General features: G+C 43.3%; 3 protein-coding genes across 6 annotated transcripts in view; 1 reads left to right on the top strand and 2 right to left on the bottom strand.

Moving 5' to 3' along the window:
- The window catches only part of LOC115130274 (protein mono-ADP-ribosyltransferase PARP14-like), a 34,594-nt gene extending 33,297 nt beyond the window's left edge, over positions 1-1,297 (top strand). Inside the window, exon 26 of the mRNA XM_029661242.2 lies at positions 1-1,297. This exon is cut by the window's left edge and continues 1,422 nt beyond it. The gene's annotated coding sequence lies outside the window, so the exon portion shown is untranslated.
- Positions 1,298-1,388: 91 nt separating this feature from the next.
- On the bottom strand, positions 1,389-8,243 carry LOC115130268 (UBX domain-containing protein 4-like). Of its 4 annotated transcripts, none has more exons than XM_065019067.1 (14): positions 8,031-8,243; positions 7,452-7,554; positions 7,296-7,324; positions 6,938-7,056; positions 6,681-6,846; positions 4,824-4,962; positions 4,697-4,745; positions 3,905-4,066; positions 3,556-3,683; positions 3,298-3,400; positions 3,040-3,171; positions 2,746-2,832; positions 2,383-2,603; positions 1,389-2,054 (listed from the first exon to the last, which is right to left on the bottom strand). In XM_065019067.1, exons 1-14 carry the CDS (start codon positions 8,110-8,112, stop codon positions 1,916-1,918), a joined length of 1,659 nt encoding a protein of 552 aa, XP_064875139.1. In that variant the 5' UTR covers positions 8,113-8,243; the 3' UTR covers positions 1,389-1,915. The 4 variants fall into 4 exon arrangements, with proteins under 4 accessions (XP_064875139.1, XP_064875143.1, XP_029517077.2 ...); XM_065019071.1 differs by having other exon boundaries at positions 3,905-4,054; XM_029661217.2 differs by lacking the exon at positions 2,746-2,832 and having other exon boundaries at positions 8,031-8,241.
- Positions 8,244-29,403: 21,160 nt separating this feature from the next.
- On the bottom strand, positions 29,404-89,260 carry LOC115130592 (R3H domain-containing protein 1-like). Its single transcript, XM_065019058.1, is given in 28 exon segments — positions 29,404-30,970; positions 32,112-32,205; positions 32,487-32,584; positions 32,842-32,986; positions 33,257-33,408; positions 35,810-35,919; positions 36,889-37,034; positions 37,252-37,445; positions 41,928-42,051; positions 42,414-42,490; positions 42,493-42,628; positions 44,005-44,106; positions 45,093-45,259; positions 47,959-48,243; positions 50,449-50,666; positions 50,818-50,900; positions 51,003-51,098; positions 51,967-52,075; positions 52,501-52,641; positions 52,993-53,052; positions 53,301-53,379; positions 53,780-53,924; positions 59,421-59,513; positions 59,992-60,027; positions 61,686-61,892; positions 62,911-62,927; positions 62,930-63,169; positions 88,922-89,260. Coding segments are annotated over 27 exon segments (3,384 nt in total). The 5' UTR covers positions 63,096-63,169; positions 88,922-89,260; the 3' UTR covers positions 29,404-30,866.
- Positions 89,261-144,179: the final 54,919 nt, after the last annotated feature.

Raw genomic sequence — 144,179 nt, 5'->3', positions numbered from 1 at the left:
TCCTTGCTGAGTAGCCTTTCAGGTTATGTCGATATAGGACTAGTTTTACTGTGGATATAGATACTTTTGTACCCGTTTCCTCCAGCATCTTCACAACGTCCTTTGCTGTTGTTCTGGGATTGATTTGCACTTTTCGCACCGAAGTACTTTCATCTCTAGGAGACAGAACTTGAGCAGTATGACGGCTGCGTGGTCCCATGGTGTTGATACAGATGAACGTGGTACCTTCAGGTGTTTGGAAATTGTTCCCAAGGATGAACCAGACCTGTGGAGGTCTAAAAAAACAAAAAACAATTTGTAGGTCTTGGCGGATTTCTGATTTTCCCGTGATGTCAAGCAGAGGCACTAAGTTTGAAGGTAGGCCTTGAAATACATCCACAGGTACATCTCCAATTGACTCAAATGTCAATTAGCCTATGAGAAGCTTCTTAAGCCATGACTGAATTTTCCAAGCTGTTTAAAAGCACAGTCAATTTAGTGTATGTAAACTTCTGACCCACTGGAATTGTGAAATAATCTGTAAACAATTGTTGGGACAATTGTGTCAAGAAAAAAGTAGATGTCCTAACCGTCTTGCCAAAACTATAGTTTAACAAGAAATGTGGAGTGGTTGAAAAATGAGTTTAAGACTCCAACTGTAAATATAGAAAAGACAGACAACAAAAATACTTCTTATATACAGTTGTATACAGCCTCAATGGTTGTTTGTTTTTGAAATGATCATGACAATGTTAGCTGGGTCATTCCACCAATTCAGTGCCTTTTGAGAAGTGTAACTTCACCTAATTTTAACATGATCATAAGAGCACATGCATGTTCAAGAAGAGTTGTTTTCCCCATTTCAAGGGGTTAAATAAAGTACTATAGTAATCTTAAATCAGCCATGAAAATAGAAGCTTGTTGTGTGCAAGGAGGGGCAATTGAATGCAAGCTTACATTTCGTATAACATTTCTAGCCAGTCTATGGGGAACAGGGTTGACATGCATTGCTCGACCTACTCAGTTTTCTACCACAACACTAGCAAATGAACAGTAGAACCAGCTCACCTGCTTTTACACTGATTTGACTTTCTTTTCTAAAGAAATAGTTTGACCATATTAAAACGGGAGTTCACATAACAGGGTGACCTTAAAATTAGGGACAGATGTAAATTAATCAGTATCCTGTGATATATATAGACACACAACTGTAGGTCATAATTACCATTTTATAAAGCACTGCTGCGAAAGCAAGAATCTCAAATCAATTGTATTTTGCACATCTGTAACCAATAAAGATCTGATTGAGTCACTGTTATTCACAGCTCATTAGATGACATTGCAAACAAACCAACAAAAAGTATTATGGTAAGGCTTGATTTAACAGAATTATAGAGCCAGCCAAATGATTGTTTATTGGAAAACATTTTTATTCCCATAGTTAAATGAGAGCAGTACAGTGGTTTCCCATGTTCAACTAGTAGTAGAAACACATTCTACTGCCGAGGGAGGTAGTCTATACCAAGGGGTCACAGCCTTGATTAAATACTGCTACACACACAGGCCTCATATCATACAGCATTAAACACCATTTTATCTGGTTATTGAATGTTACATTAAACACAAAAGTTCTCATTTAGACAAGGCCATCAATCAACATCTGTCTCAGCCCTTCATCATACAGTAGACATGTCAGGATACTGACGGCCCCCCCCGGCTGGTTGTATTCTGTAAGGAGGCTGAATGAATCAAGTAACAGTTTCAACACAAAGGGGGTCTTCTCTGTTCAAGCCCAACGGTCGGGAGGTAAACTTGATTACATCTACCCATGCAGGGGAGGAGCAGAGTACAGGCTTAGACAAGATAAACATAAAACAAACAGCCCTAATATTAGCAGGAGGGAGGGAAGGAAGGGGGGGGGGACAGTGTTATTGCACTACATCTGCTGGGTAGAGTTGCCGTTCCAAGTGTTATTTTCATCCTCACTGTCCTGGTGATTCCGTAGCCTGTGGATTTTACCGTCTCGTTTGAAGTCTACTGGTTGCTTTTCCAGTGTGCGTTTGCGAAGGGTTTCTCTGAAAAAGTGAAAATGGATGTGAAACAAACCAATTAGGCTTTAGAACACCCAATCTTACACAACCACACTATTCAATCAAACTCCTAGATTCATTCTCAGAATTATTATTATTCCCTCTAGCTACAACAATGCATGTTTCTGTTATGAAACCTGATAATGATTAACCTGGACGAGTCTAACCATTCAATTTCAATGTAATTGTACATTGTAACAATCGGGCAAAGTCTTGTCAACTGAACTCCTAACCATAATGTACCATCACAACAATCTCAGCTACTCCTAAACATAGGAGTGTATATCGAAGAGCCTGCTGGATGGGGCCTCACCTCTTCGGTTCAGCAGATGAGGAGGAGGAACCAGAGCCTGAGTTAGTGTTGGGCTGCTGGGCTGGGCCTCTGGGGCCTGCTGCTCCGGGGGTGGCGGGGCTGGTGAAGAGGAAGCCGCTCAGGAACCTCCACACAGCCAGCAGGGGGTAGAGGATGGTACCCAACACAGCCCAGATACCCCCTCCAGACTGCACCACCGTGTTATTGGGCCATCCTGTTTGCTGGAAGCGGTTAGGAATAATATAAAACACATTATACTCAGTGTTGTCATTTTACCAGGGAAAACAAGCAAAAAGTCCCTAAAAACAAACATGGGAAACAAGACCAATGCAGTTTAGCTTCCGTCCCTCTCCTCGCCCATACCTGGGATTGGACCAGGGACCCACTGCACACGTCGACAACTGACACCCACGAAGCATCGTTACCCATCGCACAACAAAAGCCACGGCCCTTGCAGAGCAAGGGGAACAACTACTTCAGGTCTCAGAGCAAGTGACGTCACCTGATTGAAACGCTATTAGCGCGCACCACCGCTAACTAGCTAGCCATTTCACATTGGTTACACATGCATGTACAAGGACTAAATCTAACTGTGCAGTGATATGACACTGTCTTGTTGTGGAAAATGGGAGTTGTATTTGGTTTCCAGTCACTCACAGGCAGCAGGACTATGGAGGCACCGGGAGCCAGCTCCAACTCCAGTAGAGTCTTACCCAGGTCGTCAGCCGTAAACTCCCTGCGAGGGAACATAGTCGCCAGGGAGAAGTTGCCATAGCGATTTCCCACTTCCTGAAAGGAGAAATACAAACTCTTTAGTGACAGCCGGCATTATGATATTTAATATCATATTCCACCAGAGAGAATGAACATGTTCTTAATGTTCACTTGTCTAACTTGAGTTGGAAAAAGTCTTACATTGAAAGCAAACTGCCGAGCCTCATTCAGTCTGGCCTCTGAGGAGAACTGCCTGGTGAAGAAAGAACCATCTGGGAGACGGAACTGTATTCTTGCTATGGCGCTGGAGGAAAATAACGTTTTTTTAAAATGTTATTCTATGATTACATTAGTGGTGACATAGAACTTCTTGGGTGTGTAAAAAAAATAATAATAATAAATAAAAAATAACTTTAAAGTGAATCTACATTTTCTCCTGTGACTAAAGTACCTCCATACCTCCTCTCCCTGTGTACGATCTCCTTCTTGGCTTCCGCCTCTGCTTGTCTGGCCTGCAGTGCTGCCAGCCGGGCTGCCTCCACCTCCTCCTGGTTATTGGCATAGCGGGCAGCTCTGTCAGCACGGTCCTGTGGGACAAAGTTGCATCAGCCAGCCTCTATACTCATTCCACACCACCACAACAAGAAACATTGTCTATTTCATCACCAAACCCTGTAGTGTTCACTCAGGCCACTAGAGGGAGTTATGGGTAAAAGTTTAATCAGAGAAGCCCAACAAGGGATTATTATTTTAGTTCAGTCTTTTGGGTTTTGAAGCGGAGGGGTGAGAGTTTGATGCATTTGTTTACCAGGGCGATCTGTGCTTTGACACGCTCCCTGGCAGCCTTCTCCTCTGCCTTCTCTCTGCTCCTCTCATCCATAATGCGCTTGGTCTTCTCATCCTCGTTCTTCCTCTTGAAGTCCAGCATCTCCTTCCCCATCTTCCTTCTCTCCATCTCCTTTATTTCACCCTGACCATCATCACACAGAAATAGATACAGGTGCACACAAGTATCAACAGGCCATCCATACTATGTATACACATTTAGATTAGTCAAAATGTACATTATATAGTATTAAAAGAGCAGTATGGGCCACCGGCGAGGTGTCAGTATGTGCGGTGTCAGTAGGGGACACCGGCGAGGTGTCAGTATGGGAGGTGTCAGTATGTGCGGTGTCAGTAGGGGACACCGGCGAGGTGTCAGTATGGGAGGTGTCAGTATGTGCGGTGTCAGTAGGGGACACCGGCGAGGTGTCGTCAGTAGGGGAGGTGTCGTCAGTAGGGGACAGTAGGGGAGGTGTCAGCAGGGGACAGTAGGGTAGGGTCAGCAGGGGACACCAGCGGAGGTGTCAGCTGGGGAGGTGTCAGTAGGGGACACCAGTGAGGTGTCAGTAGGGGAGGTGTTAGTAGGGGACACCAGCAAGGTGTCAGTAGGGGACACCAGCAAGGTGTCAGTAGGGGACACCAGCAAGGTGTCAGTAGGGGACACCAGCAAGGTGTCAGTAGAGGAAGTGTCAGTAGAGGAAGTGTCAGTAGGGGAAGTGTCAGTAGGGGAAGTGTCAGTAGGGGAAGTGTCAGTAGGGGAAGTGTCAGTATTTACCTCCTCTTTCTTTTTCTGATCCAGTCTCTCCTCCGGTTTCTTTGTTAACCTACAGAAGGGAAAGTTTCAGAAGACAAAGTATATTTCAACCCTCCATCCCTGTTCCTCCGTTGTGTGTCGTTCCTACCTCTCCACCTTAGCATCAAGGACCCTGTCAGGCTGAGAGCTGGTTGATGCGTCGTCTGACGATGAGCTCCCGTCTTCCCCGGGGGTGACGACCACTGAGGCTGATGCTCCGCCTTCCTCTGCTGGCCTGGACAGGGATTCTGAGCATAACCACAAGCGGATTACAGAAATCATTATCAGTGCGTGTTTCTCAATATGCATACTGCCGTGCTCCATGCTCCGCGTGCATTCCTCGACAACGTTCTCTCGAGTATGGTTCTTGGAGAAATATATATATTTTTATTTTTTTACATGGTTGTTTCATATTTCTGTGCATACTTTCAGTTGAAGCTTGCATTGATGCATACTTCAAAATATGTACAAACGGAGTATGCATTCAAGAAGTGCCCTCCGTGCTCCGTTTTGCATACTTTGATTTGGATCCATACATTTTGAGAAACACTAAGTGTATCAATTAACAGCAATCATGTCAGTGTCTCTATTTAAGTCTACACATTGTTGTTCATATCAACAGGACACTATATACAAAGGTATGGGGACACCCCTTCAAATGAGTGGATTCAGCTATTTCAGCCACACCCCATGCTGACAGGTGTATAGAATCGAGCACACAGCCATGCCATCTCCATAGACAAATATTGGCAGTAGAATGGTCTTACTGAAGAGCTCAGTGACTTTCAACATGGCACGGTCATAGGAGGCCACCTTCCAACAAGTCAGTTCATCAAATTTCTGCCCTGCTAGAGCTGCCCCGGTCAACTCTAAGTGGTGTTATTATGAAGTAGAAACGTCTAGGAGCAACAACGGCTCAGACGCGAAGTGGTAGGCCACACAAGCTCACAGAACGGGACCGCCGAGTGCTGAAGCACGTAGCGTGTAAAAATCATCTGTCCTCGGTTGCAACACTCACTACCAAGTTCCAACTGCCTCTGGAAGCAACGTCAGCACAAGTCTTCCTCAGGAGCTTCATGAAATGGGTTTCCATGGCCAAGCAGCTGAACACAAGCCTAAGATCATCATGTGCAATGCCAAGCCTCAGCTGGAGTGGTGTAAAACTGACCGCCATTGGACTCTGGAGCAGTGAAAACGCTTTCTCTTGAGTGATGAATCACGTTTCATCATCTGGCAGTCCGACAGAAGAATCTGGGTTTGGCGGATGCCAGGAGAACGCTACCTTCCCCAATGCATAGTGCCAACTGTAAAGTTTGGTGGAGGAGGAATAATGGTCTGCGGCTGACTTTCATGGTTCGGGCCACGCCCCTTAGTTCCAGTGAAGTGGGATCATAGGCTACAGTATACTATGATATTCTAGACAATTCTGTGCTTCCAACTTTTTGGCAAGAGTTTGGGGGAAGGCCCTTTCCTGTTTCAACATGACAATGTCCCCTGCACAAAACGAGGTCCATACAGCAATGGTTTGTCGAGATCGGTGTGGAAGAACTTGACTGGCCTGCAGAGGCCTGACCTCAACCTCATCAAAAACCTTCGGTATGAATTGTTACGCAGACTGCGAGGCATTCTTAATCGCCCAACATCAGTGCCCGACCTCACAAATACTTGTGGCTGAATGGAAGCTAGTCCCTGCGGCACTGTTCCATCATATAGTGGAAGAGTGGAGGCTGTTAGAGCAGCAAAGGGGGGCCCAACTCCATATTAATGCCCATGATTTTGGAATGAGATGTTCTACGAGCAGCTGTCCTCATAATTTTTGTCATGTAGCATATCTAGTAACACACACAGAATGACATTTCTGTATAGCACAACTGCTCGTATTTTGTTGCATTGTTATGCAGCAAAACTCCTGTGGTGAACCATCATTAATCAGCATCGTCCACGGTGGTCTGACACACAAACACACCTTTAGATGTGGCTGGCGCTGCAGGTGGTGCGTGGCTGGGCTGGAGCTCCAGTGGGGGTGAGGGGGGCTGTGCTGGGGCTGGCTCTGAGGCTACCACGGCTGGTGGACAAGCCTCCACGGGAGTCCCTGCTTCCGCTCCCTCGCTTGCTATCTGCTGGGCGTGCATCTGTAAGGCACAAGAGATGCATGTTCAGTGTGACACCCTCAGCGCTCTTGAAAACAAGTTACTGTTATTGTCTTTTCTATTTAAGTCTTACCTGTTTGACTTTTTCAATTCTTTTCATGAGTTCCTCTGCAGAGACACTCCCGGCAACAACTTCCAGGGGGATTCCATTCTCTCCAATAAAGAAACTGGACGGGATGCACACCACCGGGTCTTCAAGGGGAAGTTAAGGGCAAACCAAAGTGCACAACATAATAATAATAATAAATAACAATAATAAAAGGGATTGGACTTGATTACATAGTCTATAATATGTCTGAAAGAATATGGTTGGTGAATAATCACAGGTATTAGAAGAGATGGAACACCTTCTACACAAAATTATGACTGAGGGATCAGAAACAATAGTCCAAATATAGGGGTAATAAAAACCCTTTGGAGGAGAAGGATACAGATTTGAGAGAACTGAGAGCATGTCTCGCTGGAAGAAAAAAGCATTAAACACAAGACATAACATTTATGTTAGTATTACTAACGTCATTTGAAAATAAGGTAAGGAAGCAGTGTGTATCATATCCACACAAGTGTAGGATTGCATTATAGGCTACCTCTTGGCATCCACCTTGATTGCGACACAGCAGTTATGGGAGACCTCGGCCACTCCGTCGTCCTCCCAACTGGACATCATTTGTGCTGACACCTCATCGTCGCCTGGTAGAAGACAAGAATGTCAGAGGTGGTGAATAATTCGCTTCACACGCACTGCCCACAAGACAAGTATGTTGGTGGTGACAGTCGCTGGTTCTACTGAAATTAGGCAAGGAACGAACGGTGAATAATGACAAACGCCATCTATGTTTCTGTTGTATGTAACGTCAAAATAAATAAAAAAGCTAGCCAGACATATTGGTTGTCATTAGCGGCTAGAACTAACCAGTTAGCTAACAATGAACTAAACTAGGTAAATCGTATTATTTAACGTTAGCTGATATTTGACAGCTGCCATTCCTTTCCGTTTCGACCCGTTGGCTAACGTTTTGTCATGTTGTTGATATTCATAGCTAGTTTACTGACAATGACAGAGCTCGTTTGGTCTCAGTGTTCTAGCTACATTAGCGAATCATTCAACTCAACTGGTTTGCTAGCAAATCTGCGCTGGCTAGCCACCGTAATCTACCTAACAATACCTGTTATTACGACGACGAAGATGGAGCTCTGTTCTTTGGCTGAGATGATGGCTGCTGGAATAGAGCCTTCAAACCAAAGCATTTTAATAAAATGTGATGGCTTTTTCGGTTTTGTAATGCTGTCCAGTCTTTTCTATTCTGAAAGTATTAGAAACTGTGCTAGAACGTTCAATCTCATCGCTGAACTAAATTAGCATGATGGGTGTAGTAGTCCGTAGGCACTAACGCTTCCTTATGGGACTTGTAGTCCACACAATTATGTCAACCGATTAACAGCAGATAGCGCTGTGGTACTGATTAAATATTTGTTGCCGATAACTAGAAAGAGTTGTGAATGTGATTAACGAGGCCCTTTGAAAAATCAACGGGTGTGGTAACTAAGAAAGCATAATACATATATGTGATGAGTTATGAGAACTAGAACATTGCATTTGATTAACGTGCTAATACATCAGCCTCCACTACATTACTTTGTAATGCCAAATGAAAATATAATCTGTAGCCTCAAGGGTTGAAATACCATTTGTATTCTAGTCCTTGATGGAAGTAGTTTTATTTCACAAGGCAAATAGTCACGTCTATTTTAGCATGTCAAACATCCCAGTGCTTTTTATATAGATTATTTCCCCTCACTCTAATAGTACTCCTAACTAGAGCCCCGATAGCGATACAATGCAGTCGGAAAGTATTTAGACCCCTCGACTTTTTCCATGTATTTACTTTACAGCCCTATTCTAAAATCCTCATCAATCTACACACGATACCCCTTCATGACAACACGAAAACAGTTTTTGTAGAGCGGCCAGACGGAAGCCACTCAGTAAAAGGCACGGCAGCCGGCTTGGAGTGACTCAGACCATGAGAAACAAGATTCTCTGGAGTGAACCAAGGGCTATATATGTTCTTAGTTCTACATTTTTTGAAAGGGGCATGCTTATTTAAGATGGTGAGGAAATTACTTTTTAAGAACAACCAGGCATCTTCAACTGACGGGATGAGGTCAATATCCTTCCAGGATACCCGGGCCAGGTCGATTAGAAAGGCCTGCTCGCAGAAGTGTTTTAGGGAGCTTTTGACAGTGATGAGGGGTGGTTGTTTGACCGCAGACCCATAACGGATGCAGGCAATGAGGCAGTGATCGCTGAGATCCTGGTTGAAGACAGCAGAGGTGTATTTGGGGGGCAAGTTGGTCGGGATAATATCTATGAGGGTGCGCCATGTTTACAGATTTAGGGTGGTACCTGGTGGGTTCCTTGATGATTTGTGTGAGATTGAGGGCATCTAGCTTAGATTGTAGGACAGCCGGGGTGTTAAGCATATCCCAGTTTAGGTCATCACACTAAGTTGAATGTGCCTTTAAACAACATGGAAAATTCCAGAAAATGATGTCATGGCTTTAGAAGCTTCTGATAGACTAATTGACATAATTTGAGTCAATTGGAGGTGTACCTGTGCCTTCAAACTCAGTGCCTCTTTGCTTGACATGGGAAAATCAAAAGAAATCAGCCAAGACCTCAAAAACAATAATTGTAGACCTCCACAAGTGTGGTTCATCCTTGGGAGCAATTTCCAAACGCCTGAAGGTACCATGTTCATCTGTACAAACAATATTACGCAAGTATCAACACCATGGGACCACGCAGCCATCATACTGCTCAGGAAGGAGACTCGTTCTGTCTCCTAGAAATGAATGTACTTGTGTGAAAAGTGCAAATTAATCCCAGAACAAAAGCAAAGGACCTTGTGAAGATGCTGGAGGACACGGGTACAAAAGTGTCTATATCCACAGTAAAATGAGTCCTATATCGACATAACCTGAAAAGCTGCTCAGCAAGAAGCCACTGCTCCAAAACTGCCATAAAAAAGCCAGACTACGGTTTGCAACTGCACATGGGGACAAGGATCATACTTTTTGGAGAAATGTCCTCTGGTCTGATGAAACAAAAATATAACTGTTTGGCCATAATGACCATCGTTATGTTTGGAGGAAAAAGGGAGAGGCTTGCAAGCCGAAGAACACCATCCCAACCGTGAAGCACGGGGGTAGCAGCATCATGTTGTGGGGATGCTTTGCTGCAGGAGGAACTGGTGCACTTCACAAAATAGATGGCCTCATGAGGGAGGGAAATTATGTGGATATATTGAAGCAACATCTCAAGATATCAGTCAGGAAGTTAAACCTTGGTTGCAAATGAGTCTTCCAAACGGACAATGACCCCAAGCATACTTCCACATTTGTGCCAAAATGGCTTAAGGACAGCAACGTCAAGGTATTGGAGTAGCCATCACAAAGCCCTGACCTCAATCCCATAGAAAATGTGTGGGCAGAACTGAAAAAGTGAGGCCTACAAACCTGACTCAGTTACACCAGCTCAGTCAGGAGAAATGGGCCAAAATTCACCCAAATTATTGTGGGAAGCGTGTGGAAGGCTACCCAAAATGTTTGACCCAAGTTAAACAATTTAAAGGCAATTGTTACGAATCCCTTTTGGCCCGACAGTCTAGGGGGGATGGTAATGAGACCCGTAACATAACTCATGCAAATTATTATTGTGACAAAGTAAAAGTGTGCACGAAATAACCACGACAACAGAAATCTACCGTCAAACTCTAGGTTTATTTATAAACACACGGTAATGGGGGGAGCAGGAAAAGGGGCTGAGCTGGACCCAAGGAAAGAAACAATAAGTATTCAAAAACACCCCTAAGCTAGACTAGCCTACTTTAACAACAGCTAACTAACTAACCAAAAATACAGTGGGTGGTCCGCCCAGTTCTAACTAGTGTATTTAACAAAGTTTACCTACGAGTAGTGTATGCCCATGGGCGACTTGTCTTGGTTTCCCCCTTTTCCCACCAGCAACAAACAAACACCATAACCAAAAACAATACTCACAGGTGATGACAAAGTGCTATGAGGTGTTTAAACAAAAGAGAGGTTAAGACACAAAGCGAGAGTGAAACACAGACCTACAGACATGGCATTTACAGAGAGATTGAGCTAGAGATTGAGCTCTAGAACAAACAAATGATGGGGTTTTTTAAACCATGGGGAAGGAACTGTGATAGGGTAAGAAATAGGAGGAGGTGTGTCTTCTGATTGATGATTGATTGTTGACTGATTGGGGAGTGATGGTTTTCACCTGTGAGGGGAGAAGGAGAGAAAAGAAACACACACACAGGATACACACACACACAGGATAACTGTATCCGTAACAGCAATGCTACCAAATACTAATTGAGTGTATGTAAACTTCTGACCCACTGGGAATGTGATGAAAGAAATAAAAGCTGAAATATATAATTCTCTACTATTATTCTGACATTTCACATTCTTAAAATAAAGTGGTGATCCTAATTGACCTAAGACAGGGAATTTTTACTAGGATTAACTGCCAGGAATTCTGAAAAACGGAGTTTAAATGTATTTGGCTAAGGTGTATGCAATCTTCCGACTTCAACTGTATATATTTGCAAAAATAAAAAATAAACCGTTTTTGCTTTGTCATTATGGGGTATTGTGTGTAGATTGTTGTTATGTGTGTTTTGTTCTATATATTTTAATCCCAGCCCCCTTCCCCACAGGAGGCCTTTTGGTAGGCTGTCATTGTAAATAATAATTTGTTCTTAACTGACTTGCCTAGTTAAATAAAGGTACATTTTTTTTAATTGATAAGAGGATTTAATTATTTTTTGATTAAGGAAATAATTATTCTCAAATTAATAATTAGAATACAGGAGATCTATCACCTTATGGTGAGGATAACCAAATCTTTAGGCAAGGGCAATTTAAGTGTAGGAAAAGATTATACAGCGTCTGTTCCACCAGTAAATACAGGTAGTAGTGTTAATCCCCCTGCACAGTTGCCGCAGATGTTCTCCTAGTTTCTGGGGAAAAAATGCGTTCAGCATCCTCAACCGGTGTCTCTCATTGAGCCGATAGAAACTTTTAACCGGTTCTCCCCACTAAGAAACGAGTCACAGTCAGAGCCCAAGCCTTCTCTGGTCTTCTCCTCCACCCATTACGGGGTCTGAGCCTTCAAAGCCTCCCACCATTAGCTCTGACAAATTGGAAACCCTAGTAATTCACGACTCCATTATCCGGGTTATTAGATTTAAAATGAATTATCCAGCGGTCATACATTGTTTACAAGGAGACAGAGCTACTGACATAAAGGCTAATCTGAAGATGGTGCTGGCTGAGACTAAAATTGGCGAGTGTAGATGGTATAGCACCAACGATGTTAGGATGAAACAGTCAGAGGTCACCAAGAGCAACATACCTTCAGTGTGTAATTTAGCTAGAAAGATGTGTTGGCATCGAATAATTGTCTCTGGCCCACTCCCTGTTAAGGGGGGTGATAGCTCTACAGCAGTCTCACAACTCAATTGCTGGTTGAAAACGGTTTTCTGGCCCTCCCAAAAGATAGAATTTGAAGATAACTGACCCTCTTTCTGGGACTCCACACACAAAGGACCAAGCCTGGCCTGCTGAGGAGTGGCGGACTCCATCCAAGCTGGAGGGGTGCTGTCATTTTATCTATCAACATAGAACCCTGTCTATCTCCTCTAGCTCCACAATGAGATAGGGTGCAGGCCAGGCAGCAGGCTGTGAAGCCAGCCTGCCAGCTTAATGGAGGCTGCCACTAGCAGTCAGTGTGGTCAGCTCAGCTATCCCCATTGAGACGTGTCCGTGCCTCAATCTAGGTCAGGCAAAACTAAACATGGCGGTGTTAGCGTTAGCAATCTCACTGGAATAAAGACCTCCTCCATTCCTGTCATTTATGACAGAGATTGGAAAAATATCTCACATCTCAAAATAGGACAATTTAATGTTAGATCCCTCACTTCCAGGCAGTTATGGTCTATGAACTAATCACTGATCATAAACTTGATGAGATTGGCCTGACAAACGTGTGTTAAATGAGGCATCTCCTCGTGGTTACTCTAGTGACCTTGCCCCCCAGCGCATCCTGCAAAGGCAGAGGTGTTGCTAACATTTACGACAGAAATGTTGTATTTACCCCCTCAAAATTACTGTGTTTTCATCTTTTGAGCTTCTAGTCATGAAATCTATGCAGCCTACTCAATCACTTTTTATAACTACTGTTTGCAGGCCTGCTGGGCTGTATACAGCGTTACTCAGCTAGTTTCCAGAATTTCTATCGGACCTTGTAGTCATGACAGATAAATGTTTTTGGTGACTTCAATACTCACATGGAAAAATCCACAGACCCACTCCAAAAGGCTTTCGGAGCCATCCACGACTCAGTGGGGTTTGTCCAACAGGTCTCCGGACCTACGCATTGCCACAGTCAAATATTGTAGATATAAATATTTTTCCTCATATTCCTGGACTATCGGACCACCATTTTATTACGTTTCCAATCGCAACAAATAATCTGCTCAGACTCCAACCAAGGGTTATCAAAAGCCGCTCTATACATTTTAGGACAACACAAAGATTCCTAGATGCCTTCCAGACTTCCTCCACCTACCCAAACGACGTTAGAGTACAAAAATCAGTTAACCACCGAAATGTTTGTCTGAGTGATACTTAACTTTTATGTTGAAATTGTAATGTTTAAAATGTTGAAATGAACAGAGTGAAAACTGCTACCGATCTTGACGGAGATGACTGGGTTTGCGGCCAAGCTAGACTAGGCCATAGAATAACATAAGACAAAATGGAGCCGGCTAATATTCTGGTTTGGACTAATATTAATAGTTTTAATATTGTAGTTTATTTTCTACTTTGTTTACATGGCATAGGTTCTGACATCTTCCCGCTCAATTGTTATATATTACAGAGTTGTACTTTGTTTTGAAAACCTATACTCTAACTGTCCTACCGCTAGCCTGTCAAACCTATAGTGTTGTTATTAGCTTAGCGGCGACCGTTAGCTGGCTCAGTATTGAGATGGCTGTACTGGTTTATGGTTAATTTAGCTATTTAAAGGTTAAGACAGGTTCTCTTATATATGTGTATACATTTGTATAGAAACATAGTACATGAGGTTATGATACATACTGAGAAGGTACATTGTTTAAATTAAGTCAATGTATTTACTAGTATGACTATTTAAAATACAGAGGATATATTATGTTACTTACAGTACTTCCTAGTCTTTTACAGCATCTGACTGAATTATTCATGTTTTGTAGATCGAAATTCACCCAGGCTCGAACGTTACAATCCCAAAGAACGTCTGGAGGGTGGCCATGCAACCAGGCAAGAAGTTCCACTGTGATGGCAAGAGCGCTGTTGGGTGCTTCAGCTGTTGACATGTTGCAGAAAAGCAACCTGAGAGGTATGTACAGAGGTTGTATTGACCGTAGAATTAGAATCGAAAAGAAGATATAATTACATTGGGTAATTTTTTGGGGGTCTCCCTCTCAGAATGCACATACTGTATGAGGATAGCTAGGGTTGCAAAGGGTCAGAAACTTTCCGATAAATTTACAGCATTTTTCCAGATATTTTCCATGGGAAGTTAAGCCCTGGAATTTGGGGAATTTTGCTTAAATTCATAAAAGAATTACCTTATAACAGTGAACCTTTTTTTGTGGGATACACAAGGCAATTATAGGTCTTGTGGCATATTTTGATTAAACTATCCCCAGTTCAATGGAATTGCAACCCTCTGCATTCACAGTGCGAATTCTTCCATCACATGTACAGCTGATCTCTCAAGATCTTGCACACTAATGAGATGCTATTGATCCCACACTACTACACTGTCTGAGCCAAGGACTACATGCTTTCTGGTAAGTTTTGATTACAATACTGGGTGGGGTGAATATTTTTCATATGACATCCATTATTTTTTGTTAACTAGTAAATAGTAGCTTACAGCAAAGTGTGTTTAAATAATTTTTTACTTAACAATTTCTGCTAGTTAGTTTTTGCTACCATGTGGGTTTTAGCTTGCTTGAGCCTGCTAACTGAGGAGTGTTAATTCACCTGTTTCCATTCATGTTTCATTTTAAAACATTTATCTTACAAAGGAGTTGTTTAATCTAACTGCTTAACTATTTTTCTGTACATGGTATTTGTTTTTTTAACTCATTTTTTCCTAATCTTTACAGGAAAATACCACGAGCACTATCTGATGAGTGGATACATTTCACTGCAGCTATTGTAGAAGGACAAGGTGTATACATTTGTAAATACTGTGCTAAATCATATGTGAAGAATGCAACAAAGATGCAGAATCATCTTGCCAAGTGCATAAAGTTCCCTCAGCGCTCACAACAAGCAACCTCTGACACAAGTCCCTCTACTTCTATTCGAGGTGAAAATTATGAATCAGAGACCTTATCGATAGCAACAGCTCATTGTCCTCCTGGAAACAGATGTTTTTTTGACTCAATGGAGGAACGTAGTCAGAGAAATGCTGATGAATGTCTTGCTCGAGCTGTTTATGCAACTGGTTCACCTCTGATGCTCACAGGGAATGTGTATCGGAAGAGATTTCTGAATGTTCTCCGCCCAGCAGACACTCCTCCAACCAGACATGCTTTATCTACTCATTTGCTGATTGCAGAGTTCAACAGGGTTCAAGTGAAGGTCAAGCAAATCATAGACAAAGCAGACTGTATTGCAATCATCTCTGATGGGTGGGATCGAATGTTCGTGGGCCAGGAATAATTAACCACATCTCCACCCCTCAACCAGTATTCTACAAGAGCACAGACACACCGGTCTCTACATTGCAGATTAGCTGAAGGCAGCCATCAATGACCATGGACCACAGAAAGTATTTGCACTGGTGACAGACAATTCTGCGAACATGAAGGCTGCTTGGTCTAAAGGGGAGGAGTCCTACCCTCACATCACACCCATTGTCTGTGCTGCTCATGCATTGAATCTGCTCCTCAGGGACATAGCACTGAAAACAATGGATACACTCTACAAGAAAATGGTTAGGTGGGTGAAGCGTTATCAAGTTATAGCAGCATTCTACCTCACCAAGCAAAGTGAGAAGAATAAGAGCACCACATTGAAGCTGCCCAGCAACACCCGTTGGGGTGGTGTTGTCATCACGTTTGACAGTCTCCTGGAGGGGAACGAGTCTCTCCAAGAAATGGCCATATCACAGTCTGCCGATATGGCCAGCCCCATCAAGAGGAACCTCCTGGATTATGTATTTTGAGAGTGGTAAGCAGCCTGAAACTCCTGAAACCTATAGCAGTAGCCATTGCACGGATTGAGGGAGACAATGCCATCCTGTCTGATGTTCAAACTGCTTGCAGATGTAAGAGAAGAAATCTGTACTGCCCTGCCCACTTTACTGTTGCCCCAAGCAGAGGAAACTACAGTTCTGAAATACATCAAAAAGCGTGAAGACTTCTGCCTGAAGCTCATACTGGTGCAGAGGTGAACAAGGCCTATGGTGCCATCACTACCGTGTCTTGCCACCTTGGCCTGGATGAGGGCAAGGTTCTTGGCAGTCTGGCGAAGTACACTTCCAAGCAAGGGCTTTGGGATGGAGATACAATACGGCAGTCGTGCCAACATATCTCATCAGCCATCTGGTGGAAGGGACTTTGTGGATCTGAGTCTCTTTCCCCTGTTGCCTCCATCCTCCAAATCCCACCAACATCAGCTGCCTCAGAGCGCAAGTGGTCCTTGTTTGGGAACACACACACACACCAAAGCATGCAACAGGCTGACCAATACAAGAGTTGAAAAAATGGTGGCCATCCGGGCAAATTTGAGGCTTTTTGAGCCTGACAACGAGCCATCCTCAACAAGGTTGGAAAGTGACAGTGAAGATGAGGCCTCAGAGTCTGATGTTCAAGAGGTGGACATTGAGGAGATCCAGGGAGAAGACATGGAAGACAACCAAAGCTTTAGTTTCTAGACAATCATGTATGTTGAAAACATTTTTGGGAGATGCGATGGATCATTGGGGATCATTCAATATTCCCTTTCTTTTGTTGTTCCGAGAAATCATAACTATATCGTAACTATATAGTTTTTAAAAATGTATATTGGAAGGATTTAATAATTTGCAATTATGTCTACTTATGATAAGGTCAAATGTTAGTCTCCATATGATATGGTAAATATATCCAATGCAAAAAACCTTACACTTAAATGGTATTAATATTAATTTGCATATATTCCTGTTAATTCCCACAGAAAGTTTCCACCTCTGAATATTCACCAAAATGTGCAACTCTAAGGATAACAGGTGTTGTATCAGAGGCTACTTGCTGTCCATTCTACCCATTCTAATTCTATGGGACAATGGCTATGGTACAGTGGCGATTTTAACATGTACATTTTTATTGAACCTTTACTTAACTAGGCAAGTCAGGTAAGAACAAATGTTTATTTACAATGACGGCCTACCCCAGCCAAACCCAGACGACGCTGGGCCAATTGTGCACCGCCCTATGGGACTCCCAAACACGGCCGGTTGTGATACAGCCTGGAATCGAACCAGGGTCTGTAGTGACACCTCTTGCACTGAGATGCAGTGCCTTAGACCACTACGCCACTCAGGAGCCCATAAATCTTGGTGAAAAAATGAAACATAAAAAAAAAAACTGTTTAAAGTGGGATGCATGCTAGCAAAGCCACTATACAACACTAAACAATACATTAATTGCACTATAACGGTGACAAACGGTGCCCAGAAACTGTTAGGGCCTACATAAAGCTGTCCCAACATCTTACCACTGCTACACCTGGCTATCAACAGAGCCTTGTCTGGCAGCGAAACAGTTCATTCAGCCTCATTTACTGCCTTTAAAAGAATACATAGCTGATATGGCTGACTTGCTTAAATAAATGTGGTTTCTAATGAAAATTGAGATGTACAAAATATGGCATGGGGATACGACAAGCGGATAAGAGGCAATCCGTAATTTCAATTAAGACAATGAGCGAGCTAGGACGGACATAGTCAATATAACTATTTGATTAGCACTTTGAAAAGTACAGCGACAGAATTCAGAACATGGACCGTTCTTAGTGTTCTCCCTGTACACCAAGTCAGAACCATAGGATAAATAAAGGGGGCATATAGGCAGACAACAAAAGCTCTTACAATATTCAATGATTACATTTCTCTAAAACTGGTTATAGGCTACATGTGCACCACCAACTCAGAACAGTAGGCAAAACTAAGAGGGGTAAATAGACCACATTATTAGGTTGCTTTTGGTTAACTTACCCTAACGATGTAACTATAAAACGCTTATTGGATTCTCTCTGTCCGGGTACTACTACTTTTACTTAACTTCACTTAATAAAAGTACTTTTACTACTTTTATTAAAAAGCACAGTCTGACTATTCTATCCATTTGGCGCATATGAGAATCTCGCCAGAGAAACGCTTGGACCTTTAATTAGGGCAATTTTTGGGGGTAATTGTGTCGTTATTATGTGCCTGATTTTACGACTACAGACAATTGTAAATTGTGTTATTTATGGGGTTTCTTCGTCATTTCAATAACATTGGGTCTATGGTATTGACTCAAATCTGTGTTTCTGATTGTAATTCAACTATTGGTATGTTTTGCTTGGACAGATACGGCCGCGAGTGTTTGCTTAAGATATAAACTGAATGTTTATGAACTTCTTATGGTATAGGGGACGCTTGCGTCCCACTTGGCCAAAAGCCAGGGAAAATGCAGTGTGGCAAATTCAAAGAAAATGATATAAAAATCTAACTTTCATAAAATCACACATGTAACATACTAAATTAAAGCTACACTCGTTGTGAATCTAGCCAACATGTCAGATTTCTAAAAGGCTTTTCGGCGAAAGCATAAGAAGAGAGGAGGGTAGCATATTTCAACCCTGCAGGCGCTACACAAAATGCAGAAATAAAATATAAAACATGCCTTACCTTTGACGAGCTTCTTTTGTTGGCACTCCAATATGTCCCATAAACATCACAATTGGTCCTTTTGTTTGATTAATTCCGTCCATATATATCCATAATGTCCATTTATTTGGCGCGTTTGATCCAGAAAAAAACAGCTTCCAAATTGCGCAACGTCACTACAAAATATCTCAAAAGTTGCCTGTAAACTTTGCCAAAACATTTCAAACTACTTTTGTAATACAACTTTAGGTATTTTTAAACATTAATAATTGATCAAATTTAAGACGGGTCTATCTGTGTTCAATACAGGAAGACAACAAACCAAGCTACTTTTCAAGTCTTGCTCAACTCTCAACAGTGTTACGCAGTTCCTAGATGGCCGTACTTCTTCATTGCACAAAGGAATAACCTCAACCAAATTCCAAAGACTGGTGACATCCAGTGGATGCGGTAGGAGCTGAAAACAAATTCCAAAGAAATATCGTTTGCCAACGAGAACTCACTGAACAGAGACCTAAAACAAAAAAACATTCTGAACGGTTAGTCCTCAGGGTTTTTCCTGCTACATAAGTTCTGTTATACTCACAGACATGATTCAAACGGTTTTAGAAACTTCAGAGTGTTTTCTATCCAAATCTACTAATACTATGCATATCTTATATTCTTGGCATGAGTAGCAGGAAGTTGAAATTGGTCCTGCTATTTATCCAAAAGTGAAAATGCTGCCCCCTACACCTTAAGTTAACAGCTTTCTTAATTAAAATTGAAAGACTAATTTATTCAACACAAATAGCGAGGTTTTGGATTGAAGTTTACACACCTTGAGTGATGTGTAGGAGTGTATGGAGTGATGTGTGAAGGAATGTATGGTTTGTTCTGTTCTGTTCCCGATGGGTTATAGGTCTAACTTCCTGATCCTGTGGCTCTGCGATGAAGCTGACAGTGTGATGGGGAGTATAAGCCAATTTGAAAGAATAGTTTCAATAGAATGTGTTGTTATTCTCTTTGATATATGTTTAGACATTTGTATTAAGAATAATTGTTAACAGTAATAATTTATCATATAGTTAATGAACTGTTGTTCTGATCTGTCCTCTCGAGGTTATCATGAAGAGTAACATCAGATGGTATCTTAATGCATGGAAGAGATAATTGGACCGAACAGTGTGTGTACCTCAAACCCCCCTCTAACTGTCTGAAGAAGAGCGACAAAGGTGATCAATATGGCCTTGTCCGCACCACTTCTACCGAGAGAAATGAGTCGGATCAGAAACCAGTGTACAGCATCCGATCTAAGCTATCAACTGCTTTTCTCTCATGTCTTTTCTCACTCCACGCGGAGTGAGCTTGGAGAGAAATCTGTTCTAAACTTCTCTTATGTTGCTGGTATACTGATTGACGAATGGACAAGACATTGTGGTAAAGGTGATGGCGGCTCAGGTGAGACATTGAAATTGGGACATTATCATGGGCCAGCCACTTTGAACTGCAAAGCTATCTGAAGAAGACGATAGGGATGCTAGAAGAATCAGTGCCTGGGGGTTGATTGTAGAGGTCTACACACTACATAGAATTATAGTAATTTAAATTAAGAATGCATTTAGATACTGATCAGTATTATAATCGTGATAACAGAAGTTAATCGTAGAATTACGAGATAATTATACTGGATGTTAAAAATAACATCTGCCAATGTTGATGTGTGTTAAATTGAGGGATTTTGACTTTGAGTAATAGGACCAATTTGAATCACTGAGCAATGTCATTCTAAATTTTGGTTGGATAATTAATTGGGTTTTTAATTATGATTTGGAAACGGAATGATTTTTAAAACTGAAGGATTGATTTGAGTTTAGTATGTTAATAACTATATGAGTGAAGCAATTCATGTATTAGGGATTGATTGTTTTGATTGTTATGAACTAAAGATGTTGACACTATTCTCAGCATGCCATTGTGAATGGAGAGGGTGAACTCTGATCCCGGAGAGTGAAACTGATCCTAATCTATTTGATCTATAGGCATTGCCTTATGAATAGGGGAATCATGATGCTTGACTTGGGTCATGTTCATTAGGCACCAATGGAATACATTTTACTTTAGCCAGGAGTCACTACCTAGATTTGTCCAACAATATATGCTAATTTTAGTTTCTGGGATGGAAATAGTTATTTCCACCATGCTGATCCATTGGAGTGTGATAGATAACTACAATTATTTTTATTAAACTCCATTGTTGCATGCACTGCATTATGCATTACATATGTGCTTTTCCCTGTCTAGGAAGATATAGCTTTGAATCTCAAACTCTATGCATCTTTTGTATTTCTTCATGGGTTCGTGCAGGTGACTGTGTATCATAACCTCCCCAGGAAAATTGCTAGAGGGCTTAGAATATGTGTTGGTGGTTGAAATGGGAGACAGTGCTAAGTTCCTTGGAAGGAGGCTGAGGCAGTGCTATAGCAGCCGGTTACGTGCAGGAACCCATGCAATGAATTATTGCTTTTATGCTTCTTGGTTCATGTAGAATGTATGCATTTTCTACATGTGAATGAATTCTTAAATGTTTTAATTTTCTTTTTAAAATTGAGAGGATTCTCAAAAGGGGGATTATGGTGGAACATTTTAGTTTTATTGCATCAAATGGTTGTTTTATTCAACAGAATAGAGTACTCTTATAACTATTGTGTGTGTGTTCTGAGGATGGGCCTCTGGGAGATAACACTGACAGGAGATTTACAAAGTCTTTTGGGTGATAAAACCTAAAGAGACCGCATTCCAGAGCATGAGTTAAGGTTTCTGTTCTATATGGTACCAGAGACATGACCCCCAGAACCAGGCCCCTGGTCTGTACACAAAGATGACTGTTGTTACAGCAGATACCGTCTGCTATGAATTATAGGTATCTTTCATACAAATCTTAACCTTGTGACCCATTCTATATATCGGTTGTTCATGTACTGTAGGTTGAAAGGGGTGTATCTTGGCTATAAAAGACCTTTGTACTTCTGTCTCAGGGCTCTCAACAAATAATCTGAGGGTGATTCGTCGACCAGCCATCGCTATTGCAAAGCTCTCACTAATAAAGATTTAGTTTAAGTATAACTCTGACGTGTGTGATAAGTCTGTCTCTCCTCATGTGATAGTAAAGAAATTAACCCCCACAACCTTTGCCCCCAGTCTGAGGTCTTGTGCACTCTGAAGCAGGTTTTTAATCAAGGATCTGTCTGTACTTGTCTCCGTTCATCTTTCCCTCGATCCTGACTAGTCGCCCAGTCTCTCTGAAAAACATCCCCACAGCTTGATGCCACATCCACGCTTCACCGTAGGAATTGTGTCAGGTTTCCTCAAGACGTGACGCTTGGCATTCAGGCCAAAATGTTCAATCTTGGTTTCATCAGACCAGAGAATCTGGTTTCTCATGGTCTGAGAGTCTTTAGGTGCCATTTGGCAAACTCCAAAAGAGGCAACAAAGATTAACCTGAAGGAGCTGCAAAGCTTCACAGCAGAGATTGGAGTATCTGTCCATAGGACCATTTTAAGCCGTACACTCCACACTCCACGGAAGGAAAATAAACCATTGCTTAAAGAAAAAAATAAGCAAACATGTTACGTGTTCGGCAAAAGGAGATTCCCCAAACATATACTCTGGTCAGGTACTCTGGTCAGGATTAGCATTTTTTAAATTATTTTATTTTAACCCCCATTTTTGTGGTATCCAATTGTTAGTAGTTACTATCTTGTCTCATCGCTACAACTCCCGTACGGGCTCGGGAGAGACAACTTGAAGGAGCTGGAGCAGTTTTGCCTTGAAGAATGGGCAACACTCCCAGTGGCTAGATGTGCCAAGCTTATAGTGACATACCCCAAGATACTGCTGCAAAAGGTACCTCTACAAAGTATTGATTTTGGGGGGGTGAATAGTTATGCACGCTCAAGTTCAGTTTTTTTAGTCTTATTTCTTGTCTGTTTCACAATGAAAAACATTTTGCATCTTCAAAGTGGTAGGCATGTTGTGTAAATTAAGTGATACAAACCCCTCAACAATCTATTTTAATTCCAGGTTGTAAAGGCAACAAAATAGGAAAAAAGCCAAGGGGGTGAATACTGTCCCAAGCCACCGTACACAGAGCCTTCAGAAAGTATTCACACCCATTTACTTTTTCCACATTTTGTGTCACAGCCAGAATTGAAAATAGATTAATTTGAGATTGTCTCACTGATTTACACACAATACCCCATAATGTCAAAGTGGAATTTTGTTTGCAGAGAAATGTAGAAATTAATAAAATAAATTAAAGCTGAAATGTCTTGAGTCAATGAACCCCTTTGTTATGGCAAGCCTAAAGTTAATGAGTAGAAAAGTGCTTAATAAATATTTTTGCATAATAACTTGAATGGGCTCATTCCAGGTTTAATAATAGTGGTTAACATGATTTTTGAACTACCTCATCTCTGTAATCCACACATACATTTATCTGTTAGGTTGGTAGTGTAAAAATACATTTAAAAAGATGCAAAATATCCCTTTGAGGTTGATGAAGTTATTAATTAGGCTTTGGATGGTGTATCAATACACCCAATCACTACAAACATACAGGCCTCATTCCTAACTCAGTTGCTGGAGAGGAAGGAAACTGCTCAGCGATTTCACCATGAGGCCAATGGTGATTTTAAACCAGTTACAGAGTTTAATGGTTGTCATATAAGAAAATTGATGGATAACAACTTTGTAGTTTCTCTACAATACTAACCTAGATGACAGAGTGAATAGAAGGAAGCATGTACAGATGACAAATATTACAAAACAGGCATCCTGTTTGCAACAAGGCACTAAAGTAATACTGCAAAAAAAATTGCAAAGAAATTCATATTTTTGTCCTGAATACAAAGTGTTATGTTTGGGGTAAATGCGACTCAACACGTCAGTACCACTCTTCATATTTTCAAGCATGTTATGGGTACGCGTGTCAATGGCAAGGAGTAGGGAGTTTTTTTAGGATAAACATTTACAGAATAGAGCTCAGCACAGTCAAAATCCTAAAGGAAAACCTGGTTCAGTCTTATTTCCAACAGACACTAGGAGACAAATGTACCTTTCAGCAGGACAATAATTTAAAACCAGGCCAAATCTACACCAGAGTTGCTTACCAAGATGATATTGAATGTTCCCGAGTGGCCTAGTTACAGCTTTGACTTAAATTGGCTTGAAAATCTATGGCAAGACTTGAAAATGGCTGTCTAGCAATGATCAACAATCAACTTGACAGAGCTTGACACATTTTTTAATATTGTACAATCCAGGTGTGCATAGCGCTTAGAGACTTACCCAAAAAGACTCACAGCTGTAATCGCTGTTGAAGGTGATTCTAACATGTATTGACTCAGGGGTGTGAATACTTACAGTACCAGTCAAAAGTTTAGACACACCTACTCATTAAAAGGTTTTTCTTTATTTTTACTATTTTATACATTGTAGAATAATCACAACTATGGAATCATATATTGTAGTAAGCAACAACAACAAAAAGTGTTAAATGCAAATAGATGTTATATTTTAGATTCTTCAAAGTAGCCAATCTTTGCCTTGATGACAGCTTTTCACACTCTTGGCATTCCCTCAACCAGCTTAATCTGAAAGGCTTTTCCAACAGTCTCGAAGAAGTTCCCACATATGCTGAGCACTTGTTGGCTGCTTTTCCTTCACTCTGCGGTCCAACTCATCCCAAACCATCTCAATTGGGTTGAGGTCAGGTGATTGGGAAGGACAGGTTATCTAATGAAGGTTATCTAATCACTCCTTCCTGGTCAAATTGCCCTTACACAGCCTGGAGGTGTGTTGGGTCATTGTCCTGTTCAAAAACAAATGACAGTCCCACTAAGCGCAAACCAGATGGGATGGAGTATCGCTGCAGAATGCTGTGGTAGCCATGCTGGTTAAGTGTGCCTTGAGTTCTATAGAAATCACTAAGAGTCACCAGCAAAGCACCCCCACACCACCTCCTCCATGCTTGATGGTGGGAACCACACATGCGGAGATCATCCGTTCACCTACTCTGCGTCTCACAAAGACAGCGATTGGAATGAAAAATCACACATTTGGACTCATCAGACCAAAGCACAGATTTCCACCGGTCTAATGTCAATCAATCAACCAATAAAATGTATTAATAAAGCCCTTCTTACATCAGCTGATGTCACAAACCCAACCTAAAACCACAAATAGCAAGCAATGCAGGTGTAGAAGCACGGTGGCTAGGAAAAACTCCCTAGAAAGTCCGGAACCTAGGAAGAAACCTAGAGAGGAACCAGGCTGTGAGGGGTGGCCAGTCCTCTTCTGACTGTGCCAGGTGGAGATTATAACAGAACATGGCCAAGATGTTCAAATTTTCATAGATGACCAGCAGGGTCAAATAATAATAATCACAGTGGTTGTAGAGGGTGCAACAGGTCAGCACCTCAGGAGTGGTGAGTTGTCAGTTGGCTTTTCATAGCTGATCATTCAGAGTACCTCGACCGCTCCTGCTGCCTCTAGAGAGTTGAAAACAGCAGGTCTGGGACAGGTAGGACGTCTGGTGAACAGGTCAGGGTTTCATAGCCACACGCAGAAGTTGAAATTGGAGCAGCAGCACGACCAGGTGGACTGGGGACAGCAAGGTAGTCATCAGGCCAAGTAGTCCTGAGGCATGGTCCTAGGGCTCAGATCCTCTGAGAGAATTAGAGAGAGCATACTTAAAATTCACACAGGACACCGGATAAGACAGGAGAAATACTCCAGATTTAACAGACTGACCCTAGCCCCGACAAACAAACTATCGCTGCATAAATACTGGAGGCTGAGACAGGAGGGGTCGGGAGACACTATGGCCCTGTCCGACGATACCCCCAGACAGGGCCAAACAGCCATTGCTTATGTTCCTTGGCCCAAGCGTCTTCTTATCGGTGTCCTTTAGGAGTGGTTTCTTTGCAGCAATTTGACCATGAAGGCATGATTCACGCAGTCTCCTCTGAACAGTTGATGTTGAGATACAGTGCCTTGCGAAAGTATTCGGCCCCCTTGAACTTTGCGACCTTTTGCCACATTTCAGGCTTCAAACATAAAGATAAAAAACTGTATTTTTTGTGAAGAATCAACAACAAGTGGGACACAATCATGAAGTGGAACGACATTTATTGGATATTTCAAACTTTTTTAACAAATCAGAAACTGAAAAATTGGGCGTGCAAAATTATTCAGCCCCTTTACTTTCAGTGCAGCAAACTCTCTCCAGAAGTTCAGTGAGAATCTCTGAATGATCCAATGTTGACCTAAATGACTAATGATGATAAATACAATCCACCTGTGTGTAATCAAGTCTCCGTATAAATGCACCTGCACTGTGATAGTCTCAGAGGTCTGTTAAAAGCGCAGAGAGCATCATGAAGAACAAGGAACACACCAGGCAGGTCCGAGATACTGTTGTGAAGAAGTTTAAAGCCGGATTTGGATACAAAAAGATTTCCCAAGCTTTAAACATCCCAAGGAGCACTGTGCAAGCGATAATATTGAAATGGAAGGAGTATCAGACCACTGCAAATCTACCAAGACCTGGCCGTCCCTCTAAACTTTCAGCTCATACAAGGAGAAGACTGATCAGAGATGCAGCCAAGAGGCCCATGATCACTCTGGATGAACTGCAGAGATCTAAAGCTGAGGTGGGAGACTCTGTCCATAGGACAACAATCAGTCGTATATTGCACAAATCTGGCCTTTATGGAAGAGTGGCAAGAAGAAAGCCATTTCTTAAAGATATCCATAAAAAGTGTCGTTTAAAGTTTGCCACAAGCCACCTGGGAGACACCAAACATGTGGAAGAAGGTGCTCTGGTCAGATGAAACCAAAATTGAACTTTTTGTCAACAATGCAAAATGTTATGTTTGGCGTAAAAGAAACACAGCTCATCACCCTGAACAACTATCCCCACTGTCAAACATTGTGGTGGCAGCATCATGGTTTGGGCCTGCTTTTCTTCAGCAGGGACAGGGAAGATGGTTAAAATTGATGGGAAGATGGATGGAGCCAAATACAGGACCATTCTGGAAGAAAACCTGATGGAGTCTGCAAAAGACCTGAGACTGGGACGGAGATTTGTCTTCCAACAAGACAATGATCCAAAACATAAAGCAAAATCTACAATGGAATGGTATCCAGGTGTTAGAATATCAGGTGTTATCAGGTGTTATATCATATCCAGGTGTTATCAGGTGTTATATCATATCCAGGTGTTAGAATGGCCAAGTCAAAGTCCAGACCTGAATCCTGCTGTTCACAAATGCTCTCCATCCAACCTCACTGAGCTCGAGCTGTTTTGCAAGGAGGAATGGGAAAGAATTTCAGTCTCTCGATGTGCAAAACTGATAGAGACATACCCCAAGCGACTTACAGCTGTAATCGCAGAAAAAGGTGGCGCTACAAAGTATTAACTTAAGGGGGCTGAATAATTTTGCACGCCCAATTTTTCCGTTTTTGATTTGTTAAAAAAGTTTGAAATATCCAATAAATGTCGTTCCACTTCATGATTGTGTCCCACTTGTTGATTCTTCACAAAAAAAAATACAGTTTTATATCTTTATGTTTGAAGCCTGAAATGTGGCAAAAGGTCGCAAAGTTCAAGGGGGCCGAATACTTTCGCAAGGCACTGTATGTCTGTTACTTGGAACTCCGTGAAGCATTTATTTGGGCTGCAATTTCTGAGGCTGGTTACGCTAATGGACTTATCCTCTGCAGAAAAGGTAATTCTTGAGTCTTCCTTCCTGTGGCGGTCCTCATGAAAGCCAGTTTCATCATATCGCTTGGTCTTTGCAAGTGCACATGAAGAACCTTTCAAAATTCTTGAAATGTTCCGTATTGACTGACCATGTCTTATAGTAATGATGGACGGTCCTTACCATTTGCTTTTTTGAGCCATTCTTGATATAATATGGACTTGGTCTTTTACCAAATAGGGCTATATTCTGTATACCACCCCTACCTTGTCACAACAGAACGGCTTGGCTCAAACGCATTAAGGAAGAAATTCCACAAATTAACTTAACAAAGTACACCTGTTAATTGAAATGCATTCCAGGTGACTACCTCATGAAGCTGGTTGAGAGAATGCCAAGAATGTGCAAAACTGTCATCAAAGCAAAGGGTTGCTACTTTGAAGACTCAAATATATTTGGATTTATTTAACACTTTTTTGGTGACTACATGTTCCCATGTGTGTTATTTCATAGTTCTGATGTCTTTACTATTAAACTACAATGTAGAAAATAGTACAAAATAAAGAAAATCCTTGAATGGCGTGGTGTCCGAACTTTTGACTGGTACTGTATGTAATGAGATATTTCTGTATTTCATTTTCAATAAATTCACAAAAATGTCAAAAAACATTTTCAGTTGTCATTAAAAAACAGTTAATCAATTTTGAATTCAGGCTGCAACACAAAATGGGGGTATAAAAACATTTAAGGCACATTGCCATAACTAACTTTTCTGTATGGGTCTCCCTTGTGTGGCAACTTTCGTTCAATGATTTATGCACGTCTAGGATTATACTGGAGGTGATAGTGAGTACAACTTTTTTTTTTTTTCCAATTGGTTTAGTACTTACCATCAACCCTCCATGGTCTTCGGTGTCTATAAATTATAGAGCAAGATGAATGAAAAATATTACATTTGCTGCTTTAAACCTGACAATACCACCCCCGTGTGCTAGACAGGAATCATTGGGGGTGGGGGGGGGTATAGAAGAAGAGGGGAAAAAAACAGTGTAAACGATAATCATAACAAAACAACCTAAGGGTAATTTATTGTTGAGAAAATTTCCTCAATTATAAAAACGCCATTTCACCAACCTTGGCTGCAACACAGAGCTAAGTACTCTAGATGTTTTAATTATCTGTTAATAATCTCAGAATCAGAATGGAGAACCTTAATGCCACGACGAAACAGACTTCACATGACAGATAAGACAGAACGATGAATGGTGTGTTCAAGACAACTGGAAAGTTCGAGCTCCAGAAAGAGACCCAAGTTTCTGAGTTGGATGACCGTTCAATTTTTTTTTTCCTCAGTCCAAATGTTTCTTATTTCCCCAGTTGTCTTGAACACAGCAGAAGCCATCCATTCTAAACTGTTTCTGGCAACTATGACAGTGCAAGAGGGAACTGTGAGGCATTGGAAGAGAGGAGGTTGGTGGGAGGTTAATGTAGCAGACAAATGACCCTATAAAACCTGGATTGAGATGAACAGCACCAACCAAAGACCAAATTAGATAAGACCAAGTATAAAACCCACATGCCCACCTTCCACCCATAGCAAAACAAACCACTATCTATGCTTACACTGACATCTGAGGTAGGACTATACCTAGTGTTTTTAAAATCGTCAGTTTAAACATCATGAAAGAGGACACCCAAAGCCGTTTGGATATTCTGGACAGATAGAAAGCCAGAGTACCCCATCCATTTCAAAGGACTTCCTGTGATCTGAAAAATCACACATATTTTGGTGTAAACATTTATTGGTTTCAAAATGAAATAAAAATGACTTGCACCAGCATTGAACAGCCTTTCAGAATCCACACATTTGTTTTTTATCTTTGAGAGAAATTAAAGGAAAAATAGATAATTTTTATATATTCAGTTGTATAAATGTGCAAACTGTTGTTTCTTCCAGTGACCCAGTAAGTATATCATTTAAAAAGACCTAATGAAAGATTTGACACTGTAGGCCTTGTAGAAGAGGAGGGAGGACAGTGTGGTGGAGAGAGAGAGAGAGAGAGAGAAAGAGGAGGCCATCCAAGCAGATGATTGCTAAAATATGCCGTTGCGGTGGAGGAGTGTCATTTTAAATGAAGTTAAAAACCAGGGGTTTCAAACGAGCCGTTTTTCCCGTTGCTCTCATCTGTGCCTGCCTGTGAACAACACACATACAGAACGTTCACTGTGTAATAGAGAACTGATTGAATTATTTAGCTACTATATAAATTATTTACAAGGTGCAGGTCTTTTCATTTAACAATAGACTCTGACGGGGGGTGACTTCATTTTGCGTTTCTTGGAGAATAAAGCAGTAGACTTTGGAGAGAAAGGCACAACTAGAGACCCATTGTGTAGCCGAGGGCAACTTCATCATGTACCGGCCACAATATGGGGCAAGTGGCTGGTGGCAGGCTGGCCGATAGTCAGCTACCCTGGGGATGTGGGGAAGCTTTGGTTGAGTTAAACTGAACCAGGCCAGACACTGCAACTGGGCTGGGTGAGTAATAATGAGAGAGCTGAGCTTTGGGCCTGACTCAGGATTTCAACAACTATAAAACAAATGAACAAAAAAAATAAAACAACAATACAGGCTTTTGATGTGTTCCGGCCTGTTCTCAAAACAGAGAGCAGACAGGTTATTAATATTTGGAACTTCAATAATCGTGGTTTTTGGATATTCGTTCACGTCAGTTCAGTTACATTTTGTTCTTTTTCGTCAAACCGCTAGTAAGAACATTACGAAGTACAACACATTTCCCCCCAACCAAGTCTCTACAAATCAAGTGGAAAAACAACCCTTTACATCAAGCCAACGTAGTGAGTGAAGAGGGAGGGGGAAAGGAGGGGCTGGGGGGAGTGATGGCAACAGGAAGTGACTGGCGGTGCTGGTGAGGGGTCAGGGTTTAAAAGGCGAGCCAGGGGTCCTTAACGCCCTCTACTGGGAGCTGGCCCTATCTGGGAGTGTCTGTGGCCGTAACCTCGGCCATGGCACCTGCTCGTGGTAAGTCTGATGGAGGATCAGGGGCCGTTGTGGTTCAGGAGGGCATCCTGCACAGCGTACCTGGAGGGGAACGTGACCAGGAGGGATTAGGTGGAGGCTGGGTTGACAGGGGTTTGACCGTGGGGGTTTGGCGTGGTGGTGGTCACCGTTAGCCATCGACTGCCAGACAACGCGGCTGTGATGGTAGTGGTACTCTCGGAGCCATCAGACCACGGCCCTGACTCTGGAGAGCTCACCTAGCAGAGAGTCCGCCTCGGTCCGGCTGATCCCCTCCGGCAGCTCAGTCACCTCCAGGACCCGCCCACTCACTGCCTCCGAGAGAGGAGAGAGAGAACTGTCAGACCCAACTTGGAGACAGCCTTTAGCCTATGGCCTCATTAGTTAAAGCAGTACAGACTAACCCTATGCTTCCTTTGTCATAAGACTACTAAATAACTACCCGGACTATCTGCATTTAACCTCTTTGCACAAACTCTTTTGACTCACATGCTGATACTGTCTATTATCTATCCTGTTGTCTAGTCACTTTACCCCTACCTATTTTATACTGCTGCTACTGTCTATTATCTATTCTTTACCCCTACCTACAGTATACTGCTATTAATGTCTATTATCTATCCTGTTGCCTAGTCACTTTACCCCTACCTACAGTATACTGCTGCTACTGTCTATTATCTATTCTTCACCCCTACCTACAGTATACTGCTGTTACTGTCTATTATCTATCCTGTTGTCTAGTCACTTTACCCCTACCTACAGTATACTGCTGTTACTGTCTATTATCTATCCTGTTGTCTAGTCACTTTACCCCTACCTACAGTATACTGCTGTTAATGTCTATTATCTATCCTGTTGCCTAGTCACTTTACCCCTACCTACAGTATACTGCTGTTACTGTCTAGTATATATCCGGTTGTCTAGTCACTTTACCCCTACCTACAGTATACTGCTGTTAATGTCTATTATCTATCCTGTTGCCTAGTCACTTTACCCCTACCTACAGTATACTGCTGTTACTGTCTAGTATATATCCGGTTGTCTAGTCACTTTACCCCTACCTACAGTATACTGCTGTTACTGTCTATTATCTATCCTGTTGCCTAGTCACTTTACCCCTATCTATATGTACATATCCATCTCAAATACCTCGTACCCCTGCACAGACTTGGTACCAGTACCCCATAGCCAAGTTATCGTTAGTCATTGTGGATTTATTCATTGTGTTATAATTGTTTCTAAAATGTTTATTTCTGAATTATTAGGAAGGGTCCATAAGTAAGTGTTTCACTGTTGTTTACGAAGAATGTGTATATATATATATATTTTTTTAGATCAAATATCAATATCATGGATAAATGTTGTATTTAAGATATCTAAGAGTAAGATATTTATTGAGTAGAGGTCCACATCTCTGTCCTCTTAACAGACGGAGGTGTTCTCTACCATTACCTGGTTGACCTACACTGAGATCTGTAGACAGAGCTTTCCTCGGCTGCTTCCTCCCTCTGCCTCCTCCACCGCTGTGCCGTATCCCCATAGGTACCTGGGAGCAGAAAGGAGGACGAGAGAACATTCAGTTGACCAGCTTGTAGTCTGCTGTTGCACTTTATGTGGACTCAAGGTCCTAGCTCAAGGTATCCCAAATGCTTGATATTGATTACTTTGGAAGAGAAAATGAGGAACAAAAGAAGAAGCGGGGACCATTATTTGACTTTGATCTTTTGTTTTATTTGCACAGTACTAAAGAGAAGATGTCGCTAAGCATTTCTAAAATGGTACATAGATATCCACACATATTTCCTCCTCTGTCTTGTGTAGACTCACCTGATGGTTGGGGGCCATGGGGGGAAAGTGGAGGAGAGGAGGACGGCTCTGGGGGTTGTACTGGAGGGGTTGCCCTAGCAATGGGTACCGAGCATCTCCTGGGAAACACAAATGACGACACACTAAATTGGGCTACATTTCTTTAGGGTTACCATTTTCCATAAAGATGGAGCAGCCGAGTAGCCTCAGGGACCCTCAGCATTCCACATATTTGTTTGAATGTAGTATTAGCACACCTAATTCAACTAATCAGCAAGCCATTGGAATATATATAATTGGAATAGATTAAGTATGTGAAATGGCTGGTTAAAGTTCCCCCAGGACTGGGTAAAGGAACACTGGGTGTCTCCCCCACCTTGCCCTGGCATGAAGGGTCTGGAGAACTGTGGCATCATGGGTACGGGGGTGAGGCCAGGACGGATGCTCTTCACATTGGTCAGGTGGGAGGGGGTTGGCGACTGGGCGGGGGAGGTAGAGGGACTGCCCAGCTGGGGACTGCTCTGTATGGACAGATAGAGGACAGGGTTAGATGGAGGACAGGGGAGGGTTATTGGGTGAACACACCCGACACCAGGAAAACCAATGGTTCAAAATCAAAATCAAAAGTATTCAAGGCTACTCTCTTACAACATTACAGACCACAACACCAAACCCCATTACTATATTTACACCAAGAGTGTGATACTGAAGAAATACTTGCGAAACATTTTTTCTTCAAATCTGCATGTTCTCTTTAGGCTGTATGGGGGAGCGGAGCAAGGGACTCTCACCTGTGAGGTGTCTATGACTGAGAGCTCTGTGGACTTCTGTCCTCTGGTGTGATCCAGACTGTAGTACTTGCTGTGTTTCCACTGCGAGGGCGTGTGAGGCCTCGGCTGCTGGCCAGGGGACAACATCAGCTGCATCATCACCATTCCACCACCTGGAGGAGGGGCACAGAGGCAACAAGGACAGGCATTACAATATTACATCAAATTCAATGAGAGTTTATATGCATCTCTTCAGGGGCAATGAAAGATGTGTAAAGATTTAGTCTTACATTTCAGATGCTAGAACCTGTTCCACTTAAGAATCACAGTACGTTTATTTTGTGTGTGTGTGTGACATTTGCCTTTTAGAAATATATGAATCACGTTTAATAGGATAAGTATGTCAGTTTGACTGTTTCGTATTTCATTAGTGTATTATGTATGAAAACTAAATCATATTCACTGACTTGCCGTTAAAATCCTTTGTCATCTAATTACATGTGATGTTAACTTCCACTTATTTGATATGTAATATGTTATTAGAAATTTAACTCTATGTTTGAACAATGTTTGTTGACATGCATCTTATTCTAGTTGGGACCTTCTTTCCAAGACAGCTCAGATCATTAATACTTTGAATTGCATCATCTCAAATGTTTTGCCGTCAAACATCCAATTAAATGAGTTTGCCCAACAAAGGGTTCGAGAACTTTCTGGACCTGCACTTGACCTTATTAAAAGAAGACTTCTGACTGCCCTTAGCCTGTCTAATTATTTCTGCTGAGGAAGACTTCTGACTGCCCTTAGCCTGTCTGTAATTATTTCTGATGAGGAAGACTTCTGACTGCCCTTAGCCTGTCTAATTATTTCTGATGAGGAAGACTTCTGACTGCCCTTAGCCTGTCTAATTATTTCTGATGAGGAAGACTTCTGACTGCCCTTAGCCTGTCTGTAATTATTTCTGATGGGGGATAAAAGTAACGAGCATCTATAACACTCTTATCCTGACAGCCACATAATTCCCCACCCCATCTCAAGGATGAAAACCTCCATTTATATTTTGTTTTCCATCTATTTTATTGTGACAATAAAAAGGGAGGTCCACAAACAAAAGACAACCTGGACTCTATAGTACTACCAACCTTGGATTTAATCCATCACTAGCACTGTCTTGGTGTAATACGCAGCAGTCTATTTGTATTTCTTTGTGAATAAAAAGGGGGTCACACAGAAAGGAAGTTGACCCATAGAACAGCATAATAACCAAAACACATTTCCACATTGAAAAAAAAAAGTGTAAAAAAAACGATTTACATTTGCCAAAAGAGGTTTAAAATGAAGGGAATGTATTTTTTACGTGGTAATCCTGGCATGAAATGAAAACATTTCAACCATCTCAGGTCTGAAGAGAGAGAGCGAGAGAGAGATCTAATTTCAGGATTTGAAATAAGATTACCCTTTCCTCTAATGAGTTATTTAAGGAGAAAATAAAAGATGACAGAGCGCAAGACAGAGCGACAGAGAGACAGACAAAGAACTTCTGTGAGTGTAATGTTTACTGTTAATTTTTTGTTTCACTTTTGCTTATTATCTACTTCACTTGTTAACATATGATTCCCATGCCAATACAGCCCTTAAGTTGAAATTGAGAGACCGACCGAGACACGGGGAGACCGACGGTGGCTATACTGATCAAAGGAGCTTCGCCACAGAGGAAAATCACATTAAGGCCTCCTAAAACGTTTCAAATTAGAATTAGATTGCCCATTAAGGGACTTTTTTAATAAGATGACCATAACTGGGAACAAAGCAGCAGAGGAATTACTTCTTAATTACCAGTCCATATCTGTTCAATAATTACATCGTTAAGACTTGGGAGTGTAATTTCAATTAGCACCTTAAAGCCTCAAAGCTAACTGAATAGGAGGAGGAGATGGGGGGGGTGAGAATGCTGCCTGTCTGCGAGAATGCTGCCTGTCTGCGCCCCCTCCCCAAGAAGACCCTTTAGAATCGATTCAATCCATTTTGATTTGCCGGAGAATTCGGTTGCAAGTCATTTCTCCTGATGACGCCTTTGTTAAGTTGGGCTCTAATTAAAATGTTCTTAGGGCTCTTCCACGCCATTGTTCAGAAGAGGGGATTGGGCTGTCTACGTTGTGACGGTTGGATTGGACAGCATGTTAAAGAACTAAAAGAGGTAGGAGAAAGGTTTTTTTTTTTTTTTTATAAAAAAAAAAAGGTGGTACAGCGAAGCTAACGTCTGTGGGTTTTGTTCCAGAGACAACCCGTACAGCAGCTCATTTCAAGAACTAACTCATTAGGAGCAACATTTTATATTTCACACTTATACAGTTGAAAAGAGAAAATATGCTCTTTCAGGGATCCAACGTAAAGTGATAAAGCAGTCTTGTAGCCAGCTACTGATAACCAGCTGGTTGCCAGACTACTTTATTTATAAATTGTGATTTTTACTTCCTAGTTGAGACCTGGTTATAATGTGGCTCAGACTGGCTCTCTGCTGTATACCTGAACACTGCAGTGTGTCGGTCTGTGTGTGTGTGTTTCTGTGTGTACCTGAGCACTGATGTGTCTGATGGAGGGGCTGCTGGGAGCTGCAGGGGGAGGACGGCCGAGGGAACAGCATCTGCTCTGATCCGGAAGGAGGCAGGAACTCTACAGAGGAGCTGCAGTGAGAGAAACACCACACACACTAAAGCCGAGTAGCAGAGAGGCCAAGCTCTGGCACAGATTCATTCATGTAATCAGAATTCGGCACATCGGTTTTAAAATGTGCTAAATTACTGAAGTGGAACACTGTGTACACAGGAGATCAATAACCCTGTATTGCATTAGAACAACCATAAATATCCTCAATCTGAAACTGGTAAAAGCTGGGAATCAGCTAGAAATCTCTACAGGCTCATTTTCTAACAAATCAAAACAAATCAAGGGAAAACAGCATAAATCACTGCGTCTCCGTTACGGAATTGCGGTTGTGGAGTGCCACTGGGGTTTCTTCTTTCCAGGCTCCTCTTTCACTCTCCTCCATTTTGATTTTATAACAATACAAGCAAAAAGGCAGGCAGGGTTACGCGTCATCCCAAAGCAGAGGCAGGCAGCTGCCGCAGCAGACATTCGGCTCTCCGTGCCACTCGGCACCCTGAAGAATAATGTGCGTCTGCACAGCGGACCAGAGGGCTGGCATGAAGGATGGTGTAGAGAGCAGCTCGCCACACTGGACCAGCGCTGTTATATTAAGACTCATTAGATATCTGGCCTTATAAATCATCTTGAACATGGCCTATTAAAGAAGAGGATCCAGGAGGGGGGGGGGGGGGGGGGGGGGGGTTCCACAGCTCAGTGTGAAGCATCACAGAGAAGGGCTAGTTATCTGTTCAACCTAAAAAAACTGCTTACTGTATAACTGGGAATGATACAGTATTAATGTTCTGTAGTAATGTTATTGGTCTATAATCGGAGTATGTCCACATTAAAAATGTGCGATGTCCTACCACATGGTGTTCTGTTCAACTGGGAATGCATTTATATGTACTCAACAATGTATTGGTATTATAAATGGGTCTACATTAAGTGGAATGGGTCTACACTAAGTATAGGTATTTTTATGTTAAAACTGTGTGGTGATGTCCTACCTCTGTTGATTGGGTGTGATAACACTGTAGTAAACCTGGACACCAGAGCCAGGCATGGGCCTCTGGTTGGACTGGTTGTGGATGACGATAGGCTGCTGATACGTTTGCTGTGGTACAACCTGGGAGCCTTGGGGCTGCATGGATACCTGCCAAGACAGACCCATAGTTCAGATGGATGACATGGGATGCCCAAAAATATTCACGGTTACACAAGACTTTATGGAAAAGAGAATGGTTCTTAATGACTAAGCTACTTGGCTAAATAAATATGCTTTACATTTCTTAATGTTCATCATTGTTAATTGTGTTTTTACATTATAAAGTGACATTGAGTTATTAGATGTTGAAATGCTGAGTACCCACCTGATAAGATGACATAGAGGGATACTGGACCATCATGCCTTGCATCTGATGTCCCATATTGCTATGCTGGCCACTGACCGGGTTCTGCTGGCCACTGACCGGGTTCTGCTGGCCACTGACCGGGTTCTGACTCTGTGGCACTACTATCATACTCTGATAGCTCTGTGGATGATTGAGCATCACAGTTTGGTAACCTGGAGAAATAGAGAGGGAGGGAGGGGGAGCGAGAGAGAAATGAGTGAGCGAGGGGGAGAAACAGAGAGCAAGATAAAGTGAAATGGGAGCGAGAGAGATGAAGTTGATTTAATCAAAAAGTGGATTCAAATGTCTTGATTCTTAGAATTCAGCACTTGTATGGAAATTAAAACGTTCAGAATTGCCTGATAAATTGGTCCACAGGGAAAACTAAAAAAGGTATAGAAACCGTAAATTACATTTATTTATGACATTTATTTATTAATAAATGTATTTCCATGACAGAATTCAAAAGCAATTTTGGACTGACCAATGTAGATATTTTCAAATACATTCAACTTAAAAGTTCCATATCAAGAAATTTAAATTTATGTTATTTTGGATATCAGAGTAATCTTGAGGTAATCCTAGTTGAGTCAGAAAAGGATGTTCATTTGATGGGTAAGATATACAAACCCTTGCAGAGAGCCTATCCAACGGGCAATCTATCCAACGGGCAATCTATCCAACGGGCAATCTATCCAACGGGCAATCTATCCAACGGGCAATCTATCCAACGGGCAATCTCAGTTGGATAGATTAACTAGCGGAACTAAGACTTAAAAATAACTGATATAGGCACACGATGAAGGGAATGTTGGAACATAACTAATGCAATTACAGTGAGTGAAAATGTACACAATCCAGCATAAACTAATGTATAGAATTTATTACACAAGAGACAAAATTCACAAATTTCGACAGCACAACAGCAGAGTCAAGTGTTAGGTGTAAAATTAACAATGACTATAGCCTTCTTTTGGGAAGGCTATAAAGTCCAAAAGTTATGGGCGGAGCTAGAAAGTTGGCAGAAGTATTATAAAGTAAATTTACTATTAATCAATCTGTTTGCATATTTCAAGACATGACATGTGAGGGTGCAGTGAGATACCCGATGGATTGGACGATCCTTTCTCGTCAATCTTGACAAAAACATACTTAACTGGAAATCAACCAATCCTCCATCGTTAACACAATGGAAAGGTCAAATGCTTTATTATGTAAAATGTTGAAAGTGCATGGGCGACGAAGAGAAACAAAATGGTGCAGTTTGAGGCCATGTGGCAGAGAATGATACATCACCCCTAGAGATGAGGGGGTGAACAGGTGGGTCTAGGCAGTTGGATCTGGGCAGGGGTGGTGTGAACAGGTGGGTGTGGGCAGGGGTGGTGTGAACAGGTGGGTGTGGGAAGGGGTGGTGTTGACAGCTGGGTGTGGGAAGGGGTGGTGTGAACAGGTGGGTGTGGGCAGGGGTGGTGTGAACAGGTGGGTGTGGGCAGGGGTGGTGTTGTGCAGGTGTGAACAGGTGGGTGTGGGCAGGGGTGGTGTGAACAGGTGGGTGTGGGAAGGGGTGGTGTGAACAGGTGGGTGTGGGAAGGGGTGGTGTGAACAGGTGGGTGTGGGAAGGGGTGGTGTGAACAGGTGGGTGTGGGCAGGGCTGGTGTTGTGCAGGTGTGAACAGGTGGGTGTGGGAAGGGGTGGTGTGAACAGGTGGGTGTGGGCAGGGCTGGTGTTGTGCAGGTGTGAACAGGTGGGTGTGGGAAGGGGTGGTGTGAACAGGTGGGTGTGGGCAGGGCTGGTGTTGTGCAGGTGTGAACAGGTGGGTGTGGGCAGGGCTGGTGTTGTGCAGGTGTGAACAGGTGGGTGTGGGCAGGGCTGGTGTTGTGCAGGTGTGAACAGGTGGGTGTGGGCAGGGCTGGTGTTGTGCAGGTGTGAACAGGTGGGTGTGGGAAGGGGTGGTGTTGTGCAGGTGTGAACAGGTGGGTGTGGGCAGGGCTGGTGTTGTGGATGTGTGAACAGGTGGGTGTGGGCAGGGCTGGTGTGAACAGGTGGGTGTGGGCAGGGCTGGTGTTGTGGATGTTTGTGTCTGCATGTTTGTATGCTTTGTAAGAATATTATAATATTTATTTATTTTACAACAAAAACGAAACACTTTGCCACAGAACAGGCTGTGTGCTTATTCCATTGGAAGCAATCAATGATTCAGGGTAGTCAACATTAAAATGGCTCAGTAAATAAACAACCTTTCAGCGCCAAAGTCGTTTCAATAGGATTTCTCCTCCACTGGTAAGATTATGGGAGACGAGATAAGAAAAATTGTAAAAAAAAAAATTCATAGAAGGAAAATTAAATTTACAAAGCTTTTTCTTTCACTGGGTAAAATACATCAGCATCAAGGTTACCAGAGAGTGCTTATAGTGGAGAATGTTATTGAAAGCCCCTCTTAAGCAGGCGCCCTGAGTAGAAGGGGGGTGGAGGGGAGAAAACAGCAGGAGGTAAAAACGAGAAGGGAGGGAGTTAAGGGAGGAGAGGGCTGTCTGGGAAATTTTCAATTTCTCCTGGCTTTTGGCCAGCCGACAGCAATCAATTTAGCCCAGATGAGAAGACAAGTGGGACACAAGGAATGGATGCTCCCGGTGAGAGGCAGAGGCTGGTTGCTATTTTTAGTACCATTCTCTCACCTCCACTTACAAACCGAGCATGAAGCGAATATAATGTTAAACACTCTGTGCTTCAGCTGACTGGGCAGAGGATGGAAGAGAGAAAAAAGAGGAGAGGAAGGAGACTCTGGACCTCAGGACTCAAAAGGCTTGAATTGCTGCTGGCAGACTGTCTTGCCTGCCTGGTTAAAAGGAGCCACTGACTGTCAGGCAGCTTTAGGAGATAAGATGAAACAGGCACGCCACCCTTCTCCTTATTACACCAGATATACTGGGGCTTCTGCTGCCTTTCTCACATTCAAAAGCTTCATCTATTTTTACAAGAATAAGGGAATAGGACTAGGCTTTCTCAGCCGCCTGGGGAAAGGAGGAGTTCAGTGTGTAATGGTGTCCTTCAATTCAGATCTACCACATTTCTCATCCTCCTTTAAAAAAAAAAAAATTGTTTCCTTAGGCTTTATTTGACCATATCTGGAGAAGTACAGTACATTTCTACAGAAAACATAAACGTTTGACATTTGATAGCAGAGAATTCTGCTGATATTTTATGATTACGATAATTGCACACATTATGAATCTATAATTAAATCCATCTTCAGAATGATATGAATTGCAGTTGAGACTTTTGCACAAGACATTTATAGCTAACAATAATCAGTATAATACCCCATTCAAAATGTAGTCAGAATATGTGAATGTTTTGTATAATTGTGCAAGTGGAGCACAAAAAAGTTGACATCCGATGTCTAAGTAAAAAGCAAAATGAAGACTCTTTTGGCAGGAACATCAAGCATAAAAACAAAAAATACCAGGCCATCACAAATATTAATGGAGAGATAAATGAAATGTCTCAGTCAAGTCAGATAGTTGGTTGGTTGGTTGGTTGATGGATGGTTGATGGTTAATTCCTCAAGTACACCCAGTAGACAGAAGGCTTTAAAATGGCTGACTTTTACAGCAGTGTGATTGAGTGCTTAGCTGTGGAGGGTTGTTGGCTAACAGTTCTGTCTGAAGAGGTGAAAGTGAGGGGCTGGAAAAGAGACCGGTTCACTGTGAGAATTCTAGGCCTCTCAGACAGCGCCCCGGCCCCGTATCCAGGACCTTTGGTTCTTCTGTGGACGGTCAACTTCCACCCGTATCCAGAATAGGCCCTTTGGTTCTTACCCACACCTGGAGGGCTGATATCCAGGTAAGAAACCCCTCTAAAACACCTGACTTAGAATGTAACAATGTTTATACGCCTGTGGGTCCTGACATTTTGCTGCTGGAACTCTAGATCATTTCCCCATTTGAAATCCCCATCCTGTTCTCCACTGCCAATCTGCATGACTGATGCATGTACAAAGGCTGCCAGGTAATTAAAACAAAATTCCCCATTCCCTTTAAGAGATCCGATTGACTATTGTATTTCAAATGGTGCAGCGGAGCATCTGTTTCTCTAGACAGGCCAATGAATGATGCTTCAGCGATACGCAGTGGAGACGAGGGAGACAATGCTAACGGTGTATTTGATTGGAAATGGTTATTGTGTGGGCTAAAAGGCCAAGGGCAACACAATGGCCAACCCTGCAGAGAAAAAGCGTTCTAACACAGCAGTCAGCTTTTCGCACTGCTCCTCTGCCCCAGGGGCACCGTCTACTTTCCCTGCCACAGTTTATTGAGATGAGCCTATTGTGTACCTGCCATAAGAGCAGATAACCAGAGACAACAAAGTGCTTAGCGCAATAGAAAATAAAGAGTGTGAAGAGAGCGGTAACAACCATGCCCACCCCGCAGTAAGATAGAACATGTAAAAAACATACCACACAGGGAGAAAGACATGGATTAACCCCCCATGTAAATAAATGTCAAGCAAACCACTCCACTGATGGTATTCCAGATATTACGCCAGAAAGAAGAAGAAAAAAAAACACACCTGATGTGACACCTGTTTTTAATAGAGGAACTAGGCAGCTGAGATGAATGGTTGAGTTACTGGTTCAGCCTGTGTTAGATATTTACCTGTCTGTTGTGTGGGCGGGGGCATAGGCTGGCTCTGCAGGGCACTATACTGCACTGTGCCCACAGGCCTGTACCCCTGGTTAGACAGGGGGTACTGGCCTGGCCCACAGTAACATGCTGGCATCTGTAGGCAGAGATGAAGCAGTCCAAAATGAGATACCATTAACACCACTACTGATATGCAGCTCTCGGAGGTCTCTGAACCTAGACTACAGTCCCTCAGCTGCAGTGGCTTAGTTAACAAGTCCAATATAAATGTTATTTTAAGTAGAGAGAAAGTACCTATGAACAAATGTACTGTACATGTATCACTCAGATACTAATGATGAAACATTTCAATCATGTAGACGAAGGAATAAAGAGACCGGCCAAGCATTGATCAAGACAGTCAGATGGAAATAACGTATGATAGTACTAATAAAACAGAGTACATTGTATAACCTAATAGGAATAAACCAGGTAAGGGTCAGATGTACAGTAACCTACCTGCTGCATGTAACCTTGTTGCTGCATGAGTGGCTGGTTGACAGGCGGAGGGGCGGGGGTGTTGTAGGCCTGGGGGCAGGGACAGGCTGGCCTGGGGGGGGCACCATGAAGCCCTGCTGCTGCGGGGGGGCCTGGAGCACCACGGAGGAGGGGCCCTCCCCGGAGGCCTGCCGGGACAGACTCATGTGGCTGAATTGGGCTCCCAGGTTCTCTTGCTGTGGGATGGAATACACAGAAACGTGTTACATGCATAGATTATATATTTATTATTAACAGTTCGGTCGTGGCTCTAGTTGAACTACTACAGGACCTTGTATGTAAAAAATAATACATAGTACTTTTATATGGCACTTTTCTGAAACCCCAAATACTTTTATACTGCTGGCTCCTAGTGTAGTCACTGAATTTTGAACTACTGTACACTAGCCTACAGCAATACAACTGGATACAGCCACCCATGCAAAGAATAAACCTGAAGGCCCTAAAACATTAAACTGGAGTCATTCTGACTTGCTTAAGTGTGGTGTGATTTACTAGGCAGCAGATGGTTGAGTGGTTAGGAACTTTAAGCATTGCTATTTATAGAATATCATATTCAGATTAGACGGTAAAATTAATGTAGTCAGTCATTAAGTGATGTTTATTCGTAGAGGGACGTCAGGAAAGAGGTCAATATTGCGTCAATGGAGGGAGTGGGGTAGCAAACGAACATGAAAGTTAAACTGATTCAATTCATCATTAATTGGCATATTAATGAAGTCTAATTAGCATGCTGACCAAACGCCTCCGTACGTCGGTCCACGTGAGATTTTGTCCATCACCACCAGATGCAAAAAATTATCAAACCAACTAACTATATTAATTTATGGACAGGTCGAAACACACATGAAACATTAATGGACATTTAACTAGCTTGCGGATGCTAATTTGTCCTGGAAAATAAAACATTGGATTATTATTTTACCTGAAATGCATATGGTCCTTTTTTATTGCTGGTACTTTGACCCTTTTTGATTCACAAAAAATCGTGTGTTCTCTACTCCGACAATTAATCCACAGATAAAAGAGGAAATCTAGCTGTTTTTTTGTTTTCTTTGATTAATCTCTCATCGTTTTCTGTGGACTTTACATGGCAGTTGGCAACCAACTAAGGTGCATTTTTTTTCTTTTTTCCCCCCCTTTATTTAACTAGGCAAGTCAGTTAAGAACAAATTCTTATTTTCAATGACGGCCTAGGAACAGTGAGTTAACTGCCTGTTCAGGGGCAGAACAACAGATTTGTACCTTGTCAGCTGGGGGGTTTGAACTTGCAACCTTCCGGTTACTAGTCCAACGCTCTAACCACTAGGCTACCCTGCTGCATTACCGCTACCAACTGGACTGCGGACCTCAATCATATTTCAATAACCCACATGGATTCAGGAACTTTTCTAAATTCCATCCCTGTGTGTATTCTTTCAGTAGCATAAGTTCACTACTCATTTACAAAAGTTTCATCCACAGCTTTTTGTTTTAACCTAGCCTGAAGAGGGAAGATGGCATAGATTGACAAAAAGACTGGGGGAGAAGAGCAAAGAGAAGAGTAAAGTACCACAGTGTATAGCTGGTCAGGGGAGACGGAGAGGAGCTGAGATGGGTAAGAGACAGACGAGTAGTGGACAGGCTGAGCAGAGGGCTGGAGGGGCCGGACCGGCTGAGGAAGGGACAGAACAGACAGGGGTAGAGGGCATTGGGTTTAGTCAGACATTAGACAGAGATTGCAAACGTCACAAGCGGAGAAAGTATCATCTCAAACAATAGAGGAACAGTATATATTAGTTAACGGAGTGAATCAGCGCTAGATCAGGGGGAAATCCAACTACACATGGGGGAATCCAACAGTAATGAAGTTAATTAACCTCAGTCAATAGATGACCATGGATATCCTCCATCCTCTAACAAGGCCGACTGGTGAAAATCTATTGTTCAAAATTAAATATCCTTTCATCAGCCCCCCCGGTTTGGAATGTTTTTATTAGGAAGGGGCGTTGCTTCTTCACTATGGGGGGGGGGTCCTTGCCCGACCCCTGGGTAGTGCACCTACACTATCAGAGGTAAAGTCAAATTCCTGCCCTTCCATTTTCACTAATGAATGTCAAGCCTTCCGGCTGTTTTTAAAAATTTTAAATATGATTTTTAAAGGGGCTCTCCATGACAGGTTGTGTTGAGGATCTTGCTATTAGAGATCGCTATTCCTACCACTCAGGGCCTGTATAAAACGCTAATGATTACCGTTTGGGCTGTGTGCTGCACCAGTGGTCACAGGGTTTAGCTGACACTCTGAACTCAATTCATATCCTCTGACAGGGCTGACGACTAAGGAGAAAGGTTGCAAAGTTTCCTCAACGAATAACACCGTACGCATGACAACCACCCCCATGAGCTGTCATGGTAATGTTTTGAATTGGGGGCCATGTCAATCTTCAGGGTGGCTTAGGATGTCTGTGTAAGAACTGAGCATGTGCATCAGTTCACTTCCTACTTTCCCCTGCCCTCTCAGACTGTACAAGCACTGTGTTTGTAATGTGAATGTGGTGTATAGTAGATGTTATGACTAAGCCTGTGACATATACATTTACTCCTAGGGGTTCTATTTAATTTAATTCAAATTCAATGGCCTGCTGAAGGGTGTTAGCGAACCTGTGCGAGGACGTGGTTGTGATTGGTGGGCTGGTGCTGGCCAGGCAAGTGCGGAGGAGTGGGCATGGGCTGCTGGGTCCTGCCCTGCTGATTATGATGCTGAGGAGCCATGCCGTGGTTGGGGTTGTACACCACAGCACTTCCATCCGGGTTCACAAATGGCTGTCCTGAAGTGAGAGAGAAGGGCAGGGCTGAAAACACAATGGAAAACCACCAAAACTAGCATCTCTATAAACACAATCATTATTTTCAGCATTATCGTCAACACTATCAAGCAACACTTTCCATCTCTATAAATCACATCAATAAGAAAAAATAATGAATATTTTCAACATCATCATCACTATCGACACTGGCCCCATTATCAACATTAAATAGATAACTTCAACGCTTTGATATAGTTTGCCTAATTGCTAGGTATCCAGAAATGTAATGGCTATCATTATCCTTACAGCAGCTGAAGACAGCAGAGTATCCAGAGGGCTTCATTTACATAGCCTATTTATGAATTCACACAGCCAAGTGAGTAAATATTTATAATAAATGTTGCCCTTTGCATGAGCAGGAAAAAAAATACTAAGAATGTTGTGTGGAGGAGGCACTTTATGTGGAGAATATGACACATCATTTTATCCAAGTGCTTATTTCAAAATCTCTGGTGAAAAATGCCTTGTGCTCCAGTGAATTTCCCTGAGCCGTCTGTACTTGATGAAAGCATCAATGCATTTCTCTGTGGTTCACTGAAATAGGCTGGCTCTGAAAGCCGAATATCGGTTTAAGAAGGTATTTTTTTGTCCAGAAAAGAGGTTAGTGCCACGGAGCAATCCAGAGACACCCGGTTCCAGTGTATGACTTCATCACATCACAACAGGCTGGTTTTTCCTTTACATTTGTATTCTACACACGTCTACTGAAGCACCGGTTGGTTATAGACATTATCATAGGGACAAGGGTTCACACAGACATGTTACACATACATTTCCATTGTATTTGTCCCCTTTCTGATTTTTTCTATTTTTGATATTAGATGATATTGATATTAGATAAAGGGAACCTGAGTTTACAAATAACATTAAAAAATTATAAAATAAATAACAAAGTTATGCATCACCCAATTCCCCTGTGTGAAAAATGAATTGCACCCTTACAATCAATAACTGGTTGTGCCACTTAGCTGCAATGACTGCAACCTTCCTGTAGTTGTTGATCAATCTCTCACGTTGCTGTGGAGAAATTTCGGCCCACTCTTCCATGCAGAACTGGTTTAACTAAGCGACATTTGTGGGTTTTCAAGCATGAACTGCTTGTTTTAAGTCCTGCCACAACATCTCAATTGGGATTAGGTCTGGACTTTGACAAGACCATTTCAAAACTTCAAATTTTTTGACCATTTTCATGTCGACTTGATTGTGTGTTTTGGATCGTCTTGCTGCATGACTCAGCTGAGCTTCAGCTCACAGACAGGTGGCCTGACATTCTCCTGTAGAATTCTCTGATACAGAGCAGAATTCATGGTTCCTTCTATTAAGGCAAGTTGTCCGGGTCCTGAGGCAGCAAAGCATCCCCAAACCACCACCATGCTTCAGCGTTGGTATGAGGTTCTTACTGTGGAATACAGTGTTTTGTTTTCGGCAGACATAAAATGGAATCCATCTCGTTCCGGAAGCACCTGGATGATCATCAAGACTCTTGGAAGAACGTTCTATAGACAGATGAGTCAAAAGTATACCTTTTTGGACGACATGGGTCACCTGGTAAAAACCAAACAATGCATTCCACAGTAAGAACCTCATACCAACGGACAAGCATAGTGGTGGTAGTGTGATGATTTGGGGATGCTTCGCTGCCTCAGGACCTGGATGACTTGTTGAGGGTGGGTTCTCTATTTTTTCCCCCACGTTCAAATGCCCAAATGACCGTCCGATGACCCTGAAAATAACTCCTCTTGAGTTAACTATCAGGTGGCAAAATTAATTCTCTGGGTTCTACACAAGAATTCCCCATTTTCCAACTCCTTAGGAAAAGGTCAATAAGCAATTGCACAGCCCTGGCTGGCTCTCGAAAAACATATTAGTGCCAGCGCCATATACCCGGGCTTATCAGCCAGTCCCATGCATATTTAAGAAGCAACATTCTCTAGGATGGCCATTGAACCAGCGGAGTGAAGAGGAATACATTATACATCAAAGCTTCAACTCGCCTACTATCCATTATCTCTATATCCAATAACACTGTACAGTGTGGCTTCATTATCCCGTGTCTCAGCAACACTTTGGGGGAATTTGTTTTGACCAAAGTCAGGGTATATTGATCTTGCGAGACAGCCATCGTTTTTCAAAGTGCTTCCGTTCTCTCCTCATTTGTGGGAGGCAGACACACAGATTCTCATTTGCATGCAAGCCGCGTCGTTAGACAGTGACTCCTGTGTCAATTCTGAATAATTTGAGGGAAAGCGATGCGCAATCTGTCGGTTGGGTTTACTTTTTAAAGGGCAGTTAAAGCAACTTGTAATTATCACCTCCCCAAAAGGACTCAGCAGCATCACAACTCAAATACATCAGAAATAATGAGTGAAGGACGCCTGGTGTTCTACTGTGGTGTTCCAACACTTTGCTGCTTGCAAGAAGACAACACACGCCACCATCAGAAGCTATAGTTCCCTCTCTCCCCCTCCCTCAACACCACAAGAAGAAAGCAGTGGGGGAATAAGCAGCAAGTTGTGTGAGTCGTGTTAGTTTGAAAGAGAAGTTATCAGTTTGTGAAAGAAACCCAATGACAGGATACAAAACACAAGACACATTTTGCATCCCCCATAGCAAGCCCGTGTACTTTAACTAAACCTGGTAGGTAGGGTTCGGTTACCAACCTGTGTGTGGGTTGACCAGGACACTCCCTGGCGGTATCCCTGTGGCTTCCAGAGGAAGCAAATAGTAGCTAGTGTTAGCTGTGTTCGCTGGCGGTGCCGCGCTCCTGCCTCCCGCCTCATAGACCACAGTACTACTAGCGCAGACAGCTGGGTAGGCCGCTGGGCAGGGAAGCGCAGAGTGGTTGTGGGGGTAGCCAGCCTTGGTTAGAGCCGGGACAGGGTGGGTTTGCTGGGCGCGAGAGAGCGAACCCGTGGAGGACCCTACACTACCCGAAGACTCAGAACCTAGGAAAGGAAGGAGTGAGAAGGAAAGCCTTAACCTACAGACACCATGCTCAGAGTGGTTATGTGGGGATGGATGGGGAGAGTCATAAGATGCTCTCCAATGGTCACAGGAGCAAGGCAGTAGGGCCATATTACTGATGGCATCTACTGGAGGAGACGCGGCTTGAATTCATTGGGTATTTATAGTAGTCTGGCTCACACAATCACATATTACTGTATCATACATCATTTGTTGAGGCCATAAATACCTTGATATTTCTACTTAGGTCAACAAATTATTTTTTATTAAAAAAGGTATGCACTACTTCGAAAGGTCATGTTTGATTCTCCAAACCTACATAGCCAATTATCTATTCTAATTACCTGTGGGAGTGATGCTGTCATAAAATAGAAAGAGGATAATTATATCAACAGCTCTAACTGGCCAGTTAATTCATTCCTTGATTAATGTCTTCATTTAGCTATTCACATTGTTTTGCTATTCACTTGACTGTCCAAGCGCCACCACCATGTCCATGGTGAGCAGAACACTAAGAAATGAATAGATTCTAGAACAGATAGATTATTATGACATTAAATAGAATAAAACATAATTGACTAAGACGTTCTAAGACTTTCTACTACAATTCTAAAAACACCAACCCACTGATAGAATATTACCATAACACGTGTGGTTTAAAGGAATGACAGGAAAATGTAGAACTGCTTAAGTCCTGCATTGTTGAAACAGTTAGCTACATCACACCTATCAAACTGAAGATGTTTAAGATGGGGCTCTGTATGTAATAACCAATGAATTCACACTCGCGATACCAAATGATTTCTAATACAATGAGAGACGAGGAGTGGCCAATATAATTGGAGGGGAAAGCATGCTGAAATGGCAAGCATTAGAAAGCACACTATGTAGAAAATAGACACCGTCTTGGGAACATGTGTGAGTGGTATGTTAATAAGTGCGAGCAAGGCGTGACAATGCACTAAGAAAAACATGCATCAATCTCAGGTAGCCAAATAGCAAAGAACAGTGCTCCATCAATGTCTGATCTAATAAAATGAAACGAATAAATAAACACCCCGTTAATGCAGGCAGACGGGAGGAGATTAAGAACGGATGGCTTGGTTCTCCTCGTCTGTCGGCATTGGTTTGAGGCACCCATTTCACCTGGCAGAGTAGTCATAGGGACTGTGTCTGTTCAAAGCCTTTGTCAAACAGCTCCTCGGATGGTTAAAAGGAAGTTTGGCTACAATATGCTGTACTAACATTCAAAAATGTTACCAAGGTTGTTGTATTACCAAGGTGACATTGTTCACTGAAGCCCGGGTTAGGGAGGGCATGGCCGGTAGGTGCGCGCTAACCAAGGTTGCCAGGTGCACGGTGTTTCCTCCGACACATTGGTGCGGCTGGCTTCTGGGTTGGATGCGCGCTGTGTTAAGAAGCAGTGCGGCTTGGTTGGGTTGTGTATTTCTACCTTCGTCTCTCCCGAGCCCGTACGGGAGTTGTTGCGATGAGACAAGATAGTAGCTACTAAAACAATTGGATACCACAAAATTGGGGAGAAAAAAAGGGTAAAATTCAAAAAATTAATGAGTTTTTCTGCACTCTGGCATACTCAAACGAGTGTGCTCTGAAATAGGAGTAGATCGCTACATTTACACTTAGGAACGCACTAACTAAATCGCTAATTCTATGGTTGTGACCATATAAATAGACTGAATAGAACAGGCTTGGAAACTCTAACCCTGGCAATTTGACTGATACACTCCCAATGTCTGCCTGGTATTGGTAATTGCCATGGTATTTTGGAATGTTCTATCAACTGATGCTGGATTGCCATGGTAATGTAGAATGTTCATTCAAATGATGCTAACTGATGGGTTAGGGTTGTCTTTTTTGTAGTGTCAGTTAAGTAGACTAAACAAATCACAGATTTAATCGTATACTTTGTGATTTTACTTTCTGGCATGGGTACACTCAAAATGGCTGCCAGTCCACCCATTATGCCACCCTTTGTATTCAATCTATTTTTATGGCTGTGACAGGTGCTGCACTGCTGATTGCCCAAATATATGGGTGGAGACTTGAACTGTAGATGGTGGTTGATGGTTAGTATGGTTAAACCAGACTGAACTCTGCACTCACCATGGAATGTGGCATTCAGTCTGGTTTAACCAGGCTAGTTGATGGAAGTGGAGGTTATTTACCAGTCTTAGAGAGGCGACCCATGCTCTTGCTGCTGCCTGAGCTGTCTCCCCTGATGAGGACAGAGATGCCGCTGAAGCTGCTTGCTTTGGTCATGGCTGGCCTCAGGTTACGGTTTGAGCTGTCCGAGTCAGTGCTGCTCCACGGCCGGGGTTCAGAGTTCTTGGGCTCGTTCTCAGAGCTGCTCTGGCAACTGTTGGCCGAGCGGACATCTTTTAACCTGAGGAAGGATCCATTTGAAACCATTACGGGATTATACATATATTAGCTATTATAAGAAACAGGAACATTCTATGCTATTAAGGCCCTTCATAGCAGAGAGTACAAGATGGGGAAAGTGTCATGGCTATGTTATGTTGAGAGAAAATGACCTAAAGATTTGCCGTCTTTGCTGTGTGCTGTTACAGGCATCATCCTCCTGTATTCTTTTTTCAAGAGGAAAGCCATCTGGACCCTGTAATAAAATAAGTTACGTTATCTACATGTTTATATTGAATCAAACTCTCACAATCTGCATTTAAAAGCTATTAAATTAATATTAAAGGAGGGTTCTTACTTCTTGAGCGAATATCCTGTCTCTGGCCCTCTGGTACTCCTCCTCTCGTTCCTCTATAGACTTACTCCTCCTGTCTTCCTTCAGTCTCATCCGCATCTAGACACATCAGCATCCAGCTTAGCACTAACATCTAGACACATCAGCATCCAGCTTAGCACAAGACCCATCAGCATCCATCTTAGCACTAACATCTAGACACATCAGCATCCAGCTTAGCACTAACATCTAGACACATCAGCATCCAGCTTAGCACTAACATCTAGACCCATCAGCATCCAGCTTAGCACAAGACCCATCAGCATCCAGCTTAGCACTAACATCTAGACACATCAGCATCCAGCTTAGCACTAACATCTAGACACATCAGCATCCAGCTTAGCACTAACATCTAGACACACCAGCATCCAGTTTAGCACTAGACCCATCAGCATACAGCTTAGCACTAACATCTAGACACATCAGCATCCAGCTTAGCACTAACATCTAGACACATCAGCATCCAGTTTAGCACTAACATCTAGACACATCAGCATCCAGTTTAGCACTAGACCCATCAGCATCCAGCTTAGCACTAACATCTAGACACATCAGCATCCAGTTTAGCACTAACATCTAGAAACATCAGCATCCAGCTTAGCACTAGACCCATAAACACCCTGCTTAGCACTAACATCACTCTTTAGCACTATGGTTTGTTAACACCAACAAAGGGCTTAGAGAATTTACTCTAGGAAACACCGAACTAAACACCAATACCATTTGGCCATTGACTAGTGCTTTGTGCAGAGGAAAATACATTTTTCAGTGGGTTGTGTTGTGTCTTTTCAGAACTTTCCTGGCTTTGGCTTTCATGGTGAAGATCAAATTATTTATTTTCAAATTGTAACTTTTTTCTTGGAAGTTAATTGATCATAATGCGGCCTAGTATAGATCTGGAGCGGCTCACATTAAACAACTCTCTTACCATATTGTCATCTTTGTCTGAGCCGGAGTTGTCCCTTTTGAGAATGTACCGCTTTTGGAAGTCATCAGTTTTGTCATCTTTGATGTGTTCTGAAAACTTCTGATCAGGTCTACACAAAGAAATATATATATATATATATATATATATATATATATATATATATATATATGACACACACACACATATATATGAGAGAGTAGCAGCAGAGAGAGAGATGGAGAAAAGGGGAGGGAGAGCAGAGGAAAATAACAATGAAAACGGGAGCTTCTTTCTAAGAAACCTGACATGTTTACACCATCTCCCTTCCGCCTCTAACAACATTACTCTCCTCCTCCTCCCTACCTTCCTCACTGCAATATTGAAAACGCAGATAATTAAGTTTCCCCAAAAACTAATTTCAGGGGTCGCAAAGAAAAATCTGTTTTCCCTCGGCAGAGTATACGGAGACAGTCATTTCTGCAGCCTAAGCAGTTTGAATTAGAGTAAGGCTGAGAAATTGAATTATTGGCTGTGGCAGAAAGGGAGATTACTCACATTCTCGTATTGCTAGTTTTGTTGATGATTACAGATTTCCCGGTTTGGTCGACGTTGTGGTCTAGGCCGAAGTAGGCTGCAACGCGGTGCAGCAGCATTCTGTGGTAGGAGGTCATCGGAGGGAACTTTCTCTTCTGGCTTCTGGGGTAGGAGAGGTTGTAGGAGGGGGAGGGAGAGAGGACCAAGGAGGTTGTAGGAGGGAGCAGAGAGTGAGAAAGAATGGGAGGAGAGGACAGTGGATCAAATCAATAATTCAAAGAGAGATTACAGGACAATTAGGAAGAGTCGTTCTGGGCAAAACGGTCCAACATAGCTCAGAGTGAAATCTCATTAGCAGAACGTGACATCACACGAAATTATGCATGAGCTTAATAAATGACCAGAAACAGATTATTCTGTTGAAATCAAACCCCCCCCAAGAAATCAAGACATGAGACTCAACTCACTCAAATGCACCACCAAAAAAAAAAATGACTCAGCTGAACTACTCACTCGTTATTACTGATAAAGTCAAGAATGTCCTGTTCCAACTTCAGAAGCATCATTCTGTCCCTGTGAATATAATGGATTGAACATGGAGAGAATAAGTTTGGTGTCCGTTCAGTCATCTCAGCACTCATCTCATTACCTCAGGGTATGACAGAAACTGCAATTAGTAATCGACTAATGAAGAAGCCAAATGTTCAAAATGTAACCTTTAAGAGAAAGAGTGTTTGCTTAATCACCAGTGAAAGAACAACCGCTCAGCTTGGCTTGTGGATGCAGACAAAAGTTTCTAAATGGCCGGCATGTCTACACACCTGGGGTTGTTTTTCAGCGTGTTTACTAAGAACTCATGGACATCGATCCCGGTAGAGTCAGTGTATTCTTGACTGGAATCTGGAGGGAGGAGAAAAAGGCATTGATTACTAACTTTTCTATTGAGTCTCCTCATTTCACAGAAACTTTGCAAAAGTGAATCAAGTACTTAATGAGAAACAAACATTTTGGGGGGGGGGGGGGGGTGTAGGCTAAGCTTGCAGGACATAGACCATCATTTACATTTACATTTAAGTCATTTAGCAGACGCTCTTATCCAGAGCGACTTCAATTGCATTTTCACTTTTACAGAAGCATTGAAGGCTTATTGAGTCCTTGAGATCTTTGAAGAAACTTCACAACCTCTGGTTACTGACCATGGTAGGTGCCTAGTGCCTACCCACACACAATGTGTCCCAAATGGAAACCTATTCTGTATATAGTGCACTTGTTTTGACCAGGGGAGGCAGACGACGTCTACCTCTGGACAGCATCTTCCTGGGCATCCTTTCAGTCTTCTCCAGCAGCTTCTCCACTCCTTTATCTTGGTCCACTTCATTCTTGATGGGCGATGACGCCTCCTCCTCTTTGTCAAACGACTGGGTGAGCTGGATCTCAATTATCTCCTTCAAAATAAAAGACAAGACTGTTGTAGTCACCTTTTATGAAGCAGAAAATGGGATCAGGTGTTCTCTTTTCTCAGTAGCTTGCTATCCCATCAGAACAATGAGAACCCCCACCTTCCCAAGTTTATAGATTCTGTAGCTGGTAGGAAAACCCATGGGTATTAGGGGTTGTCAGTTTAATGCTATAGTCTTGAGCATTCATACCCTACAGAGTATCTAGAACCCGAGCAGGTGTTCCCCCCCCTCCTCATTCACACCCTACAGAGTATCTAGAACCCGAGCAGGTGTTTCCCCCCTCCTCATTCACACCCTACAGAGTATCTAGAACCCGAGCAGGTGTTTCCCCCCTCCTCATTCACACCCTACAGAGTATCTAGAACCCGAGCAGGTGTTTCCCCCCTCCTCATTCACACCCTACAGAGTATCTAGAACCCGAGCGAGCAGGTGTTTCCCCCCTCCTCATTCACACCCTACAGAGTATCTAGAACCCGAGCAGGTGTTTCCCCCCCTCCTCATTCACACCCTACAGAGTATCTAGAACCCGAGCGAGCAGGTGTTTCCCCCTCCTCATTCACACCCTACAGAGTATCTAGAACCCGAGCAGGTGTTTCCCCCTCCTCATTCACACCCTACAGAGTATCTAGAACCCGAGCGAGCAGGTGTTTCCCCTCCTCATTCACACCCTACAGAGTATCTAGAACCCGAGCAGGTGTTTCCCCCTCCTCATTCACACCCTACAGAGTATCTAGAACCCGAGCAGGTGTTTCCCCCTCCTCATTCACACCCTACAGAGTATCTAGAACCCGAGCAGGTGTTTCCCCCTCCTCATTCACACCCTACAGAGTATCTAGAACCCGAGCAGGTGTTTCCCCCCTCCTCATTCACACCCTACAGAGTATCTAGAACCCGAGCGAGCAGGTGTTTCCCCCCTCCTCATTCACACCCTACAGAGTATCTAGAACCCGAGCGAGCAGGTGTTTCCCCCCTCCTCATTCACACCCTACAGAGTATCTAGAACCCGAGCAGGTGTTTCCCCCTCCTCATTCACACCCTACAGAGTATCTAGAACCCGAGCAGGTGTTTCCCCCTCCTCATTCACACCCTACAGAGTATCTAGAACCCGAGCAGGTGTTTCCCCCCTCCTCATTCACACCCTACAGAGTATCTAGAACCCGAGCAGGTGTTTCCCCCTCCTCATTCACACCCTACAGAGTATCTAGAACCCGAGCAGGTGTTTCCCCCCTCCTCATTCACACCCTACAGAGTATCTAGAACCCGAGCAGGTGTTTCCCCCTCCTCATTCACACCCTACAGAGTATCTAGAACCCGAGCAGGTGTTTCCCCCTCCTCATTCACACCCTACAGAGTATCTAGAACCCGAGCAGGTGTTTCCCCCTCCTCATTCACACCCTACAGAGTATCTAGAACCCGAGCAGGTGTTTCCCCCTCCTCATTCACACCCTACAGAGTATCTAGAACCCGAGCAGGTGTTTCCCCCTCCTCATTCACACCCTACAGAGTATCTAGAACCCGAGCAGGTGTTTCCCCCTCCTCATTCACACCCTACAGAGTATCTAGAACCCGAGCAGGTGTTTCCCCCTCCTCATTCACACCCTACAGAGTATCTAGAACCCGAGCAGGTGTTTCCCCCTCCTCATTCACACCCTACAGAGTATCTAGAACCCGAGCAGGTGTTTCCCCCTCCTCATTCACACCCTACAGAGTATCTAGAACCCGAGCAGGTGTTCCCCCTCCCATTCCTCATTCACACCCTACAGAGTATCTAGAACCCGAGCAGGTGTTTCCCCCTCCTCATTCACACCCTACAGAGTATCTAGAACCCGAGCAGGTGTGTATTAGAACCCGAGCAGGTGTTCCCCCTCCTCATTCACACCCTACAGAGTATCTAGAACCCGAGCAGGTGTTTCCCCCTCCTCATTCACACCCTACAGAGTATCTAGAACCCGAGCAGGTGTTTCCCCCTCCTCATTCACACCCTACAGAGTATCTAGAACCCGAGCAGGTGTTTCCCCCTCCTCATTCACACCCTACAGAGTATCTAGAACCCGAGCAGGTGTTTCCCCCTCCTCATTCACACCCTACAGAGTATCTAGAACCCGAGCAGGTGTTTCCCCCTCCTCATTCACACCCTACAGAGTATCTAGAACCCGAGCAGGTGTTTCCCCCTCCTCATTCACACCCTACAGAGTATCTAGAACCCGAGCAGGTGTTTCCCCCTCCTCATTCACACCCTACAGAGTATCTAGAACCCGAGCAGGTGTTTCCCCCTCCTCATTCACACCCTACAGAGTATCTAGAACCCGAGCAGGTGTTTCCCCCTCCTCATTCACACCCTACAGAGTATCTAGAACCCGAGCAGGTGTTTCCCCCTCCTCATTCACACCCTACAGAGTATCTAGAACCCGAGCAGGTGTTTCCCCCTCCTCATTCACACCCTACAGAGTATCTAGAACCCGAGCAGGTGTTTCCCCCTCCTCATTCACACCCTACAGAGTATCTAGAACCCGAGCAGGTGTTTCCCCTCCTCATTCACACCCTACAGAGTATCTAGAACCCGTATCTAGAAGCAGGTGTTTCCCCCTCCTCATTCACACCCTACAGAGTATCTAGAACCCGAGCAGGTGTTTCCCCCCTCCTCATTCACACCCTACAGAGTATCTAGAACCCGAGCAGGTGTTTCCCCCCTCCTCATTCACACCCTACAGAGTATCTAGAACCCGAGCAGGTGTTTCCCCCCCTCCTCATTCACACCCTACAGAGTATCTAGAACCCGAGCAGGTGTTTCCCCCTCCTCATTCACACCCTACAGAGTATCTAGAACCCGAGCAGGTGTTTCCCCCCTCCTCATTCACACCCTACAGAGTATCTAGAACCCGAGCAGGTGTTTCCCCCTCCTCATTCACACCCTACAGAGTATCTAGAACCGAGCAGGTGTTTCCCCCTCCTCATTCACACCCTACAGAGTATCTAGAACCCGAGCAGGTGTTTCCCCCTCCTCATTCACACCCTACAGAGTATCTAGAACCCGAGCAGGTGTTTCCCCCTCCTCATTCACACCCTACAGAGTATCTAGAACCCGAGCAGGTGTTCCCCCCTCCTCATTCACACCCTACAGAGTATCTAGAACCCGAGCAGGTGTTTCCCCCCTCCTCATTCACACCCTACAGAGTATCTAGAACCCGAGCAGGTGTTTCCCCCTCCTCATTCACACCCTACAGAGTATCTAGAACCCGAGCAGGTGTTTCCCCCTCCTCATTCACACCCTACAGAGTATCTAGAACCCGAGCAGGTGTTTCCCCCTCCTCATTCACACCCTACAGAGTATCTAGAACCCGAGCAGGTGTTTCCCCCTCCTCATTCACACCCTACAGAGTATCTAGAACCCGAGCAGGTGTTTCCCCCTCCTCATTCACACCCTACAGAGTATTTAGAACCCGAGCAGGTGTTTCCCCCTCCTCATTCACACCCTACAGAGTATCTAGAATCCGAGCAGGTGTTTCCCCCCCTCATTCACACCCTACAGAGTATCTAGAACCCGAGCAGGTGTTTCTCCCCTCCTCATTCACACCCTACAGAGTATCTAGAACCCGAGCAGGTGTTTCCCCTCCTCATTCACACCCTACAGAGTATCTAGAACCCGAGCAGGTGTTTCCCCCTCCTCATTCACACCCTACAGAGTATCTAGAACCCGAGCAGGTGTTTCCCCCCCTCCTCATTCACACCCTACAGAGTATCTAGAACCCGAGCAGGTGTTTCCCCCCTCCTCATTCACACCCTACAGAGTATCTAGAACCCGAGCAGGTGTTTCCCCCCTCCTCATTCACACCCTACAGAGTATCTAGAACCCGAGCAGGTGTTTCCCTCCAACTCCATCTCATTGATTAAGAATCTGGAGAAAGTGACTTCCCTTTTGTTTTTCAAGGTCAATACTAAAGTAGAACAAGCCTACAACATGAAACGCAGGGAAAGGAGTGGATTTTTTTCTTTAATGGGGGAGGAAAGGGAAGCTGCAATGTTTAAAAAGGAAGAAGGGTGATTTTTTTTTGCTCCACCCCTGTGAAAAGTACTAGCCTGGAAGAGAGGAAGTTTGCTAACAGGGCTTTGGTGCAGCACAGACGGAGTGAAAGCGAGGGATTGTGAAGAGAGTGATAAAAGAACTCACAGGAAAGGAAATCTCTATCGCTCAACAGTTCAAGACTATAAATATGACTGAAGGGAGTCTTAAGGTGTCCACTTGCTTTCCAGCCAAAACCGTTTGGAAGAGTTTGTGCATATATTATAACATTGTGACATTTTTGTTCATTTTGGACTTTGATGAGGGCACACATTTCTTCTAGAGGCCTAAGTCTAGGCCCCTTTGGTGATTATCGAAGGATCCTTACTGTTGACTAAAGTATTTGTCGTCATTCAACGAGACGACACGTTTACATGCACATTTTTTCATTGAGAAATACTGCACCAAACGTCTTAGTAAAGATATAAATTGTGCAACTAAGATCTCGGCAAAAAAAAGTCAAAATTAATGACAGATTTCTAGGTCCTCGCAGATAAAAATTTGACTATTTTGAGGAACCGTCTACTGGCTACGGCGTCTAAAAATGGACAACGCGGTACTACTACCGCTTTATCGTTTTTCAAGCGAAGGTCTTTTAAGGGAGTATGCGTGCACACTCGTTCGGTTAGCTTAGCCGACGGCAGCTAGCCGCCATCCGAACTGAAGCATACTGACGCCTTTAGTGTGACAAGCTACCGAGTATCTGACTGAAGGAGTCATAGTTTGACACCCTACCGTATATATTATTTAATGCGGTGGGAGATATTCTAACTGGCGTTTGTTTAATTCACTCACACAGTTGAGTTTCCATGATGATCCAGAATGAATCTTTTTCTACAGTAAAACCATCTGAACAAAAATACACTATTTACTTCTTTGGGATGAGTGGAATGAAAGCCGGCCTAACACTTAATAAAAGGTGTTCTACAGAAGCCTGACTATCCAATTTAACCTCATTCCGTCGGATTAAAATGTTTTTTTTTTTTTAAATAGGCTAATCCTAGTGTCACTTTTTGTGTCAATTTCAGATTTTGTGTTAAACAAAAAAAACTTTTTTTGAATCTAGACCTCAGCTGAGACTAAACTAAAATATGAGTCATGAATGAGGTAGTGGCTTGAATCTAGGTAGGTACTTCAATAGTCAACCTTTTTTTGCTTGACAGAATTTATGTTATTCAAATAAATGATTCTGAAGTTTGTTGGAACACTACTGTTCTGGAGGCTGAAGATGACTAAAAAGGGGGAATGGTTAGTGGAGAGTGGCAACCAACCAGAGGAATTTCTTATGAACCTCTTGATATTTCTCTATTAGAATATATGCACTTGAAGGGTATACATATGCAATGAAATGGTTAAACACCAGATGATGGTTCAGAGGGAGGAGGAGGGCTTGAGAATTGTCATGGGAGGGTGGTGGTTACCTGATGTTCTCGAGGCAGATCAGTGGCAATAGGAGGAGGAGAGGACTCTTCGCAAACAGCCAGGCTTCGAACTAACTTTAACTTTGAGTTAGACTGGGGAGTGGAGAGTGGTGAGGGTTAAGAACAGAGTCAGGATGGGACAAAGAGATTGTGCAGGTAGGAGTTTAAAAACAAACCACACGCGTTGAGGTACCCAGAACTCCCGTGCAAGCACAGCACACACTGGCATAGCAACCCTCTTACAGGTAGATTTTTCCAAGCTCGAGAAGACGACATGCACACTGTCACCTAGGTTAACCATAAACTGGTCAGATCACTCGTCCTGTTTCTGATGCATTCAAATTGAAATGTTGTACTTGAATAACTGAAAACTACACACACAAAAAAACAAGCAACAAAAATATAATTCACTCACAAAAAATACGTTCCTTTCAAAATAACAAAACACTTTTTTTTTTTAAACTGATATTTCAAAAATGCAGGCAATGTGTAAATGAAAAGGGAAACAATTCACTGTCAACTACTGGATGATGGGGTTCATCAAGCAAACACTTAGACATGCCTCCTGTACCTTGGGCCTTTTTCCTGTCTGTTCCGATGTCTGCTGCTGCACAGTAGGCAATGAGACAAAATGGACCATAAGACAAGGGTCTCATTGTCTGAAAGTCCTGGGATGATTCCCCTTAACAACAAACTGACTGAGGAGGACTAAGTGAAATGACAGACTAAAGAATACGAGAATCTGCTACTAAAACCATCCCTACACAAAGGGTTATTTAAAATTTTTAAAAATTATAATATTTTATTTTGCCTAAATGTCCAACAGATTCTACCTTGTTTATTAAATGGTTAATGGACAATAACATTTATATTTGTTAGCCCTAATGCATCAGGCTACATTACACCCAAGGCTAAATAAGTGACTGCAGTAGATGATTTGGAAAGAAAGCGCGCGCCTTGGCCTCCATTCTACTGTGAATTCTAGATTCTGGGGGGGATGGCCGCAGGGAACGGCATCATAACCGCTCTCTCCTGCACACGTCTAAAACAACACCATGTGTTCAGTGAGGCGTCTCGATCTGCAAAGTGGAGGAGACAGATGGCGACAAAGACATTCCTTCCACCTCCCCTCCCCATCCTCCTAGGGGTGACACAGGAGACATTTGTGGATAAGCTGGGATTTGAGCTAAGAGATGATCAGCTTTTCCTATCTTGCCTAGCTCTCCTCTGCAGACTGACTGCAGGGCTTCTGCCCTTTCCATTTCCTTACAGCTCTTCTCTCTCTGACTGCCTTTAGACCTGGACTCTCTGACTGCCTTTAGTAATGTTCAAGGGGGGCTAGCCAGGCTAAGAGATGACTGAAATGGCACCCCATTCCCTATAAAGTGCACTACTTCTGACCAGAGTCCAATGTGGTGCCATTTCAGATGCAGCTCTCCTCTGACGGAGGCACCGTGACACCGCTCTCCTCTGACGGAGGCACCGTGACACCGCTCTCCTCTGACGGAGGCACCGTGACACCGCTCTCCTCTGACGGAGGCACCGTGACACCGCTCTCCTCTGACGGAGGCACCGTGACACCGCTCTCCTCTGACTACTGTAATACTGTATAAACCACCTTTACAGATGCAGCCAGGTTGACGGTAAACTAGCGCTGCCGACAGATATGGAAAAGGAAAACGAGCCGACATAAGCAGGGTCAAGGCTCTTCAGAAAGGGAGAAAGCATGAGGGAAATGTCACAGCATCAAGGGAGACTAGCCTAGCTGTTCACGAGCTACATATCAGAAGGAGGGGGGGGGGGGGGGGGGTAATAACCTGCCTGACATACAGAAACCTCGACAATCTTAACCTTGAAGCGTATAATAACGGAGTAGTGATTTTGAGGTATACCGCTTCTGCAGATTCTCATAACTCAATTATCTGACAATTGATTGGTTGTGCTTTGCCAGAGACTCCCCCGGGCCCCTGAGCCTGTGCTGTATTGGAAAGCAATTATTTCTCCCTGCTCTGCCCACCGATACACCAAACCCCCACCTGTCTCAGTAGCCCCCCGTTTCTAGCTGAATATACCTTCAGTGGTGTGTAGTCCCCTGGTACATAACACAACCACTTCAACTGACACGACATACTTCCATACAGAAATTGTGTGGGTAGAAGGTTGATTAGGGGGGGTTGAAAGCAGTGGGAAAAGGCTGACTGGTGGGGATGGTGTGGGACGCAGGGAAGAGATACAAACAACCCTGCTCTGTAATGAGAGGTTTACCTGAGTTTCCTTCTTCTCTTGACAGCAGCTCTCATCTGACCTCTGTGGTTGGAGCTGGGTCTGAGGTTGGGCCTGTGGCTGGGTCTCTGCCTGCTCCCTGCAATCTGTCTTGGTCGGGCTTGGCTCTTCTCCCCCCGCTGGTGTCGGTGTGGCACTGGCGTTATGGCTCTCCTCAGTCTCCAGACCTCTCATAGTGGCACTAGTCTCCTTTACAGTGACAGTATCAGACGACATTCTCATTAGAGAAAGCTACTGGAGCTTTGTCTACAAGAGCTCGAGACCTAGAGAGCAGAGAGATGGACAGCACACGACACGGTTCCTTTGGTCAGCCTCAGCCTGCCCTCCCCCGAGGCTACCGTTTCAGCAGCAGTTATTTGTACTAAACAGATCAACGACGTTTCATCAATAACAAAAATCTCCCAATTGTGTAATAAAGCATCACTGTAAACCCTTAATCTCTCCCCCTCCCTACATCCCACCCTTGTTCTAAACTGATGAAAACTGAGTGAGCAGCAACTGGCCCTTCCACCAAGCTCTGCCGTTATCACGTCAGTGGGCGAGATACGCTCTGCCGTTATCACGTCAGTGGGCGAGATACGCTCTGCCGTTATCACGTCAGTGGGCGAGATACGCTCTGCCGTTATCACGTCAGTGGGCGAGATACGCTCTGCCGTTATCACGTCAGTGGGCGAGATACGCTCTGCCGTTATCACGTCAGTGGGCGAGATACGCTCTGCCGTTATCACGTCAGTGGGCGAGATATGCTCTAAACCTGTGCGTGTGTGCGAGACAGTCCTTTCCTTACACCCAGGGACTGCCTGACGGTGTGTGTGTGTGTGTGTGTGCGCGCGTCTGGTTCCACGGCAGACCTCAGCATGGCCAGATGGTGCAGCAAGCCGTAAGTGTTCTGTCTGCCAGGTTGCTTGCCTCAGAGAGGAGAGACGGTGGTGACACCCCCATACGTGACGCTGCAGCTAGCAGCACCTAGGCCTCCAGGGACTCATCTCCTCCTTATCGTGACAACGGGAGAAGTAATCTCCCAGTGTCATCTCCAATCTGGCAATCTGTCAACACACTGCCATCCTATTCTTTCTGACTGGTCAGCGCTGCCTCTGCAGTCTGTCAACTCTAGTCTGGACAGACATATTAGCTGTGACAATCTATGACAGCATAAGCTGTAATGTCGTGACGTGAGCGACGGTGTGTGTGTGTGATATGTGTGTACCGGCTGCGGTGCTGGGTCTGCCGTGGGGTGGTGGCGCCGGAGAGAAGGGTGAAGCCCTCTGAGGCAGGATCACTCGAGGTGCTGCTGCTGCCGTGGGTGTCTGGATGGTGCTGGACCAGCTGGTGGCTGAGGCTCTGGCTTGTGTTGAGCTGGGTCGTACTGGAAGCCCTGAGGAAGAGGCCCATGTCCCCGTCACCAGCACTGGGTCCGGCAAGCAACGGCACTGGCCTCGCACAAGGCTCTCATGCCCCTCCGTGACCTGGAGAGAGGGAGAGAGAAAATGGTTTGTTAGTATGCGTGTTCACTTAAATCCATAATGACCAATGTAAACTTCTCAACAACACTTTTATAGAACAGAGTCAGAGGTCAGCTAGGTCAAGAGGATTTCCAGCTCGCGCCACCTCACCTCTCGGCCCTACGAAGCCCTGGGTAAACGGGCACTGTGTCACCTCAGACGATGCCATGGTTACCAAGAAACATGTTAGCTAGTTCAGAACATTAGCTGTCTGATCAGTGCTACACTGGCCAGGAAAACTCACAACAGACAAGTTGCCTATGCCAAATTCCTATAATCGAAACCAATTTGTTAGCGCTTCCAGAATTGAGTTGTGTAAAAACATACCAGTCCAGACAGTAGCTAAAACAAGCCATGCCTTTGCTGGAGGCCTGAGATCATCGGGACGTGTTGAGAATGGCAGGGCACAGCTAAGCAAACACTTGCCGGGTTCCTGACTCTGACAATGTAGCTCGTTTATCAGGCTAATGGAGGTGGCGCAGGTCTGAAGCAGGAACTGCTTGCATTATTTATGGTTCCGACGACCTCGCCTGATTGGGATTCATGAGATCTGGAGCCCAGGGCTGGTGGGGGCCGTCAGTGGAGAGGACAGGTGTGTGTATGTGTGGGTGGCTCCTGTCCTTGCACTTAAAAACACACAAAGTGACGTCTGTCGGTTTGCCGCAACCTCCTGTCCGTCAACAGGGCGTGTGGTATCTGTTAGAGTCCCTCTGCTTGGACCCTTTCCCAAGGCCTCCGGCCATCTGGTCTGCCTGCCTTGTGCTGTGTGTGAGAGTGAGTCTGCCAAAAGCCCTCCACATCCCTCACACTATGTGGATCACAGAGACCAGCCGTCAGCAAGGGGCTGAACAAGACGCTAAGCATATTTTTCCGCCTCTTCTCTAAATGCACCCACTCAAGGACAATGATGCTTTTAATGCGACCGGAGAAGAGCCATTTTTTTTTCTCCCCTCATTTTCCGCGGCACAGCCGGCACCAGGCGAGCTAGGACGCCCACGCATGGCCGGCTACAGATGGAGGCTCTCCAGGAGGGAGAGAAGGAGAGCAGGGCAGGGGGGTGGTGGCATTGGTAGAGGAGAGGGGAGCCGGGCTGGGTGGTGGCGTTGGTAGAGGAGAGGGGAGCCAGGCTGGGTGGTGGCGTTGGTAGAGGAGAGGGGAGCAGGACTGGGTGGTGGCATTGGTAGAGGAGAGGGGAGCAGGACTGGGTGGTGGCATTGGTAGAGGAGAGGGGAGCAGGGCTGGGTGGTGGTGGTAGTGGGAGGACCAGTGCAGCCTGACTCAGGCCCCATGAGGATCAACCTCCACAGGGTTGTGGTGCGATGAGCATCTTACAGCAGCAGGAGGCCACCCCGGACACATGACTCTTCAGGGGCTTCTGGTTTCAGCTAGAGCGCCGATTGGACGTTCAGTCTAATATTCCATGCCTGTACATATGCTCCTTTGTGTTTTCTGATGACATCATGAGTGCATCATTTCTACAACAGATGCTCGTTCTTTTCAACGTCACTTGGTTCACACAAATGCATTTGTGGAGGACAGAGGGAAGACTTTACAGAGGCAAAGAAAATGGCATTTTATTTTCCTTTGAGATAGAAAAACAGAAGAAGCCTCTCCCTTCTTCCTCATCCTCTTCCTCCATCACACTTATTCATTTAAAAAAAGAGCAGAGCTGCTGTTTCTTTTTGGCTGGAGCCTGATCAGCTGCAGGCAGCGCTGAACAGAGCAGGCAAGGAGGATCTCGAGTCCACATTTACCACTAATTGGCCAGTGTGTTTTAACTGAGCGGCTAGCCAGATAAGAGATGGCAGTCTCCTCTCCTCACAGTTGACTTGGGAAATTGTTGAGGTATTTACAACTGTGGCCGAGCGAAACAGAGTAAAACCACGGGTGGATGTGCCACGTTTGTGAGTGACCCTGGTGAATGCAACGGACTGTGTGTGTGCGCGCGTCTCTCGCGCTCATCTAAAAATCGGCAAATGGATCTAGGGAAATACACATGAAATAGATACACATGACATCTGTATTGGTGTCAACGATTGACAGCTTAGCGTGAAGGTCCTAATTTTGTCAGGCTGGATAAACGGTTGGCTGCTTTCTCTTCCTGCCGCGTTGTGTGCAAAACGAGAGGCAGGGCTGCTTCCCAAATGGTACCCTATGGACTCCGGTCAAAAGTAGTGCACTATATAGGGAATAGACTGCCATTTGGGACACAGACAGGTGTCTAGTATACATAAATAGTGAAGGAGTATGGCACTAACCTGCAGAAGAGAGGAGAGCGGGGACAGTCAGCTACTGTGTCTACAACTTGACATTGTAATAAACCACAGAGTCAAATAGACTGATCTGTCCGTGACGGTTCAATCATGTTTTAACTAACCATGACCATATGACATTTTCCTGAAAATAAACTGGGTAAACAGTATTTCCTGCAAATGCAATTACAGTATGTGAATCACAAAAAAAACACATTTATTTTCACCCGTGGGGAAAGCATTTATTCTGGAGGATGACTTATAATTGTAACAAAACAAGAAAGTTGCATTGTCAAGAATAACAAAAAAGTGCATTTCATTCCGCAAGATTAGAATCCTTTGAACTGAGGGAGAAGACAACTAATTAAATTCCTTCCTATTTGTTATTTACCACACATACACGTGTCACTTAGCAGACACTTCAATCCAAAGCGACTTACAGTATTGAGTGCATAAAATGTTGTGTTTATTCACTGGTCCCCCGTGGGAATTGAACTCACAACCCTGGCGTTGCAAGCGCCATTCTCTACCAACTGAGCCACACGGGACCAAACACACACAAAAAAATTATAATTAAAAGACCAGGGGGAAAAAGAAGAAAAAAAACCCGGAGGGAAACTCCGTAAGTGCCCATTTCTGCCATGGCCCCTTCCATCACCATCTGAAATATTCCCTGGCTTCAGTTTGGAAGTGCGCCAATACCACTCGCGGTTCCATTCACACACAAAGTTTCTGCTGCATTCAACACACCGAAGTCCACCTCCAGCCCCCAGGGTGCTTTCTTTAATGACGATCTGAATTAGAGGTGGGAGGTTCAACTCCCAGACCCCGCTGCCCATTTCCATCTGCTTAAACAAAGCCGTGAAAATACTTCTTTTTTTTTGTTTTAAGTGCCGGCCACGGTTATATTAAATGCAGGAATATATTAGTCTGTCAGTAGATCGAGCTACACTAATGACTTCAATAGCAATCATCATATCCACATAACAGATCATCCCATTCAGCGGAATGACTCGCACAGCAGAGTGAGAGATTCACTAACGGAGAAGGGCCAGCTGACCTCAGGGCTGCTGCCAGGGACGAGGCTACGGCTGCTGCCAGGGACGAGGCTACGGCTGCTGCCAGGGACGAGGCTACGGCTGCTGCCAGGGACGAGGCTACGGCTGCTGCCAGGGACGAGGCTACGGCTGCTGCCAGGGACGAGGCTACCTCTAGCTTCCTTTCAATTACCAACGGTGGAGAAAAAGGAGAAAGAATGAATGAAACCTACAAGGGAAAGGGGGGGGGGGTAAAAATCAAAAGGTATGGTGCAGTTTTTTTCCCTTTGCTGGACGGCAGCAGCCGCCAGTCAGCACACAAAGGAGCGCTAGGCTCTGCTAATGAGGACTTCCTGAGGAGGTTAGAGAACAACGCACCAGGCTCCACTCCCATCACAGCTAAATCCATATAGCAATTACACCACTTAATTGCCTTTTTGAGACATATATTCCCTTTCCGCTTAATGTTAATGCAATTACGCCGGGGTTCCTGGGTAATGTTAAATGCTATCTCTGGAGTGCATCTCTGGAGCATTGTGGCATGCAGTAGCACTGGGTCCCTTTATGTCATTCATTTTAAACCCCTCTTAAGACTCTCTCTCCCCCACCCATCCCTCTCCACTCCAGCCATCTGGGATTGTGGTTGCCAACGCTCACCGACGGCAAGAGACATTTCAGATAGGCATCAAATTAGAATGATTAATTTGGCCCCCTTTCATTAGGTGTACAATTAATAAATAGACATCAAAGAATATGAGACCAGGATTGTGGGGGATTTGATGAGGACGGCTGATGGCCAATAGATGCAAAGTAGCTGTTAGGTCTGTGGTGCCAGCAGCAGTCCGACAGACTCCATTCCCCATCGTAACCTTGTACCACTTTACCAGGACTTTGGTTTGCCCCATTTAATAGAAATGAGATGCACGGTATTAAGGGCAACTAAATATAAGCGGCCCGCTCTGCCAATTACAATACGGTTCACGAGGACTTTGAATTTTCTTTGTGTTTTTTTGGGGGGGCTAATGGTCCCCCAAGGTATCATACGGGGGAAATGGACCAGTGAAGTATTAGCAAATAACGCCAAGCTAGTAATGCTACAGTACGATCAGGGATAATAAGCAATTCATCAGCCAGAGGACGACGGAGCAAAAACAAAAAAACATACCTGGAAACAGAAACAAGCCTGAAAACGCTGACAAAGGCACCTGAGGATAAACAGCAAATGACAACATTTCTGAAAAGCTTTTGAGCAGATTGGGCACTTACTAGGTGAATTGCAACAATTACAATTGAATAAGAAGAAGCTTACTCCTACCAAACAGAGTAATAATATTCAGAGTTGAAAAGATCTGCAGAATCCGCACCCCATTAGACAACAATATTTTCCAGTGAAAAAAAAAAAGCTACCGTGTCACAAATTGACAATGCCAGTGAACGATGGTGCACAATTTGAATAGACATTGAAAGAGAAAGATGAAACCTGTCTTACTGTTGTATGCATTTCCCTCCTGGTCCAAGCGTGGCACAGCGAGTAAGGATTCAGCACGAGGGACTGAGCAGCTTGGTCCGAGCACCGTGGTGCTATTCAGGACACGATTGAGTAGGGGGCCAAAAGATTGAGATTGAGTAGGGGGCCAAGCACACCACTTTCTTCCCCCTGCCTCCCTCCCACTCACCTAGGGAAATAAGCCCTTTGGCAAAGAAACATCGCAGCAGCACAAATAACATTTTCAACTGAAAAGTTAAAATGTTACTAGGGCCAAAGACAACCTTGGTGCGGAAAATGACAAAGATCCAGGCTGCCAATCGTATCCCTCCTTTGTAAACACTAAGCTTGTGAACTTTTAGAAAAGCTGCAGCATATCTCCGGGAAACTTTGCTCTCAAACCGCGAATCGCTGAACACTACAGCAACGTTCAAACAGTCTCACGTTTATTTCTCCATGTATAAGACAAGAGAAACAGAGGGAAAACCCACTTACACAGAGAGTGCTCGTTCATTGGACATTGTTCTGGTAGGAACTTACACCCCTTGAGCGGAGTGTGCAGACAACATAACACTCACTCACCTGCCACATTGTAGCCTCCATTATTTCCATTGGTCAGGGGTTTAGTTTCCATAGTACCAGAGGCTGCATTGGCTGTGAATGTTGCCGGTCGGAGAAAGGTCCCCGAGACAGCCCCCTCTCTTTCTTCCCTCTCTTCCCTGCTCTCTCACACACACACTCACTCACTCCGTCTCTCTCTGCAGAGCTAGCTCACTCTGTCTGCCTTGCTCTCTGCTCTGCAGCGCTCTCTGTCTGCGCCAGGCTGTCTAAGTGCCAGAACCCATGGTTGGATTGTGGCTCTCGCTCCGAGGCCTCGGAGACAGCGCCAAATCAACGGCTGGGCTGTGTGACGTCAGAGCCAGGCTCAGCCACTCAGGTGGCTTGGCTGGGCTCGCGGCACGTCACTGGCTATATTGAACTCTTCATTAGCTATACAGCCGGATGCCGCAACGTCAAGTGGAGCCGTGGGAGGTTTACGTACCTCATCCATCCCTCCCATCAATAACCAACACTCTTCCCCCCAAAATCACACCCCACCCAGAGTGTGTGGGAGTTTGTGTAAGGGTGAGTGTGGGAAAGGTGGGGATATGTTGGGCCACAGCAGCTGAATACTGTGGAGGTAGAGAGAGGTAAAAGAAAGCCGAGATAATTCTGCCTTATAGGTGTATTTGATTGATCGACTGTAGTAGTCAAACAATTAAGCAAGAGCAACTGAACATCTCATTTGAAAGGTTTTGGCCCGTCTCTTCCTTTCTCCAAGTCTCTTAGTGGGAGAAAAATAAATCAATAAACACAAAAAGAGTTGATTATTCATCATTCATCAAGGACTGCTTGGCCTAATCAACTCTATAGGACAAGATACAGATGCTCAGTGATCGGAATATGCAATCAAGAAAAGGTCTGTGCACTGCTTATGCACACCATTCCTCATAGAACATTTCATGGTATGAAAACCAACAATGTCATAATCTTACTACTGTACTCCACAAACAGGCTTCTTAGAGTGAGACAAACAACCCAACAATAGCTTCTCCTTCCTAAACAGCTCATTAAAATCTGGGTGGTACTAAAATAAACAGCATTTCTCTCAGGGATAGGGAACATGAAACAGAAAGCTAAATCCTTTCTCCCTCTGCCATTGATCTTTATGGGGTCCTCACAAGCCCCTCGAGCAAACGCACAGACACCTAAAAAAAATATATAATAATAATAACATCCGACAATTACAGCAGACGTATGCGGCACCCTGCCTCTGCTGTAAACAAATATGATTCTCACACCTTGAGAATTCTACAGTTTTAAACATGGAATTAATGAGTCCTTCCTCCATCCTCCCTCAATAATCTATAAACAGATCCCTGACAAGAAACCATCAGGAGTCAGTGTGTTCATTACATTTGTTTACATTATTTTGCAACGACATGGGGAGTTGAGCACAAAGAGATGGTGTTTGGCAATAACACGGGCTTTGAATGCCTCAGTAATAACCAGATGATTGTAGGGAGAGAGGGAAGGAGAAAGAGACGGAAAGACGGGAAGAGATGGAAAAAAATATATAACCAGGCGTTTGTTTTTGCAAGCCTTTCCCCTGAAACCGTATTGTTGAATTAGCCCTGGCATGCTCGAGTCTTAGATTAAAACCTATCCCTGGGCTTCCCTGGTGATATTAATATTTGATGATAGCTCCTTAAACGACTTCAATTGCAAGATCACAAACCTTCCCTATGCTGCAGGAAATAAAAGTATTTGGCTATGGTTTAAAACGATCATTCTGAAAGTTAAGAGGCAGCGCTTACTGTATATATCATTACACTTTACTCCATAATGCCTGAAACCTGTATGGACAAACCTAAATTCTGAGAGAAATAATGACATAATGTCTCACTCATTGAATTGGTCGTAGAGCATCACACCGTTGAGGTGCAAAGTCACACTGTCACCTCTGCATGTGTATGTGGAGGTGTGACAAGAGGTGATGGGAGGTGGGGCTGAGTGATAGGTCTGGTGGGGAGAAATACAACACACACACACACACCATGTTGTGTTGGTGAAGTAAACAACTAGGCAGAAAGGTGCTGGTGCCCCCTTTCTCAGCATTCCACACCTGACTAGATCTGTCATCAAAATACCTCTGGAAGATTAAACCCACCCGGTGCACTACTACACACCCCTGGCGAATAAGGCTTTTGGTGTTGCCGTCGTAACTGGGGAATATTCACCTCATACTAATTAATTTTATGCATTGCAAAGCAAGCTGGGGAGGAAATGGATTCAGATTAGCACTGACTTAGTTCAAACTCCCAAGCGTGGTAGTGGAGACGCAGCATTTACAAGGAGCACCCAAACCACGCGTCACTAACGCTAGTAGAGCAACACATCCTGCTTTCAATTTAACAGGAGGAACATATGAGCCAAATACGGCCTTCACTTGGGATGTGTCTGACAACGTTACTAGAAGTCAAATCTTTGCTTTCAACGTTCTTGTTTTCTCAATTCCTCTCAAACCTCCTTGTGGGAGGGAAACCAGGATTGAGAAATCAAGGATTTGATGCCGGGCGGCTAGTAACCATTTTCAGACAGCCCTGGAGAGAGAAATCAACAATGCATCATGCTGATGGTGACAGTAAATGGAGAAGACAAATGCCATAATCCCAACCCGCCATCTAATTGCCCTGGACTGCGTCAGTCCCCAAAGAAAATGATCCCCCTCTCAGTTATTAAATTAGAACTAACATATGTCACGGCAACTCTGTTGGAAAATTATAACCCTATAAACCGACCACGAATCATAAAAAAGTAGTGTCACTGCACTGCTAATTCCAGACATTCCTGAGGCTCGAAGAGTCGATCGCAACATTACACTGTCCCTCAAAATAATGAACAATGGACACTACACCCCCTCAAAACAGTGGTTCATCAACATTCTACAATCACATGGAACTAACTGGCTGGGAAAATGTGAGTTGTTTTTGACACTGGGTCGCTGATAATGGCCAATCACGACGCTTTCTGCAACAGACCTGTCAACGCTATTCCCCAAGATCAGCTGGGTGTTTTGACCCAGTGGAAAACAAAATAATATTATCAGATGTCAGGCACAATTAAATGATTGGACCTCGAACAACAACTTGAAGCATCAAACACGTCAAAGGGTTATTGAGTTGCGTTCCTTCTTTGACGGCCGTTCCAAGGCAAAATAGCTTGCATTGCTCTGCAGTGATTTACAAAGCTAAAAGGAGCATGCCTTTCCCCAGTCAGACAAGAGTCAGATGCCAACGGCAGGGTTTTAAACAACTGGTGGGTCTAATCCTGAATGCTGATTGGTTAAAACTGCATTAAATCTATTAGATCTGCTAGATTACATTGCGTCCCACAGAGATGCTGGCCATTATTCTGTATACCATAACAGTGAAAATTCCAATCAAAAACAACGGAAGGATCCCATTGCAGAGACTGGATTAAAATCTAAATCACACAGGGGGGGGGGGGTCTTCAACATCAAGCCATATTAAAAAGTATGAGTTCTGGAAATGGGTAGGTTCTTCTAAGCAATAAATACACTAAGTGCCTTGGCAGGGCCAAATGCGCTGGCTCAGCTTGGGAAAGAGAGAAATGGAGCGGCAGATCTAACCATGTTGTCACACCCACTATTCCCTCGGTCTCCTTTCAGAGATTTTGAGATTGAGCCATTAACAGATGGTATAATTCTCAATACAAAGCTGTGAAATCAAAACAGTTTATCATTTGACTCCATCCAAAAACATTTAATGAGGACTGAGACTACCAGCAAACTATATTCCTGCATGCCTTCTGTAATTTTATAGGCAGTTTTCAGGTTTATTCTGCCCACGCAATCAAATTAAATTATTTTTGTCATATGCTCCGTAAACAGGTGTAGACTAAGAGTGAAATGCTTACAGGCCCTTCCGAACAACACAGAGGGAAAGAATTAGAAAATAATATGGAATAAATACACAAATCAGTAATGATAACTTGGCTATATACACGGGGTACTAGTACAGAGTTGATGTGAAAGGGTACGAGGTAATTGAGGTAGACATGTACATATAGGTAGGGATAAAGACACTAGTCAACAGGATAGATAAATAGTAGCAGCAGCATATGTGAGGAGTCAAAAGAGTTAGTGCAAAAGGGGTCAATGCAGATGGTTAACTACCCGGACTAACTATTTGGCAGTCTTATAGCTTGGGGGTAGAAACTGTTCAGGGTCCTGTTAGTTCCAGGCTTGGTGCATCGGCACAGCTTGCAGTGTAGTAACAGAGTCAACAGTCTTAAACTTTTGGCCTTCCTTCCGACTCCGCCTGGTATAGAGGTCCTGGATGGCAGGGAGCTCGCTCCGCCCCTGGGCCCTACCCTCTGTAAGCAGTTGCCATATCAGGCGGTGATACACCCAGTCGAGATGATCTCAATGGTGCAGCTGTAGAACTTTGAAGATTTGAGTGCCCATGCCGAATCATTTCAGCGTCCTGACTGGAAAGAAGCATTGTCGTGCTTTCTTCAAGACTGTGTTGGGTTGTATGGACCAGGGTTGGGGGGGGTTCCAAATTTTCAGTCATACAGTTCTCTCGTTCCAGGATTTATGGTATTACCGGCTTAGTACACAAGGGGGCGCAAAAAAACTAAAAGGACTATTGTGCATCAGTTACCTACCAGAATGCTAACCAAATTTGCACATGTAATAGCAAATGTCCATGGAGGCTGCTATCTAAATATGCTAACGAGCTCAAATAAACAAAGTTGACGCATACTTGTCTGTGTACACGGTCTGTCTGGAGTCAAAGGCAACGGGCCTGCCTGCTCTGCTCAGAATGAAAACGCAGAGGAGAAAAAGAGGCAAGGAAATCAAAAGATCGTGGCAGCTGCACAAATAACTCAACCAAAGGGCTTTGACTTCTCAAACACGGCAGAAAGTTTACACAATATGATGCCCTGTCACCTTATTCAGTAAGTTACTTGGATAACTAGCAAGTTAAACTTAGGGGTTGCATTAATGCAGAATTATTTTTCAGGAAAAGATATATCTTGCTGCGTTTTCTAAATGCAGAGCTAAAAAGCTTCTTATTGTAATTTCTGCATCAGACTAATTTTGTGCTTCAGATGCACTTCACTATAGGATGAGAATTCACAAATTGGTATTTATCAGCAGACAAAGCTCTGACTGGTGTAGCTTTTTCGCCTGTTATTTTTTCTTGGTGTGGTAAGCCTATTTTCTCCTGTAAAATTCAAGATGAACTTTAAGCAAAACATAAGGACATGTAGCCAGCTAAATTCTTTCTATAATAAACAACTATGATGGCCATGCATCATTTTTGCAAAAAAAAAAAAAGCTGTGCCTTTTCATTGTAAACTTGTTTACTTGTGTGGCTAACAGCCAAATAGCGTTGCAATTTTCTGTGAAGGAAAACCATAGTTGCGTGTCCTTGATCACTCTATTGAGGCAAAAATATATATATATATATTAAAAAAACACGACCCCTGTCAATACACAGCTGGACTCGCCTGCTCATGCTTTCGCCCGTTGTGCCATTTACAAACAAACACTCGACTGGCTCAGCTTCATCATGCAAAATAATGTGACCGGTTAAATGAAGAACGTGATCCATTTTATCTCCTAACATACTGCACAAGTTAACTGCAGGCATTTACTTAGAAAGTAGCTACAAATTGGAGAAAAAAAATTCAGACGACCATCCAGTTGCCATTTCCAAACACCCCAGTATACGGTTTACCAACCAAACCTAGTGTGGACCATTCTAATTCCTTAGTGATGTGGACAACGAGGAACTTGATGCTCTCAACCCGCTCCACTACAGCCCCGTCGATGAGGATTGGGGCCCTCAGTTTCCTGTAGTCCACGATCAGCTCCTTTGTCTTGCAGACGTTGAGGAAAAGGTTGTTGTCCTGGCACCACACTGCTAGGTCACTGACCTCCTGCCTATAGGCAGTCTCATCGTCGTCAGTGATGAGGCCAACCGCTGTCGTATCGTCAGTGAACTTAGTGTTGGGAGTTGTGGCAGCCATGCAGTCGTGGGTGAACAGGGAGTACAAGAGGGGACTAAGCACGCACCCCTGAGGGGCCCTCAAGTTGAGGGTCAGCGTGGCGGATGGGTTGTTGCTTAACCTCACCACCAGGGGACAGTCCATTAGGGAGTCCAGCATCCATTTGTAGAGGGAGCTGTTTAGTCCCAGGGTCCTTAGCATAGTGATGAGCTTGGACGACACTATGGTGTTGAACACTGAGCTATAATAAATTAACAGCATTCTCACATAGGTGCTTCTCTTGTCCAGGTGGGAAAGGGCAGAGTGGAGTGCAATAAAGATTGCGTCATCTGTGGATCTGTTGGGGGGGTATGCGAATTGGAGTGGGTCCATGGTGTCTGGGATGGGATGAAGTTGATATGAGCCATGACCAACCTTAAAAAAAAAAATCTAAGCATTGAAATGGCTACAGATGTGAGTGCCATGGGGCAATAGTCATTTCGACAGGTTACCTTGGCGTTCTTGGGCACAGGGTCTATGGTGGTATGCTTGAAACATGAAGGTATTACAAACTGGGTAAGGGAGAGGTTGAAAATATCAGTGTAGACACTTGCCATGGTCAGAGCTAGTGATGTGAAAAATGTTCTTAATGTTTAACCTACCGTTTTTTATTGGTTTTCTGTTAAAACGATAACAAAATGTTATAAAATTCCACATCAAATCCTTTTGCATGCTATGGCCGCTAGGGGGCAATGAAGTTCTACCTCAGTCCTACAGCAGCCGGCACCTGAAATCCACTTGAGGCAGGTGACATTATGTCCAGAAGACAACCGCTAATTCACGTTGACTCATGTTTCTTTCAATTGTTATGTGCATTAGCGACTCACAACAAAAATGTACCTAGCCAAATGATCACAGTTCTCCCTACATTCTCTTTTCCCTTTGTTGTGGCTCACTCAATTTCGATGCAACCGCACCCCACACACACGCTGCGCACCCAAGCTCACAGCCCCCCCCCCCCCCACACACACACACACACAAACTCCCATTAGGCCTAAAGACATGATTGCCTATAAAACATAACTAAATCACAAAAACCTTAACGAATTCAAAATGGACTGGTTGATTAAAGTAGGGAAATGTGTTCCTATTACAAGCTGCAGTTATGGAATAATAAAGAAGTCATCTTTTTTTCTAACTGCTACAGTGTGCCATTTAAAATGAGGTTACAACCCCCTCCATACCAAGGCAAGATCCAGAATGGAAGATTGTTGCTTTCTAATGCCGTTTACTGTTGGTCTTAACTCCAGTTGTAAAGGGAATAACACCCTGTTGAAATGGCAATAAACAGCGCTATTGACGAGAAAGAGCATCCGTTTCAGCAGTGCGAGTCATGGCTCAAAACGGCGCTTGCTAAACTTAATTTAGCAAATTACCTCAACTCAAGTAGGCCATTGACAAAGGCTGCATATCAACTGCAATAATTTCTGTAACCAATATTTTTTCCCCAACTTAACGACAATGACTTGCTGAGCGCTTTATATCCGTGGCAAATCATTTGAATGATTAATATCCCCTCTTACTAACATTAGATCATTGTTGCGTTAGGTAGGCCTATTTGTAAAAAATAAATAAAAATGTAATCCCTTTATGATGATCGGGACCTGTTAGTGGTAGTTGTGGTAATTGCACAGATTTTATTTTGTGGAGACAAAAATATCAGGTTAGGGATTTTTTCTTAATGTTAATGATTCAATTTCTTTTAAATGTTAACATTCACACCCCTAGTCAGCGCACGGTCTGAGTACAAGTCCTGGTTATCCATCTGACCATGTGAATGTTAACCTATTTAAAAAGGTCTCGCTCTCCATAGCTGACGTGTGTGAGATCAGTCATCCAGAGAGCTGGTGCTCTCATGCATGGTTCAGTTTTGTTTGCCTCAAACCTCTCTCAGATGTAGAGATTTAGGTGTTCATGAAAAGGAGGCCAGGAACTGCAGAAGGGGACAGACAGGGTGCCCTAATCTTCCTATAAAAAGAAGCCTTGACCACAGAATCTGAAGGGACAACTTATCGACTAAAAACACAGGCAGGCTTTTCAGCGCCACGGTTGTCAGGCACACACTCTGGATTTCTGAGTATCAATTCACATTTGGCAAATACGGTTTCCCAGAAAAAAAAGAGAGAGAAAAAAAAGTGTGAGATCCTGAATAAGTGGCAGTCAGTCCCAATTCACACTCAACAGCCACCACATTCTCCAAACCCCCACAAAACCACCACATTCTGTAACCCCCCCCCCCCCCACACACACAAAGCTGTAACAAAGGATATCAAAGTGGCACCGTCACTCATGTCATTCCAGCACTATAGCTGGGAAAAGAGAAAAATCTGTCAAATAATTATAGCTTGTCCTACGATTTCACTCTGCTGTTGTCTTTTTTTGTTCTTTCACATGCAAAAACAAAGTCCCCGGCATTCAGCTTGGAAACACCTGGCACAGGGCTTGTGAGACAACACTTCCAAAGCGCTCGACCAAATCATTTGCATAATAAAAAAAGCGTAATGGCAGCGATTACTAATTAAGACTCGAATTGCAATTTGCTCTCAGGAAAGAGGGAGGAAAAATGAGAGAGAGAGAGAGAGAGAGGTGACAAATGCATTTATTTACATTTTTCCCCAAGGACATACTGATTCATGCACATTCTAGGAAGGCAAAAAAAAAAGTCCTAATGAGGTCCCTTGGGGTGTAGGGAGAGCCTTCTCTTTCTCTCCTTTCCCTCTGTGTTGGGGAACGTGTTCCATCCTCATTAGAGCAGAGGCAGGAAACGGGGCTGCACAGACTCTGGGTTCGGCATATGTCACTAAGATGGAAGGACAAGTGGGGGGGTTGACGTTAGCTAGCGCCAGTCGGCTGTACCTGCGCCAGAACTCAGATATTTATCCCCCTATAGCTAGTTCTCAATATTTTTTAAAAACACTTTAAAATGGTGAGCCAACATGTTTTACCTCAAACTCATTCTCTCATGGCTTTATCATGTCCCCCTGCAGCAGACATACAGTGAACAATATATTTGTTATATCAAATCGCAATATCGAACCACAATACATACACTGAACAATATAAAACGCAACAATTTCAAAGATTTTACAGTTCCTTATAAGGAAATCAATCAATTGAATTAAATGTCTTAGGCCTTAATCTATGGATTTCACAACTGGGAAACTGTTGGACAGAGAACTAAACATTTTTTTTTTTTTTAAAGGATAGGAAACAAGTCAGTATCTAGTGACCACCATTTGCTTCTTGCATCTCGACACATCTCCTTCGCATAGAGTTGATAAGGCTGTTGATTGTGGCATGTGGTCCCAATCCATGGAACACCTAGGAACCTGGAACCCGTAGTCCTACACTGTCGATGCAGATCAACCCAAACATGCTCAAATGGGTGACATGGCTGGTGAATATGCAAGCCATGAAAGAACTGTGTACAGATCCTTGAGACATGGGGCCATTCATAATGCTGAAACACGAGGTGATGGCAGCGGATGAATGGCACGACAACGGGCCTCGGGATCTCATCACAGTATCTGTGCATTCAAATTGCCATCAATAACATGCAATTGTGTTCGTTGTTCATAGCTTATGCTATAACCTCACTGCCACCATGGAGCACTTGGTTCGCAACAATGACATCAGCAAACCGCTTGCCGATACGATGCCATACACGCCATTTGCACGGTACAGTTGAAACAGTGAAGAGCACACTTCTCCAGCGTGCCAGTGGTCATCGAAGTTGAGCATTTGCCCACTGATGTCGGTTACGACGCCGAACTGCCATCAGGTCAAGACCCTGGTGAGGACGACGAGCACGCAGATGAGCTTCCCTGAGACGGTTTCTGACAGCAGAAATTATTTTTTTGTGCAAACCCACAGTTTAATCAGCTGTCTGGGTGGCTGGTCTCAGACGATCCCGCAGGTGAAGAAGCCGGATGTGGAGGTCCTGGGCTGGCTTGGTTACACGTAGTCAGCAGTTGTGAGGCCGGTTGGAAGTACTGCCAAATTCTTTAAAAACGACACTGGAGGCAGCTTATGATAGAGAAATTAACATTAAATTCTGGCAACAGCTCTGGTGGACATTCCTGCAGTCAGCATGTCAATTGCAATTTCCCTCAAAGCTTGAGACATCTGTGGCATTGTGTTGTATGACAAAACTGCACATTTTAGAGTGGCCTTTCATTGTCCCCCGCACAAGATACACCTGTGTAATGATCATGCCGTTTAATCAGCTTCTTGATATGTCACACCTGTCAGGTGGAAGGATTATCTTGGCAGAGAAACGCTCACTAACAGGGATGTCAACAAATGTGTGCACAAAATGAGAGAAATACGTTTTTTTGTGTATATGGAACATTTCTGGGATCTTATATTTCAGCTAATGAAACATGGGACTTACAATTTACATGTTGAGTTCATATTTTTTTCAGTATAGAGTCCCAACACAATATCGTATTTGCACCTAAGTTTCGTATTATGAGGTCTATGGCAATTTTCAGCCCAATCAACAACGGCGAAGTTGTAGATTGTTTTAATGCAATGAAAATTGTGTTTGCAGAACATATATCTGTGGTGGTTTCCGATGGCAAACCACCGTGAACCTCAAATGACGACCCCCGGTACACTATATCTATTGATCTGAAGATCACTGCCCCCCCCGGGCTTTTTATAGGACACCGTGTTTCTTAGCAACCGATAACATTACATCGTTGGTGTTTTTTCTTCCCCAAAGCCGGAGAAACAAAATGAATATGCGACTCCAGACAGTTTCCCCAGCCCAGACTTCATAAACAAACACGGCATAGTAATGCTGGAAGTGACAGGTCACTGCTCACATTTATTGATTCCCAGAGCGACAGGCAGGCGTACGATGCAGCACACACCCAGACTGGCATCTTCCCACACACGCCCCACCATGTGGAGCAGAGTATCATCAGCCTCCTCTTCAGTTGTTTAAGGCGAGTCTCCGTGCAACCCCCTCCCAAGTGATTGACCTTTTCTATTGCACAGGTATATGCAGAGCAGCTTAGTATCCACTACAGGGAAAGGGCAACAGTGTTTGTAGAGTGATATTAAACCCCTATAGGGACCAGAGAGACAGCGTTTCCCTCGCTCTCCCTCTATCGGCAATCTGCAATTCTCTACGAGAAAAATTGCTAGGGGAGAAGAAACTAATTAGAAGCACATGGGAGAGATCGGTAGCAATTAGAGGGGAGCTCGTCAGCTGTGAACCCCAACCTGCAACAGTGGCTCTGCGCTGCACAGGAGCACAGATGACAGGGTGAGCGTTCTGCACAATTGCAGCTCTGTCTGCCCCCCACCCCGCTCTCCCCCTCTCTATTGGTGTGAAAAATATGCAGGAGTAGGGGCTTCAGCAGAAAATATCTGTGGGGGGCCTGGGAGAGAGCAGGGTTTCGCCAGGCATATATTCTAATTAGGTCAACCCTCATCCTAATGGTCGACCTCTACCTTGATTTGACAGAGCCTGGTGCTGGTGGACCCCCCACCTGGATGGCAGACTGCAGGGAGGGAGGGAACATTGGAGGGAAAGGTATCATTGAAGCCCAGGCGAAGGACAGACCAGACGGCAACCATGAACACTCAGTTCTTTTATGTTATCGGTTGTACTCTCTTTCAGGGAACTGAATGTAATAGAAATACCCAACACTGTCCAAGAGATGCACTCATTCTGTGGAGAATGATATAAACCCCCAGCCAGCCATCCTAGGTTATTCCTTAATATTGTGTCAATTTAATTGGCTCCGTGACCCTTTTCTGATGATGGATGACTCAAGGATTCAGAGCGCATTCATACAACGTAAAAGACTGATGGGGGTGAGGGTGTAATGGTTTTAAAGCCAGCACTTGGGCCACTGTATAGGCGAATAGATAAAACTGCTGTCTGCCTGCCTCAAAAGGAAAAACTCCAACAAATCTTGTGTCAGGTATTTCACATTGTTGTCCCAAAGTTCTGATGGAAGCCACATGAAAAGGGTGAAGGTAAAACAGGGATATGTGGCTTTAACTTTTAAACAAGGTGTTGAGGAATCAGGATTCTGCCGTTCACAATTCCACAGCAAAAATAGAGGAAGAGAGAGGAGCAAGCAAGAGTGATAGAGTAGATAGAGATCAACAACAACAAAAAATTGTCAGCAATGGACCTCCCGAGTGGCAGTGGTCTAAGGCTCTGTCACTAGAGATCCTGGTTCGAGTCCAGGCTCTGTCGGAGCCAGCAGTGACCGGGCTACCCATGGGGCAGCGCAGTTGATGAAACCAATGTTGCATTCTCAAGCATTGGCTAGGATTTTCCTCTATTCAAAATTGGCCATGTAATACTGACAAAGTCAAAAAAATATATTATTAGAACAGCCTAATTGATAAGTAACTCCTATGCGGTCAAGATTTCCTCTGAACACTTCCGATACCTTAGAAATAGACAAACATCATAGTTATCTACCTCGCCCACCTTAGCCAATTGATCCCTGGTTCATTGAAAGGGGGAGTTATTTTACAAAGACATCAGAAGTATTTAGTTGTAATTGTAATGTTGCAGAGTGGCCAACTATCCTCCAGGAGAGATACTTGGGTGTGCAGTTTTTTTAGTTGAGCTTTTGGACAAAAAAGTTAATGTCAAGCCCTGCCTGTGGAGGAGAGATCAGATTTTATTTGCCCCATTCATATTTGTTATGGAATTAATACATTTGTTGTTCTCTTTTCTTGTGGCACACACGTCATTCATTGCATGTTTTCCGTCAATCAGATTTGTTCCAAAACAGACTTAAAATGTGAATGTTGAAAGGCGATTTATCTAAAAGATATCCCTCAGCTCTCTGCAATGTACCAGTTCCCCTAGGATCGAACAACTAGGAAGAGAAGCAATGCCAAACAAATTTACATTTATATTTCAGTCATTTAGAAGAAGCTCTTATCCAGAGCAACTTACAATTAGCAGATTCATCTTAAGATAGCTAGGCGGGACAACCACATATCACAGGCATAGAAAGTAATAATGTAGCCATCAGAATGAGAGCTAGAAGAGGGGGATTGGGTGGGGGTCAAGTGCCAGTGCTGGTTAAGTGGGGGGGTTCAGATGTTTTTGGAAGATGGGCAGGGACTCTGCTGTCCTAGCTTTAAGGGGGAAGTTGTTTCTACCATTTCTCTGCCCTGGCACACCAGAGCTTGGACTGGGCTGAGCAGGAGCATGCCAACAGAGCCGTACCTTTTCCATAAACCATATCAATAACGCGAAGGGACACAAATGAATAAACTACTTACTCCCTTTGGATGATTAATGAATGACCACAAATGACCAAATATGAATCCATTAGCCAGTCAGTCACACAATGATGATAGGCTAGAGCTCAAAGGTTAGAAAGCCCCCTATTCATCAGTCCCTCCTCCCTGTCCTACAGTCTTCACAAAGGAGTGGTCATATTTCTAGAACCTGGACCCCTGTCACCATTCTCATCACGATGAATTCTAATAGACCAGCAGCACCCTTGTGACTGACAGACAGCATCAAATGGACCCAAAGGGCAGCCACCAAGCACATAACTATTGACTAGCAGCATACCGCATGTGTCTCAGAATTATATATATATATATTTTTAATCCATTCATCCCCACAAAACCTGTTGGCCTCGCTGTTCCAGTAATACCACTTATTCACGCATTTCAAAACAGGTTTAGGGTAGAGGTCGACCGATTAATCAGAATGGCCGATTAATTAGGGCCGAGTTATAACCTGTATTTTTGGACACCTATTTGTAAAAAAAAATGTTACACCTTTATTTAACTAGGCAAGTCAGTTAAGAACACATTCTTATTTTCAATGACGGGCTAGGAAAGGTGGGTTAACTGCCTTGTTCAGGGGCAGAACGACAGATTTTTACCTTGTCAGCGCAGGGATTCAATCTTGCAAACTTACGGTTAACTAGTCCAACGCTCTAACCACCTGCTTCTCATTGCACTCCACGAGGAGCCTGCCTGTTACGCGAATGCAGTAAGCCAAGGTAAGTTGCTAGCTAGCATTAAACTTATCTTATAAAAAACAATCAATCACAATCACTAGTTAAAATAGTAATATCATCAACCATGTGTAGTTATCTAGCGTGTCCTGCGTTGCATATAATCAATGCGGTGCGTATTCGCGAAAAAGGACCGTCCTTGCTCCAATGTGTACCTAACCATAAACATCCATGACTTTCTTAAAATCAATACACAAGTATATATTTTTTAAACCTGTATATTTAGCTAAAATAAATCCAGATTAGCAGGCAATATTAACCAGGCAAAATTGTGTCACTTCTCTTGCATTCATTGCATGCAGAGTCAGGGTATATGCAACAGTTTGGGCCGCCTGGCTTGTTGTAAACTAATTTGCCAGAATTTTACATAATTATGACATAACATTGAAGGTTGTGCAATGTAACAGGAATATTTAGACTGATGGATGCCACCTGTTAAATAAAATACGGAACGGTTCCGTATTTCACTGAAATAATAAACATCTTGTTTTCGAGATGATAGTTTCTGGATTCGACCATATTAATGACCTAAGGCTCGTATTTCTGTGTGTTATGTTATAATTAAGTCTATAATTTGATAGAGGAGTCTGAGCGACGGTAGGCAGCAGCAGGCTCGTACGCATTCATTCAAACAGCACTTTCGTGCGTTTTGCCAGCAGCTCTTTGCTGTGCTTCAAGCATTGCACTGTTTATGACTTCAAGCCCATCAACTCCCGAGATTAGGCTGGTGTAACCGATGCGAAATAGCTAGTTAGTGGGGTGCGCGCTAATAGCGTTTCAAACGTCACTCGCTCTGAGACTTGGAGTAGTTATTCCCCTTGCTCTGCATGGGTTAGGCTGCTTCGAGGGTGGCTGTTGTTGATGTGTTCCTGGTTCGAGCCCAGGTAGGGGCGAGGAGAGGGACGGAAGCTATACTGTTACACTGGCAATACTAAAGTGCCTATAAGAACATCAAATAGTCAAAGGTATATGAAATACAAAATGGTATAGAGAGAAATGTTACTATAATAACTACAACCTAAAACTTCTGACCTGGGAATATTGAAGACTCATGTTAAAAGGAGCCACCAGCTTTCATATGTTCTCATGTTCTGAGCAAGGAACTGAAACGTTAGCTTTCTTACATGGCACATATTGCACTTTTACTTTCTTCTCCAACACTTTGTTTTTGCATTATTTAAACCAAATTGAACATGTTTCATTATTTATTTGAGGCTAAATTGATTTTATTGATGTATTATATTAAGTTAAGTGTTCATTCAGTATTGTTGTAATTGTCATTATTACAAATAAATGTTTAAAAGAAAAAAAAGACAAAAGAAAAAAACAGGCAGATTTAAATCGGTATTGTCTTTTTTTGTCCTCCAATAATCGTTATCGGCATAGCTGGGTTTCTGTACAGCACTTTGAGATATCAGCTGATGTACGAAGGGCTATATAATTTGATTTGATTAATACTGCCTGGTACCGGTGCTGGTATAGGCCTCGATAAGCATGTTTGTCCAACGGTATCTTATCAGAGAGGAATAGGTGAAGCATGAATATGTTAGCTAGCTAGTTAGCTAGCTACATGAAATATGAAAACATGTAGCTAGATTAGTCATTCACAATGTGGTCAATAAAAATGCAGGCTGTATTAAAAAAAAAAAAAAAATAAAAAAAATCAGGATACAGTAAACATTAGGGCCGGGGCAATAGTGTCGCAATACTCGCTAGTACCATGGCAAGGAAACAAAACAGATTTAACTTCTATACGAAAACAGCTCTAATGTCAGAAAAAAAAACATGTTTTCATCCAGTCACATGTATTTATTTTCCAAGCTATAACAAAGTATTTTACATACAGCAGGTTTTTAAAAAGACCTAAGAGTTGTCTGCTTCTTGATTTCATTTTTGCCATGGAAGAGAATATGGTATATACACTGGTATTGTCGCAGCCCTACTAAACATTGTGTGTGTGTGTGTGTATTTTAAAGTGGGGCAACGATACATTATTGCTGTGTTTGCAAACGCGAGCCGTGCAAAGCCCAGCAGTTACTCAGGTGAGAGCTTCCTGGGCCTAATGAAGACTGACATTTGTTTCTGTTTCTCCTTCCCCGGGAGCCCATATATATGGCCCTATTCCCTATGGCACTCTATTCCCTATGTAGTGCACTACTTTTGACCAGGCACCATAGGGGTCTTGTCAAATCTAATGCACTTAATAGGGAGCCATTTGGGAAGCGAGCAACCCATGCATCACATCAGCTCCATTAATATCTTCCAGAGAGATACAGACCAGGGGGAAGAGACCATTGCCAAACAATACTGAGGCTGAGATTAGCTGTAATGTGATTAGACAGTCTGACAAACCTGGACTTGAGAACATTACAGTTGGGGACGTAGCCTATCTGGAGAGAGAAACGAAAGATGAGACCAAGGCATGATACTAGACGGGTGGTTCTTTATTCAGCGTTTTTTTTTTTTTTTACCCTGACAGATAATCGTGTCTCTCTAGGAGCTAAGGCAAGGCAAAGTCTGGACCTCATGGCACACAGCAGCGGCTGCTCAGTGCTGGGAAGTCACTTCAGTTGCAACCAGAGGACCGACCGACCGACGATAGCACTTGTTTGAACGCCTTGTCTCAGCGGAGTATCTTGCAAATTGGCTTAATGTCCTTAAGTAAATGGGTGTCCTGATGCATTAGTGTATGTCCTAACCCTCAGACACAGGCAGAACCAGTTCAGGGCAATTCAACATTATAACAGTGACAGTCAGATTGTTCACTTTCAAATGTATGTAAAACAAAAACCAATAATTGCAAAGTTAAACAAGCCACATAACTATTCACAAGGACTACTTTTAACAATTTCCACAGACATTATTACAAAACACATTTACTTCAAGAACAGTGCAAATTAGGGTGTGAACATTTAAACATAGAAATAAATCCCTCAACATTAACGATCCCAAACCAAAAAGATAACTGCAATGTGAAGAAAAACTATCACAAATCTACCACTAACAGACCAATGACTATTACCAAAAATATTGTGTTATGATATTGTCCATATCACCCAGCCCTATCAAACTTTACAATCAAATAAACAGCTGATGAATCTATTAGCCTTATAGAGCACATATTGCAAACAATTCATTTGAACTAAAAACACATTTTGACATTTCTGTGTATCCTTGAAAATCGCTAATCAATAGCCCTAACCAAAAACAGCCCATGTTTTTTTCTGCAAACCGGCACATCATATTCTCTTTATTGTGACACACAAAGTGAGAGGGTTTATGGTAGGGGAAACAGTGTTGCAATAGTCTGTGACAAGCGAACCTGGGAGCTTTGTGTTTACATTGCCCTAAAAAGGCAACCGGACCGTGGAATTCAAGCGAACCAAACTCAGACTCTCTCGTTTGGTTCGGGGGCTCTTTTGAGGGGTCTGAAATCCTTTGGCGTTCACAAACCACAAAACATTTTTCCAACCACACTGAGTTCACATACCTAATGTAACAATACTGTAACGTTACGAAGAGATATGCATTTTTCTAATTATCTACCACAGATATAAAGCACTACGCACATCATCGTCATTAACAGGTCGAAAAATGGCCCGAGTGAGAGCAGCAAAGTCCTGTATGACAATACTTTAATGAGTCAAATGAGAAGGTGATTAAATGCTAACTTTGCGAGGTGTAATAGAGCTAGTGGCAACAGTGCAATAAGGGACAGAGTGGGAGTCACAGCGCTGATTACAAAAATGATTGCAGTTGATATACTGCAATTGTCAATGGTAGAGGATGTCGGCGTCAATAGCATATCTAAAACCAGAAGACTACAAGATGCCATGTCCAAAAAAAAATATGACAGCCCCGATAAAGCAATTGTACAATGATTGCTTGGCAAGTGCAAAGCCTGAGCTCTCTAACACCATACGTAGCTTGAACAGATTGTTGGACGTCTATGAACACGTTTGTCACAGATCACTGCAATGAGCCATCACATCGATGAGAAGTGGGACATGAAGTACGTACTGAGAACATGGAGGCACACAACAGAACATAAAACAGCACTAATACCATCATTGCTGAGTGGGGGATAGCAGTAAGGAAAGTGCGGTTACAACAGTCAAAGTCAAAATTGGCTGTGTATTCATTAATTTAAGGTTAGGCATAAGGTTAGCAATGTGGTTAGGATTAAAGACAAGGTTTGGTTTAAATCACATAAGAGAACTTGTAGAAATAGGCAGGGTTTATGACATTGTTGCTGTGGTACCTAGTGGGACCAGTATGTAGGTGCCAGGACTGGGGCAGATTGAACTGCATTGCCCCCTAGCGGTCATATGCAGAACCACATTGAATTCATGTCTTTTTTTTTTTTTTAAGTTTAAACGATAAAAGGCTGTTTAAATGTTGATGAATGTACATTTGTCACATCCCTAGGGAAGATGGAAAGTATGGTAAAATAATTACGTTTTGTGCTTTTGGTGCCGTAATTCGGTTACCAAACTTTGCATAGGCACAGTTCAAGTAAATGTGTTTTTGTCATTCACTGTTACAGTGGAATTGCCCTTCAGCAGTTTGACAGTCAGTGTAGCTACCCTGACAAACCCCACATGTAGCTATTATGAACCACTCAAAGGCAGACAGGTGTCTTAACATTGAGGTGCCGCTGGGCAACCCTAAAGAAAACTAGCCAATAATGTGGTTTTGAAATGTGCAGTAGTTGCAGGGCTGGGAGGAGAGGAAGATCTTCCCCCAGGTGATGAACTATTTATTGCTTTGGAGGATGTACTGTTATCTATCTTGTGGGATATCAGTCAGTGAGGCACAATAGAGAAACCATTATCTTGGCCATTACACCTCACCTCTTCCTTCACCATGTGCATTTCCACCACAATCTTTTAATAAAAAATTAAAACTGGGTATAAGGTAGACCACATACAATATTGTGTGTAGACCTGTGACACAGGAAATAACCTGTCTTGCTGTCAATCTATGAGCAACTTCTGTTCATGGTAGCCTTATAAGGCATCAAAAACAAATGTAAAAAGACAAATACCATAGATTTGGCCTAAATATAAATATATTGAGCAGATAGTCCAACTAATGTTAATGTGTGGACATTGGAAATGTAGTGTATCCTGTTCCAAGAGGGGAAATCCTACAATTGCAAAAGTACTTAAATTACTCAGCGATGCATCATAAATTTGGTAAACAATCCTATAAAATCACAAGTTTGCAGGCATATGTCCATGCAAATATCAAACTAGGAAGAGGTCAATGATTATCGATGCCTGTGATTATGAACTCCTCTCCTGCCAAGGTATGATTAGGTCATATTTATTTTCCCATTGTAGAATTACCAAGTACCCAACATTGGTGAATCACCTACAATGAAATAGTGATACAAAAAACTACTATGCTTGATTGTTTTGAAACGGGTGTTTAGTGCTAGGCTGGTACAAAACTCCGAATGCCCACCAGTAGCTAGTTACGGGATACGTTTCAGCATGCGAGTCAGCCAGAAGTAGGCCTAAATATCTCCATTCTATTTCTAAAGTTGGAGGAACACCACAGACGATAAACGTCATTGTCACCTTACTGTAGTGACAACGATGTAACTAACTACTGCACATGGATATTGTAGCCAGATAGGTTTAGTTCGGCTAGCACTGCAAGCTCTCCAAACATGAAAATTACCTTTCATCGCGTTACAAAATCCAACATCACCGGTAACTTACGTAGTTAAAGGTTACTTTCAAAGAGCAATAACTTGTTCCATATGAACTGACGTCAGTTACCGGTTATCAACTCGACCAGGTCACATAACTACCTCGACTGTCTTACTAATAGAGCGTAACGTTATATTATTACACGTAACTCGCTAACTAACTTGTAGCTCGGACTTTGTGCATTGACACTAGTTACGAACGAAGCTAATTGGTGGCTAGCAAGTAATGGCAGGCCTCACATGGTAACGTTAGCATATACTCGCTAACAAGACACTTCTGTAAAAAAAAGACAACCAGCAGACTCAGATATAAATGTTAGTAACCAGTTTTTGGTAGATTTTTTTTTAAAGGACGACTAGCTAGTTTGCTAGTTCTGTCAGCACGACACGTCAGGAAGAGTCGCTTGTTTTTATGCGACTGGTTAGCTAGCTAGCTACTTTCAGTTAGGCCAAAGCTTCATCAACACATTGCCTTCCTCGCCATTGGACGCCGTTTAGTTAGCAAGCTTACTTAGCTGCGCAAATTGTGTTCATAACAAAATAACATGTTACATTTATAAACTATTAAAATGGTCCTTACCGGCTGCGATAACTTTTGAGTTATTGTTCAGCGATGTGTATATTTTTCTATTTCCAGTCAGAATCGGCAACATGAGAGTTTGGCGAGGGGGAGGCAGCGCGTCTGCAACGGTCTGACAGATCGGTGGAAGGCAGAGAGGAGCCAATGAGTGACATCGGCGGGTGCGTCCGTACATTCACTATCTACTTCTATTTCAGAGCACTGTCGTGTCTGCCAAAGCATTGACCTAACTGATGAATTTACGACGCGCAACACCCGTTGAATATGATATGACCGGTGTCAGTAAACGTTGGCAAAAACAAAAAACGTAATTAAAATTGCTACCAGCAGTTTAGTTAATCACAAACGCTCAAGAAAACAGTCTCAACTAGCTTTGCTAGGGCGAGGTAAATGGTCAGTGAGGTGTTCTCTCATTAATGTCTGTGAGTAGTTAGCCAACTTTAACCAGTTATCTTGACTGCTGATGTGAGGTCGGAAGGCTCATATCAACCCAAATCGTCGGCCAGAGCTTCCAGCGTGCGCTCTAAACGCTTTGATAGCAAAACGCTCTGAATTTAGGAACATAATCTGACAAAGCTTTGACTTTACTAACGACCGAGAACTCACTTTGACATACTTGAGGCAATTCACAAACGCACCCCGAGTCCTGTCCAATCACTTACCTACTAGCTGTGAGAAGTAAATTATTGTACACTTTTTTTGTTGTTGAAAAAGTTGCTCTCTGACTGAGACGGGGGCGAACCCCTCTTTAAAATTCTACAGAGTACCACAGTATGAGTCGCAATACCCATAAAACCTAGGGGTCAAACGGGGAAATGGTTCCTATCTATCGTTTTTCCACCATTCATTTTTCCCAAGGTATTTTAGAAACAAGTCAAATAAGAGCAGGGTTTCGTGTAGGCGTACCCTGGCGTCACGTTTTGATAGCCGTGTAGGACAAGGTGACTTTTATCAATATATTCGCTTGTATTTACTCCCCAAAAATGAAATGCTAATGTAGCTATCATAAAGAACAACAAATGCCATGTTGATCTGGATGAGACTGCCAAATCGAGGCACAAGTAAGAATTTATTTATATTTATTTAACATTTATTTAACTAGGCAAGTCATTTAAGCACAAATTCTTATTTACAATGACAGACTGGCAAAAGGCCTCCTGCAGGGACTGGCCTGGGATTAAAACATATATATATAAATATAAAATAAAACACACACCACAACAAGAGAGACAACACAACACTATATAAAGAGAGACCTAAGACAACAACATAGCAAGGCAGCAACACATGACAACACAGCACGGTAGTAACACAACAACAACATGGTAGCACCAGAACATGGTACAAACATTATTGGGCACAGACAACAGCACATAGGGCAAGAAGGTAGAGACAACAATACATCACACAAAGCAGCCACAACTGTCAGTAAGAGTGTCCATGATTGAGTCTGAATGAAGAGATTGAGAAAAAACTGTCCAGTTTGAGTGTTTGTTGCAGCTTGTTCCAGTCTCTAGCTGCAGCGAACTGAAAAGAGGAGCGACCCAGGGATGTGTGTGCTTTGGGGACCTTTAACAAAATATGACTGGCAGAATGGGTGTTGTATGTGGAGGATGACGGCTGCAGTAGATATCTCAGATAGAGGGGGGGTGAGGCCTAAGAGAGTTGTATAAATAAGCATCAACCAGTGGGTCTTTAGACAGGTATACTGAGATTACCAGTTTACAGAGGAGTATAGAGTGCAGTGTTGTGTCCTATAAGGAGCATTGGTGGCAAATCTGATGGCTGAATGGTAAAGAATCTCTTAGCCGCTCGAAAGCACCCTTACCTGCCGATCTATAAATTATGTCTCTGTAATCTAGCATGGGTCGGATGGTCATCTGAATCAGGGTTAGTTTGGCAGCTGGAGTGAAAGAGGGGTGATTACGATAGAGGAAACCAAGTCTAGATTTAACTTTTGCAGCTTTGATATGTGCTGACAGAACGACAGTGCATCATCTAGCCATACTCAGCAAACTGGATACAGTCTATCACAGTGCCATCCGTTTTGTTACCAAATCACCTTATACCACCCACCACTGCAACCTGTATGCTCTAGTCAGCTCGCCCTCGCTACATATTCGTCACCAGACCCACTGGCTCCAGGTCATCTATAAGTCTATGCTAGATAAAGCTCCGCCTTATCTCAGTTCACTGGTCACGATAACAACACCCACTCGTAGCACACGTTCCAGCAGGTATATCTCACTGATCATCCCCAAAGCCAACACCTCATTTGGCCGCCTTTCCTTCCAGTTCTCTGCTGCCAGTGACTGGAACAAATTGCAAAAATAGCTGAAGTTGGAGACTTTCATTTCCCTCACCAACTTTAAACATCAACTATCTGAGCAACTAAACCGATCACTGCAGCTGTACATAGTCCATCTGTAAATAGCCCACCCAATCTATCTACCTCATCCCCATACTGTTTTTATTTTATTTACTTTTTTGCTCTTTTGCACACCAGTATCTCTACTTGCACATCATCGTCTGCTCATTTAATACTCTAGTGTTATTTGCTAAATTGTAACTACTCGCTCCCATGGCCTATTTATTGCCTACCTCCTCATGCCTTTTGCACACACTGTATATAGACTTTGTTTTTTCTACTGTGTCATTGATTTGTTTATTGTGTTATTAGCTTGTTTATTGTTTACTCCATGTGTAACTCTGTGTTGTTGTCTGTGTCACACTGCTTTGCTTTATCTTGGCCAGGTCGCAGTTGCAAATGAGAATTTGTTCTCAAATAGCCTACCTGGTTAAATAAAGGTGAAATAAAAAATACTCCCAAGTACTTGTATGAGGTGACTACCTCAAGCTCTAAACCCTCAGAGGTAGTAATAACACCTGTGGGAGGAGGGGCATTCTTCTTACCAAACCACATGACCTTTGTTTTGGAGAAAGCTTGTTGGACACTAAGAAAGCTTTGTTGTAGAGCATTTAACACAAAATCCGGGGATACCAGCTGAGTATAAGACTGTACCAGCATATAAATGGATGAAAGAGCTTCCTACTGCATGAGCTATGTTGTTGATGTAAATTGAGAAGAGTGTGGGGCCTAGGATCGTGCCTTGGGGTACTCCCTTGGTGACAGGCAGTGCCTGAGACAGCAGATTTTCAAACTTTATACAGAGAGGTAGTTAGCAAACCAGGCAAGAGACACCAATACTCCTTAGCCGGCCCACAAGAATGGAAGGGTCTACCACATCAAAAGCTTTGGCCAAGTCAATAAAAATAACAGCACAATATTGCTTAGTATCAAGGGCAATGGTGACATCATTGAGGACCTTTAAGGTTGCAGTGACACATCCATAACCTGAGTGGAAACCAGATTGCATATCAGAGAGAACACTATAGACATCAAGAAAGCCAGTCAGTTGATTATTGACGAGTTTTTCCAACATTTTTGATGAACAGGACAAAATAGAAATATGACTATAACAGTTAGGATCAGCTTGATCTCCCCTTTAAATAAAGGACTAACCGTGGTTGCCTTCAAAGCAATGGAAACCTCCCCAGATAGGAGAGATGGGTTAAAAAGTTTGGAGATAGGCTTGGCGATGATAGGGGCAGCAACCTTAAAGAAGAAAGAGTCTAAACCATCTGGCCCAGATGTTTTTTTGGGGTCAAGTTTAAGGAGCTCCTTTAGCACCTCGGACTCAGTGACTGCCTGCAGGGAGAAACTTTGTAGCGGGGCAGGGGAAAAAGAGGGAGAAGCATCAGGGATAGTCGCATTAGAAGGGGTAGGAGATGAGGAAATGTTAGACGGGCAAGGAGGGATGGCTGAGTCAAATAGGAATCCTAACTTAATGAAGTGGTGATTAAAGAGCTCAGCCATTTGCTTCTTGTCAGTAACAACCACATCAACATTGAGGGACATGGGCAGCTATGAGGAGGAGGGTTTATTCTCTAGGTCTTTAACCGTTTTCCAGAACTTCTTTGGGGTTAGACCCAGAGAGAGAACTGCTCCTTAAAGTAACTAACTTTGGCCTTCCGTGTAGCCTGAGTCCACTTATTTCTCATTTGCCTGAACGATACCCAGTCAGCATGAGTATGCGTGTGCCAAGCCTTTCGCCAAATGCAATTCTTGTGGTGGAGTAACTCTGCAAGATCACGGTGGAACCAGGGGCTGAACCTGTGTTTAATTCTCATTTTCTTTTGGGGGGTGTGTTTGTTAACAATACCACAGACATTTTTTTTTAAAGAAGGTCCAAGCATCTTGGACAGAGGGGGATCAAGCTGATTCTATACCATTTTACAGAGGCCAGTTCATGAAGGAAGGCTTGCTCATTAAAGTCTTTTAGCAAGCATCTATGACAAATCAGGACAGGTCGTTTCACTGAGCAGCCAATACGAACACAGGCTGTAAAACAGTGATCACAAAGGTCATTACAGAAAACACCAGACTTGGTGGAGACAACCGAGCACTGAAGGTGATCCTTGGTAAAGATTGCCACTCCCCCACCTTTGGAAGATCTGTCTTGCCGAAAAAGGTTATAACATGAAAGGTTAACATCGGTATTCAAAACACTCTTCCTTAACCACATCTCAGTAATGACAAACACATCTGGATTGGAGCTGTGAACCCACACTTTCAATTGATACATTTTAGGTAATAAGCTTCTTGTGTTAATGTGCAGAAAACCCAGGCTTTTACGAGAGCAGAAATCAGTGGGGAAGATATCCGAACACAAGTCAGAATTAGGGCTAGCAACAGTAGATGGGCCAGGGTGTACATGCATATTTCCAGGTATCATCAACAGTAATACAATCAAGGCATGGCATCGGACAGGGAGAGCTCTGCAGTGCTGATTTATGACATCTGAATGTGCATCAGATGGCAACAATCATATTGTACAGCAATTTCATCACGTAACATGAATACAAAGTCGGCGAGAAGTGGTTAGAATAGGATGGGAGGCCAAAAGTCTGTGTAACCAATAGAGAGTCAGAGTTCCAAGTGTGGGAACAAACAAATATAGTCTGTCCCAAAGTTTGTAGTCAACAAAGTATGCAGGAGTCATGAGACAAAATAGCAAAAAGCACAAGAAAAAAACCATATATAACGACTTGGGGCTAGCCATTGTAAGTTCAGAGTCAATCGCCTCAACAGTGCATGAGTGCTCGAGGTGAGTCGAAAACTCTGTAGAGAGGCGTGAGTGTGGTGGGGGTACCTGTACCAGACAGGGGGCGACAGACCAGGGCAGACTGTGAACAGATCGCCAGGTGGAATCCAAGCAGCAGGCAACGGGAGAAGGTGTCACACCCACATGGGAGAGGCTTTTATTTCTGGAGGAAGACTCCTTCTAGAAAATTCCAGTGAATGGTCTTTGAACAGCAGCAGGGGGCTTCAGAGGATGCTTTCAAGACTCCTGCCACTTGTTTGGCCCAAAGGCCTCGACACCTTTTACTTCACACCTTAGTGCTAATTGCATTTGAATCTGGTCTGTCCTTGCATGCCTGGGAGCCTAGACTCAGCATTCAGTCCCCATAAAATAAAATACATAATTGTAATGTACTTTATTTTTATTTTTTATTCTTGGCTTTCAAAAACAGCGTCAGACCAAACACTACTCACTCAGTTCCAGGTTGGATGATGTCCTCAGGTCTCTGCTGTTTGTTTGCTGGAGCACCCTCCGTATAGCTTGGAAAAATAAAACTTTGGAAGCAGTAATCTCTCTGGTTAATTTTGGTCAAAATTGGGTTGTTGGTTTGGAGTTTTGATCTGGAGCGAAGGCCATGCTGTGTACCTGCCGAAAAATCCAAGAGTATCTAACTCCAAATCTATCCTTTTGTAAAAAAAACATGTTGAAATGTGAGAGCTCACATGCAGCTGTGCCTCTCTCTCTGAGGGGGGTGTGTCCCCACAAGGACAATAATATCTGGATTAACTATCTAATGTTAGCTAAATGTAGTAATGAGTAAAATGGCTACATTTCATTAAATTGACAATTATGTTTTTTTATTTTACCTTATTTATTTAACTAGGCAAGTCAGTTAAGAACAAATTCTTATTTTCAATGACGGCCTAGGAACAGTGGGTTAACTGCCTGTTCAGGGGCAGAACGACAGATTTGTACCTTGTCAGCTCGGGGGTTTGAACTTGCAACCTTCCGGTTACTAGTCCAACACTCTAACCACTAGGCCCTGCCGCCCCATGTGAACTGTCTTTAGCAGTTTCCATACAGCTATGGGTGCCTCCATCCAGCAAAACTACATTTCCACTACACTTCCTGAGTTACACTTACACACTGGTTTTCGGAGCATGCTAGATAGGTAATTAGCACAGGCCTCTTATCTTCCTTCTGTTTTCAGTAAACAAGCGCTGTAACATTGAGATATGGCCGTGTGGGAACACTAACCCTATCAAGGTGTGTATCAATTTAACCATTTTGTTTTTTGAAAATTATTTCTCGCTAATATGAAAGATAAGGTCCTTATGTTACCAAAAATGTAACGCAAGAGATGCATGTAATGTTCAGATCGAGCGTCGGGAATCTTAACAAAACTCCCCCTTACAGAAGACACCTTCGTCAATTGACTCTTATGTGTACTGTAATGGAACTGATCGTCATGATCAAGGGCTAATGTTTTGCATACACATAATGAAAAGTAGAAAGCAGTATTTTGACAGGATAGGCAGGTACTTTTTCCGTACTGTAATGTCACATTCTCATAAATGTTTATCACCATCTTCATTTTCCTTCCTTTGCAAAAACCTCTGGATATGGTGCTATTTCAAATTTGACAACTTTTGACAAACTTTCTAAAATGCTCTAGCCAGGGCTGTCTTCAGGGCTACAGAAAATTCAGATTTCCCTGGGGTTGAAGGTCGTGAGGGAAGTCTGCCCAGGGACACCGTATGCTATGGTTTCTCGTTTGGGAAAAAGAATGTCCTCTCCACTGAGGTATAATAAGAATCCTAAGGATCCTCAAGAATCATAAGGTCCTCTCTCTTCTGGGACCCGGACACCGATAAGTGGTTGAGTTGTCGAGGAGTGTGTAAATTAATTAATTAATTCGTTAAGTAGGCAAAGGGAAGAGTGTCCTCCCTCCTCGATAGCCACCTTTCATCAAAGATACTCATGTGTGTCCTTTTAAATGTTTCTTTATTTCACCTTTATTTAACCAGGTAGGCCAGTTGAGAACAACTTCTCATTTACAGCTGCAACCTGGCCAAGATAAAGCAAAGCAGTTCGACACATAAAACAACACAGAGTTACACATGGAATAAACAAACATACAATCAATATTACAGTAGAAAAATCTATATACAGCATGTGCAAATGAGGTAGGATAAGAGAGGCAAAGGCAATAAATAGGCCATGGTGGCGAAGTAATTATAATATAGCAATTAAACACTGGGATGGTAGAATGTGCAGAAAATGAATGCACAAGTAGAGATACTGGGATGCAAATGAGCAATATAAATACAGTATGGGGATAAGGTAGATTGGATGGGCTATTTACAGAAGAGCTATGTACAGGTGCTGTGAGCTGCTCTAACAACTGGTGCTTAAAGCTAGTGAGGGAGGTAAGAGTCTCCAGCTTTAGTGATTTTTGCAGTTTGTTCCAGTCATTGGCAGCAGTGAACTAGAAGGAGAGGCGGCCAAAGGAAGAATTGGCTTTGGGGGTGACCAGTGAGATATACCTGCTGGAGCGCGTGCTACGGGTGGGTGCTGCTATGGTGACCAGTGAACTGAGATAAGGCGGGGCTTTACCTAGCAGAGACTTGTAGATGACCTGGAGCCAGTGGGTTTGGCGATGAGTATGAAGTGGAGGCCAGCCAAAGAGAGCGTACAAGTCGCAGTGGTGGGTAGTATATGGGGCTTTGGTGACAAAACGGATGGCACTGTGATAGACTGCATCCAGTTTGTTGAGTAGAGTGTTGGAGGCTATTTTGTAAATGACATCGCCGAAGTCGAGGATTGATAGGATGGTCAGTTTTACGAGGGTATGTTTGGCAGCATGAGTGAAGGATGCTTTGTTGCGAAATAGGAAGCCGATTCTAGATTTAATTTTGGATTGGAGATGTTTAATGTGAGTCTGGAAGGAGAGTTTACAGTCTAACCAGACACCTAGGTATTTGTAGTTGTCCACATATTCTAAGTCAGAACCGTCCAGAGTAGTGATGCTGGACGAGCGGGCAGGTGCGGGCAGCGATCGGTTGAAGAGCATGCATTTAGTTTTACTTGCATTTAAGAGCAGTTGGAGGCCACGGAAGGAGAGTTGTATGGCATTGAAGCTCGTCTGGAGGTTAGTTAACACAGTGTCCAAAGAAGGGCCAGAAGTATAAAGAATGGTGTCGTCCGCATAGAGGTTGATCAAAGAATCACCAGCAGCAGGAGGGACATCATTGATGTATGCAGAGAAGAGAGTCGGCCCGAGAATTGAACCCTGTGGCACCCCCATAGAGACTGCCAGATGTCCGGACAACAGGCCCTCCGATTTGACACACTTAACTCTTATCAGAGAAGTAGTTGGTGAACCAGGCGAGGAAATCATTTGAGAAACCAAGGCTGGTCCTACCGCGGAAGAGTTTTGAAATCTGCCACACCCACATTGAAATGGCTTTTGTTTTGTTGGAGGTGAAAAACATGCACACGTTTAAAAACAATGTGTTACTTATTGTTTTATCTAACTTTTTAAAAAATCTATCAAATAAAATTGTATTTGTCACATGCTTCGTAAACAGGTGTAGACCTACAGTGCTAACTTACAGGCTCTTCCCAACAATGCAGAGAGAAATAAAATAGAAAACGAATAATAAATACATAATGAGTAACGATAACTTGGCTATATACACGGTGTACCAGTACCGAGTTAATTTGCAGGGATATGAGGTAATTGAGATAGATATGTACAGTCGTGGCCAAAAGTTTTGAGAATGACACAAATATACATTTTCACAGAGTCTGCTGCTTTAGTGTCTTTAGATATTTTTTGTCAGATGTTACTATGGAATACGGATGTATAATTACAAGCATTTCATAAGTGTTAAAGGCTTTTATTGACAATTACATGAAGTTGATGCAAAGAAATATTTTTCAAGACCTCTGCAATCCGCCCTGGCATGCTGTAAATTAACTTGTGGGCCACATCCTGACTGATGGCAGCCCATGTTTGCATAATCAATGCTTGGAGTTTGTCAGAATTTGTGGGTTTTTGTTTGTCCACCCGCCTCATGAGGATTGACCACAAGTTCTCAATGGGATTAAGGTCTGGGGAGTTTCCTTGCCATGGACCCAAAATATCAATGTTTTGTTCCCCGAGCCACTTAGTTATCACTTTTGCCTTATGGCAAGGTGCTCCATCATGCTGGAAAAGGCATTGTTCGTCACCAAACTGTTCCTGGATGGTTGGGAGAAGTTGCTCTTGGGGGATGTGTTGGTACCATTCTTTATTCATGGCTGTGTTCTTAGGAAAAATTGTGAGTGAGCCCACTCCCTTGGCTGAGAAGCAACCCCACATGAATGGTCTCAGGATGCTTTACTGTTGGCATGACACAGGACTGATGGTAGTGCTCACCTTGTCTTCTCCGGACAAGCTTTTTTCCGGAATCCCAAAACAATTGGAAAGGGGATTTATCAGAGAAAAATACTTTACCCCGGTCCTCAGCAGTCCAATCCCTGTACCTTTTGCAGAATATCAGTCTGTCCCTGATGTTTTTCCTGGAGAGAAGTGGCTTCTTTGCTGCCCTTCTTGACACCAGCCCATCCTCCAAAAGTCTTTGCCTTACTGTGTGTCAGATGCACTCACACCTGCCTGTTGCCATTCCTGAGCAAGCTCTGTACTGGTGGTGCCCCGATCCCGCAGCTGAATTAACTTTAGGAGATGGACCTAGTGCCTGCTGGACTTTCTTGGGCACCCTGAAGCCTTCTTCACAACAATTGAACCGCTCTCCTTTAAGTTCTTGATGATCTGATAAATGGTTGATTTTGGTGCAACCTTACTGGCAGCAATATCCTTTTCTGTGAAGCCTTTTTGTGCAAAGCAATGATGACGGCACGTGTTTTCTTGCAAGTTACCATGGTTGACAGAGGAATAACAATGATTCCAAGCACCACCCTCCTTTTGAAGCTTCCAGTCTGTTATTTGAACTCAATCATCATGACAGAGTGATCTCACACCTGTGTTAACGAGAGAATCACTGACATGATGTCAGCTAGTCCTTTTGTGGCAGGGCTGAAATGCAGTGGAAATGTTTTTGGGGATTCAGTTCATTTGCATGGCAAAGAGGGACTTTACAATTAATAGCAATTAATCTGATCACTCTTCATAACATTCTGGAGTATATGCAAATTGCCATCATACAAACTGAAACAGCAGACTTAGTGAAAATGTATATGTCATTCTCAAAACTTTTGGCCACGACTGTACATATTACGAGGAAAAAAGTGACTTGGCAACAGGATAGATAATAAACAGTAGCAGTAACATACAGTGGGGAGAACAAGCATTTGATACACTGCCTATAAACTGCCTAAGTGTATCAAATACTTGTTCTCCCCACTGTATGTGATGAGTCAAAAAAGTTTTGTGCAAAAATGGTCAATGCAGATAGTCCGGTTAACTATTTAACTGACTATTTAGCAGTCTTATGCCTTGGGGGTAAAATATGTTCAGGGTCCTGTTGGTTCCAGAGTTGGTGCATCGGTACTGTTTGTCATGTGGTAGCAGAGAAAACAGTCTATGACTTGGGTGGCTGGAGTCTTTGACCATTTTTAGGACCTTCCTCTGACACCACCTGGTATAGAGGTCCTGGATGGCAAGGAGCTGGGCACCATTGATATGCTGAGACATATGCACTACCATCTGTAGTGCCTTGCGGTCGGACGCCAAGCAATTGCCATTCCAAGCGGTCATGCATCCAGTCAAGATGCTCTCAAAAGGTGCAGGTGAAGAACTTATTGATGATCTGAGGGCCCATGCCAACTCTTTTCAGCCTCCTGAGGGGAAGAGGCATTGTCGTGGCCTCTTCACGACTGTGTTGGTGTGTGTGGACCATGATAGATCCTTAGTGATGTGGACACCGACGAACTTGAAACTCTCAACCCACTCCACTGCGGCCAATTGATGTGGATGGGGGCGTGCTCGGCCCTCCGTTTCCTGTAGTCCATGATCAGCTACTCTTCTTGCTCACATTGAGGGAGAGGTTGTTGTCCTGGCAACACTACCCGGTCACTGATCTCCTCCCTATAGGGTGTCTCATCGTCATCATCCGTGATCAGGCCTACCACTGTTGTGTTGCCAGGAACCTTGGACCCCAGGGAAGAGTAGCTGCAGCTTTCACAACAGCTCATGGGGATCCTAATAAAATACCAACTTAATGATGGAGTCGCACATGGCCACACAGTCATGGGTGAACAGGAGAACAGGAGGGGAATAGGCGCGCACCCTTGAGGGGCACCCGCGTGGCGGATGTTGTTGCCTACACTCACCACCTGGGGGCGGCCCGTCAGGAAGTCCAGTATCCAGTTGCAGAGGGAGGTTTTCAGTTCCAGGGTCCTTAGCTTATTGATGAGCTTGGAGGGCACTTTAGTGTTGAGAGCTCCTTGAAATCTGCAGCTCTAGCCGTTAGTTCAGTGCAGATGATGCCTGTAATCCATGGCTTCTGGTTTGGGTATGTACATACGGTTGCTGTGGGGAAGACGTCATCGATGCACTTATTAATGATGCATTTGTATGCGTTTGTGTGTGTGGACGACAGGTGATCTAGATGTATTTTTCTCGCCTGTAGTTGCACAGGTGACATGCATGCAGAAATAATATGGATTTCCGTTTCCCTTGCAATAAAATCACCAGCCACTTGGAATGCCGTCTCTTGTTTGCTTATGGGCCCATACAGCTCTTTGAGTGCGGTTTTAGTGCTGGCATCAGTTTGTGGTGGTAAATAAGACCGCTACGAAAAATATAGGTAAATAGTACGGTCTACAGCTATTCCCAAGTCGAATGTAGATGGTTCTGATTTTGGAATCGATGTTAGCGTTGTCGAGCAGTGAACAGGAAACTATGAAAAACAGATTTTAAATGCTACACCCATCCACCAATTTAAAATCGAATATGGATGCCAATATTTTGTTCTGGCTTCGTGCGCACACGTTTGCACTACTTCCCATCTGGGTAAGCACGGTTGCCTACTGCAAGGCTGATTAGCTAGGACAAACAGGTGTGAAACATAGTTGTGCACACATACAAACAACACAACATGGAATCCATGTTTGGTTTTGATTTGGAGGGGGGCTCAGTGTTATACAGCTAGATGGAGATTACGATATCCGTCTAGAAGCTGGGCTAACTCAGACAGTGCCCTGTCTTACAGCCAATCTATTTGAGGGTGGGATAATATTATATTATTATTTTGGATAATATTATATTAATACTTTGACTCCAATTATCGATTTGTAACACTAGGTAGCGTTAACTAGCGCTAGTCGGCTGTACCTGTAAAACATATAAAGAGTGAGACAACACTTTTATTTCCATGACTGATAAAAACAAATGTTCTCATGCTCTCTCCTTTCTCTCTGCAGCAGGCATATAGTGAGCAATATGGTTGGAACATCAAATTGCAAAACAATCGCAGTATCGAATAATACGTATCAAATCGTGAGCAACGCAATACATATCGTATCGGCACCTACATTTTGGAATAAAAATTGTATCATGAGGCCCCTGGCAATTCCCTACAATCTATTCTCTCTGACTTTACCTTCTGAGCCATTTAAATTGTCCACAGTTTTTTTGGGATACAGTCTGGATACTAGTGATCTTCAAATGTACAGTATATTCATGATAAACAAGAGCAAATGCAAAAATTACACAGCTTTATTTAGAGCACTACTCATTTCCATTGGCCGTGATCATTTTCAACCTAAAACGTTCCTCTTCAGACAATGGCAAAAACTCTTAAAACCATATAAATAGAGGAAGAGGGTTTGCTTTACCAGAACCTTTATTTCTATGCTTCAAACCTCAACATCCCCCCACACAAAGCAATACAACTTTAAAACACCTTGTTATGTGCTGAGTATGCTATTATTCAATCTAACAGTTTTCCACATTTCTCTCTCTTGCTCTCATTCTCTCTCCACATGTCTTTCTCTGCCTGCATAATATCTCTCTTTCTGTCGCTTTCGGATTCATTTATGTGAGGAATTGCTTGTAAACCTCAATGGCGTCCATGCAGCAGAGAGAATAGCCAGGTTCAGGTAAAGACAACCGTCTCCCTGTGGCCCCAGACTGATTGATACTTTAGAGAAGCGAAGTTACTGACGTGCATGATGCATACTCCTGTGAAGAGACGGGTGATCTGATGCCCTGTTATCTTTACATAACGTCTGAGTGGGAGGACAGGCAGCGTCATTCAAGACGAGGGCCAGTGCCACAGCCCTGCATAAGAAGCTGAGAGAGAGGAAAGCTCTGTTTGGAGCTGTTCGACGTGTAGGCAGGCGCCCTCAAACTGGAATCTGGTTCACTGAGGGGAGAACTAACAAATGAAATTATGCAAAACACTCCAATAAATTCATAAGGCAAACCGGAAATGGAAATGGACACTACGGCTTTGAATAAACAAAGTGGGTTTTGATTTGCAGTCAAAAAGGATATTAAAGAGCACTGCTGTATGGTTCTTGAAGAGCTTTCCTGTCTGTAATATAGCCTGAGCAAACAATCCTACATTTAGGAAATTTATTTAGACTGAGAAAATGTTATGAATTAAGATAATGAATGAAATAAACAGTGAGACACAGCCTAGACCTATAAAGATAAAACTGTTTACATTAATATCAGTGAATGACAATTCATATTTTCCCTTTGAAATGGAATGACAGGATCAGAATTACAATTAAGGTATTGTTGCCTCAATTCAAGATAGCTGAAGATTGCATTCTACATCAGCCATTCAGTGAGAAATCCCTTTTGTGGCCAGAACAATACAGTCATCAACAGAACATTACATATTTGGTCTTATCTCCCTGGCCCATGCTGATGGCTTGACAGCTGCAGACCAATAGACTGACACCCCAGGTGCATGCGGTGGTTATTTCCTCCTGACAGCGCAGATCCACATATGTGTCCCAAATGGCACCCTATTCCTTATATAGTGCACTACTTTTGACTAGATGCCTATGGGTCCTGGTGAAAAGTAGTGAACTACATAGGGAATAGGGTGCCATTTGGAACGTATTCCACATAGAGGCAGCAAGCAGTGTCCCTCAGATCCCACAACAAAACCAGACAGCAGATTTCAAATGCTGCATCTCCTTCTAATATGGCTTCTCCCTGGGGGGGTCACAGTTTTTTACTGCGGACAGAGTGTTACCTTCCTCACACCACTCTCCGCCCTGGTTATTTATCTGTAAATTGATCGCAAGCCCCCGGTTCCCTGGGATGTGTCTGATGCTGACTCCCTGGTTGAAATTGGTAGTATAGGCTTTAGCCTTGCTCTTACTTAACCAACTTTAGCCTGGTATAATGGAGCAATCTGCTCCCCTCTGTATATCCACCGCCAACCCCCAGATGGACTCTTGCCGTAGTATTTATTGCTGTTGTACCTATGGCGTATCAGCTCCCTGAGACTACACTTTACTGGCCAGTTGACCTGCCTCATACATCCTGTATTGTGAGGGGTTTTATTTTATTTTTCTTCAGGGCAGACAGACCTCAATGTAAATATTTGTTTTTCCGAATTCAGGAAAATAAGGTGTTTCATTGAAGTCTTGAGATTGCATTTATGCTGCGGTTGATGATCCATTTAGTCTGAATGGTGCCTGTACATTTGTGTGGGTTTGCCGAGGTTTTGTTGCTCACGCTAATCGGCATCACTCCCGCACATTTTAATCATCATCATTGGAACTAGTTGTATGACTGGTTGTATCTCAGAACACACAGTGGCATTGACGGTAAACCGTGTTAAAAGGATTTGCTAGAAAATACATCAGACGACGACGCCAAGCTGTGTCGGTCCTTTGGGCAAAGTCAAATCGGAACAATGCGTTAAGAGAAAAATAAATCATTTGAATAATATTTTTTTTCAAGGCCCCCCTTGGGCCATTGCATCAGGGCTAAGAAGAGTTTGAGGAAGAAGAGTTAGGTGGCTTGTTTTGGGGTGAGTGAGTGGGAGTGAGGAAGTTGAGCAGTGGTGTGCGTACACAGTATACGCTTTAAGTCTTCAAGCCCCACTCTGACTCACCCCAGTGGGCGAGGGCCAGGAGAACATCAGGACACCCACGCCCTCAGCCCACACTCCCCTCAGCTCAGCTCTACAGCTACTGCCCTGGAGGCTGAACAACACAGAGGGACGGGGAGGACAGAAAATAAAATGAACTATTAATAGTCAACCGTCATCAACGTTATGTATGTTTTCCTCTAGATGCTGTAGGGAACATAAGTGTGTGGGTACAGTGCCAGACCTAAACTACAGATATTTATTATTAGACACAGAGTGAAAGGACCACAGTCTTTGAAATAGACATCAATGTCTGAAATAGACAAGGGTGTCCTGGCCACGAAAGACCTTCAGCTGATAATGGAGGTCTTTCCTCCTGTTGTATCATCATACACCTGAAGACAAAAGGCAAACCATAGGCCTACAGGAAAAAGACAAATACAAGTACATCATGGCTTTACGAGTGACCTCAAACCTCCTACTCCAATCGCTTGCCAGTGCTTGTGCAAATAGTCTAAGGCACAAAAGTCACACAGATGAGATCCACCTTTGGTTATTTACAATCTGTGTTTTAAAACTTGCTGGCTATCACCAGACTAACCACCCTATCCTCCCATTCTCCTCCAGTCACAGACGGATTACAATCTCAGCCCCAACTGGATGCGATTCAGCTGTGCTGGAGAAGCTGTGCCGGGGAATTGGATATGACATTTTCAGCAATACTGCCTTAGTGCCTTTCTTCAGCTCCCCTTTCAACCTACCAGCACACCAGGAACACAAGTGGACGGCTTTCTTGTGGTATTGATTTTTCTTTTCCAGAGATGTAGCAACCAGCTTCCCAGGAGGTCTGTATTGGATTGCCATTACAGTCCCCAATACTGTGTTATTTGGCCTTTTACCCTTCTGTGGGCTACCTGAATGAGACTATAGCTTGTCCAAGGCACAGATGTACAAAGGTGGTGGTTCTTGTTTCTGTGTATACAACTCTCATAAAAACAGTACAGAAGCTACACATTTCTGACCTTTTGGCATTTAACCCTACCTGTATAAGGCTACCTTATTGTCCCAGGAACCAAAGGCAAAGAGGCACACACTTGTTTCTACCACCTCCAACAACCTCTTCAGTAGCTACGGAGTAGTCTCCGACATCTTGCTCAACTCCCGAAAAAGACTAACCAGCACAAAGAAAGTTGGTCATAAGACCTCTGTAATGAGCGTGATATGAGGCATCAGTGAACCTGAAAGGAACAGGGAAGGGGAGGTAAAGCACAGCTGTGTTCACAGTAAAGATACAATTACATTTGTGGAGACTAAGCCAAGTGGAAACGGAGTCGCAGCAGCGCCGCAATTATGGAGGAGCAGTCTAGCTGCTGCTCATCACGCCACAAGGTGATGAAATACACTGTGAATGCAAATTGGCGTGGTTAGTATGGTAATGCACGTGGATCACGACGTACCCGGTAGAGGGGTGCAAAGGGAGGGAGGGTCAGTGACAATTAAGGCAGATAATTAGCCCAAGTCGTGAGCTGGAGTTACCATGGCATTGATGGCTATCTTTGTTATGAGAGCTAATGCATTGTAACGTTTTGCGTTAAGACATCACGACGGCGCCTCATCATACATCAGACAGGAAAATGTGTGAGTGTTGAATTGTGTGTTTGTCTTATTCCCACTGTCCTCGTTCCCTGTCAGGCCTGTCACCGTGGTGCACCTGATCCTGTGTCAAAGGCTAGTAAAGAAGCCGAGACTGGCACCAGGGGCGAACCACAGTTGATGCTAATGCCACTTTTCATTTAGCATCATTACTCGGCTGCCAACTACTAAAGCAATCTGTCTCTTACTGAGCTCTGTCTTAGAATGAATAAGAGATGCAGTTTAACACCATAAATACTCCACTGGAATTCATCATCTTCTCTTCTTGAAGAAGTGTTACGAATCCCTTTTGGCCCGACAGTCTAGGGGGGATGGTAATGAGACCCGTAACATAACTCATGCAAATTATTATTGTGACAAAGTAAAAGTGTGCACGAAATAACCACGACAACAGAAATCTACCGTCAAACTCTAGGTTTATTTATAAACACACGGTAATGGGGGGAGCAGGAAAAGGGGCTGAGCTGGACCCAAGAAAAGAAACAATAAGTATTCAAAAACACCCCTAAGCTAGACTAGCCTACTTTAACAACAGCTAACTAACTAACCAAAAATACAGTGGGTGGTCCGCCCAGTTCTAACTAGTGTATTTAACAAAGTTCACCTACGGGTAGTGTATGCCCATGGGCGACTTGTCTTGGTTTCCCCCTTTTCCCACCAGCAACAAACAAACACCATAACCAAAAACAATACTCACAGGTGATGACAAAGTGCTATGAGGTGCTTAAACAAAAGAGAGGTTAAGACACAAAGCGAGAGTGAAACACAGAGACCTACAGACATGGCATTTACAGAGAGATTGAGCTAGAGATTGAGCTAGAGATTGAGAGAGAGATTGAGCTAGAGATTGCTCTAGAACAAACAAATGATGGGGTTTTTAAACCATGGGGAAGGAACTGTGATAGGGTAGGAAATAGGAGGAGGTGTGTCTTCTGATTGATGATTGATTGTTGACTGATTGGGGAGTGATGATTTTCACCTGTGAGGGGAGAAGGAGAGAAAAGAAACACACACACAGGATACACACACACACAGGATAACTGTATCCGTTACAGAAGGCATAAATCATGACCAACAGAACCAAGGGCCTATACAGCAACTGATGTGTAACGTCTGACCAAAGAATACTACAGAAGAAAATATGAAAACAAAATATATAATATGACATTTTGGACCTGAAAAGAAGCTGGCAAATTAATTATTATACCCCTTTTAATAAATTCTCTATTCAGAGGAGGCGCGATAATCTTGTATAGTTCAATTATGTCGTTATCACCAGATGGGACCCTCTGTGGTCCTTTCAGGGCTGCTTCTGCTCTGGCATCTTCAGGCCCTTGTGGGTTTGGAAGATAACATTTAGGAGTTCTGCATGTTATTGTGAGGCAACCATGACCCAGGATGCCATGCTGTTTGGAGCTTGAGCCGCCGTGCGCCCCTCCGTAGACAGGGATGATGAATGCGCAGCGAGGCACCGGGTCCTGACTGAGTCTCGTCCATTGTGTATGGAGGCAGGCCAACAGGGAGAATGGAGCCCCATCAATTAAAAAGACACACCACTGGCTACAATGACATTACTCAAATAGATTCAACTAGGGACCAGCAGGAAAATAAACCTCAGCGTCCCAGATAGATAGATATTTGTTATTCACCAAATCAGCACTAATGTTGGTTGTTTCTGGGACTTTTAGAGGCACAACTGGTGGAAGAGGGGAAAGCATAATATCTGTAAGAGGAGAATAAAACAGGCCGTGGTTACAACCTAGGCAACGGAAGCCAACAACACCATCAGCGTTGATTTGCACAGGTCTGCCAGACTCATAATTGCAGAGCTGTAAGGGGGGGGGGAAACTGGGTTAGAGGCAAATAATGATGAAAATTATAATAATTCACAGTTTGCACATAGATGTTGGCAAAGGCTCAACCTGTTGATACCACCCGGCCTCAACCTGTTGATACCACCCGGCCTCAACCTGTTGATACCCCCCGGCCTCAACCTGTTGATACCCCCGGCCTCAACCTGTTGATACCCCCCGGCCTCAACCTGTTGATACCCCCCGGCCTCAATCTGTTGATACCCCCCGGCCTCAACCTGTTGATACCCCCCGGCCTCAACCTGTTGATACCACCCGGCCTCAACCTGTTGATACCACCCGGTCTCAACCTGTTGATACCCCCCGGCCTCAACCTGTTGATACCCCCCGGCCTCAACCTGTTGATACCACCCGGACTCAACCTGTTGATACCCCGGCCTCAATCTGTTGATACCCCCGGCCTCAACCTGTTGATACCCCCGGCCTCAACCTGTTGATACCCTCCGGCCTCAACCTGTTGATACCCCCCGGCCTCAACCTGTTGATACCCCCCGGCCTCAACCTGTTGATACCACCCGGCCTCAACCTGTTGATACCACCCGGCCTCAACCTGTTGATACCACCCGGCCTCAACCTGTTGATATGATACCCCGGCCTCAACCTGTTGATACCCCCGGCCTCACCCTGTTGATACCCCGGCCTCCCCCTCAACCTGTTGCATCAATCTGTTGATACCACCCGGCCTCAACCTGTTGATACCACCCGGCCTCAACCTGTTGATACCACCTGGCCTCAACCTGTTGATACCACCTGGCCTCAACCTGTTGATACCACCCGGCCTCAACCTGTTGATACCACCCGGCCTCAACCTGTTGATACCACCTGGCCAAGCATCACATTTATTCATCCATCTGCACATCAGAGACGATTTGTTTGATAAGCAGTCAGGTCAGATATTTCAATTGACGCATGTATCTCGTGGTGTGTTCAAAGCAATGAAGAGGAGGTGATAATTAGGAGATCTGGCGCTTTTTCTAAAAGGTGTCAGAATGCAATTGCGAGAGGAGGGAAAAGAGAATGCAGGTGTTTGAAAGAAAATTATATTTACAGGTCCTTCAGAAATGATTCACATCCCTTTGACTTTCTCCACATTTTGTTGTGTTATAACGTGGGATTAAAATGGATATAAGTGTCATTTTTGGGGGTCAACGACCTACACAATATACTCTGTCAAAGTGGAAGACAAATTCTAACATTTGTAAACAAGAAATATGAAAATTAACCGGTAACATACTGTATCTTGATTAGATAAGTATTCAATCACCACGAGACATTACATGTTAGAATCCCCTTTGCCAGTGATCACAGCTGTGAGTCTTTCTTGGTAAGTCTCTAAGAGCTTTGCACACCTGGATTGTACAATATTTACACGTTCTTTTAAAAATTCTTCAAGCTCTGTCGATCATTTCTAGACAGCCATTTTCAAGTGTAACAATAGATGTTCAAGCTTATTTAAGTCAACACTGTAACTAGGTGACTCAGGAACATTGTCTTGGTAAGCAACTCCAGTGTATATCTGGCCTTGTGTTTTAGGTTATTGTCCTGCTGAAATGTTAATTTGTCTCACAGTGTCTGTTGTAAAGCAGACAACCAGATTTTTCTCCAGGATGTTGCCTTTACTTAGCTCTATTCCATTTATTTTGTATCCTAAACAACTCCCTAGTCCTTGCAGATGACAAGCATACAAATAACATGATGCAGCCACCACCATACTTAAAAATATGAAGAGTGGTACTCAGTGATGTGTTGGATTTGCCCCAAACATAACACTTAGTATTCAGGACATGAATTTTTTTTTAAATGCCACATGTTTTGCAGTATTACTTTAGTGCCTTGTTGCAAACAGGATGCATGTTTTGCAATATTACTTTAGTGCCTTGTTGCAAACAGGATGCATGTTTTGCAATATTACTTTAGTGCCTTGTTGCAAACAGGATGCATGTTTTGCAATATTACTTTAGTGCCTTGTTGCAAACAGGATGCATGTTTTGCAATATTACTTTAGTGCCTTGTTGCAAACAGGATGCATGTTTTGCAATATTACTTTAGTGCCTTGTTGCAAACAGGATGCATGTTTTGCAATATTACTTTAGTGCCTTGTTGCAAACAGGATGCATGTTTTGCAATATTACTTTAGTGCCTTGTTGCAAACAGGATGCATGTTTTGCAGTATTACTTTAGTGCCTTGTTGCAAACAGGATGCATGTTTTGCAGTATTACTTTAGTGCCTTGTTGCAAACAGGATGCATGTTTTGCAATATTACTTTAGTGCCTTGTTGCAAACAGGATGCATGTTTTGCAGTATTACTTTAGTGCCTTGTTGCAAACAGGATGCATGTTTTGCAGTATTACTTTAGTGCCTTGTTGCAAACAGGATGCATGTTTTGCAGTATTACTTTAGTGCCTTGTTGCAAACAGGATGCATGTTTTGCAATATTACTTTAGTGCCTTGTTGCAAACAGGATGCATGTTTTGCAATATTACTTTAGTGCCTTGTTGCAAACAGGATGCATGTTTTGCAATATTACTTTAGTGCCTTGTTGCAAACAGGATGCATGTTTTGCAATATTACTTTAGTGCCTTGTTGCAAACAGGATGCATGTTTTGCAATATTACTTTAGTGCCTTGTTGCAAACAGGATGCATGTTTTGCAATATTACTTTAGTGCCTTGTTGCAAACAGGATGCATGTTTTGCAATATTACTTTAGTGCCTTGTTGCAAACAGGATGCATGTTTTGCAGTATTACTTTAGTGCCTTGTTGCAAACAGGATGCATGTTTTGCAGTATTACTTTAGTGCCTTGTTGCAAACAGGATGCATGTTTTGCAATATTACTTTAGTGCCTTGTTGCAAACAGGATGCATGTTTTGCAGTATTACTTTAGTGCCTTGTTGCAAACAGGATGCATGTTTTGCAGTATTACTTTAGTGCCTTGTTGCAAACAGGATGCATGTTTTGCAATATTACTTTAGTGCCTTGTTGCAAACAGGATGCATGTTTTGCAGTATTACTTTAGTGCCTTGTTGCAAACAGGATGCATGTTTTGCAATATTACTTTAGTGCCTTGTTGCAAACAGGATGCATGTTTTGCAATATTACTTTAGTGCCTTGTTGCAAACAGGATGCATGTTTTGCAGTATTACTTTAGTGCCTTGTTGCAAACAGGATGCATGTTTTGCAGTATTACTTTAGTGCCTTGTTGCAAACAGGATGCATGTTTTGCAATATTACTTTAGTGCCTTGTTGCAAACAGGATGCATGTTTTGCAGTATTACTTTAGTGCCTTGTTGCAAACAGGATGCATGTTTTGCAGTATTACTTTAGTGCCTTGTTGCAAACAGGATGCATGTTTTGCAATATTACTTTAGTGCCTTGTTGCAAACAGGATGCATGTTTTGCAGTATTACTTTAGTGCCTTGTTGCAAACAGGATGCATGTTTTGGATGATTTGTATTCTGTACAGGCTTCCTTCTTTTCACTGTGTCATTTATGTTAGTATTGTGTTGTAAATACTACGTTATTGATGAATGTCCTCCGTTTTCTCAAATCACAGCCATTAAACTCTTCTTGTAATTGTTTTAAAGTCACCATTGACCTCATGGTGAAATCCCTGAGCGGTTTCCCTCCTGTCTGGCAACTGAGTTAGACAAGATGCCTGTATCTTTGTAGTGACTGGGTGTATTGATACACTATCCAAATTGTAATAATACGATGCTCAAAGAGATATTCAATGTCTGCATTTTATTTTATTTTGACCCATCTACCAATAGGTTCCCTTGGCGAGGCATTTTAATACTTACATTTTTTTTTTTTTTTTACCTAAAACCTATTTTTTACTTAAACATTGCACTGTTGGTTAGGGCCTGTAAGTAAGCATTTCACTGTAAGGTCTACACTTGTTGTATTCGGTGCACGTGACAAATACACTTTGATTTGATTTGATTGGAAAACCACCCTGGTCTTTGTGGTTGATATCTGTGTTTGAAATTCACTGCTCAACTGAGGGACATAACAGACAATTGTATGTGTGGAGTACAGAGATGAGGTAGTCATTCAAAAACCATGTTAAACACTATTATTGCACACAGAGTCCATCCATGCAACTTATTATATGACTTGTTAAGCACATTTTTACGCCTGAACTTATTTAAGCTTGCCATAACAAATGGGTTGAATGCTTATTGACCTAAGACAGTTCAGCTTTTGACTTTTTATTCATTTGTAAAGTTTCTAAAAGCATAATTTCACTTTGTCATTACGGGGTATTGTGTGTAGGCCAGTGATACAACAATATGTGGAAAAAGTCAAGGGGTGTGAATACTTTCTGAAGGCACTGTACATCATCAATCATTTCTTTGGAGATGAGTTGAGAAGATTCTAGCAGTTCACTGTTGTGTCTGTCTCCAGTCTCCGACTGCTGTTTGGGAGTTTGTGTTTGGTGTTGGGTAGAGATATTGATCCATCCTCTGCTGTGCAGTTCCAGACAGATTGCACCACCTAATCCCGTCTAATTGTTGAAATTCGGGTTTTGCCGGAATCCTGCTGGCATTTTACTTATTGCACCATGTTGCGGGACTATTGCCTTGGGAGCAAAGGTGGAAAAATACCTTGCATTCATTAGATACACAGTGGTTTATCATGCTGGAGTTGCTGATAAACTTGTCGTTCTGTCATTAGGTTAATCTGCAGGTAGATTTACTTTTCACTATCGTCAAATTGCATTATCGTCATACAGGCCTGTCTTTCTGCAGTTAATTTAGTTGTCACTTTCCACGCTGTTTCGCTGACCTAACACGTTTATATTGTTGGAATTATCTGTTGAAAATGATGTCGTAAATAATTCCCAAATTAGACTTGGTGAAGACACCTAGTCAGCAGTCAACATTATTAGGCGGTCAATTTATATTCATTTTTTCAGTCTTTAATGATGTGGCAGTGGAGTTAGCTGTCATATGTTAATAATCCTTCCTTCACAGGCCCACATTCTGTTGTTGTCCTGCTGTTGTTTACGTTTTGATTCATTGTGGAGGCATCGCTGGCCTCTGAGGAAAACACAGAAGCAACGCATACAATAATACTGTTTGTCAACACAATTTAGGCCTAATCTGTTCTCAATCCAAACTGATTAATCCTTGTTTTACAGGTTGCCATATTCTCTGTAATAAAGTATAAATCATGAATTAATATTCTCTCACCATCACAGAGTGAGTCTTGTGGACGTGTTCAACTGTCAGCGCTGTCATCTTTCATTAGCTCAAAAAGATCACTGAAAAGCACAGCGCCATGGAAGTGTATCAACAATGAAGCGCCATGGAAATATTGTGTGGGCAATATAGCTCCAGAGGCTAGCTGCTGCTCCTGCTAACATTCCCTTTCTTCTTCTTGAAATGTATTGCTTTAATTTGTACCTCAAAACGTGTAATAATTTGTTCTGGCATTTTGGCTTAAAGCACCGTGTTTTCTTTCTTGCCCCTTCATCGTGTACCGTGTCAATTTTGAAATCCCACCACATTGTAGAGGACAAACCATTTGAGATTACATTTGACTTTGTTCTCATACACTGACTCTATCAATATTGATCAATATACATCTGAACCTTGGTGGTGGGAGGACCCAGCTCTTGGAGAATTGTCATGGGGGTTTCTGTGAGGAATGGGAAACCCAACATGCTTGAACTTCTCCTTTGCCGAAAGAACGATCTTTACAGAAAAGAAAGAGTACTGTATCGAGTTCTGCAGCAGCCAGAAAGCATAAAGAATCAGAAAGCACCAGTTTCCAGAATGAAACTTTTGATGTTTGTTTTAAATGAAGATCAAGAACAATTGATTCTCATTAATGAGTATTTAAAATGTCTGGGAATAGGCAGAGGGTACGCGTGCAAGGTGACCTTTATTCTCTCCGGTTTAAGAGCTCTAGTAACAGAACCATCCTTGATTCCCGTCTCCTTCTCTATGTAATTTAATTAACCTTTTGCGCAGATTAAAATGTTATCCGGTGTTATCTGAAAGCAGAGGGTGCAAAGAACGGCTTCTCGCTGCGTTTAAAGATTGTATGAAGTGAGACGTTCTGTTCTCCGCTATCTATTCCCTGCACGTTAGGGATACCGGTATAGGGTTTGCTTTGATATTTGGAGGAATTATCATTGACTATTGAAAGAGAAAGAGAACAGGTTGGCTGGTCTGTCTTTCCAGAAGCCTGCATGCTGCTTGGCATGGCAGCTCTGTGAAAAATCACTGAGGCTAGATTAGAAAACTCAGCTGCTGTTGGTGAGACCACAGCCTGTTGTTTCTGTCCTGCCTCCATTGCGTGGTCTATGGATGCAACACTCTGGCACATCTAAATGGGCCAGTTTGTCATCATTATAAACACAGAGAGGATGTGTGGCGTGAAGACTATTAAGGGGAGAAAGTCCCCCAGGATGAGATAGAAAATCAATACAACAACGTTTGGCTGTCATGCTGTGAACTACGCAGTCAAATCCTAAACTGATGAATTAAAAGTAATAAACTAATGTCCTCATATGCATGTAGAGGATGTTCTGATGAAAATTACTATTGCTTCTTAAAGACCTCATGCAGGCATTTTCTTATTTTGCCTTAATGAAGAAGTGTAGACAAAACAGTTAGGTGCTATCAGACCTGAACTGTATTACGGTTAATCAGTCTGGAATTCATACTGTTTTCAGAAATGCTTAATCTAGGCTACATAAAATGCCATGTTAATTACCCAAACTAACAAATCTACCAGTAAACCATTCATTACTATGTTTTTTGTTGAACCTTTATGTAATTCCTATTTACAATGATGGCCTACCCCAGCCAAACATGGACGACGCTGGGCCAATGATGGCCTACCCCAGCCAAACATGGACGACGCTGGGCCAATGATGGCCTACCCCAGCCAAACATGGACGACGCTGGGCCAATGATGGCCTACCCCAGCCAAACATGGACGACGCTGGGCCAATGATGGCCTACCCCAGCCAAACATGGACGACGCTGGGCCAATGATGGCCTACCCCAGCCAAACATGGACGACGCTGGGCCAATTGTGCGCCGCACTATGTGATATAACATTTTTGATACACAAGTGTAATACAATACTCTGTATTGGCTTGAGTGGTTGTACGAGTTCGATACTGAAGGGTGAAACAAAACCTTCTCCCTGTCCCTTTTTATTACAACAATTAATTTTCCTACCATGTTTACCACCACGCAGGAGACGGTAAGAGGCTGCGGTTGAGATGATGAGGCTCCAGGATTCGCAGGGCTATAAAGTGGGTTTATTGTGATTTGTGTAGCTCCACATCTCCTGATAGGATGACGCCAGGATGTATCTGGGAATGGGCAGACCAGATGCTTCTAAAGGTGGATGTGTCAAACAATTTGCGCTACTGAAACCATACAGCTAAATGCTTGCATTGTACTAACCGGAATTGGCTATAAGGTGAGGGCTGATACTGCACGGTCTCTTGTACCTCCTCATTGTCCTTCCCTTCCCTGCGACTGATGGCTATAAACTCAGGTTGTCAGGGAGCAAAACTAGAATCGTCTCTGAAACCGCTGACACTCAGGTTTATAAAAGATTGATGTGATGCCTCCCAGCCTTGCACACTTTCTGCGTTGTTGGTTGTCTAGGAAACACCCAGGTATAATTCCCATGTGCATGCTGAATGTTTTATGACTCCGGAGTGCATCGGGACAGAGGGGTGCTGCAACGTTTGGCTACTGCAGGAAATCGTGTTGTGTGGCCCCATGGGACAAAAAGAGAAGCAATCCTGAAAGAGCTGTAGCCACGCGATAGCTAGCGACAGCACTGCCGCTGTCTTTCTTTGGGAGATTTCCTCCCCCTTCCCTCCCTTTCTCCCTCCCCTGTCTTCTTTCTTTTTCACCAACAAAGGCAAAGTAGGACACCATTTGCGCCTCCTTCGTTATTTGCGTTGCCCTTTCTAGCCCGACCGCAAAACAACCTAAAAAGAAAGAAAAGAACGGAAAGGAGAGAGAAAAGCTCCTCCATCCGCCCCCCTCCAGCAGCCACTGCTGGATCCAGCATTGAGGAATGGGGGAAATTAATGAGAAAGGTATATGCCAGGGAAAAGACAAGTGACAGCATCCTATTCTGCTCTTCGTCGGTCTCAGTGTCTGTGACACAAAAGCTTGCTTGCTTTAATGCACTTGAAACTACATTAGACTTATTCATTTTTATTATGGCAACAATTGGGCCCCTGCTAACAATGACTGATTTGATAAATGTAACAAATGTTTCTATACATTGACATAACCCATTCAACATACATGATGCATATAACTGGAATAATTGTAAATATGTTTAATTCAACAGTGGAAAAGGCATTTTGGAGAGTAATTTTGTAAAATTTTGGAGGACTGTCTGTTCTGAAACGGCAAAGAACAATAAATATGTGACAATGTTCTTTGATCAAGAGAGGATGAATTGGTTAGAGACATTCATGTTGTTAAAGAAACATTCTTACAAATGAATGAGTTCTTGTTGTTCTGGCAGTAAACCCCATAGTATTAGTAATTTAATAGGATCTCTATGGAAATCAAGCACCAGGCAGGCTAGGTTGTCTGTTGCTGCCATGGTAACATTTAGAATACATCTCTGACGTTGCCTGCCAGGCAGTATGTATGCATGTTATTTATAACTTACAGTAAGTAGGTCTCCATACCTTATGTTAAACTGTTAACCTCTTCCAAGAACAGGATATTTTTCTCCTTCAATAGAAAATAATACATGTTCAACCTTCCAATTAAGCACAATTAGGCTATAAACACCCCCACTGTGCATCCCACACCTTTGTGCAAAGAAATTGTCTTAATTTGAAGTAAATTGGATATTTGCTTGACTCAATTTAGTTGATATGTGTCTGTTTGGTTACGTGATCTGAAGACCTTTATTTGTTCTAAGTTTTCTTGCCATGAAAATGTGTATAATCTTTTATTATTTAAAATAGTCACATGCTCCCCTTGTTAGTCCGTCCCAGGGTGCATTGTGCATCCAAGATTGTCATGATAGTGTTCCTTTTGATCAGTAACTCTAGCTCATCATCTGCATAATACAGTAATACACATGTTCTAGTCATTTGATGTTAGAGTTGACTCCTACTATCACTTTTTGAAACTACAGTCGCATTCAAAACTCATAACAAGCTAGAGTCTATCTGTCAGAGACACCATGCAGTGTTTTTTTTTTTTTTTCCACATTTATTGTTTATGCTTCTTGATCTGGGCCGGAAATTAAGCTAGCCACTAGCCCAAGGCTAGTATTTTTCAGACCAAGCGGGTAGAAAATGTTCCCAACTAGCCTGCCGGGTAGTAAAATGTTGTATTTTCAAATATCGCATGGCACATATTTTGGACCTGGGCTATTAAAAATTGTGGTCTACTGGCTAGTGCTTTTCTAGCCCGACTGGGCAGTGCTTTTCTAAATCATCTGGCCAGTGGTTTTCTAGATCGTCTGGCCAGTGCTTTTCTAGATCGTCTGGCCAGTGCCCAAAAACCTTAAGTTCCATCCTTGGTCTTGCTACACACTTTATTTTCAAATTAACAGCGCATATGTTATCGCTTTAATTAGAACTTCAAAATCTGCACGTACACAACAATAAATTATCAAATATAATTTGACATTTGATTTCCATAAGCGGTGCTATGGTGTATGGGATAGTTCTCATTTGGAACGTTCACTATCAAATTATCATGTACAAATTAAAACATTCTCACCCCTTAACAAGTGTTCAGACTGTTTCAATTAACTCCTACACTGAGCTGAAGTGTGAAGAACAGCTCTGAAAATAGCTCTGGCTTTGCCAGATGGCCTTATGTTCACCTTTCTATCCACCAAACTTTAAAGTTTGATGAGCACATATTAATTTAACCGCTCTTACTGCATGTCACAATCTACAAGGGACTCCCAGTATGGTAAAAAAAATATATATTTAAAAAATGTTATGATATGAGAATTGTACCTGCATAAGGTTTTCAAAATAATTTAAACATGTTGCTTGGTAGGATCCTATAGGACCAAAACAAGCACTTTGGATTCTGTATTGGCCTTTGGCTCATTGGATGAAAATAACTGAACTCCATCAGATCCAATACTAAAGAGATTTCCTTCACTACTATCTCCAGAGAGATATGACTATAGATATGACTCTCCATAGAGATATGACTCTATGACTATAGATCACCCTCATACAGATGTTGGAGTTTCTTGTAGAGATGTAATATTAGTGACAGGCAGTTTGTAGTAAATATGTAATATTAGTGACATGCAGTGTGTATGTTTCTAGTAGAGATGTAATATTAGTGACAGGCAGTTTCTAGTAGAGATGTAATATTAGTGACAGGCAGTGGGAATGTTTCTAGTAGAGATGTAATATTAGTGACAGGCAGTTTCTAGTAGAGATGTAATATTAGTGACAGGCAGTAGGTATGTTTCTAGTAGAGATGTAATATTAGTGACAGGCAGTTTCTAGTAGAGATGTAATATTAGTGACAGGCAGTTTCTAGTAGAGATGTAATATTAGTGACAGGCAGTTTCTAATAGAGATGTAATATTAGTGACAGGCCGTTTCTAATAGAGATGTAATATTAGTGACAGGCAGTGGGTATGTTTCTAGTAGAGATGTAATATTAGTGACAGGCAGTTTCTAGTAGAGATGTAATATTAGTGACAGGCAGTGGGTATGTTTCTAGTAGAGATGTAATATTAGTGACAGGCAGTTTCTAGTAGAGATGTAATATTAGTGACAGGCAGTAGGTATGTTTCTAGTAGAGATGTAATATTAGTGACAGGCAGTTTCTAGTAGAGATGTAATATTAGTGACAGGCAGTAGGTATGTTTCTAGTAGAGATGTAATATTAGTGACAGGCAGTTTCTAGTAGAGATGTAATATTAGTGACAGGCAGTGGGAATGTTTCTAGTAGAGATGTAATATTAGTGACAGGCAGTTTCTAATAGAGATGTAATATTAGTGACAGGCAGTTTCTAATAGAGATGTAATATTAGTGACAGGCAGTTTCTAATAGAGATGTAATATTAGTAACAGGCAGTTTCTAGTAGAGATGTAATATTAGTGACAGGCAGTTTCTAATAGAGATGTAATATTAGTGACAGGCAGTTTCTAATAGAGATGTAATATTAGTGACAGGCAGTTTCTAATAGAGATGTAATATTAATGACAGGCAGTTTCTAGTAGAGATGTAATATTAGTGACAGGCAGTTTCTAATAGAGATGTAATATTAGTGACAGGCAGTTTAATAGAGATGTAATATTAGTGACAGGCAGTTTCTAGTAGAGATGTAATATTAGTGACAGGCAGTTTCTAGTAGAGATGTAATATTAGTGACAGGCAGTGGGTATGTGTGGTGTGATGCTGTGATGAGTGCAATCAGGTCCCTCTGTTTTGCACGTGGGCAGCACAAAAGCAGTGTCTCAGTAATTGCTAGTTATTAAAGCTGATAATCAGCCCTGGTGTGCAATGAAGTATAATGAACATTGCTGATGGACCTATCTCTGAGGATATGAAAAGGCCTCGCACAGACGTACAGTATGGGGGTGAAAACATAGGGAGTGCAGTCGTGTGAGAATTAAACTTCATGCCGTTTCCCAGAACCACAACTGCTGTTGTGATCGACTGTCATTTGCTCGAGAAGTGGGTCTTCAGCGGGGTCTTCAGAGACCGAGTACTGCATTAGGAAAATTACCCACGTTCCTCTGGTATTCCAAGTTATATTCCATATAGCGATTCTATTGCCAGAAGACATACAAGTAAACAACCACACACAGATCAAGCTGAACATCATTTTCTGTATTCTACGAATGGTGTGTTTTATTCCTCTCAGAGAGGAGAGAGAAATAACCACCAGTCTGAAACATATATATATACAGTGGGGTCTGAAACTTCTACATTAATGATGCTACCATGACTATGGATAATCCCGAATGACTCGTGAATAATGATGAGTGAGGAAAGTTACAGAAGGTCAAAGACCATACCCCCAAGAAAACTCCTCTGTTATTGTAATGGTGAGAGGTTAGCATGTCTTGGGGGTATAATCTTGACCCTCTAACTTTGTCACTCATCGTTATTCCCGATTCATTTAGGATTATTCGTATTCATGGTAGCATCCACATTAATGTAGAAGTGTTTAGAAAAAATATTATATTCTTATTTACAATAAAAGTGACTCCAAAATGACACAATACATTATTTCCCAAGCTGAAACACAACCAAAAAAAAAACAGCCAATGCATCCAACAAAATTGTAGTCACATGCTTGATGTAGTCATTGTGTTCTAGGAATATGGGACCAAATACTAAACTTTTGACTTTTATTTATAAGAATCTTTAAGGGTGTCAATAATTTTGATCCCTACCTTTTTGAGAAAAAAAATATTACTTGTTAAACTAAATCTATTTCTCTGAGCATTTCTTATTAGTGTAAAATATTATAATTTCCTTCTTTTTTTTTTTTAAACATACACTATAGCTCATTATTTGAATGATTTATTTTATACAATCATTATTGCTCATCTTTATCAAGGATGTCAATCATTTCGGATTCCACTGTATGGATCAATCACAATTGAATGAGTGAATGAATAAATTATACCTGGAAAGGTAAAGAACTTGAAATAAATGTTGCTGCATGTGGAAGCTATTTTAAAGTTACTCGGTGGTTGCTGAAATAGTTGGAATGGTCTTAGGCAAGTGCAGAGTATTATGTTACACTTAAAATGGCATTTTAAGAAACAAAAACATGGCAATGCTGACAGTGTTAACACATGAAAACAGTCCATATTCATTCTGTATTATTTGAATAATATGGACATTACATTCAGTTTGAAAGTTGTACGTTGAATGCTCTCACATAATAAGGGATTGAGAGGACACTTAGAAAAAAGGGTTCCAAAAGGGTTCTTCGGCTGTCCCCATAAGAGAACACTTTTTTGCTTCCAGGTATTTTATTTTATTTCACCTTTATTTAACCAGGTAGGCCAGTTGAGAACACCTTTATTTAACCAGGGAGGCTAGTTGAGAACACCTTTATTTAACCAGGTAGGCTAGTTGAGAACACCTTTATTTAACCAGGTAGGCTAGTTGAGAACAAGTTCTCATTTACAACTGCGACCTGGCCAAGATAAAGGTAGAACCATTTTGGGTTCCATGTAGAACCCTTTGTATAAAGGGTAGCGCATGGAACCCATAACGGTTCTACTTGGAGCCAAAAAGGTTCTACGTGGAACCAACAAGGGTTCTTCAAAGGGTATCTTATGTGGACAGCCGAAGAAACCTTTTAGGTTCTAGATAGCACCTTTTTTTCAGAAGAAGAACCTTGAAACTTCACTCACTAAAACAGGTATTATTGTCTTGCAGTGCGTACCAATGTAGAGAACCTTGTCCATCACTGCAGAATATTTCTATTAGCAACATTCCCTCTAATACACAATCCAGGTGTTTGTTGTTTTATCATGCTGTCACAGTACAGCTTAATCTCTTGTGGACAGACTACGTAATCTGAACAAATTACCCAAGATTTTTGTTCTGGTTTAACTGAGATTACAGCACAGTATTAAAATGCTTTAATTAAATTACATTTGTTATATTTTTCTAATGGCCATACAACATCACAAACTGATGTTTTTCCATTCGTTATTGATTCATAATTAATTCTAGAATAAATTACCCCAATTTCCATTTTATATACCAGCTAGGATAATTGATTTGGTCCTGGTGGCAGTATGAAGTGTTTAATTGATATATCACGTTATTTGCTGTGGTTGGGTCTCACCTTTTTGATTAAATGACTTTCTCTTTAATCATTAATATAATCTCAGAGCCCTGTGGTAGATTTGCATACAGTCTTTCCATGTGACTAACCACTAGTCTGCATTATAAATGGTGCACTATGGGCTCTGGTCAAATGTAGTGCACTACATAGTGAATAGGGTCCCATTTGGAAGGAAGGCAGTGTCTAATAGCCTCCCTCCCTGTTTCAGATGACCCAATTGACATATCAAACTCGGCACCTCGCGGTATTAATGATCGTGATTCGTCATCTGTGATTCAATTGGACACTTTATGTTTCGTCAGCATTTTTTTGTTTTTTTTGTGGTGAATTAGAGTCTCTCTCTGAGGGGATGGAGCATTTTAATTGCAGGTGTGTGTGCAAGGCGCCACAGAAAAGAAAACGCGGGGGACTGCCTGCTGCCCACACAAATTCACCTGTGCATCAGCATTTTCACCGTGCCTCGGTCTGCACAGAAAACCTGCTAGCAAAGGCAATACTGCTGTAGCAAAAAAACTATTATTTTCAACATTGCCATCACAGCACTTCAATATCAGCATAATTTTTTACCAATGTACAATATGTTGGCTTTCTCCTTCAGAGCAGTTGTTGAGTGTGGATGCATGGAGAGAGACTGAGGAGAGCCAATCCATTTTGTTCTTCTAAATACTTGAATGCCACTTTAACACACACACATGCTTTCTAATGCAATCTGTATGGAAATGGAGAACCGCATGTTAATTTATGTTTTACTCATCGGTCTTACTAACATGAACAACAATTTATGGAAGTCAGCCCTTTTCTATTGAGCCAAAATGTAAAAAATTATAATCCTCAGATGCAAAGTAAGTTTTTCTAATAAACCGGCATGGATCACACGTTAGTAACCTATGTTAGTGTAATTTAAAAAGCTCTTTACATTTCTCTACATATTTATTGAACTCTGCTGCTTTGTGAAGGAACAACATGTTTAGAGTCCATACAAATGATTTAGATGTAGATTAATATGGCTCTGGAGTAAAACATAAACATGAGGCGTGGCTTCCCCTTTAGAATGAGATCTGTCTGTCTGTCTGTCTGTCTGTCTGTCTGTCTGTCTGTCTGTCTGTCTGTCTGTCTGTCTGTCTGTCTGTCTGTCTGTCTGTCTGTCTGTCTGTCTGTCTGTCTGTCTGTCTGTCTGTCTGTCTGTCTGTCTGTCTCTCTGTCTCTCTGTCTCTCTCTGTCTCTCTGTCTCTCTCTCTGTCTCTGTCTCTCTGCCTCTCTGTCTCTCTGTCTCTCTCACACTCACTCACTCGCTCGCTCTCTTTCTCTCTGTATCTCTCTCTCACACTCACTCACTCGCTCGCTCTCTTTCTCTCTGTATCTCTCTCTCACACTCACTCACTCGCTCGCTCTCTTTCTCTCTGTATCTCTCTCTCACACTCACTCTCTCTCTCTGTCTCTCTCTCTCTGAATCTCTCTGTCTCGCTCTCTCTCACTCACACATACACACAGGAAGTTGTAATGTAGTTTACGAATGTTCAATCAGGAAGGCTGATCTGAATGTTCAATCAGGAAGGCTGATCTGAATGTTCAATCAGGAAGGCTGATCTGAATGTTCAATCAGGAAGGCTGATCTGAATGTTCAATCAGGAAGGCTGATCTGACTGCTTGTTTAAGTTCATCAAGCAGCAATACCTAATTCACTCTGTTTCCTGTTCTACGGTGGGAATGAATACAAAATGTATCATCATCAGCATAGCATCCTGTTCTTCTCCTCGTCGTATTAGCCATCCAGTCATTCATCTATTTACCTTTACCTGGCGGAGGAAATCTGAGGGTGGGGGGCAGGGGGTGGAGAGAGATTTGTGGGTGGGGGTGGGGGTGGAGAGAGATTTGTGGGTGGGGGCTGAGGGTGGGGGTGGAGGAGATCTCAGGGTGGGGGCTGAGGGTGGGGATGGATGAGATCTCAGGGTAGGGGCGAAGGGAGAGACGGCGAAGATAAAAATAGAGCCTCATTACTCCATCATTGCAGCCCATCCTCTGTTGCTAGGCAATGGTATCAGATTAACACTAATTATCACACTTTTTCCCCCTGTCATTCTTTCTTCTTCTTCTTCTTCTTCTCTCTAATATCTGTCTCTCTCTCATTCTGCTGTAGAGTCAGAACTGTGATTTTTATCATTTGCGTTGAGGAGTTACTGTATCCATAGGCTGTAGGAATTCAAGTTAAGATATTCACATTCAGAGGCATTTCATCTTCTGATATTATGACAAAATACTTAACGAATAAGAGGGATCCAATATTGGTCAAGGGCCAATATAATGTTAGTCCCTTTCAGAAATACCAGCCGTTTGGCACATCACATTAAAAACACTGATGTGCTGTTTGTGAAATGCAGGACACAAGCAGAATTCAGAGTGAAATGAGCTGGCCTTAATCTGTTCATCTGGAAAGCCTCATTTCAAGGTAAGGCACCAATTTTCAGATTAGCATCAATGAGTTCCCAGAACCTACAGTAATGACTGTGCCAAGCTAATAGTGTACTCAGACTGCAGGCTTTTCTCTGAACCCAATACAGAGGTGTGAACAGAACAACGTTTCTCCCTCCACACACTGTGAGTTCCTCCCAATGATTTATATATCAAAGCCTCTAATTGGCCAACACATAGCATCAGCAATCCAAGGTTTATACACATTGGTTCGTTCCTCCTCTGCCCTTTGAAAATTAGTTTTCCTGCTAACGAACTAGAATGAGAGCTGTATGTAATGTAAGCTGTATTTTTGTGTTAAATACACCAGCAGAACAACAGCAGAGAGAGAGAGAGAGAGAGAAGCCTGCTGCTCCCCCGGCCCAGTCATAGTGATTTATTCCTGTGGATCTCTGGCACCCATGTAGGCCACAGCTCGGGGGCACACAGCATTGTTTCAAACCGACCCATTGTTTCTTTCGCTGGCAGTAATGAGAGCTTCCACAGGAACAGAGCTCATCTCTCCTGTCAGGGTGAAGAATGCAGGCAGTGTGCTGCGTGGAAAAAGCACACACAGATGTGCGCAAACACACACACACACACACACACTACAGGGAGGCAATCAAGAAACACATGCGCACACAGACACACAAACATACACACACCCTCCAGCAATAGAGACCGTGTTCACACACCTCAACCGCCCATAAATCACACAGTGTCATTTTACACTAGCCTCCTGCAGTTAAGACAATTAGAAGCAGGAAAATGTACTTATTTATTCCTCAGTGTAACATGCAGTAATATAATGAATACAACATTATGCACATGTGAAGTATACATTCCCTGATATACACTGAGTGCACAAAACATTATGAACACCTGCCCTTTCCATGGCAGACTGACCAGGTGAATCCAGGTGAAAGTTATGATCCCTTATTGATGTCACTTGTTAAATCCACTTCAATCAGTGTAGATGAAGGGGAGGAGACAGGTTGAAGAATCATTTTTAAGCCTTGAGACAATTGAGACATGGATTGTGTATGTGTGCCATTCAGAGGCTGAATGGGCAAGACAAAAGATTGAAGTGCCTTTGAATGGGGTATGGTAGTAGGTACCAGGCATACCAGTTTGTGTCAAGAACTGGGTTTTTCACGCTCAACAGTTTCTCGTGTGTATCAAGAATGGTCCACCACGTAAAGGACATCCAGCCAACTTGACACAACTATGGGAAGCATTGGAGTCAACATGGGCCAACATCCCTGAGGCTGCAACTCAATATTAGGAAGGTGTTCCTAATGTTTTGAACACTCAGTGTATATTGTGACTGTCTGTACATGTCTGACTTGACTGAGAACAAGCTGGATTTGGGACAGAGTGAGAGTATTGCTAATGAAGAAACAATAATAATTTATAGCACAAACTGGGGTTATAATTGGTTCAGGAAAAAATGATGGGAACTTAAACAATCAATAGCAGCATGCAATGAATTCAAGTCAACCATAGCCTACTGTAAGTGTTTCAGTTTCACTGTAAGTGAGATGTGTAATGATCGATAAACTGTCATCCGGTCACTGATCTGAGAACTTCTCTCCTTCTCCAATGGTCACATATTCCCTGATCTCCGTCCGTAATGTAATTGTCTGACTTTCCAAATTCCATAAATGTGGCTGGCTCTTCACCTTAAGAGGAGCTATCTGTCTATGATTTATTATGGTGGAGAGCTGAGTTTCCATCTTCGCCCCTGGCTTGTCACCGCTGTTCTATAATTGGGCAAACCGCGTGACCGACCTAGCCAGTGTTGACGCTTCAGCCACGCGATAGCTAGCGACAGCACCGCCGCTGTCTTTCTTTGGGAGATTTCCTCCCCCTTCCCTCCCTTTCTCCCTCCCCTGTAATTCTTTCTTTTTTCACCAACAAAGGCAAAATAGGACACCATTTGCACCTCCTTTGTTATTGGCGTTGCCCTTTCTAACCCAACCGCAAAACAACCAAAAAAGAAAGACAAACGGAAAAGAAAGGAAAGGAGAGACAAAAGCTCCTCCATCCGCCCCCCTCCACGGCGCTAAGGCAGCCACTGCTGGATCCAGCATTGAGGAATGGGTGAAATGAATGAGGCTGTTGGACCCAGGGAGTTGGAGGGAGGTAGAGGAAGCTTGGCTCGCCCTTTGAGAAAGTCATTATGATGGTGCTTTGTCTCCTTCACTTCTCCCAGTTCAAGGTGGCGATGGAGCTACAGGCCCTGGGCTTGACCTGACCACTGTGACTGGCCTCAAAGTGTAATTCTCCCCTGTGACCCTGTTACGTTTCCTGCATCTTCCATCCATCCTCCCCACCTCATTGTATCATCCATCCCTTCATTACCTGGCTGAGAGGACCTATAGGAAACCATCCATCTCTCCCCTCTACCTCCCCCATCTCTCCCGCTTCCTCCCCTAGCTAGCCATGTGGATTTCTCTCTCAGGAGAGTAGGTCTGCTTCCAGGCATGCAGGCAGGCCAGTTTGCTCCTCACCAACTCCATCCCTCCTTTCCACTCCACTCACTATAGTTTCGTTCCACCTCAAAAAAGCACTACAAAGAGGATTGACACCCACCAAATGTTCTGAAATCGTTTCTGTTGTTAGAAACAGATACGATTAGCATTCCTGCAACATTATCTTGTTGAAATATAATTAAGCTACTTGATTACACCCGAATTGGCACTTTTAATTTATAGGATTCATATAAAATGTAATTAAATATAGTACATAACATCCAATTTGGACCAAACTTTTTTTTAAACAATTAGTAAGACATGAGGAATCCCAAAGAATTGTCAAAAGCCACCCTCGTACCCCTGAATGGCCCAATTTGGGTGCAATCAATTAGCTTAATTTCTCATGGATCAAATTATGGTTCAACAAAATAATGTTTCTGTAATGCTTACAGTGCCTTGCGAAAGTATTCGGCCCCCTTGAACTTTGCGACCTTTTGCCACATTTCAGGCTTCAAACATAAAGATATAAAACTGTATTTTTTTGTGAATAATCAACAACAAGTGGGACACAATCATGAAGTGGAATGACATTTATTGGATATTTCAAACTTTTTTATCAAATCAAAAACTGAAAAATTGGGCATGCAAAATTATTCAGCCCCCTTAAGTTAATACTTTGTAGCGCCACCTGAATCCAATCGAGAATCTGTGGAAAGAACTGAAAATTGCTGTTCACAAATGCTCTCCATCCAACCTCACTGAGCTCGAGCTTTGCAAGGAGGAATGGGAAACAATTTCAGTCTCTCGATGTGCAAAACTGATAGAGACATACCCCAAGCGACTTACAGCTGTAATCGCAGCAAAAGGTGGCGCTACAAAGTATTAACTTAAGGGGGCTGAATCATTTTGCACGCCCAATTTTGCAGTTTTTTATTTGTTAAAAAAGTTTGAAATATCCAATAAATGTCGTTCCACTTCATGATTGTGTCCCACTTGTTGTTGATTCTTCACTAAAAAATACAGTTTTATATCTTTATGTTTGAAGCCTGAAATGTGGCAAAATGTCGCAAAGTTCAAGGGGGCCGAATACTTTCGCAAGGCACTGTATCTTATCTCTTTCTAACTACAGAAACGATTTCGTAACAATCTGAGATGGTGTCATGACTTGATGAAATGACATGGAACAACTCCATAGTGATTCAACACACATAGCCTATTTTATTTAAAAAATGTATTTCAACTTTATTTAACCAGGTAGGCCAGTTGAGAACAAGTTCTCATTTACAACTGCAACCTGGCCAAGATAAAGCAAAGCAGTGTGGCAAAAACAACAACACAGTTACACATAAACAAACATACAGTCAATAACACAATAGAAAAATCTATGTACAGTGTGTGCAAATGTAGAAGAGTAGGGAGGTAAGATAATAAATAGGCCATAGAGGCTAAATAATGACAAATTAGCGATTAAACACTGGAGTGATAGATGTGCAGAAGATGATGTGCAAGTAGAGATACTGGGGTGCAAAATAGCAAGAGGATAAGTAACAATATGGGGATGAGGTAGTCTAGTGTGCTATTTACAGATTGGCTGTGTACAGATACAGTGATCGGTAAGCTGCTCTGACAGCTGATGCTTAAAGTTAATGAGGGAGATATAAGACTCCAGCTTCAGTGATGTTTTCAATTCGTTCCAGTCATTGGCAGCAGAGAACTGGAAGGAAAGGCGGCCGAAGGAAGTGTTGGCTTTGGGGGTGACCAGTGAAATAAACCTGCTGGAGCGTGTGCTACGGGTGGGTGTTGCTATGGTGACCACTGAGCTGAGATAAGGTGGAGCTTTACCAAGCAAAGACGTATAGATGACCTGGAGCCAATGGGTTTGGCGACGAATATGTAGTGAGGGCCAGCCAACAAGAGCATACAGGTCACAGTGGTGGGTAGCATATGGGGCTTTGGTGACAAAACAAATGTCACTGTGATAGACTACATCCAGTTTGCTGAGTAGATTGTTGGAGGCTATTTTGAAAATGACATTGCCGAAGTCAAGGATCGGTAGGATAGTAAGTTTTACGAGGGTATGTTTGGCAGTATGAATGAAGGAGGCTTTGTTATGAAATAGGAAGCCGATTCTAGAGTTAATTTTGGATTGGAAATGCTTAATGTGAGTCTGGAAGGAGAGTTTACAGTCTAACCAGACACCTAGGTATTTGTAGTTGTCCACATATTCTAACCGTCCAGAGTAGTGATGCTAGTCAGGCGGGAGGGTGCGGGAAGCAATTGGTTGAAGAGCATGCACTTAATTTTACTATCTTTTAAAAGCAGTTGGAGGCCACGGTCGGAGAGTTGTATGGCATTGAAGCTCATTTGGAGGTTTGTTAGAATAGTGTCCAAAGAAGGGCCAGAGGTATACAGAATGGTGTCGTCTGCGTAGAGGTGGATCAGAGAATCACCAGCAGCAATAGCGACATCATTGATGTATACAGAGAAGAGAGTCGGCCCGAGAATTTAACCCTGTGGCACCCCCATAGAGACTGCCAGAGGTCCGGACAACAGGCCCTCCGATTTGACACACTGAACTCTATCTGAGAAGTAGTTGGTGAACCAGGCGAGGCAGTCATTTGAGAAGCCAAGACTATTGAGTCTGCCGATAAGAATGTGGTGATTGACATAGTCAAAAGCCTTGGCCAGGTTGATGAAGATGGCTGCACAGTACTGTCTTTTATCGATGGCGGTTATGATATCGTTTAGGACCTTGAGCGTGGCTGAGGTGCACCCATGACCAGCTCGGAAACCAGATTGCATAGTGGAGAAGGTACGGTGGGATTCGAAATGGTCGGTGATCTGTTTGTTAACTTGGCTTTCGAAGATTTTAGAAAGTTATGGCAGGATAGATATAGGTCTATAACAGTTTTGGTCTAGAGTGTCTCCCCCCTTTTAAGAGTGGTATGACCACGGCAGCTTTCCAATCTATGTAAGACTATGTTTACCTTTATGCCTGTGTGTTAGACATGACTTGTTAATGCATGGATCTCAGTGGAAATGGAGAGGCATCATGGGTCATGGCTGAGGATCTCTGTCTCTCAGGGGAGGAACAGACCAATTAGCCAGGAAGAGAACAATGTCTTTCTGCTAATTACTCATGCTTCTTTTATGTCTGAACAAAGAGGATCCACATTTAAACAGGAAAGAGGTGGGGGGGGTGCTGAACAACACAACACTGGCACAGAAAAATAGTTTAAACTTCCAGTATGCAGTGGGTTATAGGATTGAGAAGTTAGTGTTTTGAGAGAAGACTGTGTCCTTACAAGGATAAAAACGTTATTATAGCAAGTTCAACAAGGATAGAAATGGACTTACCCGAACACCCAGATGGCTTGCAATCCGCTGCCTGTGTCAGAGAGATTTGGTGTCTCTCTGTCAATTCTCTTCTCCACCATAGAGATGAAGACGTCTTCCTGGTCTTCGGCTGCACCATTTCCATCAAAATCATGTTGCTACCTTGTGGTGTCTTAGCTACCTACTACTACTAATATAATGTGTCCCCTATGTCTTAAAGCCAGAGCTGTCCTGGCCCTAGTTAGCTAGCAAGCTAGTTAAATTATATATGGCGTACCGGAAAGTGCACCCTATTTTTTATTGTTTTGCTGTCGTTGTTTCTTTCTTTCACTCTCTTTCTAGCAGAAGTGTCCATGTGGTCCATGCTCTCTGATTGTCTCAGAGTAGAAATGTCTCTAGACAACACTAGAAAACATAGGCCGTCAGGTGCTATCGGTGGGTGGTCCCCAAAACACACCATACATTCAACATATTACAAATGTCAGATAAACGCCAGATGATCGGCAGAAGAACATTCGTCGTGGTGTGCAAGCACCTTAGGACAATGAACATTTGTTGGGGGTAATCTTCCTCTTTCCCTTAGTGGCCAGTATCTCTATGCTATGGTGTCAGTGTTTCACCTCTGACGAATGTACTGCCCTTAACAGGAACAAGGTTGATTAGTACCTCTTTGATTGGCTGTTTAAAGATGTGTAACCTGTAATAAAGTTATGGACAGGCAATATTGATCCTGTCCTATAAGCTCCACACCTCCCTTTTCTCAGCTCCTCTCAGCTCCTCTCAGCTCCTCACACCTCCCTTTTCTCAGCTCCTCTCAGCTCCTCTCAGTTCCTCACAGCTCCTCACAGCTCCTCACAGCTCTTCACAGCTCCTCACAGCTCCTCTCTGCTCCTCTCAGCTCCTCACAGCTCCTCACTGCTCCCCTCTGCTCCCCTCTGCTCCTCTCTGCTCCTCTCAGCTCCTCTCTGCTCCTCACAGCTCCTCTCTGCTCCTCACAGCTCCTCTCAGCTCCTCACAGCTCCTCACAGCTCCTCTCAGCTCCTCTCAGCTCCCCTCTGCTCCTCTCTGCTCCTCTCAGCTCCTCTCTGCTCCTCTCAGCTCCTCTCTGCTCCTCACAGCTCCTCACAGCTCCTCTCAGCTCCTCACAGCTCCTCTCAGCTCCTCTCAGCTCCTCTCTGCTCCTCACAGCTCCTCTCTGCTCCTCACAGCTCCTCACAGCTCCTCACAGCTCCTCTCTGCTCCTCTCAGCTCCCCTCTGCTCCTCTCTGCTCCTCACAGCTCCTCACAGCTCCTCTCTGCTCCTCTCTGCTCCTCACAGCTCCTCTCTGCTCCTCACAGCTCCTCACAGCTCCTCTCTGCTCCTCACAGCTCCTCACAGCTCCTCTCTGCTCCTCTCTGCTCCTCACAGCTCCTCTCTGCTCCTCACAGCTCCTCACTGCTCCTCTCTGCTCCTCTCTGCTCCTCTCAGCTCCTCACAGCTCCTCTCTGCTCCTCACTGCTCCCCTCTGCTCCCCTCTGCTCCTCTCAGCTCCTCTCTGCTCCTCACAGCTCCTCACAGCTCCTCTCTGCTCCTCAAAGCTCCTCACAGCTCCTCACAGCTCCTCACACCTCCCTTTTCTCAGCTCCTCTCAGCTCCTCACAGCTCCTCTCTGCTCCTCTCTGCTCCTCTCTGCTCCTCACTGCTCCTCACAGCTCCTCTCTGCTCCTCTCTGCTCCTCTCTGCTCCTCACAGCTCCTCTCTGCTCCTCTCTGCTCCTCACAGCTCCTCTCTGCTCCTCACAGCTCTTCTCAGCTCCTCACAGCTCCTCACTGCTCCCCTCTGCTCCCCTCTGCTCCTCTCAGCTCCTCTCTGCTCCTCTCAGCTCCTCACAGCTCCTCTCACCTCCCTTTTCTCAGCTCCTCTCAGCTCCTCTCAGCTCCTCACAGCTCCTCTCTGCTCCTCACAGCTCCTCTCAGCTCCTCTCAGCTCCTCTCAGCTCCTCACAGCTCCTCTCAGCTCCCCTCTGCTCCTCTCTGCTCCTCACAGCTCCTCACAGCTCCTCTCTGCTCCTCACAGCTCCTCTCTGCTCCTCACAGCTCCTCTCTGCTCCTCACAGCTCCTCTGCTCCTCACAGCTCTTCACAGCTCCTCACAGCTCCTCTCTGCTCCTCTCAGCTCCTCACAGCTCCCCTCTGCTCCTCTCAGCTCCTCACAGCTCCCCTCTGCTCCTCTCTGCTCCTCTCTGCTCCTCACAGCTCCTCACAGCTCCTCTCTGCTCCTCTCTGCTCCTCACAGCTCCTCACAGCTCCTCTCTGCTCCTCTCTGCTCCTCACAGCTCCTCACAGCTCCCCTCTGCTCCTCACAGCTCTTCTCTGCTCCTCACAGCTCCTCTCAGCTCCTCTCAGCTCCTCTCTGCTCCTCACAGCTCCTCACAGCTCCTCTCTGCTCCTCAAAGCTCCTCACAGCTCCTCACACCTCCCTTTTCTCAGCTCCTCTCAGCTCCTCACAGCTCCTCTCTGCTCCTCTCTGCTCCTCTCTGCTCCTCACTGCTCCTCACTGCTCCTCACAGCTCCTCTCTGCTCCTCTCTGCTCCTCTCTGCTCCTCACAGCTCCTCTCTGCTCCTCTCTGCTCCTCACAGCTCCTCTCTGCTCCTCACAGCTCCTCTCTGCTCCTCACAGCTCCTCACAGCTCCTCACAGCTCCTCACTGCTCCCCTCTGCTCCCCTCTGCTCCTCTCAGCTCCTCTCTGCTCCTCTCAGCTCCTCACAGCTCCTCTCACCTCCCTTTTCTCAGCTCCTCTCAGCTCCTCTCAGCTCCTCACAGCTCCTCTCTGCTCCTCACAGCTCCTCTCAGCTCCTCTCAGCTCCTCTCAGCTCCTCACAGCTCCTCTCAGCTCCCCTCTGCTCCTCTCTGCTCCTCACAGCTCCTCACAGCTCCTCTCTGCTCCTCACAGCTCCTCTCTGCTCCTCACAGCTCCTCTCTGCTCCTCACAGCTCCTCTGCTCCTCACAGCTCTTCACAGCTCCTCACAGCTCCTCTCTGCTCCTCTCAGCTCCTCACAGCTCCCCTCTGCTCCTCACAGCTCCTCACAGCTCCCCTCTGCTCCTCTCTGCTCCTCTCTGCTCCTCACAGCTCCTCACAGCTCCTCTCTGCTCCTCTCTGCTCCTCACAGCTCCTCACAGCTCCTCTCTGCTCCTCACAGCTCTTCTCTGCTCCTCACAGCTCCTCTCTGCTCCTCTCAGCTCCTCTCTGCTCCTCTCAGCTCCTCACAGCTCCTCTCTGCTCCTCACAGCTCCTCACAGCTCCTCTCTGCTCCTCTCTGCTCCTCACAGCTCCTCTCTGCTCCTCTCTGCTCCTCACAGCTCCTCTCTGCTCCTCACAGCTCCTCTCTGCTCCTCTCTGCTCCTGGTACCACCCTGGAAACCCGAGCCGCAGAAACCAACCTTCCTCATCCAACATTCCTCTCTCTGAAGCGATGGTTTCCATGACGACCTCGGGAGCTCAGCTGGCTGGAAAGTTTATTTTGTTCTTCACTTCTCTAGAAAGAAGAAAAAGTTAAATAAGTGAAGCTGGTCAGGTGCCACGAGAGTCACAGAGGTGCTTTAACCACAGGTGACATGGGGAGGAGAGGAGCGCTAAATATGCAGAAAAGCAAAGCAGGGAAGGAGCGGCTTTGAGACGGATGGTATTATTACGTTCAGCTCCTAACCCTTCTCTCTCTATGCCATGAGCAGTCATGAAGTTGTCGCTAATGAGAGGAAAGTGATAGGTGTCAGGCACTATTTTGATAAGGCACCCCCAAGAAGAGAGTGGCTGCCGTGGCTCCTGACAGAAAGTGTGCCTTTTTTAATCTGGCGTTTTCAGATTCAAATTCACCAGGCGGTTGATGGGAATTTAACTGTAGTTTGCCTCATCCTCTTTAAGTCCTACTCTCCCCACTGTTGTTCACCAATGCAGACACCAACCGTGTTTCGTTCCCTCTCCGCTTTCTAAACATTAACCACACCAACGGTTAACCAGAGGGGTGAAATAGGGCATTGTGAGGAGCACATCGGCAAATCCCCTCAACACACACGCCTGCATGTACGCAAGCACACACACACACACACACTATTATATGTACTAGCTCTCTGTGATGGAAAGAACCCAGTGACAGTGTGAGGGTGTTGTTTTCACATGTTGAGTTTAAATTTCACGTTTTCACATTTTAACACCACCTTTCACACGTGAGAAGAAAAACATGTTTTCACATCATGTGAATTGCAGTTACTCATGTAAAATTTGCAGTTTCACATGTTAACTCTCCCATGCGAAAATTGGATAGGCAGTTTCACAACATTCTTTTGAAAATCTCACTTTCACATGTGGAGTTTTCTTGCTTTCTTAACTGCAAATGTGAAAGTGAGATTTTCAAAAGCAAGTTGTGAAACTGCCTATCTCACTTTCACATATGTAATTGCATTTCACATGCAAAAAAACTATCACTGTAACGGTTTTCTAATGGTGAAGGAGAGTCGGACCAAACTGCAGCGTGTAGATTTCGATCCATGTTTAATAAAACAACATAACACGAATCAAAACACATGCACTACAAAACAATAAACGTAATGAAAACCGAAACAGCCTAAACTGGTGTAAACTAACACAGAATCAGGACATCAAGACAGTAAGGACAATCACCCACAATACAACCAAAGAATATGGCTGCCTAAATATGGTTCCCAATCAGAGACAACGATAACCACCTGCCTCTGATTGAGAACCACTCCAGACAGCCATAGACTTTCCTAGAACACCCTACTAAGCTACAATCCCACTAACATACACACCAAAACCCCCAGACAAAACACACCACAATAGAAAAACTCCATGCCACACCCTGGCCTGACCCAATACATGAAGAAAAACACAAAAATACCTAGACCAGGGCGTGACAGAACCCCCCCCCCCTAAGGTGCGGACTCCCGAACACACCTCAAAACAAATAGGGAGGGTCCGGGTGGGCGTCTGTCCATGGTGGCGGTTCCGGCGCGGGACGTGGACCCCACTCAATAAATGTCTTAGTTCCCTCTCCTCGCGTCCCTGGATAGTCCACCCTCGCCGCCGACCATGGCCTAGTAGTCCTCACCCAGAACCCCACTGGACTGAGGAGCAGATCGGGACTGAAGGACAGCTCGGGACTGAGAGAAAGCTCGGGAGTGAGAGAAAGGGAGTGAGAGGAAGCTCGGGAGTGAGAGGAAGCTCGGGAGTGAGAGGAAGCTCAGGCAGGTAGATAGATCTACCAGATCCTGGCTGGCTGGTGGTCTCAGCAGATCCTGGCTGACTGGCAGATCCTGGCCGACTGGTGCTACTGGCGGATCCTGGCCGACTGGCGCTACTGGCGGATCCTGGCACCTCTGGAAGATCCTGGCTGACTGGCAGATCCTGGCTGACTGGCAGATCCGGAAGAGTCTGGCTGACTGACAGATCCGGAAGAGTCTGGCTGACTGGCAGATCCGGAAGAGTCTGGCTGACTGACAGATCCGGAAGAGTCTGGCTGACTGGCAGATCCGGAAGAGTCTGGCTGACTGGCAGATCCGGAAGAGTCTGGCTGACTGGCAGATCCGGAAGAGTCTGGCTGACTGGCAGATCCGGAAGAGTCTGGCTGACTGGCAGATCCGGAAGAGTCTGGCTGACTGGCAGATCCGGAAGAGTCTGGCTGACTGGCAGATCCGGAAGAGTCTGGCTGACTGGCAGATCTGGAAGAGTCTGGTTGACTGGCAGATCTGGAAGAGTCTGGCTGACTGGCAGATCTGGAAGAGTCTGGCTGACTGGCAGATCTGGAAGAGTCTGGTTGACTGGCAGATCTGGAAGAGTCTGGCAGACTGGCGGCGCTGGGCAGACTGGGAGCACTGGCGACGCTGGGCAGACTGACAGCGCTGAGCAGACTGGCGGCGCTGGGCAGACTGGGAGCACTGGCGGCGCTGGGCAGACTGGGAGCACTGGCGGCGCTGGGCAGACTGGGAGCACTGGCGGCGCTGGGCAGACTGGCGGCGCTGGGCAGACTGGCGACGCTGGGCAGACTGGCAGCGCTGGGCAGACTGGCGGCGCTGGGCAGACTGGGAGCACTGGCGGCGCTGGGCAGACTGGAGACTCCGGCAGCGCAGGAGAAGAGAAAGGCTCCGACAGCGCTAAACAGGCGGGAGACTCCGGCAGCGCAGGAGAGGAGACAGGCTCAGGCCGCGCTAAACAAGCGGGAGGCTCCGGCAGCGCAGGAGAGGAGACAGGCTCTGGCTGCGCTGAACAGGCGAGGCGCACTGAAGGCCTGGTGCGTGGTGCTGGAACCGGTGGTACTGGATCGAGGACACGCACAGGAAGCCTGGTGCGGGGAGCTGCTACCGGAGGACTAGAGTGTGGAGGTGGCACAGGATGGGCTAGACCGTGAAGGCGTACTGGAGATCTTGAGAGCAGTGTTGGCACAGGACGTGTAAGGCTAGGGATGTGCACAGGAGGCCTGGTGCGTGAGGCTGGCACCAACTTCACCAGCCGACTAACACGCACCTCAGGACGAGTATGGAGCGCTAACCCAGGTGCCATCAAATCCCCGACACGTTCCGTCGGTCGAATTCCATGCAAAAAGCACCAACACAGCAACTCCCTCATTTCTCTCTCCTCCAATTTCCCCATTAACTCCTTCACAGTCTCTGTTTCGCTCACCTCCAACACCGGCTCTGGTTCTGGTCTCCTCCTTGGCTCCTCACGATAAACAGGGAGAGTTGGCTCAGGTCTGACTCCTGACTCTGCCACACTCTCCCTTAGCCGCCCCCCAAGAAATTTTTGCGGCCGATTCTCAGGCTTACGTCCGCGTCGCCGTGCTGCCTCCTCATATCTGCGCCTCTCAGCTTTCACCGCCTCCAGTTCCTCCTTGGGGCGGCGATATTCTCCAGCCTGAGCCCAGGGTCCTTCTCCGTTTAGGATTTCCTCCCATGTCCAGAAATCCTTATAGCGCTTCTCCTCCTTGGGCTGCTCCTGCCTGTTGACACGCTGCTTGGTCCGTTTGTGGTGGGTGATTCTGTAACGGTTTTCTAATGGTGAAGGAGAGTCGGACCAAACTGCAGCGTGTAGATTTCGATCCATGTTTAATAAAACAACATAACACGAATCAAAACGCATGCACTACAAAACAATAAACGTAATGAAAACCGAAACAGCCTAAACTGGTGTAAACTAACACAGAATCAGGACAGTAAGGACAATCACCCACAATACAACCAAAGAATATGGCTGCCTAAATATGGTTCCCAATCAGAGACAACGATAACCACCTGCCTCTGATTGAGAACCACTCCAGACAGCCATAGACTTTCCTAGAACACCCTACTAAGCTACAATCCCACTAACATACACACCAAAACCCCCAGACAAAACACACCACAATAGAAAAACTCCATGCCACACCCTGGCCTGACCCAATACATGAAGAAAAACACAAAAATACCTAGACCAGGGCGTGACAATCACATTTAAAAATCACATTTGCAGTTTCAAATGTAAGAAAATCTCACTTTCACATGTGGAATTGTACGTTCCAATTTGGCAGTGAAATAGTTCTCCTCACATGTGAAAAGATGGAGTTTCCACATATGGAATTGCAAATTCTGTAAAAAGGTAACTTTGCCTACTTGAGTATAATGACTCAAGAGTGTAAAAAATACTGATTTCTTATTTCTGAGCAATCCATTCGGATTGTGTTAGTGCTGCAGGAGCCGAAACCCAGTAAAAAGAACAGAGAAGCTAGCGCCCCGCGTGTCCTTATTTATCCTTTTTAACATGTTCAATTAGCGAGGTAATCAGTTAACTCAAGTTAACTTTTTCTAATTTTTTGTGCATACTTTTTATTATCGCATTGTCTGACAGCTGTCAAAATACACTGAAAACATCCCAGATCCGTAATCTATACAGATCAGAACAACAATTAGATCCGTAATCTATACAGATCAGAACAACAATTAGTTCCGTAATCTATACAGATCAGAACAACAATTAGTTCCGTAATCTATACAGATCAGAACAACAATTAGTTCCGTAATCTATACAGATCAGAACAACAATTAGTTCCGTAATCTATACAGATCAGAACAACAATTAGTTCCGTAATCTATACAGATCAGAACAACAATTAGTTCCGTAATCTATACAGATCAGAACAACAATTAGTTCCGTAATCTATACAGATCAGAACAACAAATAGATCCGTGATCTATACAGATCAGAACAACAATTCCATGTCAAAACAAGTTGACTTTGAGGTTAAAGAAAGTGTTTTGTTATCAATTTACCTGATTTTGCTAACTGTTACTTTGGACAAAATCAAAAGTTCAATTTGAGCAAATTATGAATTTGCAAATATACGTGAATAATCACAGCAAATCCTGCAATGAACTTGATTGCATTAAAAGAAAATAGTTTGACAGCCCTAATTGACATTAAAATGTAAAAATGTACATGTGAAAGTGTAGCTGACAGGAGTGGGTGATGGTTGCTCATGGTCACGTGATGAGGCAGCCCCCCCTCAAGAAATTGGCTTCTCCTGTGGGAGACCCAGATTATAATCCTGCCAGTTGCAAAATGTGTGATTTTTCTCATGTTAACAAATCACGAAATTTTGCAGATGTGATTCACACGTGTCTGAAAACCACGTTTATTTTTCAGATGTGATTCACACGTGTCTGAAAACCACGTTTATTTTTCAGATGTGATTCACACGTGTCTGAAAACCACGTTTATTTTTCAGATGTGATTCACACGTGTCTGAAAACCACGTTTATTTTTCAGATGTGATTCACACGTGTCTGAAAACCACGTTTATTTTTCAGATGTGATTCACACGTGTCTGAAAACCACGTTTATTTTTCAGATGTGATTCACACGTGTCTGAAAACCACGTTTATTTTTCAGATGTGATTCACACGTGTCTGAAAACCACGTTTATTTTTCAGATGTGATTCACACGTGTCTGAAAACCACGTTTATTTTTCAGATGTGATTCACACGTGTCTGAAAACCACGTTTATTTTTCAGATGTGATTCACACGTGTCTGAAAACCACGTTTATTTTTCAGATGTGATTCACACGTGTCTGAAAACCACGTTTATTTTTCAGATGTGATTCACACGTGTCTGAAAACCACGTTTATTTTTCAGATGTGATTCACACGTGTCTGAAAACCACGTTTATTTTTCAGATGTGATTCACACGTGTCTGAAAACCACGTTTATTTTTCAGATGTGATTCACACGTGTCTGAAAACCACGTTTATTTTTCAGATGTGATTCACACGTGTCTGAAAACCACGTTTATTTTTCAGATGTGATTCACACGTGTCTGAAAACCACGTTTATTTTTCAGATGTGATTCACACGTGTCTGAAAACCACGTTTATTTTTCAGATGTGATTCACACGTGTCTGAAAACCACGTTTATTTTTCAGATGTGATTCACACGTGTCTGAAAACCACGTTTATTTTTCAGATGTGATTCACACGTGTCTGAAAACCACGTTTATTTTTCAGATGTGATTCACACGTGTCTGAAAACCACGTTTATTTTTCAGATGTGATTCACACGTGTCTGAAAACCACGTTTATTTTGCAGATGTGATTCACACGTGTCTGAAAACCACGTTTATTTTTTTCAGATGTGATTCACACGTGTCTGAAAACCACGTTTATTTTTCAGATGTGATTCACACGTGTCTGAAAACCACGTTTATTTTTCAGATGTGATTCACACGTGTCTGAAAACCACGTTTATTTTTCAGATGTGATTCACACGTGTCTGAAAACCACGTTTATTTTTCAGATGTGATTCACACGTGTCTGAAAACCACGTTTATTTTTCAGATGTGATTCACACGTGTCTGAAAACCACGTTTATTTTTCAGATGTGATTCACACGTGTCTGAAAACCACGTTTATTTTGCAGATGTGATTCACACGTGTCTGAAAACCACGTTTATTTTTCAGATGTGATTCACACGTGTCTGAAAACCACGTTTATTTTGCAGATGTGATTCACACGTGTCTGAAAACCACGTTTATTTTTCAGATGTGATTCACACGTGTCTGAAAACCACGTTTATTTTGCAGATGTGATTCACACGTGTCTGAAAACCACGTTTATTTTTCAGATGTGATTCACACGTGTCTGAAAACCACGTTTATTTTTCAGATGTGATTCACACGTGTCTGAAAACCACGTTTATTTTTCAGATGTGATTCACACGTGTCTGAAAACCACGTTTATTTTTCAGATGTGATTCACACGTGTCTGAAAACCACGTTTATTTTTCAGATGTGATTCACACGTGTCTGAAAACCACGTTTATTTTCAGATGTGATTCACACGTGTCTGAAAACCACGTTTATTTTTCAGATGTGATTCACACGTGTCTGAAAACCACGTTTATTTTTCAGATGTGATTCACACGTGTCTGAAAACCACGTTTATTTTTCAGATGTGATTCACACGTGTCTGAAAACCACGTTTATTTTTCAGATGTGATTCACACGTGTCTGAAAACCACGTTTATTTTTCAGATGTGATTCACACGTGTCTGAAAACCACGTTTATTTTTCAGATGTGATTCACACGTGTCTGAAAACCACGTTTATTTTTCAGATGTGATTCACACGTGTCTGAAAACCACGTTTATTTTTCAGATGTGATTCACACGTGTCTGAAAACCACGTTTATTTTTCAGATGTGATTCACACGTGTCTGAAAACCACGTTTATTTTTCAGATGTGATTCACACGTGTCTGAAAACCACGTTTATTTTTCAGATGTGATTCACACGTGTCTGAAAACCACGTTTATTTTGCAGATGTGATTCACACGTGTCTGAAAACCACGTTTATTTTTCAGATGTGATTCACACGTGTCTGAAAACCACGTTTATTTTTCAGATGTGATTCACACGTGTCTGAAAACCACGTTTATTTTTCAGATGTGATTCACACGTGTCTGAAAACCACGTTTATTTTTCAGATGTGATTCACACGTGTCTGAAAACCACGTTTATTTTTCAGATGTGATTCACACGTGTCTGAAAACCACGTTTATTTTTCAGATGTGATTCACACGTGTCTGAAAACCACGTTTATTTTTCAGATGTGATTCACACGTGTCTGAAAACCACGTTTATTTTGCAGATGTGATTCACACGTGTCTGAAACCACGTTTATTTTTCAGATGTGATTCACACGTGTCTGAAAACCACGTTTATTTTGCAGATGTGATTCACACGTGTCTGAAAACCACGTTTATTTTTCAGATGTGATTCACACGTGTCTGAAAACCACGTTTATTTTTCAGATGTGATTCACACGTGTCTGAAAACCACGTTTATTTTTCAGATGTGATTCACACGTGTCTGAAAACCACGTTTATTTTTCAGATGTGATTCACACGTGTCTGAAAACCACGTTTATTTTTCAGATGTGATTTTTTCATGTGTTGTTTTTGTAAGGGTGTGGTTCCTTTCTACAAAGAAGACATTTTGCAAGGAACAGATTGGGAACAGATTGGAGCTCAACGCTCCAATTAAGGATCGGATCAAAGACGCAAGCAGGTGGTGGTGAGAGCTCCTGTGTCGCACGTCACAAAGACTTCCAAGCCACCTGCGCGAGAGGAAGTCTGAGACCGAATTTGTATGTGTATGGACACTGTAGGTAGCTAGTGCATCAGCGTGTTACTAAGGGAATTTCAGATGTGTGCACTGTGTCACCTGCGGAATGTAAGGTGCTCAAAAAGACTCACAATCACATGCAGCACGCAATTACAGACGGACTCACGCACACACTATATTCACATTGGTCATCAACAGTTCAGGTGTTTCTATATATATATATATATATATATATATATATATATATATATATATATATATATATATATATATATATACTTACACACACATATATATACACACACATATGAGAGAGGCAGAGAGTGCTTCTACACCTGCATTGCTTGCTGTTTGGGGTTTTAGGCTGGGTTTCTGTACAGCATTTTGATATATCAGCTGATGTTTAGAAGGGCTATATAAATACATTTGGATTTGATTTGATTTTAAATACATTTGATTTGAGAGACCGAGCGAGATTAACAGAGAGAGATTAACAGAGAGAGATTAACAGAGATAGATTAACAGAGAGAGATTAACAGAGAGAGATTAACAGAGAGAGATTAACAGAGATAGATTAACAGAGAGAGAGAGATTAACAGAGATAGATTAACAGAGAGAGATTAACAGAGAGAGAGAGATTAACAGAGAGAGATTAACAGAGAGAGATTAACAGAGATAGATTAACAGAGATAGATTAACAGAGAGAGATTAACAGAGAGAGAGAGATTAACAGAGAGAGATTAACAGAGAGAGATTAACAGAGATAGATTAACAGAGAGAGATTAACAGAGATAGATTAACAGAGAGAGATTAACAGAGAGAGATTAACAGAGAGAGATTAACAGAGATAGATTAACAGAGAGAGATTAACAGAGATAGATTAACAGAGAGAGATTAACAGAGATAGATTAACAGAGAGAGATTAACAGAGATAGATTAACAGAGATAGATTAACAGAGAGAGATTAACAGAGAGAGATTAACAGAGAGAGATTAACAGAGATAGATTAACAGAGAGAGATTAACAGAGAGAGATTAACAGAGCTAGATTAACAGAGAGAGATTAACAGAGAGAGAGAGATTAACAGAGAGAGATTAACAGAGATAGATTAACAGAGATAGATTAACAGAGCTAGATTAACAGAGCTAGATTAACAGAGAGAGATTAACAGAGAGAGATTAACAGAGAGAGATTAACAGAGAGAGATTAACAGAGATAGATTAACAGAGATAGATTAACAGAGAGAGATTAACAGAGAGAGATTAACAGAGCTAGATTAACAGAGAGAGATTAACAGAGAGAGAGAGATTAACAGAGAGAGATTAACAGAGAGAGATTAACAGAGAGAGATTAACAGAGAGAGATTAACAGAGATAGATTAACAGAGAGAGATTAACAGAGAGAGATTAACAGAGCTAGATTAACAGAGAGAGATTAACAGAGATAGATTAACAGAGATAGATTAACAGAGATAGATTAACAGAGCTAGATTAACAGAGAGAGATTAACAGAGAGAGATTAACAGAGAGAGATTAACAGAGAGAGATTAACAGAGAGAGATTAACAGAGATAGATTAACAGAGAGAGATTAACAGAGATAGATTAACAGAGAGAGATTAACAGAGAGAGATTAACAGAGATAGATTAACAGAGATAGATTAACAGCGATAGATTAACAGAGAGAGATTAACAGAGAGAGATTAACAGAGATAGATTAACAGAGATAGATTAACAGAGAGAGATTAACAGAGAGAGAGAGATTAACAGAGAGAGATTAACAGAGATAGATTAACAGAGAGAGATTAACAGAGAGAGATTAACAGAGATAGATTAACAGAGAGAGATTAACAGAGAGAGATTAACAGAGAGAGATTAACAGAGATAGATTAACATAATGTCAGAATCTGTATTTTATTATGACACTATAGCCAATGTCCTGACTCGTGTAAAGGCATGATCTGATCGAGTCTAGGCCTAAATAACTGCAATGATAAATGATTTCACAGTTACTTCTGATTTCAGAGTGATTTCTTGGCCATTTGTATTAAGGAGTTTATATGATATGGGAATACAGTAGCATGAAAACATAGGAAAAACCACGATATAAGGCATGCCATACATTATTACATTGCACTCCCACATTTTTGGTGTGAATTGCTTGGTTACATTAGACAGGAATACCCTTAAACAATCTCTTAACAAAATAAAAATAAAAGCTTAAGTGGTGTTACTTTACTTTCAGCCTGGTTGTTATGAGCTTTGGCCTGCACATGACACTGTGCTGTCAGGGGACGGTGAAAATGATGGCAAAGCAAGTCTTAAAATAAGAAGAAAATGAGATGTTTTATTGCCGTTGTGTTGCGCCGTGCTCCTCTAAGAGACAGCCCTCCACAACTCAGGAAGCTAATCTTCTCCACACGCTGTTAATAGCACACCAGAAAGAGTTGTGAAAAAGAAGAAGGAGAAGACAACAACAGCAGGAAAGAAAATGTCTAGCTCAAAGTACGCAATTTCACCTCCCCACGTGAACATTTTCAAAATTCAGATTTCTCACCTCCAATTAACAGGGAAAAGGAGGCTGAATTTAGAGCTCCCAGGACATGCTCAATCTGATCGCAACTCGTGGTTGGTAAGAGACCCCAAGAGCAAGGCTGCCTCACAAATCGCATCCTACTACCTTCATAGTTCACTATGGGTCCTATGGGCCCTGGTCAAAATTAGTGTACCCTATAGGGAATAGGTTACCATTCCGGACGCAGCCTAAATTAACGGGATTGCTGTTGGCTGACTGAATGAAACCCC

The sequence above is a fragment of the Oncorhynchus nerka genome, linkage group LG1 (assembly GCF_034236695.1).
Source record: "Oncorhynchus nerka isolate Pitt River linkage group LG1, Oner_Uvic_2.0, whole genome shotgun sequence".
In the NCBI taxonomy this organism is placed as follows: Eukaryota; Metazoa; Chordata; class Actinopteri; order Salmoniformes; family Salmonidae; genus Oncorhynchus; species Oncorhynchus nerka.
Note: the sequence above shows the minus strand (reverse complement) of the source record. Positions and strands in the feature narration are given on the sequence as shown.

Excerpts from the sequence above, each read along its gene's own strand:
- LOC115130268 (XM_065019067.1), bottom strand. The coding sequence starts at position 8,112 with ATGCTTTGGTTTGAAGGCTCTATTCCAGCAGCCATCATCTCAGCCAAA. Across the intron at positions 3,684-3,904 it reads TCAAAGCACAGATCGCCCTG|GACCGTGCTGACAGAGCTGC; the intron begins GTAAACAAATGC and ends TTTGTCCCACAG. Across the intron at positions 2,604-2,745 it reads GGTCCCTGGTCCAATCCCAG|CAAACAGGATGGCCCAATAA; the intron begins GTATGGGCGAGG and ends AACCGCTTCCAG.